General features: G+C 44.1%; 1 protein-coding gene across 8 annotated transcripts; it reads left to right on the top strand.

Annotated features, from left to right (window-relative positions):
- Window positions 1-4,933: 4,933 nt before the first annotated feature.
- On the top strand, window positions 4,934-76,108 carry ADCK1 (aarF domain containing kinase 1). Of its 8 annotated transcripts, none has more exons than XM_062494571.1 (12): window positions 4,952-5,077; window positions 9,411-9,494; window positions 10,722-10,735; window positions 14,630-14,675; window positions 31,043-31,246; window positions 52,953-53,111; window positions 56,792-56,950; window positions 60,065-60,181; window positions 69,582-69,731; window positions 69,962-70,159; window positions 73,758-73,951; window positions 75,374-76,108. In XM_062494571.1, exons 1-12 carry the CDS (start codon window positions 4,952-4,954, stop codon window positions 75,543-75,545), a joined length of 1,623 nt encoding a protein of 540 aa, XP_062350555.1. In that variant the 3' UTR covers window positions 75,546-76,108. The 8 variants fall into 8 exon arrangements, with proteins under 8 accessions (XP_062350561.1, XP_062350555.1, XP_062350554.1 ...); XM_062494570.1 differs by lacking the exons at window positions 10,722-10,735; window positions 14,630-14,675 and adding exons at window positions 32,915-32,920; window positions 45,604-45,682 and having other exon boundaries at window positions 31,043-31,252; window positions 52,951-53,111; XM_062494577.1 differs by lacking the exons at window positions 10,722-10,735; window positions 14,630-14,675 and having other exon boundaries at window positions 4,934-5,077.
- The last annotated feature ends 68,071 nt before the right edge of the window (window positions 76,109-144,179 follow it).

Consider the following 144,179-nt stretch of genomic DNA (forward strand, 5'->3'; position numbering starts at 1 on the left):
TTGAGATAAAGACAGGGAGAGATCACTCACTAATTACTGTCAGGGCAAAACATGGGTACTGGGGAAAATTAAATTACTTTTAATTTATTACCAATCAGATAGTGAGAAATAACCCCAAATTTTATAAAACGCCTTCTGCAACTCTCCCTTCTTCTTGGGCTCAACTTCACTTCCAATTTTCTCTATTTCCCCTCTACCAGAAGAGCAGGGTGACAGTGAATGGGGGTTGAAGCCAGTTCATCACATGTAAATGTATGCTGCTGCTCATTCTGTCACAGGAGTAGAACTCACACTCTTCCCCTGCTCTGTTGTGGGGTCCCTCCCCTGGAAAGTTTTCCACAAACTTCTCCAATGTGAGTCCTTCCATGACCTCCAGTTCCCAGTTCCAGTTCCTATTAACTTCTCCAGCATGGCCCCTCCCTCCACAGGGTCACAAGTCCTGCTGGCAAACCTACTTCAGTGTGGGCTCCACTTTTCATAGGTCCACAGGTCCTGCTTGGTCCTGCTCTAGGGGGTCACAGGTCACAGCCTCCTTTGGACATCTACTTGCTGCAGTGTGGGGTCTTCCACAGGCTGCAGGTGGACACCTGATACACCATGTCCCTCCATGGGCTGCAAGGGCACAGCTGCCTCATCATGATGTTCACCACAGGCTTCAGGGGAATCTCAGCTCTAGCACCTGGAGTTATGACCTTGAGTTTACCTCAGCTGGTTAGAGAATGGTGCTAATTACACCAAGGTTGTGGGATTGATCCCAGTGTGGGCCATTCACTGGAGAGTCAGACTTGATGTTCCTTCTGGGTGCCTTAGGATATTCTATCATCTGAAAATAGCCATCTCCTGCCTCTTCTTCTCCACTGACCTCTGTGCCTGCAAGAGCTGTTTCTCTCACACATTTCCTCTCCTCTCTCCTCTGACTGCAATTCTGCACAATAACATTTTTCTTCTTCTTAACTATGCTATTGCAGAGGTGCTACCACTGTCACTGACAGGCTCAGCCTTGGCCAGTGGCAGGTCTATCTTGGAGCCATCTCGTGTTGGCCTTGTCAGACATGGGGGACACTTCTGTCAGCTTTTCACAAAAGCCACCCTGTAGCCCCTCCCCAAACCTTGCCGCACAAATCCAGTACAGGTACCCATCAAATGCTCCCAATATTATGATGATCTTTTGGGAAAACATTTAACACACCATTGTCCCACAGCTAGGAAGAGGTAGCTAAATTACCTTTATAGCACTTTTCCACAGGGGTTTGGATGAAAAACCTACTCAGCCAGAGAGATGCCCAAGTGATCAGATCCAGCCAGCGTGGATTTTGGAGGGGCGGGCCTTGCCTGACCAACCTTAATTCCTTTCAGGACTAGGGGACCTGCTTGGTATATGAGGGGGAAGGCTGTGGATTTTGTCTCCTTGGACTAGTGAAGGCTCTGGAACACAAGTTCTATGAGGAGAGGCTGAGGAATCTGGGGTTGTTTAGTCTGGAGAAAAGGAGGCTCAAGGGAGACCTTATCACTCTCTACACCCACCTGAAAGGAGGTTGTAGCCAGGTGAGGGCAGGCACCTTCTCTCAGGCAACCAGCAATAATAGCACAAGAAGACACAAGCTGTGGAAGGGGAGGTTTAGGCTGGGCATTAGGAAGAATTTCTTCACGGAAAGGGTGATTAAACATTGGATTGGGCTGTCTGGGGAGGTGGTGGAGTCACTATCCCTAGAGGTGTTTACGAAAAGACTGTATGTGGCACTTGCCTTATTGACAAGGTAGTGTCAGGTCATAGATTAGACTCAATGATCTTAAAGGTATTTTCCAACCTAGTTGATTCTGTGAAATAGAACGTGAAATTTAATTTAAATGTAGCATTTTTTAAGAGCGCAGAAGATGGGTTTTTTGGGAGCACCGCTGACAAACTGGGATTGCGTTACCCTGCAGTCGCCGAACGGGAGGAGGCGGCAATCCTGCAATCCGGGGTGCGGACTGGGCCCTTCCCGGGAGCCGTCGAAGTGCAGCGCCGTCCCCTACGGTTCCCCCCTCTAGTGCCCCGTGGGCTCGCCCAAGGGCCGCCCCCTGCAGTCCCGCCGCCCCCCCACCCCTCCAAACGGCCGCACCCACAGACTACGTTTCCCGGCGTGCCGCGCGGGCCAGGGCCGTACCGTGTGCGAGGTGGAGGGGGGAGCGGCGTGGGGCGCGCGCGAGTTGAAGTGCCGGCGAGGCGGTCGGTAAGTGCCGCTCCGAGCGCCGGCGGAGCGCCCGGGCACTCGTGCTCTCACAGCCCCCGCGGCCGCCTCGGCCCGTGCTGGGGACACCGGGCCCCCCGGCGGTGAATGCCGCCCGCGGCTGCGGCCCCGGCGGCGGGGACCCGGTTATCGCAGGGCTCGGCGAGGCCGGGGCTGTTCGTGGAGGCGGGAGCGGCGCGGGGCGCGGACGCTGCTCCGGGAGACCCGGCCTGGCCTGAAGGAGAGCCAAGAGCCGGCGGCGCCGGCCCCTTGTGTCCTTCACGCGCTGATCTCGGGCAGGGGTTTTGAGCGGCCTTGGGCCCCCGCTGTCCTCGGGACCGTCAGCGGTCGCCGCCGCTCCCCAGGCCTGAACAGTGGCCTAGGGTCACCTTCGGGGCTCCCACAGGGAACCGGCCCCGTCCCGGCTGCCCCTGGTGGGAACAGGCGAAGCTTAGCTGTAACGCGAGGGACACTTAGGTGCGCCAAGTTGTGTGGGAGTCAAAGAACCACCTCACCTAGGTGAAAAAACAGCTGGAGGTGATCTATCAACTCATGGCTTAATAACGAGAGGCAGTGATATCCCAAGGCTTGTTTCACAGCTGACAAGGCCCTTAAGACATCCCTAAGGGTGTCGTAATGACTCATTTACATGGAAGAGGTTTATCTGTACCTTATGCAAAACTTTGAAATACAATTTACTTCAGAGAATTCTATTTCTGTACCTTATATTGGAGAGGTTTTAATTATTCCCTTTTTATTGCTGTAACATGTTGAGCATGAAAGCAGGAACCTTCTGAAGAATTCAGCTTTGCTTCATGTTTATTTGCTACCTGAAGTTCCCATTTTCTGTTCATGACGTACAGCTGGCGGGTATGGCAATAGATGTGATGTAACAAACTGCAGATTATAGCTTCAGGTAGGAATAAGATGCAAGAACAGATGGACCTGCATCCTGCTTTCAATAAAATGTTCTTTTAGTAATTGAGAAAGTGAAGAAAAAAATAATGAAAAATAGAGGCATGTTTTGTGTTAAGAAAATGTCACTGCACCTTTAACTTTTCAATAAACGAAGTTTTACAGAAATGTACAAGGAACACAAATGGTTTGATTAAAACACTTTGCAAAAAATTACTTTGGAAGGTGACAGAGGATACAAGAGATCTCTGTACAAAAACATTGGTCATGCTGAAAGAAACCCCAAAATTTCTAGAATTCCAGTGAGGCAGGGGAAGGAGGGTGACTTTTTTATTTGGGGAGTGTGTGTACATTTAGCTGCAGTTAAGAGCCCAGGTTTATTTTCTTTTGAGTTTGATCATAGATTGAAAGGAGTCCTGGTCAGCCAGGTACCCATTCTGACAGGAGAAAGCTTGGTTGCTGCAGGCAGCTCTGACAGGCACTGACGGAATACATCTCAGCTTTTCTGCCTCACAATTACCTAGGGTTTGTAAGGAAATAATAAAGTTTAGCTAAGGTTCATGTGCAAAGGTCTCTTGTGTTATATTAGCTTATTTTGCTGATTGTGTTCTTGTGAACTGTTTTTGAAAGACTTGACCTGTGCCACTGAATGTGTTTTTTGGTTACAAGGCTTCTGAGAGAAAAGGCACAAGCTAGGCTGACCCTGCTAAAGCTTCACAATGAGAAGTAGACAAGTTTCTCAGTCAGGCCTAGGAGTGGGAGGATTAGTGAGCTCTATCTTGATGGGGTAAAAGCCTGCACTGTGTCAAGGGTGGTCTTGAGAGCTTACAGAGAAGTGGCACCTTTTTTTTTTTTTTTTTTTTGTATCTGAGTCCTCTATGGTGACATAAAGAAATGGAAAATATATATATTGGCATGTAATGAGTTACGTGTTTATGCTATTTTATATACTGCAAACAATGAATGTAGCGATCCAAAGTGCTTAAAGTGTGGGAAATATGTTCATTCCCCACCCTTGCCTCACAGGAAAAAAGTGGTTGACAAGTGTCTCACCCCATGTGTGTATTGGGCTTGTGACAGAGCTGGGAAGAGTCTGTAGTTTCCTGCAGATGACTGTTCTGTCAGTACATTCCCTTGCCTGGTACTTGAATGGGTTGGTGATAATGAGAAAACCAATTTCACTTGGTCACTCTGACCAGGTACCCCATCCCCTGCATTGTCTCTGGTTGTCTGGCACTGACTGCTGGAGTGGCATACAAACTTCTGGGATGCATTGCCTATTCCTAGACCACTCATCATCAGTGTGGAACTTTTAGAACTAGCCTGGCAGAATTTCTAACAAGCTTTGGGTGTTCTTGATGTTGCAAGAACTCTTTTTAAACATGTTTTATAGACATTACTGTTGTCACCTGAAAATCTGCCTATACTGTGATATCTTAAAATATTTGTGTTGAAGAAGTTGATAGGATCAGAATTGACTTTTGGTGTTCTCATGCTTCTTTCTCTCTGCGCCTGTTGTGTCTTCCTTGATAAGCCTTTGGGATCCTGAAATAATGCTCTGTTGCACATACCCAAGGTCTAGCAGTGAGTTACTTCTGGATTTGTGGCCCGTAGTCACTGTTGAGTTAGGAATAGCAATAAGCAACACCCTCAGTTGCTGGGTGATTGCTTGAGCTCTTGGCTGGGGGCAGTGCTAGCAATTGTCATTAGGAAAGGAACAATTAAACCTTGGATTGTCACATCCTCTGGGGTTGTAGGCATCAGATCACTATGTCCTTATCAGATGTTACAGTTGCTGTTTTGTGTCTCAGCAGGGTTCATCAGTCATGGCACTAAGGGCCTTGAAATTTGCCTCATTGACAGCAGCTGCTTCTGGCATCTATCTGTATGGAAACAAGTTCCTGGATCCTAATGATTTTGGAGTTGTTCGTGTGGGCCGAGCCATTGCCACAGTAAGTTGTACCGTAGCAATATGCAGGAAGATTCCTAGATGGGTAAGGGAATTGAAGTTCGCAAGAACTTGGGATTTTCTGCATTCCCTGTCTGCATTTTCAGTTGGCAGCTGGCTTAGGAAATCAGAATGTCTGTGGGGAGCTCTACAAGTTCTTCATGCAGTGGGGAGAAAGGAGGTGAAAGCATGTAAAGAATACAGCTGTTTGCACATTTTGGAAAGAGAAAAATGGAGATACTGAGCTGCAGAGAGCTGTCTCTGCTTCCCTGATAGGGTGGGATCTTCAGAGCAAGGACTCACTTTGGGCCCACATTTTCACCAGCCACTCTTCAAGGTCAGTCTCCCAGGTGCGGTGTCCTGCTGCCTTTTAAGAGTGACTTAGTTCAAACCCTCTTCTCTGCATGTGCCATTTTTACATTTTGTTATAAGTGTCCTGGTTGTATTGATAAACTAGGGTAACCATTGCCGTATGATCCTTGGTATGAGATTTGGGGAGAGAAGGACTGGTGTTTTGAGGATCATTGTCAAAGCAAGAGTAACGTGAGGATGGGTGATTACATACATCTGAGATTGGAGTGGTTTCCAGATGTGTAAAATAAATGCTATATCTGCTTAGCATCACTGATATTTCTCAGAAAACTGGGAATGGAGACTGCTGCCTTCTCCTTGATGATGTTCATTGATGAATCCATGAGCAGCCAGGCACATGTAGGGCAGACTCTGGAGGGGGTATCAGTCTCCCTGTACCTCACTTGCATTATACATCTGTCACTTCAGGCCACAATCTCCATCATTTATAGACCCCCAGTGGTAAGCAGCTGTCTGTCTGCATTTTCTGTGACTTTTAAGCACTTTGTTAATGAGTTTTACAAGGAGTCAGCTCCTGAGGGCAGATGCAATAAGAAACAAGCTCTATGGGTTGGCTCAGGTGCCATGTGTGTGCAGCATTACACACTGTTGTGAAAAATGAATGTTTATTTTGAAGGGGTGAAGGCAGAAATGCAAATTGTAATTTTTCCTTCTTACTTAACAAATGCTAAGCTTCATGCTCTGTCCTTGACCATAAGGCAGTGATGCCTGGTAGCAGGGAGAAGCTCTTTCCCTTTTAAAGCAGAGGAAATTGAGGCAGGAGGAGGGAATGCAGCTTCTTGTTGCTGGAGGAGAATCTGTTATTCAGGGTGTTTGGGTTCTCCAGTGTGTCCTTGAGTTCTGCCTGTTTGACTAGTGTTTCTCAGTCTTTCTTAAGCCACTGTTTTTGTGGTAAACTACTGTTTAAGACAAAAATAAGTGAGAAGTCCCAGTGATGAGGCTGTGCAGTTGGTCCGTGTTTTTGACTGATGGTGAGAGATTACTTTCCTGAAGAATAGGAAGTAGGGGAATGGAAATATTCTTTGCTTTAGATGGTGGCAAATCACAGACATGCCTGACTTTCATGTTCTCTGCCTTCAGGGAGGTCACAAGTCACTGGCTGTAAAGCGCTTCACTGGTCCTGCTCTTAAATGCATTAGAGGGTTCTGCACCCATAGCTGCAAGCAGTGACCCCAAAACCAAGTTACCCGTGCTCAGTCTTCTGTAGGTGATGGCAGCATGTGTTTAAATCTGTGTGTATACTTTTAAAAAATAATGTTCTGTCTCTTTCTGAATTCTCCGTTTCCTCTGGTATGTATGACTGCATGTGTTTGAGTTGCTTCTGAGAGATTCTTTAGTCTTGCTGTACCAGTGACCTCTGCCTTCCCTGCTCATTCTTGGACAGTCGGAAGTCAGCTCTCATCTGAGCACAGGCAGCCTGATTTGCTGTCTCTCCTTAGCCATGGACCAGATGAAGCCAATAGAGTAGACATGTTTACTTCTAAGAAGCTCAGCTTTGGGATTATTCTTTTTGCAAATGAAGGATAAATCTCTGTAGCAAACGAGTGATTTTGGATATTGGTGACATCTACATGGACCTAAAGTATCTGTCCTTCAATCCAGCCCTGCCCTGGCTTTTTACCTGGATGCTTGATTCTGTCATTGAACCGTAGCCAGGCTAAGGCAGACTGTAATGAAGAGTCTGCAATTCATAAGAGCTAGTCAGTTCAGCAACAGCAGACACAAAACTTAGTTACAGTGGAGCAAACAAAACAAAAGAGTATCCTCGAGAAAAGAGCACATGAGGATCAAGGAACCTGATGCGCAACTATGAGACTCTGGACACGTTTCTTCTGAATTTCATTGGAGAGATTTGAGTCTAGTTGTATTTTAAGCATGTTGGTTCAGTAGTTCTTTGCAGACTCCATAAGAAACTTGGTGAAGCTCACTAGCAAAACATTTCTTTTTAAGCCTCTGTTTAGGGAACTGGCTCTTATATATGGGTAGACAGCTATTCAGGGGAACATTGTGCCATGACTTGATAAGATCTGAGAATAAATTTAGGAGCAGTGGAAGTTGAGAATTTATTGATACCAAGTGGGACATTTAACACTGGGAAGGATGCAAACTCAGTGAAAATAATCTGGCATTTGGAAAGGGAGGCATTGGTTGATTTTGTATATCTTTTTATAACTCCAGGCTTCAGTCTCACACTGTAACATGAATGACAGCACTAGTCTTGGATGAGAAGGAAGTCAGTGGTGTGGGCAGCATCACGCTGCAGAGCATTTCTGTATTCTGGTAAAATTAGAAACCTGGCAGAGCTGTTGTGCATTTGCCCTATCCTTTGAGAATATACCAGTTGTTTTGCTTATGTGGAAGGAACATTCTGTGCAGTAGCTAGACACTGGGAGGGATTTGGCAATGTCAGAGTTGCCTATCAGGATCATCATAATATTAATTTAGTGTTTAAGATTACAGTGTAATTAGCAAGCGCTTAATTAATTCCCTCTTCCTCTGTAATACAGGCCAATCTGTTAGCTGCTTCTTTTTGAGTTGGAGGTGATAATTACCCTTGTGGACCAGAGATAAAATAAGAAACAACTCAAGCCTTCATGCAAGACTGATTCGAACCTCCCTCCACTTCAAAGTTGTTCTTTGAGGTTGTGAAGATGCTTTGAAAAATTTTTCTTCTGAGTGGTCTCAGCACTGTGCAGCTCCTGAGTTCTCCAGGGGCAAGAGAGCCTGAAAAGCCAGGAAAAAAAAATTGCTGTGTTCAGTTTACAATTTAGAAAACTGGAAACATTGAGAAACCTAACCTCCACGAGGAGGGAGTGTCTGTTTGTTACCGATTCCCAGCTTGATCCACTCTTGGATGCATTTCTGACCTTTTTACTCTTTCTCTGTTGTCAGTTCTGCTGGCTTTGTCTCAAACCAGGTTTGCTTCCCTTGCCTCCCTGGCTTTCATGACACATTGACTGTACTTTGTGCCCTCCCTGGGTGTATTTATGGTGAAAGGTGGGGCTAGTATCCTGTGCCAGAATGGAAAGCTACCCCTTCAGTTGGAAGATCTGAGGAAAACTGACTTTCAGTGGGAGGTATGCAAATGGTTCTTCATGGCAAGGATCCTGAAGTTCAAATGGCACATTAGTGGGAAGGCTTCTCCAGGTGTATATTCCCTTCTCTCCCTCCAAACATGACCTGTATGTTTCTCTCACAAAATACTGATGTTCTGACTGTGGGAAGAGATGAGCTTTAGTGATAGGAATTATGAAATTTTTTTTCAGAAATCATAAAGGCACTTGATCTATTTTCAGAAATCATCTGTTAGGTCTGTTTTCAGAAATCATAAAGGCACTTGAGAATATAATTCCATTGTCTGTGAGAATGTCTAACAGGCTTGAGCTGGATCCCATATCCTGGTTTTATAATTGGGTATTCGACCCTTTGGTCCCATAGTCCTTTGTGCAGTTGAACATCCCCAAAAGTACTGCTGCTTGTGCTAGTCTGAATTTGTTTTTAGTCACTCTGTTTCCTACTGAGCCTCTACCCAGAGTAAGCTGGTTAGGGAGTTGGGAGCTGTGAAGTGTGGGATAACTGCTGGGGCACAAACAGAGTCTGAATGGCCTCTGTTACTAGCAGCAGACCTCATTGTGGAAGCCCCGGATGGATGACTGAAGATGTGAGTCTGCTGTGCAAGCTGCTGTACAGAGATTAGGAAAATGCTTTGAGCATCTCTAATAGAAGATAGTATAGGAGTGTTAAGTGTTGCTCACATATAGCTACATATCACTGAGGCCCCTGCATTTCTTTTTGTAAGTATTCATTAAAAATAAAAATATTTTAATTTATTAATGAGTCTGTTGCAGTAGGCTTCGCTGTGGAGCCTGAACTTTGAAGCCTAAGGTGCATGCATTCTCTTAACAGAAGTCTTTATTGTTTTGATAACTGCAGAGCTTGTTGAGCTTTTCTGGTTTCATTTGCAGACGGCAGTTATCTCCTATGACTACCTCACCTCTCTTCGGAGTGTCCCATATGGATCAGAGGAGTATGAATTCCTCAAATCACAGGTAGGTAACAGCACTAAACTGCATTCCTTGGAAACTGCAAGGCACAGGTGTGTTGCTGGCTTTCTACCAGATTGTTAACAGCAACATGAGATAACAGGCCCATACTAGATCAGCATCTTGCAGGACTTGCATTGCCCAATGAAGAAGGTCCTTTGTCAAGAGTAGCCATATGCATCCAGTGCTCACTTAACTCCAGTGGAAACTCAAGTCTTTGGTGTATGCATTTGGACTCTGCTGCCAGATCTCTGGTGCCCAGACTGGTTGTGTGATGGTCAGCTGCTGAGACTGGCCTGGCAGTGCTTTCTTATTCTGCATATTGTTTGGTAATTGCCGCAACATGAAGGCTGACTGATTTAAGTAAAAGGAGCATGTTGAAAACGAAATAATAGAGATGAATAAGACTTGCAGATCTCTGAGGAAATGAGAATTGTGCAAAGAAGTGTACATCTATCTCATTACAAAACATGCTGTTATGTTTTGATATCAGTAATTAACAATAATAGCAAAAGCATTTCTAGTGAGAAGGAAGACAAGCACCCCCACTGCTCCTGTCAAGTCTTGTGCTGCACCTTTCATTCTAGCCAATAGCCCTATAGTTCACTGAGCTGTGAATGACACCCGGTTTTATTGAATGCTTGTGATGTATGTTAGCCAGGGTTTCTCTGCTATTCCAGTTCAAGGCCTCTTTGGAGTGGGAAGTAGAGCTTGTGCCAAATTAGGCCAGTCTGCATAGTGTGTTTGAAGTAAGGTCTTTAGCCTCATTTTTCTTCTTGGTCTATATGGGATTTAGGCCACTGATGAAGTTGGTTATAACGCATGGAGTGGTGCTCTACAGGGATTCTCAGGCTGGAGAGACTATAAAGCTGGAAATAGCCTTCAGTAAGACAGAAATCCGTGACATTGGACTCCAGCACGCTTTAGTATTCCTTTGGCAGAAAACCCACATCATCAATATGGTCTTAGTGTATCTGGAATGGTTTGCAGAAAGGCTTCCTTGAGCTTGTTCTCATCCTCTGCTGTCTAAAGATGCTATATGTATGTACATGTTCTATGTTATATATGTTATATGTATTAGATGTTCTAATGTAGCTCCCCATCCCAAGTGAGTGGCACTGATGCCCTGGCATAAACTGGAGATAGGTGTGTTGGAGTCTGGAGCTTCACTGCCCATCTGCCCAGGTCTGTGCCCTGAACCTTTGAAACCTGGCTTCACGTAACTTACTTGAGCAACACCCAAGTTGGTGGAGTTATCAGTACTGTGGACAGCTTATCATTTGGCAGAATTTGCAGCAGCTGCTGCAAATTCCTCACCTTTTGCCATTAACCTCTGCTCTGCAGGTTTTGATGATTTGTCAATCCATGCCCCAAGCAGCCAGAAGGGGCCCTGTTTGCTAGCATTGCACAGAGCTGTGGCCTCCCTGCTTGGCAGCCAGGACTAGTAAGCCCCTGCATGCGGTAGAGCAAATGGCAAGCGCAGCATGCTAGCATGGCCAGCACTAGCCTTCAGGTGCATAAAGGGGCATGAGCTGGGAGATAGGAAGCTGGCAGAGGCATAGCATGAGTTGGTGAAACTCGCTGACCAGTGGAGGCTGGTCCTGCTGTTTACAGGTGTTATGGAGTGTCACCACTGAGCCTGGAAGGAGCAGCACTTGTGGGTTCTTCAGCCATGTATGTGCCTGTAGAACTTGTGCTAGTGAAGCATCGATTTGGCATGGGAGATGCTTTGGACCTGTGCAACTGCACACTGAACTGTTTATCTCAGTGCAGTTTTAAGTGGATGACAACCAAGTCTTTACCACCTTGCAGCTCTTTTAACCTCTGTGGCAGCTGATTTTGTTGGTCTTGTACTAGTTCAGAATGACTTGTAAGAAGTTACCCCATTGGAGTTGGTGGTTAAGATTAGTCACTGGGTAGGGCCAAGAGGATGTGAATGCCCCACCCAAATAAGTGTGTTTTAACAATACTTACCCAGATGTTGCTTCTACTAGCTTCTGTCCTGGATAGATCTCTAGTAATCTTAGCCCTTCATTGTACTCTCTTTGTTTCTGTCCTTCTAGTGAGGCCTACTTAGCCTGCTCTGCACATACTGAGAGTTTGTAATTTTCTTTTAAGCACGTGTATAAATTAGCTGCTGATTTCCAGATGCAGTTTTGGTGCTGTGCCTAGAAGAAACATCCTGCCTCAGAGTCTATCTGTATGTGTGTGTGAGAGTGTGAGATTTGGTGACCATGGGACTGTCAGAAGGTCTGTATCTGGCTTTTGTGCCTCTCACTCCAGTGTTGGGGTGCAGGTGCATATATACCTGTGACGTGCTTTCACTGGGAGAGAAAAAACACATTTTTCTGTGGATCTCCTCCTAGTACTCAGCATATTGGTGATGCTACTCCAGTGCAGATAATGCTTGTTCTCCATGGATTCCAAATGAGACATTAAACAGGTCTAAATTACCATGGCCTTGCCTGAGAGATGGAAAGGTTCAGTGGCAGCACCAGTCCCTGAGCTTACTGGGGCCAAACAAGGACATAGTCATTAGGAACAACTAAATGCAAAGCAGATTAAGAAGGAAATGGGTTCCCCAGGGACTTTTAGCCAGGTTCCTGCTTAGCTCCAAGGAATTATATTCCATTTGACTATATATTTCTGTCCGTTGTGGACCACTTTTGATGCTAATACTCTAAGCCCCTCAGTTCCCAGCACATTTTTATGGCCAGCAGATGGGGGAGTGTTTTACTGCTTTCCATAAGGTGGCAAGCAGTATATGGGAATTCACTGTGTGTCCTGAGGTTAGTTTGCCTCTCCCTGGATCTTCTGTCAAGTAAGAGATATGAGAACCCACTTGCCAGATGGCACACATCGCTGTCCCTCAGCAGCAGCAGTTTTTAATTCCTGCCCCTGCCTGAGGCAGAGATGAACCTGCTTATGTGCTTGGACCTTATGTCCATCCCAATGGTTGCTTCATTTCACAACCGATGGCTCAACCACGTTGGAAACTCAGTCTTTCTCTTAAGTTAAGGGTCCTTTCCTGGAGTGTGGGCCCTTTTCCTGCATATGATGGTACTGCTAGTGTACTGATGTCAAGGGCAGTGGTAGCCATGGTTGGCTCCAAGACATCGTATGTCTGTAGGTCTAGTGTCAGGAGCATTAGGGGACGTATGACCTTTCTTTGTTTCATGTCTGTTTCATTTAAAGATTTCTGACATCTCTGTACATGTAAGCTTGGGCATTTATTTTCATTTCTACTCCTGCTTGCACTGGACCAGAAGAAGAAGGAGGGCAGCCAGCTCGGTGCCATTTCCTTACCTATTGTTTTTTCAACAAAACATTTTATTCTGTAGAAGGCTACATTGTTCTGCCTCAATGATTGTTGGCCCTTCACAGTGTTTGTCTTCTCAGTACCAAGTCAGGCTACCATGTGACATTTCCTGTGGTGGTGTTCTCAGTGTAGCATCTGGATGTCTTAGCTGACACTTCTTCAGTGCTGGCATCAATTTCTGTTGATCCTGCTGTCAGTCAGGAGGTGTGTCACAACATGCAGTTTGTTTAAAGGCTGGTATCAATGGAATTCTGACTTGTCAGTGTAGTAAGGGGGTTGCAATGGGTCAGTTGTCTTGCAAATTTTGGCATAAGTGGCCACAGTTGAAAATCTTGAGCAGGACATCATTTTGTTGTTTTCCTCTGTAAGACAAAAGGTTACCGCTGTGAATTTTGTTTTTTTTTTTTTTTTTAATGAAGAGGAGACAGCAAGGAGAAAAAGGATCTGTAGTCAAGGTATCTCAGAAGACAGTGGAAATCCATTCTTGAATTAACTTCGTTGGCTACAAAATTGCTGTGTCAGGGACAAGCCATTTGGGGAGGTTAATTAAATGTCCTTCTTTTGAGAGCAGAATGAGGATGTTCTCCTCATTCAAACTTACCGTTATTGGGCTGTCAGTACCTGGGCAAATATTTGGAAAGTGTAACCTTGTGCCATCATTATACAAAATACGATTTCTTGCTCCTTGGAGGCTCTTCCTGGCTTTGCTGTGTTTACTTCTCACAGTGAAGTTGGTATTTTCAAAATGAGTTTTGTCTCACAGTGAGGTTGCACAGTTGAAGGATCTTGGAAAGAAGAAGAATGAACGTACATTGTGTGTGTGTTTTCAAAAATAATCTACAATTTCTGGGTAGTTCAGACTAATGAAACAGCCTGTGTCTTTGGACTTCCCTTGTGATTCACTAACACTATGTGCTTTAAATATTAACTGTTATCCTCAAAGAGTTTCTTCCTGATGGAAGTGGACTGCATCTGCAGAGAGAAGTTGTCAGGAACTGTCCATGGCATTCCTTCAAAAAGGCAACTGTGAATGGGGACTGTGGGTTGTTCACCACAGCCAGTGTGTGCCGTGGTGGATCTACTTGTGCTTCAGCCTCTGGTGAACTGAGGTGAGAAGCAAATGAACTTCCTTATGAGATACAAAATAGCCATTAGGTGGCAGTGACTTTCTGTCACCAAACTAAATGGGAACCAGTAGTAGAGCGGTGAAGGGCTTCCGAGCCCATCCACAGGCCCTGAGCTGGTCATGTTTGGTTGCCCTGTTATGTGCTCCCCAGGATATCTGTTCACCTAAAAGGCATGGTCAACACTAATGCAGTCTAAAAAAGCCAGTATCAGGGCCAGCTGGTCGCTTGATGTCTCCACATTTGAGCACTGCTGTCTAGCAAACTTCCTGCCAGCACATAAAGCATGAAAGCTTTACACTGAAAACATAACAAGCTGTAAAATAAATCTGGTAATTATAAGACACTTCCTTTTCCTCCTTGTGCTTTGAGTGGTGTCAGCTGAATGCTCTGGCCATAACATCTCTAAGTTTTAATTTTGTAGCATTAAAAAAGTCCATTTTTGTGGGATCTGTGTCTCTGAAACTAGATGTTCTTCAGTCATCTGCAGTGATTTATTTGGAGAAATGACCCATCTACTGTGACACTTTTGAAGGAGGAAGAAGGAGAGAAGTGAGGATAAGGAGGCAGGGCCTCATTTATTGCATTTTTTTTTTCCTGGCTGTACATGTGTGTCCCTGAAGTGGTTTGCTCCAGGAGCATAAGTGTGAATTGTCATGTATTCGGCTTGCCTGAGCCGTGTCTCAGCTTCCCAGCAGGAGTGACACAGTATGCCTGGGGAGCATTCAGTTGTCTCTCCTCCAGGTGGGGCTATCCCTTTTCATTTGAATCCCTGAGGACTTCATCACATTGCTTCCTTAGAGCTGCTGAAGAGGTATGTAGTAGGCATAGTAGTATCTGAAGAGCATCTCATCTGGTAGAGTGGGGAAACCATTAGGAAGGCCTGGGAGGATGCAGGCTGCAAGGAGCTTGCATCATAAGAAACATTATAAAAGGAAGACATTAGAAGTGGAGAAATAATCAGGTTTTATTTAGTGTTTGGACTATGCTTTGGGTCCAAGTGTGAAATGAACACTCTGCAGTGCAAAGTCAAGAGGTATGGCAAGAGATGGTTTCTTCTCTGAAGAGCTCATGATCATGGTTGATTTGCCTAGGTTTTCACCCTAGATCTGAGTGGTGCAAATGCACATGAACAGGGGATTTCTCAGATTATGAAGGTCTGTGTAAAGAGGGAAGGAGAAAAAAAGCAGAAATTGCTTAGGGTGCCACTGTAAGTGACTTAACACTGATCCCATTGACATTGGATCAGGCTCTGATAGGGATGTTTTCTTAATGAAGGGCTGTGTAGCCTCAAACTCCTGACCAGTTTATATGGTTCAGGGAACACAGAAGCAGAATATTCCGAGTTGGAAGGGACCCACAAGGGTAATTGAGTCCAACTTTTAAGGGAATGGTCCATATAGTTGTTGGAGGCCACGTGTAAAATCAGTAGAACTGACAGGTAGCTGGTTCTTAATCTGTTCTAAGAACAGGAAGATTGCTGGCTTGTGAGTAAAAGTAATCTTATCTGAGACTAGGAAAAATAGATGCCTTAAAGTTTCGTTTGTGGATAGAGACATATACTTGAAATGTCAAAGTGGACGTCTGAAGTGTTGTTCTGCTTGCCCTTTGAGTCCTTAGCAAGACCCATATTGTGGATTCTGTTCCCTTTTCTAAGGTTCTTGTAGTTATCTTGCAGTGAAATACTGTCTTGAAAGACTCCAAATTAGGAGTACAAATCATATGTAAAACCAGGGGTGAAGAGAATAGGTGGCATGCAGAGGATGTATCAGTTTTGTGTATCAGTCCAGGTTGGAATTTCAGAGCAGGACTAAATATTGTAGATTTGCACTGCTAAATCAGTGACCTTATCACATTGTCACCAAAGTGGATCTGATAAAAGAATGTGCTGGAGGGCCGCTCACATTTGCCTCACCTGTCTTCATTTAACCCCTTATGTCGGTGGTGAGGGAATTGCTGTGGTGGGTGGTGTCTTGCAAACACTCCTCTGGACTTATTTGTGCAATGTGGGAGGCATCTTACTGGGTTCCAGGCAAATTCTTTTAACGTATGTGGGTACTACGTTGTTTGCATACTTGAGTGAAAGGTGTCTCTGAAAGGAACTATTGTGTTCTTCCATCTGGTGTCCCAGGGCCAGGCAGGACTCTGTCAGACCTGAGGAAACTGTGTGGACTAGGAAGAAATGAAGCCATGTTTCTCTTGAACTAGAGTAGTTGATGATTTAGTTCTAGGAATAAACCAAAAAAGTATTGTTCAATGTGACGTTTTAAAGCTACCCATTGCTTTATTTACTAATGTTCAGGTGCCCTTCCTAGAAATGTGCATTTTTGTACATCTTGACAGGCTCATTTGTTTGCCTGTAGAGGTATGCCAGTTTGTTCAGGTGGGAGTCCTTACAGTAAAGTAGGCATTTTTTGAACAGAGTCAAAGGTTCAAAGATGGCTTTGGAAGAGTTAATCCAAGATGGTAATCACAATCACTGCTACACTTGTTAAGCCTAGGTTTGGTCCTGTAGAGCAGGCTTGGGGTGTCTTTATTTTTGTTGGGTTTCTTGTTTACTTGTATCTTTTTTGGCTTGGGCGTTCTGTCTCAGTGGCTGCAAGTTTTGCTGATGGTGCACCATTCAGAGCAGCTTGCTGCTCCTTCCTCTGCAGTAGCATCATTTTGGCAGGTCTGACACCAGTAACAACATGTTTTTGTCAATGTACTGAGCTAACGTGACATAGAAGAGGGCCACAACCAGCAGATAAAAAAGGGTCGTCTTTATAACGCCTCCACTCTGTTCTGAGCTCCACTTTAACAAATAATTTGCATGTAAGCTTGCACATATATGAACCTGCCCAGTATTTTATGAAATGCCTTCTGCCAAGCCTGAATCTATTTACTATGTTTCCAGTTTTGCTGAATTTAGAGGTAAATTCACTGAAAAGGTCACTAGCAGAATTGCTTTTCAAAAAACCCGTCTCTTAAAATGTCTTTACTGCCTGTGCAGTCTTTGTTTGTAAATGTACTCATTTTGAGTTGCCTGTGAACTCTGTAACTGTGTGGCCTGTTTGTTATTGTAGGGATTTTCTGAACACGGGTTGTTTTTCACAGAACTGCTGAAGGGCAGCAGGCTTTGTTTATCGTAGGACTGTTGTGTGAGGAGAAGTAGGGAAGATAAGCTTTTCTCCCTCGGGCCCTTTCCTTTGCATTCACAGTGAGGCAGCACATCTGGGCATTTCCAGGGCTCAGCAGGAGCTGTTTCATCTCTGCAATGCCCTGGTATCACCTGTTCTGTCTCTCTTCTTCCTCTCCAGGACAACATCGCTGCTTTTATTTCTTGCAGTAAGCTGTTTTTGCTGTGTCAGTCCGAATTGAGAGTTATTCTGTGCCATTATGGAGTATGGTGATCCTTGACTGGTGAATGTTAAATTTGGATGATGACTCCTGAGTGATGGGGATTGAGAAATAGCAAGACTGTTAGCTGGAGTTGCACTTTCTTCACTCTGACCTGGTACTACAGGACCAGGCTGTGTGCTTGAAGACAAGACGTGACTTCAATGTAATGCATGTGAGGGGCTCCCAAGAGCAATACCAGTTCCTGCTCCCCTGACTGGCAGGGTTGTATCATCTATAATATTCCTTGACTTCCACTCTTCCCAAAGTGGACTGGATCTGTACCAGAAGTGAGGGTAATGCTTGATTCTTTTAAACCTATGTTTTGATTTTAGGGTAGCAAGTGTTTGGTAATGTGGTTAAGTACTGAGTAAAATGCATGCATCTCTCCTGGGGTATCTCTATCTGAATGCATGCACACACACTGGCCCTAAGCAGCTGAGCTCTCTGTTCACTTCTACTGCCATCCTGTACCAGACTTGAATCAGCTTCCTGTCTGCTCCAGCTCTGCCCTTACCTCTGCCCACTGATGCCTCAGCCCTGGCTGCCACCTCCCTGGCCTCTGCCTTGATGGCAGATTTTACCCCACCTGGCCTTGCATTGCTTGGTAACTCATGTGGGAAAGACTTGCCACAATCCTAATTTGCTGAGAACTGAGACCCAGGTGCTGTGAGGATACACTGCTGAACCTAGGCAGGACAGCTCTCCAAGGCTGTGGCTTTGTACCCTTGTGTCAATGGCAGCCAGACCAACAGGTTTCCCCTTCCCAGTCCCTCTCTGGAATAGGATTCCCAGCTTTGGCTGGTCCTCAACTGAGAAGGTCCTCAACTTGGTCCTCATCTGAGAAGACGAGCTCCACAGTGTATGTGCCTTAATTTCATTCCTGTAAATCTCACTCCAGAGACAGTCAGATGTCATGTTCCACAATATGCTGAAATCCAACAAGCTCACTGCCTGAGGAACTCTTCCATTTACAAATAGCCTAGAAACTCACTATATTTACTATTAGTATAGATGGAGGGAAGCGACTAGTGTAGACGTGAATTTTGTTTGAAGGGTACTAAGTTTAACTGAAGTAACAATAAAGAGGTCAAACTCTGTCTTTTTGCATAATCTTAGAAACTGTGGGATGTATGTGTAGCTAATAAAGGAAAGTTCCTTTAAATAGTGTTCACTGCTTATAATTATTGGACATATGTGTAGTAAGTTAAAAAAGCTATGTATTGGTAAGACCATTTACCCACAGGACCCCCATCCTGGTGACAGATGCCCCTCCTTTCACCTGCATTGCTCAACAAATTTCTTCTCAAGAGGAAAAATTAATTCTCAGTAGCAACATGCCTACTAATTACCCACACTGTAATTCTGATGTGCAATGCTGTCACCCACCATCAGGTGGGAGTGGAAAAGGCGTTGCATTTTGTTGATGGTTGAACATTTGTTTTCCTCATCATTTTGACACCGGAAGTAATTGCCATTCCTGAAATATCCTCTTGCTACCATTACAAAGCAACAGTTAGGGACAAACTAATTATGAAGAATCTCGTTATGACAGATTATAATTGTCCAACAGAGGGGATTTTGTTTTTTTCTTTCAGGCAACTGAGTAGTAAAATTTAACAGCTCCCATATAACTACTAGAAACACATGCTCCTCTGTAAGCCAACAGATTTTTTTCTTGGAGATGGGAGAATTTGAAAAACTAGGACTAGAGTATAGAATGGGTTTCCAAGCTTGCTTTTATTGAGCTTTCAGTTTCCCAGCATTATGTGCCAAAATTACTAGGGTGGAGGCATTCCCATATGGAGGGGAGGTCTTCATGGTTTGTATTGGACCAACGTCTTCTATCTGGGTCATGGTTGAGCAGCATCATGAAGGCTTGAAGTGAAGAATTCTGGACTTGTGAATTTTATGGATTTTAGAACAAGACACTAAGTCATTATCTGGACTGCTTTATTGCCAGTAAGGGTTTTCTGTGTCAAGGAGGCCAAGTTAATGTGCTGGTTGAGTTCCAAGTGGCCAGTATGCTTGTGTCCCCCTGGAAGCTGCAGACTACCTGCTCCAAATTATTCTTATGGTATGCTCTCTGGGAAATGTGATGTGGCCCAAACATGTCTGCTTTCCTGTAGTAGAGGGGATTGAGGCACCTTGCCTCCTTGTGACTGATCCATTCTGTTAATGCTTAGAGGAGGACTTTGAAATACCTGTATTTCTCACTGCTGTGTTTAAATGCTCATGCAGTGTATGAATAGTTTGGACAGCAATCCATGTAGATTTGGTAACTGTGCTTTCAAAGAGGCAGTTAGGTATGTATCTCATGGCTGACTGGCTACTATGGAGTGCTAGTGAATCCCAGGTGCTGATGAGCAAACAATTAAGAGGGAGCCAATTATAGACTTCAAAATAGAAACCATGTAGGTTTGAAGAAGCTCCTGGAAGAGGTCTGTTCACGTTCTCAGCTTTGCCTTTGTATCTCCCTCAAGATGTCAGGCAACTACAGATCAAATGATCTCTGTAGCTGGGACTGAGTCCCCTCTTACCATCTTCAGCCAAGTGTTTGTCCCTGCAGCACTCTGTCCAGAAAAGGAGCAAATCTTCAGAGGTAGTCATTGCACAGTCCCCATTCATGCCATGAAAACAGGAAGCTCCGTTCTTTTCCAGAGACTGCATCGAGACAGTGTTTATGTAATTTTCTATCTTCTGCCAGCTGGCATCAACTCCCAGTTTCACTGTAACTTCATTCATCATGGGATCTCTGTGTGGAGTATGTAAATGCATTAATATTAAATATTTGAGGCTGGAAGTCATAGATAGTATTAGTTTTGGATTATTAGTGTGTGTTTTAATTTCTTTGCTTTATGTCCATTTTGTGTTGTGCAAATTCTTTAATGTCCGTTTTTTTTTTTTTGCCCTGCAGATGTTGTCTTTGGGAACATACACAGTGGTTCTACTTGGCCAGCAAGATCTGATACTTTGTCAGTGTTATTGTTCTGTCAGGTTTTGCACCAATATCTTTTGTCTTGAGTTTACTATGCCTTCTAGCCAAGGTTAGACATTGTCTATCTTTGACTAGTCTGTTGATGGAAAAATATTGAATATGTAGTTTTATATAAAGATGAGCTCAGTTTTATTCCCTTCACAATTTTGGTGAGTCACAGCCAAGTGCAGGGCAGGCATGTACCATATTGTTCATTGTGATACCAGCTGCAGTAAAGGCAATTGCCTCTGGTACTGCTGGAAGTAATTCCTTCTGCTTTTTGTGGGAGCAACAGTAACCTACTCTGCATAACATGGCCTCACCTGGGTTCTCCTTTTGTTCATCTTAGTTTGGTGCCATGTCAGATATTTGTGCTTTGCTTCATTAAATTGCTATCTCATGCTATTTTAAAATGGCACTCTCATAGTCAATATAGGTTCTCTCTTTTCCTTGTGTTCCTAGCAGCCATAAGGATTCAGTAGACCAAATGCTAATCAGTGGCACCCACATAAGCCAGTTTTATCCAAATTCTGCTTCCACTGATACCTGGAGAAACCTGTTGTTTTCAATGAGAAAGCACAGGAGCGGCTGCAAGAAAGGACTGGACTTTCTAATTGCAATTTAACAAATCTGTTGTGTATGAATCAGAATAGACACCAGCTCAGTCTCCCATACTGGTTGGTGACATTGATGGGATGCTAATAAACACTAGCTGCCTTTCTTGGTGTGGAGCTCTGTGGTGTCAACTAGATGAAAAAGCTGGAGTTATATATGTATTTTTTTTTTTCACTGAAGTCAGCAACTCTGATGGATACCCAGAAGGGAACAGACCTGCTGAGTAACAGAGGGACATTCCTTGTGGTTTTTAAATTTTTTTTAACATAGACACTTTTTTGAACGTAGAACCGCACTTTGCAATTGGTGATGACTTATTGGCACTGCAGCCACTTTCTCTGTTGGATGTGGTGCTATGACAGTCACTGCAGTTTTTTGGAATTGACAGTGTAATCCTATGGTTGTTATCTTTCCTGACTTCCTCGTCAATCCAATTTAATCACTTGTAGGTATTTCATGTGTTAGTGTCTCTTTCCTCTTCAGGCATCCTGTTCCTGTGGGAAGAGGTCTGTACTTTAAGGGTCAGAGCTTTTCAGATTAAAGAAGGGGGAGGAATCTGCCTCTGTCAGTTTGGTAAGGGGCTGTATTCTCTTTAGAGACGCTGCAATAAAAACCCCTATTTCTGGGGTCTGTCACCAAGGTGAATGCTGGTGTGTGTCTGCATGGCTGTAAGAGAGGGAGCTGGCATGCTCTGCTCCCCTGGCTGTTGGAGTGACCTGCCAGGAGAGAAGTTACATATGTACAAGGGGGAGAAGCTGCTGTTGCACGATTTAATTGCCTGATGTTGACTCAGATACGTCCTGACTGGAGGTCAGCTGTGACGTGCAGCTGGTAGGGTGGGATTTGACTGTTGGGAAGAGAAAAATGCCAGCCCAGATTCTTCAGCGCTGACAAAGTGGATGTGATGATTTCTCCCCTCCAGCTGCAGCAGCTGCCTCTGTGCTTCCTACTTTTCTGCACACCCACAGTAGGAGAGCAGACTGTGAAGCTACCCTGTCTGGATCCTCAGCTGAACTAGATGAGCTTTCTCAGTGGTGCTTGGGCCATCCATTCTTATAAAACTTACCTTCCAGTGTGCTTTTCAGTCTGTCTTCTGCATGTTGCGGCTTCCTGTGGAGTTCATGGCTTTTCCGGCTCTATTGTATTGCAGGATGGAGTGTGGAACTCAGGGAAGAGGCTGTGAATTCTCCATTCTTAGAGATCTGGGATTCTTCACTTAGCTTTGAAAGTGTAGCCAAATCTGTATGAGCTTCAGTGATAGCTAATTGCTACCACGGCCTTATTTACTCTCTTCCCTCCATCCTCCCCATGGTCCAAGACCAGCCCTCACTTCCCATGCTACTGCCTTTCCACAGTCTTCTTACATGGAATTAGCTGTCTGGGGAGTGTTCTCCCTTCAAGTAATTTTTATTGCACAACGTCATCTCTTTGCTGTTCTGTCAATAGCATGCAGTTTCTGCAGATTGTGTCAGCAGCTTCTGTTTAAGGAACACTTCTGAGTGTAATGTATCTTGGTTGATACTGTTGCTTACAGCAACTGAAAACAGGAAATGAAACAGGACTTCCTAGGACTGATAGGAAGGTGTGAGAGCCTCCCCCCCCAGCTAAACACAATGTTTAGTAAATAAGGTGATGTCTTTACAGTACTCAGCTTGCTTTCACTGGCATCCCACGTGGTTTGATCCAAGCTGAAGTGAATTAGTTTTGTTAGCCAGATTTTGAGAGGTGCTGTGTCAAAATTATCATTTCACCTGCCTCCGTGGAGCTGCAGGCTCTGTGATCAATGGATCAAGACATGTGCCTCATTTCATCGTGGCTTCTGTGAATGTCTCTGTGCCTTCTGCAGACATGCTGTTGAATTACTTTCTATCCTCCTTGGGTTCTCTGCAATGAAGCACAGGACAGATCTATTTGTATATCAGCTATCAGGCCAGCATGGCACTGAATGCACTTTTATGAACCTGCTGTCTTTGCAAGTACTGTATGTTTGTGTATACATGGTTCTGATCTTTCTGTCTTGGGCAGATTTGATCTTATCCTCGTGTGTAAGTAACCATTGACAATAATGTACATTCCCCACAAGAGAGCCTGTGTGAAGGGCCTCTTGAATAATCGCAGAGTAAAACAGCCTCAAGAGCAGAGCCTCGTTCACCGGAGGTAAAGTCTGTGGGTGTAGAGAACTCATCTTGACTTTCAGATTCCTGCTAGGCACAGAAGTTCTACAGCCCAGTTATTTTAGCATGTTATTTTCCCTTCGTCTCTGACCAGCCCTTCCCTGTGCTCCCTGTTTTCCTGACTCAGGAGACTTACATAGAACAGTGCATTGTATCACAGAAGTGTCTAGAGGGAAAACAGCTGCTCTCTTCTGATTTTTATCCTGAACTGCCCCACAGATAACTAATTGCAGCTCAGTTGCTTCTATTAGCTATTTACCTAAAATTGAGCTGGCTAATGAAAATGTTTCTAATTAATACGAGGCAGATTAAAACTCATTACAGCAAGGTCGTCAGTAATGAGAGATAATCAGAGCACAAATGACCGAGCTTGGAGTAAAATGAAGATGGAACACAAGCAGGTGATCAGTGCTGGTTGTGCCTGCACCAGGCAGCAAGGGCAGGGTTCAGCAAGGTGACTGCTGGTGCTTTGGCCTGCAGTTCAGAAACACTGCTTCCTACTCTCCAGAGCAGCTCAGGGAATGACTGACCAAAGACGTGGGCCTCAGCCTAGTGCAAAAATGTTTCCTGGACCAAGTGGAATCTCACACTAGTGGTTTGCTGCTCGGCCAGCCGTCAGTCACCTCTACGAACCAAACTGTGAATAGGGGTTTTAGCAGGAAGGTTTGGGAGTATGTGTGGCACGGGTGGGATGTCAGCACTTGGGTGCACTTGCATGTGGAAATTCAGAGTCCTGATGGCTCTCAGGGTGTGAGCTTGCATATCTGTTCAGTGTAAAATGTGTTGGCCTAGGTTTCAAAGAGTCTGTTATGATCTCCAGGGAAATTTTGCATGAATTATGAAATATATTTGCTTTAATTTTCAGCTATCTGTAGCACTGCTGATGCAAGGGCACATCACCAACACCAGATTTCAGCTGCCTGTAGGCCTACTGTCTGTATTCCATTAGTACCGAGTTTCCTGGCCATCCTGCTAGTTGTGTGACTCCTTGTTTCTGTGTTTATGAAACTGGGAAGCTAAGAAGTTCTGCTTTAGTCAGGGGGATCATCTCCATCCTTAATACTTTCCAAACTATAAAGCTCTCTTTCTTCCTTTCTGTCCCACTGGCAACCAACTGTTGTGCCAGAATTTCTGAAGGTTCTTGTTAAGTTATACATAACTCACACAAATATCAAATTATTAGGTAGTGAGGCACATTGCACCAGGACTTATTCCAGTTCAAAAGGTGTGGTCTATCCATCATTGGCAATATGATCAGTTAGTATTGGTATAAGGAAGCATTTGAATGGCAAATAGCTAGTGTGCCTAGGAATGAGCTTTTGTAAAAGGTAAGTAGGAAAGATAATACAAAAAGCAGGTAATAACAATTCCATTTAGAGTTGTGTGTCTTCCTGCAGCACCCTTGCTGCCAGTCAGTTTGATTACCAGGCTCCTAGCATCACTGAAGGCTGTAGTAGTTTATATTTACTGTATGCTTATTTAGATTAGTTGAGAGAGGAGATAACAGCCCCTTAGACAGAACTACACTGTCACTGAAGTGGGTTCTATGTTTTGTATTGCTGTTTTTAAAGCACCCAAGTACCCTATTCACATTACCAGTAGCTGTATCCTTCCTAAGCATCTTTACAGATCTTTTGGCATGGCCACTGATTCCAGTTTCTCATTGTGTTAAATTGAAGTTGGCATCTTTTCATTTTTCTCTGGTTTGTGCTTTTTGTCTTTGTGGTTATGTAAAGCTGTTTCTACAGTTTTACTAGTCCTGTGCATATGGCCCTGTCATTATCGGGGGTGGAAAAGGACTATGATCAGATTTGTTTCCTATGTTCTCTGACATGTCTTTTCTTCCTACCCAACTGTGTTTTTGGGGATACCCACCACAGAGGTGATGACATCCTCTTTTCCCTCTGTAGGGAGTCCAAACGACAGCCTGGCTCTTCCAGTCCAGTCTCCCACTGCAGGCGTTTCTGGAAGAGTGTTCTTGTCCAGGATGGCAGACAACATGTATGTTTGGGATGCTTCCACCCCCTGTGTGCCACAAGTTTCTTCCCAGCATCCCAAAGGCTTAACATGAAAGACTATAAGCAGCAGTTCTTTTGTTCTGTGGAAAGAAAGCAAGAGTTCATCACCAATGTCACAAGTCCTTCAAATGGCAGGTAATTTAGTGAATAAGTAAGACTCTTGGAAACAGGTTGACCTCAGCAGAAGATTTAACCAGCATTTGGGAGCTGGGTACACCAGATAGGTTCTCTAGAGGTTTTAATAATGCACCCTGTTTGCATTCTGTCATTGTGGCCAGACAGTAGGGTAATTTTTGTCTTGATGCTTTGAGCAATAGTGTTTAAATCCGTTTAGACATTTTATTACCTGTAATGTTCTTATGAGTCTGTAAAATGGAGAATAGCAATCCTTAGTTTTGTAAAGAGCTTTGTAAAAGCACTTTTAGAGATGAAAAGCTCCATATAAAATCAAGTATGGTTGTTTTATCATAAATATCTAAAACCTTTCTGAATTCCATTAAGCTCTTGGCTTTTTATCCTCTGACAGTGCATGCCACTGGTTAATTCTGTGTTCTGCAAAATGGGATGTAAAAAAAAAAAACAACCTTAAAATGGTTGTTGTTTTGTGGAATGCCCTATTATTTGTGGGTTTTTGATAGTTGGAAATAGGAATGGGAGCTTTTTTTTTTCATTATTGCATACATCTTTTTGCTCTTATGCACCAACTCTGTAATCTAGTCTCCTAACATTTCAAATCTCTTTTTTAATAGACTCTTCTATATGACATGGTCATATTTCCCTCTGTTCTTTTTTATTTATCTACCTCTTTTTTGTGATAGGATGTCTAGAATCCGGGGTGCGGTTGTGTATTCAATTTATACAACAGCGTTTTGATATTTTTAATATTTTCATATTTTTTATCACAGTCAAATAGTTGGTTTTTTTTTTTTTTAATTTATTTTCCTGACTCACTCTGTTCATTGAGCAGGCTGAGCCATCCCCAAGAATGTGATGCAAGTGTTGGATGGTTCCAGTTAACTGAGAGCCCAGCAGTGTGTGCGGGGAGGACAGACTGCGTCTCCCATTATGTGTAACCTTGCAGCCATCTATGCTGAGGGTGAGATCTCTTGTTGTATTGATTTTTCACCTGTCACTGGTAGGGACTTGGCAGGGCTTATTTTTCCACTGTAGTGAATAATAGCTCTTACATCTCATAGAATTTTTGTCGCTGCACTATTCTCTCCTTTGCCAGATCACTAGCAGGAAAATTAAACTTTGGTGTAAGAACGAGTATAATGGGACACTTTGCTGTTTGTTTTTGATAGTAATGAAGGTCAATTATTTTATAGCAGAGAGCTCCTTCTGCCTTCTGAGCACTTCCTGGACCTCTTCCCCTTTTCATCATGTTTCCAGTACTAGTTCATTCTCCCTGGAAGTAACAATGAATTGCAGGTCCTAAGATAGACAAGGCTTCTGCAGGATTGTCTGGTCTAAAAGTGCTCAGAGCAGGTTGAAATGAAACTCTGGTGAGAACAGCACTAAATGTTGCAGCCTTATCCTAATTGGAGTGTCTTCCATTGCTGCTGTCTGTAGTGCTGGGAGCTTTCTGAGCTGGGAATGGGATAAAATGAGCAAGTGATGTTTTTGTATCTCAATTAATTACTGAGTTTTCCTTTTCGTCTTTGTAAGGATATTTATTGAAAGCCATTTGAAAGTCCCAGTAAATACCTCTTTTTCTAATACCTCTTTTCTGTTAGCTATTGTATTAACAAGCTCACAGTATTTTGGTGGACTGGTGAAAAATGATTTTTTTTCCCCTCAAAATCCCTGTTGGCTTTTTATCAGTCATATCACATTTAGCTAGATGATTTTTAGTATTCTTGGTAATTATTGTCTCAACTAATTTAGTTGAAAAAGAATTAAAGCTTGCTGGAAAATAGTTTTCAAGATTAGTCTAGATTTTTCTTAAAAACTGGGCAACATTTATTCCCTTTCAGTCCTTTGCAAGTTAACAATTTTAATATGAGATTCCTTTTTATTATGGGTATTAGCATCTTGGGTACTTTTTGAATTAATCTCTAATTTTTATATGATTAAAGTTTTCCAGGTGTTTTCTGGTGACACCTTTCTTGAAATACTGTCTTGGAGAGTGTATCTCTATTGTAAGCAGTGATGGGCAGGCTGTTCTCTCTGCATTCCTAATCCTCACTTCACATTTTGCCAGCTAAGAGTATGCCCTGCAGAGCTGGGGTATCTTTTCTGAGGGATTCCGTATGAGAAGTTCCTTCCACCACTTTACCATCTTCAGTGGCCTTTCTGAGCACTTTTGCCACCAGGTCTGTCACTGATATCAAAAACTGCTGGTAAATTTTAGTCTAAGTATTTATTTTCTTCTAAATGAATTCCTTTATTTTTAAGACCAGATTAGCACCTGTCAGTTTATGACAGCTGAACATCTGATGCTCTGAAGAGCAGTTCTTTGCGGGTAATCTGTGTGAGTAAAGGCTACTTCAAAAGCAACCAAATTACTTGAGAAGCTAGGTCTGCTTGTACGTCAGGCATAAATTAAAAGATATCCCTTTGCAGCTCTGTTTGCTGAGCATGTGCTTCATCCCAGAGATGCCTTCTCTCCACACCTAAGAGTTGTTACTTTCATAGTTTTAATAATCAGTGTTAATCCCAGTTTTACCAGGGTTTAGGTAAAGCAGAGGAGTCTGATATCATGTGGGCCAATGTAGAATTTGTCCTGCTGAAATTTGGAGAAAGAATTTGAGACAGAAAGAGATGCCTCTGTGGAGTGAGTAAAGAGCTGTGTACACAGACAGCATTTGTGAACTGAAGGGCTTTCTGATGGAATTTTATTCTTGATATTCCTTGATACATGAAATGCATCCTTTCTTTGTAGTGTGCTCCTAGGGATGATGCATACCTATGTAAAACTAGGTGTTGTTTCCAGCTCTTTCCTCTGATAAAAACAGTCTTCAAAGTATTTCCTGGGCAACAAAGAGAATCTTGAAGAAAATTTCTGAGCCATTCAGGGATTTCTATTTACCTTGCATTTTCTTCAAGGTGGAACAGAAAAGTGGGCCACCACTACTGGACACTGTAGCAGGAATGTGACGCTCTTACTTTGTCTATTATTAGGGGAATGTAGTCTGTCAGAGAAACGAGTGCTGCATCTGGACTGTGACCTATCTTGGGGAGACCCAAGAAAATAATAGAGATCATTAGGAAAGTTTTCTGCTAAAAAAATTGATCTGGCTCATAAGAGTCCTTGGAAGCTGCATTCACAGTCCTGCTTCATGCTCACAGTACTTCTGCCTCTAGTGCAGACTGGAGTTTTGTAAGATGTAGGGATACGGATTTACTTTGAGACAAGTTGCTTGGTCATTTTGTCTCTCTAGAAGTGCAGGAGCTGGAATTCCCTGGTCCAGCTAGCCAGACAGGGCATCTATGTCTCAGGAGTTTAAGCCAAGCCAGTTTGAGAGCATTGTGGAGGATATGTTGCAGAGGGTTTTGTTCTGTTTTGTTCCTGGAGCCCTCTGTAAGAACCCTCTTTTCCAGGACTGCTGCATCCATGAGGCCAAACAGCTTGTGAACAGTGTGGATAAATCTGTGAAGGCAAAAATTTCCTCTCGCCTTGTGCTAGAGGATAGAGGGGCTATTGCCACCACCCAGTGGTAACCCAGATGTGAAGATACAACCTGTATGCCAGTGTGTCTACAACCAGTTGCATTTTTAGCTACATGAGTTTTCCAGCCTGTTTTTTCCATCTCCCTTGGGAATCCATGTGGTGTGAGTAATGCACTGGAGCCAGCACCTCTGCCCTGAGCTGGCTGCTTGGCCTGACACCCAGCATTGCACTACAGCCCCAGGTTGCTGCTGCTCTGCCTTGCTTATGTTGCAGCCTGGAGTCATTTGATGGGCTCCTGCTGTGTATGGAAGATCACAGGCCCCTGTGCTGGCCTGAGCTCAATGCTGGGAGCTCAGTGGGTTTCTTGGAACATATATCTAAAGAGCCTTGCACCTGTTTCCTGCCAGTGCCTTGGCTATGGCTCCCCAACACCTTGAGGTGTGTGGCTGGCCACCACTCTCCTTCACTGCTGGCAGGGATTTTCCTCCACAGCTGGAGGCAGTGGGTAGAGGGTGACTGTTGGAGCTGCAAAAAAGCTGTTTTGCTGTCATGGGCTGCACTCCTGGTGCTGTGACAAACAACCCAGCTGCACTGGCTCCCTCTCTCCCTTTATCTTTTATCCTGTTATTCCCACCCTAGTTTTCTTGCTCTCTCATCTTTTGTTATAGCTTCCTTTCCTTGTTCCCTTTTGGCCTGCTTTTGTCCTTGCTGCACATAGGGAAGGAGAGCAGGGAAAGAGCCAAAGCAGAGGCTTGATACAGCAGAAGCGTCAAAGCTGTTGTGTAAAATGCAGGAGAATGATGTGGGAGACCTGAGGCATACTCATGGGTGTTATTTGCAGCCTATATATATGTGAGTGTTTTTGAGCTGGCAGTATGCTGGGGGAAGCCCACTCATCCAGCATGAGTAACACTTACCCATATATGCCCACCTAGGAAAATGCATGTGTACATGCGTGTGAGCATGTGTGCATCAAACTGTCAAGTCTCACACTGAGGGCAAGACTTGCACATTTGGCTTTCTCCTCACACTCCCCTAAGCCTGTGTTTTATGCACTTGCAGCTCAGCACTCAGTCTGCCCCTGACACATTCCCAAATGCAAGACACAGCCTGTCCCTTGATATGACACAGCACTGCTTTGCTCAGAGAGCAGAGATAACTACTGAATGGTGTGGGTGTATGTGGTGTTCATGAATGTTTGCTGTATTGTTCCTTTTTGTCATGTACTTCAAGGCATTTGGTGGAGTCCATCACTACAGGATCTTGTGCAGATGAGGGCAGGATTTGACCTTCAGTGACTTCTGATGCAGAAGCCAGATGAATGAGGAGACTTCATGCAGATTGGTGTCAGGCATTAACAGGAGATGGGTGCACAGTTATTTTTTGTTATTGATCTGCTTAGGTTTTATTGATGTATCAGGATAAACTTACATGAAGCTCATTAAATATTATTCAATATAGCTGTGTCCTTGGCAGGAGGCTTTTCTAGTGACAGTAATAAAGTGAGTATAAATCATTGTCACTGAAGGATATGGTGGCTGGTGTATTCTTGAGGAGCAAAATGAGCCATTAAGACCTGAAATACAGACCAGGGAAGTAGTTGGCAATGGGCTTTTTAATTTGGTAGTTGCATTTTGGCCACTGTGAGCACAGTTGGTAAGCCTTCTAACACTTAGTTGCTCAAATGACTGTCATTGCAGGCTGTTGGCAATGTAAGCAGTTAGACCCAAGACCTGACTGGACTGGAGGGATGTAATTCCCCTTGTGCGTATCAAAGTGAGGTGAGAAAGATAAAGGACTGCCCCACATACTGCCCTCCTCACTGCCAATGAGAGATGTGTAATTTTGATTTTTAACAGACTCTTCTTCTGAGTTCCTGTAAGTTTCTGGGGTGGTATCTCTGGTTTTCTTCTCATTTTAATTCACATGCTAAGAATCTAACATAATGCTTGTGGTCATGATTTCTGTGTTTTGACAAGGAGTTTCCAAACTGTGCATCATAGTGCAGAATCACAGTGACAAACCAATACTGCCTAATGGCCAGACATTTTATTATGTGCAAGAATGGACGGAAAACTAATGTGCTGTTACTGATGGTTCCTATACAAACAAGTGTTGAAGCCCTTTATATTCTAGAGCATCTTGTCCTGGTCTGGGTCAGACTCTTTAAATCCAACCAGAGTCCTAATAATGAACTGACACATTAGATGATGATGTCCGGAATCAGGAAAGGAAATCCTTGGTCTGCTTAAATACTGGACAAAAAAGATACATATGTGGACATGTGCATGTAACAGACAGCAAATGGTTTGACTGATGTTCTGGTCTCTTCGCAGGTGCACCTGCGCTCTGCTGAGCGCCTCCGGGAGTTGTGCTGCTCTAACCGAGGCACCTTCATCAAGGTGGGACAGCACCTGGGAGCACTGGACTACCTCCTGCCTGAGGAGTACACCCGCACCCTCAAGGTGCTGCATAGCCAGGCCCCGCAGAGCACCAGGCAGGAGATTGAGCAAGTTATCCGTGAGGATCTTGGCAAAGAGGTAGGGGCAGCCATAGCCTGTGTTGGCTTCTCAGGCCTCAGCAAGCACTGCACAGCTAGAGGAAGGATAACAGCAGCTAGAGGAAGGGAAACTGCTGTTTCTCAGTTATAAGACATACCGAGGGAAGATACTCCTTCCTTGTCTGTGGGTGAAGGCCATGCGGGTTTTCTCTGTCCACCAATGGGCGTTATTGGCAGGCTTTGGTGAGGAGAAGATAACAGAGAAGTAAGGGTGTGGAAGGTGCCAGATGGAAGTGGCAGGACTCAGCAGAGCAGTGTACTCTATATGCCAAGATGAACAGGGTTGCTCGTGGTCAGGGTGGAGGGCTGTGGCACACTGAGGAGTGTGAGCTGGAAGTATTGATGTTCAGGACAGAGATATATTGGCAGAGTTCTGTGAGGGATGACTGCTTTCCCCTGGCTGCACTAGACCAATTCCAGCTAGCACTGACAGCCCTTTACTTTCTTGAGCCCCTAATTAACCCCCAAAGAAAATAATAGCATAAATCACTTTTGGTGCTGCAGTCAGGTAACGCAGTAGCTCAGGAGTCAGTGCCATCATTAACCCTCAGCAGCCCACAGCACTGAGATCAGTAGGTCATCAAGCAGGTGATTGTGTTCATTAGATATAGGGGATGTAACCACAGTAAATTACAAAGGGTATTCTGCTACTTTGCATCTTGCTCTTTACCAGAAGTCTTCTCACATTCTAGCCCAGGTTGAGAAGAAGCATTTCAAGGATCATAACTGACATGGTAAGGAGGGAGGCAGGAGGCAACAGTGTGCAAAGGTGATGTTATGGTAAGTGTGTGTGAGGGGAAGGAAGACAGAAGGTTGAAGAAGGGGAGCAGTGTGTACATCTGTTGTTTCTCACATATAGAGGTTTTTGGGGCTGTTTTGTTTATTCTGGCCTGTCTGACTGTGTGGTAAGGAGGTGTGGGGTAAACATGAGGTAAGTGAAGTATTTGCACCCAGAGGGCATATTATGGGCAGATTTGAATGGGGCAAGTCTGCCTATATGTAGTTTAAGGGTCTACATATTGTATAGCCAGGAATGACCATTAATACTTCCCTACAGTTTAATGGCAGGGTTAATGTCAGCCCCCAGTCTGCAACATGCTCCCTCTATTAGCATTCCATCCTTGTAGCATGGCTGGTACCAGCTGTGTTTCATAGCTCAGTGGATAGATGGAGCAGAGCAGACTGGCTGCTCCCTGCAGGCCTCTGCCTCCATGGGCTTCCATGTGGCAATCTCCCTTCCACAGAAGCTGTGGAAAGCCACCTCAAAGTTAACCCACATTAAATTACCACACTACCCACCTCTGGCACAGTTTGTGTGATGTCTCTTAAAGGCTGAAGTAGGTGCTTGGGGGTGGGACCTTTTCTCTCAAGTGTGTGTTCAGCTGCCACTGATAATCCCTGGTTTCTTTGTGCTTCTTGGGAGCTAGACGAATGCTCCGTGCCTCATTGATTCCCAGTGAAGCAGCTCGAACAGAGTCTCCACAGCAACCTTACCTCATAGCATTCACTTCCTTCACATGGGCAGTGCTGGGCAATATTTGATTTTAAAGTTACAGAGGGAGGGAGTATGAAGAAGGTGGGAATGGGAAGAAAGTGATGTAGAGGAAATGGCAACAAGACAACAATGATAAAAGAGATAAATGAAGAGAATAATGTATAAAAGTAAAGGACCTTGTAAAACTAGGCAGTATTAAAAGCTGATGTAAATGCCCGTATTAATAGTTACAAAGTACCAAATCAAGATACTTAAAACCAGAAAGGATTTGGAAACCTAATGCACCAAAGCTGTCAGTGCTGGAGTCTAGAGGGTTTAATATAGGGTTGCTTCAGGAACGAATTGAATTTCAGTGTAGCTAGATCCTCAGTGTATTTTGAATATGATATTCTTAGCTGAAATATAGGTGGCAGAGTGGCAAGGTGGAGTATCGGCACAGAAGAGTTCAGATTTTCCCTCCTGGGGCCAGCATCACACCTGGAAACTTGCAGATGAATTCAAATAGAAGAAAAAATGGCAACGAGGGAACCTGTTCAGGGTGCCTAGGCCTAGTCCTGCTGCTCTCAAATTCAGTGGTAAGACTTCCAGGTCTCTGGTCAGGCCCAAGAACAGGGCTCTTCAGATGAATCTTAAGTGTAGGCAAGAAGTAATTACATACAGCTTGGATCAGTGCAGAGCAAATGGGAGAAAGAGCAACTGGAAATACACAGAGATACGGGAGGAATGTGACAAGCTAACGAATAAGGCAAGAGCTTGCAAAAGGGCAGGAAGATCAAAAAGAGCCAATTTCGTGTACAAAAGCATTGTATTTTCAGTCACTTAGAAATAGTTTGCCTTCTGATGTGACCTGCTCCTGTGAATCTAATTACGGGCTTGGCTGTTTGACAAATGTCTTGTGGGAAAACTGGCTTAAATGGAGACCATGCCAATGGGACAGATGTTTGAGCAAAGACAGAGCACCTGTGAGGTGGATTTATGGTAGTTCAACATGACTCTGTTGTCCCCACACAAACTTACTTGATACCCTGCTGATGGGGGTCTCCCATTTTAGGCCAGCATCATGGCTGGGGACTGTGAGCTGCAGCATATAGCTCTGATGTAAAGGCAAATGGCATGCGTGCTGATTTGACACAGAAGGAGAAGCATCATATATGCTGAGTAGTGGATTGTCCTGTCCAACCTTATTTTTAGTCCAGGGCCAGTTTGTGTACCTCTCAGGGGTCATCGAGATAAAAATAATCAGTAGTGAGCCAAATGCTGGCTTTCTAATCTCAGCAGCAGTGGTTTGGATGAGTGATGATGGGAGGTGATTTTTCTCTTGAGAGTTATATGCAAGAGGTTGAGGTGGGTGGGGTGGGATTCTCAGGGTAACACAAGTAGTAGCAGTGGGAGAGGCTGCACAAAGAAGTCTTTGCTATATCTGCTGGAAACAATCATCAGTGAGATCACAGAGCAAGAATCTTTTGGGGAGACAGTGAAGATACTACAGGTTGGGCTTGTTCTGGGTGTATTCCGTGGAGCAGTTGGGAAATGCTGTGTTCATAAGAATGGGTGTTAAGATAGGAATGAAAGAGTCTCTCCTACCTCTGTTTTTATCTTCCTTGCATGAACAAGGTTCTGAAAGTGAAAGGGTGTCAAGCATGGAAAATGAAAGCAAGCTGAATATGTTCTTTCTCTGCAGAACTATTAATGACACAGGGAGAGACAGCTGGTTCAGCTAAGTTGCTCTAACTCAACAAAGTTGAAATGTGGATGCCACACATTTAGGGAAAGACTTAAAAGCACAGAATCTTTGTGTTTAGAATTCTAGTTCAGAAACTAGAAAAGGTGGGAAGAAACAAACACTGGGGTTAGGTAGGTTTATTGGAAAGGACTGTAATGTGGCTATGGGATACAAAGATACTGGGGAGTTGATGTCACTGTGTTCTGATTAATGGTGTTTCACAGCATCCCTTGTCATAGGATGGAGTGGTTGCAGAAGGACTTGTCAGCTTTTACAACCCCGGTCTTCCAAATATGTGCCTTTCTGTTGCCTGACTCCACTACTATCCAGTGCATTTCCAAATACTGGTCTCACTTCTCTGCTGCTGCACAGTGCTGTCACAGTTTTGATACTGTGGCATCTCCTTGCTTCACTGTGTGCTCTTCTCTGCACCAGCACACACTTTTACCTCTTTCTAGTCCCAAAAGACCTCCTCATATTGCACATATCCCAGTAGGCCATAGCCTAGCTCTACCCACTCAGCACCACTGTATTAATTCTCCTGTGTACAGCAGGATGTCACTTTTTACAGACTATTGCTCATCAGCTTCTAGCCCATCCTTACACATTGGCATTTTTTAATCAACTTAATTAACCTTTTCCCTGAGACTTCTTATTCTCCCTCTTGATATGTTTGTCCATACTCTACCCAGGCCTTAATTTATGTTGGAGGTAATTTTCCTTGGTGGAAGACGCTCCCTTCTTCCTCATCTGTCACTCTTCCCTTTCAGAAATATCCTGTTCCGGTTCCTTTCTGACAGGTTCCTTTTGGGCAGGTTCTCTAGTCATTGCTTCTGCCTCTGGTGTGAGGTTGTTTGGTTGGTGATTAGGGCAAGGATAAAGTTGGTACCCCCCAGGTGAGAGCAGTGTGGTCCCATGCAGGGTCTTTCCCATGTTGTTGGGGTGCTTGTGTAGTGTGGCTGCCCAGGTGCTCTGTGTCCAGGCTGTCATTGCTTGGGGGGTGATGGGCTGGTGTAAGGCATGTGACTAGCTGTGGGAGTGTCTGTCCTTGTCTTTTGACTTACCTTCACATCTAATAGTTGCAGAAACTATTGCAGAGGTTGAAATGGTTGAAGCTGAGCAGTCTCAGATGTTATCAAACGAGGGATCCCAAGAAATCCTGACTGCAGGTATCCATATCTGTATACAAACTTAGGCCATTGCTGGTGAGTTTGCTGTGCTCCAGGGAAGGCTGAGGCAAAACAGGCTACATAGGGAGAACACACCAGTGATTGAAAGTTCTGCTTACAATGCTTGCTTGCTTTGTTCAAGGATGGGAGAAGGGGCTGGGGAGTGCTCAGATGTCAAGGCTTCTCTGCTGAAGCCAAATCATATAAAGGGCTTAAACAGATGGAAAGATAAGTCATCTGGAAGGATGTCATTCTAGGCCTGCTTTGTGGAAATGCAGGTGATGTGAAGTAGTTTCTAATTGCTTGATTACCCAGCACCTCCAAGAGAAGGTCCGTTTCATCCACAGTTAATTGCAGCTTTTACAGGTTGTTCAAGCACTGTTTTGCCATTTGCAAGAAACCTCCTGCAGCCATACAGTAAAGGAGCTTGTTGACTGAGCAGGGCTGGATAATTCAGTGGTTTGACTGTGATTTATAAACAGAGCACATGTGATAGAGAAACCTCCTGTGCTGTGATTTGTGAAGGAGGATGCATTTCCACAATGATGTTAGGAGGATTCTGCCTTGGATTCCTGCTGTTGTACCTAGCATAGCCCAGTGCTGTGCAAGTAAGAAACAGAAACTCCTTGTCTGAGAACTCATTGTTCCTGCAGCAAAACCATGGCAAGGAAGAATATTACCCTTTGTCAAATGTAAGTAGTAGAGACTAGACACTATAGAATTGATGTCAAGTCTCTAAAGGGGAAAATAATGCCTGAAGATTTTTAGCTTTTCATGTATTTTTCATAGATTTGTAGCCCTGTAGATTGCTAATACTGTACTGCTAATAGCTCCTAGTACTTTTCCTACCCTTTTCCCCATAAGCTAACCTTCTAACACATTTCTGAAATACTCTTAGTCTTACTTAACAAGAGGACCACCAGCGAGGATGCTTTTGTTTTCCAACCAGAATTTTAAGAGACACAACAAGAAGTGGGATAGAGAAGTTCCTCTGTATCCAATGGGACAAATTCCAATTGGGCAGTACCCAGGGAAAAATTACCTAACCAACTGCTCTTCTAATTGGACAATATTTAATAGGTATGCTAATCAACTAACCTTATAAAAATTGTAGAATTACTGTATCATATGTGGGTTTTGCCATATTGTGTACCTGAAGGTTTTCAAGTAAAGGTTTGCTGTTATATTATCATTGTAACATTGTTTGGGAAGGTTTGTTCTATTTCCAGGTAACAGTTTAAATTGCTCCTTGTCTTGGCTTAGGAGTGATATTCTCCAGTTTAGTACTCCAGCTAAAACCAACTGGAGGCATAAAAGGCAAAGATCACAGCTTGAAGTAAGAACAATTTACCGGAAACAGCAATGAGATAACAAAACAAATAATAACAGCAACACTATTAATAACAAAAGGTATAAGACAAAGAAACTATTTATGTGAAAAGCCCCTAACAATAAACAATACCTGACTGTTCTGTCCACCACTTCAACTTGATTGGAAAGAACCCCTTCTTGGAAGAGAAAGAGAGTCCCTTTCTCCTGCCCATCTCAATGGCGTGAGGTGGTATCAAATAACTTTAGGGTCCTGGCCACAGCCCTCCTGACTACTGCAAAAAAATTAACTCTGTCCTGATTGGAACTAGGGCACTCCCAAAGTTCCCAAAGTGTTTTTTTGAGTTTGGTACATGAAATATTATTCATCTTTTGTCGAAATGTACCCATATACACCTGGGAGTAAGGTGACTGCTGTGATCTGCAGTGATTCTGCTTGGCCATTTGGCAGGGAGGGACAAAAATTGTTTGTCCATGTGTACCGCCATGGGAAAGACAGAGAATGAGACCAAAGCAAGCTGATAATCCCCAGTGCAAGAGACTTCCCTGTCCTCATACTGTTATGAGAGTATGAGAAATAGCAGGAATAGAAAAAAATGTTTACTCTTATTTCTGTATGAACTCTTGGTATAGTATGGCAGCCTTTGCTGTGCCAGTGGCAGGGAGAAGGAGGGACTTGATTCCCTATCTTCTGGAATTGTTGATGAGCATTTTAATTTTTGATGAGCATTTAAGCTCTGGTTAGACATATGCTTATTTCTGATTTGCAGAATGATTCAAGTAATGCTCAGCCCTGTGGGAGAGGAACTGGGCTGTTGGGTATTAACACTGCATATCCTACAGCATCCAAGTTATTCCCAAGGTAGTATGAACCACTTCTGTAAGTGGCTCCATACGGTGCTCTAGAGAAGATTCATTTGCTATGCTAGATCACAAGGTCTTCATGTCATAATGAAGGTTGCTGCAAGTTCTGTTATGGTTCCAGAAAGCCTTTTCCCAGGCAGGCAGTGTTATCTAACCCATCCAAGATGCCAGGACACATGCCTGCTTTAACCAGTGTTGTACAGTATTGTGGTTGAGTGCTCTGCCCAAAAGCACTGATGTATGGCACGGTGCACAATCCCTCTTGTGGTTGCTTGTGGACTGATGCAGAATGGCTTTGCTGAACACCCAGGTCTCCTGTAGCTTGTGAACCTGGTTCTGTCCTAAAACACCATCTCCAGCATTGCTGTGCCAGGGTGGTCTGTGAAGTCTATCACTGTGCATTACATCACTAACGGACTCAGGGCAATCAGATCTAGGTCAGCAAGAGCCTCTTTTGCCTGCTATGGGTATTGTCGGTCACTGGAAATCTCATCATTCTGCATTACCCTCCATTACCCACCAATGTGGAAGCTGAGCTGTCGTGGCCATTACTCTGGCATTGTGAGGGGCTGGAAAGTGGGACAGGAAGATACGACCCTTCTCCCACCACTCTTGAGTCTCGCAGTACACCCAGCAGGGCTTCCAAGCAGACTTCAATAAAAAACACGTTTTTATTAAAACTGTAATGACAAATAAAAAGCCTTCACATTTCTTTCAATAACTTGGGATATAAAAAAGAGATTTTTATCTATTATGAAAAGGATTTTGGCCATAAAAAGGTAATTTAAAGAGTCTGAGATGGATGGCGAATAGCATTAATGTCACCCAGAACAAATGGTCCTGCATTACTCAACTGAAAGGCAGAAGTGGCTGTCTGTGCTGGTCCCACTGCTGCTGCAGCCTCTGCTGTGCTTGCTCTGCCTTGTCTCTGGTAAGAGGCCCCAGTCACTGGCAGATCCCAGTGTGGCTGCTTCTACGCTGAGCTCTCGTGTGGCAGCAGCCGTCCAGAACTGCTGCTCTAAGGACAGATGGGAAAGCAGAGAACTTTATGTGGCTTATGTAGTGAACCTTGCTTTGTTTCTTATGTCCCTGCTCAGTCTGTATGCAAACTCCAGTGTTACTGACCCTTACTGTCATGTCAAGGACAGCCTGGTGTCCTTACTACCACATGAGCTTTCAGAGGATTTTCTCTCCATTCAGAGCCCTTGGGAGAGTTTGGCTGGGTCCTGCTCATGGCACCCTCTTCCTGGGTACTCTAGGCCCCATAGTCTAAGAGAGGGAAGGTTTTGAGTATAGATTAGAGGATAATCTCCTTCGACTTCCTTCAAATTAGTAAAATTTACAATATAGGAAGTTGGACAGTAGATTTCCTGAAGAATTGTTTGGAGGGCCTTCTGTAAGGGAGAGAAAAACTTCAGATCAGAAAGTGCAGTGGGGAATGACCTGGTAAGGAATAGTTCTGAAGTGGATGTTTAGTGACAATTTTGCCTTCAGTTTATGAATTCTTTAGATGCCTGGGGGTTGGTGTACAACATACCTGCATGGAATTTGTTGGCTCAGTGTCTGCGCATATGGTAGGCTGTGTTCAGTACAGTTTTCTCAGAGTTTTGATTACACCTGAAGTGTTGCTCTGAAGCAAATATATCTTGGCTGACAGTACACACAACAGCTGTGTCAGGCTGTATTCAGTGTCCACATCCTGCAGTGGCGGTAGAGGTGCTGCACAGCAATGCTCAAACCATTGACAGAAAACACTTCTCAGCATGTGGGTAACCCTTCCAATTCCAAACAATTACTGAAAATTGCAGTCTGTAACTGGGATTAGTAGTCCTTATTCTTGCATATGGAGACTTTCCTTTTTCAAATATTTATTTCTTTTGCTGAGCAATCTCCAGGCATTTCTGACACAGCAGGATCTGTGTAGGGGCAGAAACATTGAGCTGCTGTGTTGCAGGACTGACTGGCTTCTGTTTTAAAGCCTACTGCTGATACCCTCTGAAATATTCTTGATGCTCTGATCTTGACACAGGCTGGGTTTACTATGCCCGATTCTTCTCTGAGGGAATGAAGAATCCCGTCATCTGCCTGCCCACTGATCTTTTAATATCCTACTTTTTGCGGCCTAGTTATTATCTCCTAATTTATTTCAGAATTTTACATCTGCACAGTTACTTGGCTCTTGACCCATTAGAAACATGAAAACATGATGCAGTGAGTCACGCAACTTATGGCGATAGGTTATTTGTAGATGAAACAAATGACATAAGATGAAATAAGGAGTTACAGGGCCTGACCTTGACCTATCTTTATTTTTCTAACACATAGAATAGTCACATAGAATTTTTATGAATTTATAAGACGTATGGTGATCTAATAAGTTTTGTTTTATGGTACTTCTGTGATCTGTCTGACAGGCAGCTCTTGATTTTATGGAAGGGTGCTGAGCCATAAAAAACACTTCAACTCTGCTCGCAAGTTTTCTTCCCTGTGAAAAAACTGCTAGGAGCATTGGAAATTCTCCTTATGAGATGCCACACACTCAACATGCTTTTATGTTTTGAGGATTCAGGCAAAAATTAGGATCTAAGATGTCTCAATGTTCTTTATACCACTACTGAGAAAAGTGTGTTTGTTTCTTATAGGCAGACCAGCCTGAGGAAGTTTTCTCATGTTATGTTTGTGGACATTAGGCACATTTTGCACTTATTTTCTGTAAGCTTTGCAGTATTTCATTTTACAGGATGTGTAGTTCAGAGCCAAACCTCTGAAGCCGTCTGTGACAACTGAGTAATTAAACTCACATGACCTATTGCTTGTACCAGGAGAGCTCAGCTGAAGCAAACCTACACATTTCTCCCTTACAAAGCTCACATAACCACTGCATCTCAAACTGACAAGTTCTTGGAAAAGGCTTTTCAGCACCGATCCTTCCAAATTTCAAATTATTAGTAGAAAATTTACATTAGTTAGCTCATTTTGGATAATGAATGAAACTGAGGTGGTATCAGTTGTGCGTGGAGAACAAAGCCAATTTTCTCAAGCACCTTATTGCATGTTGCTGATTGGTGTTCAGGTCTATTAACTGCTATTCCCATTTATCAAGAAGGCTAGAAGGAGGCTAGAGCAATTAAAATTACCAGGGCTTGTTAAGAGGGGTTGTAGTAAAGAAGTCTCTCCATGTAACTTTGCAAACTGCTGATGCTTTGCCCTGGCTGCCAAGAAAACCTATAAGCCAATGCCTCCTCTCCCGGTCCATCTTTTGTCCTTTGGACCATAATCTAATCTCTCCCTCTTCTATTTTTTTTTCTGTTTTGTTTGAAAGAGGTGTGAGGCTGGTTCTTAATGGGATATCCTGGCCAAGGCCTTTGCCAGTCCCTTGCAGTCATTAAAACCAACTCGGGAATTATAGATTTGCTGCTCCAAGATGAACATTTGAGGCAGTGGGTGGTTCTCAGTGAGTGAGCAGGAAAGAATGGAAAGACATGGAGCAGACTGGTTCTGTGGGGCTTATCTCTCTAATGACTACCCAACCACAGCACACTGATTACAATGTGTTCGACTGAGTGTGTCCAGTGACTTAGTATCTTGTACCTGATGAGGGAGAAAGTGCAGCCTGATGACTCTGGCATACTCTCTCCTGGCTTTGCTCTCCACAGAACAGGTTTGAAGTGGATCTGAGTACTTGGCCCCTTTTTGGTGAGGTGAATCCTGGATTGTAATGAAGTGCATTTTTAGATGTTACAATAGATGGAATCCACCAAACTGTTTGTCTGCATCATGCCAGTTAGTATTTAGAGGCTTCCTGTCCTGCTCCTATTCTAGAGGCTGACTTTGATACTCCATTTTTGAGCTGCATCGGCCTAAGGGAAGGTAGAAAGGCAGTTGGATTCTGGCTTTAGAATAATGGGTTGCTAGATTGTTTGGAAAAGCATGTGAATTAATCAAAATTACTGCCCTAGCTTTGTTTCCATAGCCCACTTTTGTCCTGGTAACAACCTCTAGCAGTACACACTGTGGATGACAGAGGAGAACTTACATTCAAGCTGTTTCCTGCTGTACCCTGGACTGTCAGCCCTTCCCTTTGCAGTACTTGTCACCCTGCAGTGGCAGCAGCAATGCTAGGCCTGTAAGTGTACTTGATTTATGTTAACTGTTGAAACAATAATGTTTAATCTGTAAAGTGCTAATCTATTTTTTATGTTGATTATGAATAGGCCAGCTGTGCCTACTTTCCTATTCATAGAGTTTAGTGAACAAGCCCATTTCACAGGCTGGGTTTGGAGAGTAATTTACATGAGAGCAGACACTGCTTTAAGGAAAGTAAATCAGCTGGGTTACACCAGTGAAGCAGGGATTTGACAGCTCTGCACTAAGATCTGAGGGCAAGGAAAAAAAAACATGGGAGGAAGAGGAGAAAGACAGATAATAAATGAACTGTAAAAGGAGCTGACAGATCAGAGCAGACGTGAAAAGTAGGGAAAATATGGTCAGGAGCAGAAAGGGAAAGTTGATATTCAGATTGATAAGAAGGAAACAGGACAGGATGTGGCTGGTTTAACATAGGACTTTTTGAATCAGTGCAGAGAGCTCAGGGCTCTGTGGTTTGTATGATCGGTCATTAGGGATGACCTAATGCATGGTGCCAGTGACACTATTGGCAAAGTAAGTTGTGGATTTAATTTGTTGTGCAGTTGTCTCTCTTGAGGGACTTCTATTGGTCTCTATACATTTTTTCTGAGAGTTGGCTGCAAAGGATACAAACTCCAGGGCCCCATCCAGACCTCTTTGTTAGTTATTCTACCTCAGCTTCTGCTTAGTCTCTGGGCCTTGGTCTCTGTGGCGTGGACTGCTGAATAGCTGTGTCTTTCACACTGACTTATCTGCCATGTGTGCTGGTGTTTCAATGTTCCATCAAGGCACATGTAACACCAGTAACTGTCTTAGAAGCTTTATATATTTGGCAAAGCTTTACTACCTTTTAAGCATAATTCTTCTAAAGTAGTGACCTTATTATATCCCTTTCTTGGTACCACTTCAGTTCAGGCAGGGCTGCCCACATCTGCGAGACTGCATTTGCTTCCAGATCCACCTCAGCTCTCTACTCTACTTCACTGTTTGATTAATCTGGGGCAGTGTTGTGCTTCAGTAGAGCTTCAGGCCTGCTTGTATCTATGTAATTACAACCAAAGCCTGAGGAAAGGATATAACTGGGCAGAATCTGTCTGGGACTAGACTTTCCCCTCTGCATGTCATCATTGTACTGTGCCTCTGTCCACCCTGGTGACAAGCTGCTAGATTGTCCAGTGCTGCTTCTGTCATTCCTGCTCTTTGGCCCAGGTGATGAAGATCATCAGAGGGCTGGAACACCTCTCCTGTGAACACAAGATAAGAGAGTTGAGGTTGTTCAGCCTGGAGGAGGACTGGGGGAGACATCATAGCACCTTCCAGTACCTAAAGGGGACCTACGGGAGAGCTGGAGAGGGACTTTTAAAGAGTGTGGTAGTGATAGGAAAAGGGGAATGACTTCAAACTGAAAGATAGTAGGTTTAGGTTAGATATTGGGAAAATATTCTTTTCTGTGAAGGTAGTGAGGTACTGGAACAGACTGCCCAGAGAAATTGTGTCTGCCCCATTCCTAGAAGTGTTTAAAGGCAGGCTGGATGGGATATTGACCAACATGGTTTAGTGGAAGGTGTCCCTGCCCATGTCAGGGAGGTTGGAACTGGGTGATCTTTAAAGTCCCTTCCAGCACAAGCTGTTCTATGATACTATAGAACAAAATGTGGTACTGTCCTGCACACACACTGCAGGAACCCTCCACTCCTCCTGCACACACTGCCTCTGCACAAATACAAACAGTGTCCTGGTCCTGTTCTTCACTGGCCTTTCTGTGGATGGATTTTGCCTGCCATTCCCCATACAAGCTGTGTGCACAGATGCCCTGCTCCATGCTTCCTTTCTAACTCTGTGCTCAAGCCTTGGCACAGCTTCACTTCCTGGCCAAATCTTTGTACCTCACCTCTTCCAAACATCCCCTCCTCATACTCTATATAGTCACATAAGACTGCCCATACACATTCCCCCCAGCCCTCCTGCCTTGTCTTATACACTTCTTGGAGCCCCCAGGCTTTCAAAGCTGAATCAGAGGCATTTAAGATGAGGCACAGGTGATGTGTTCTCCTGAAGTACCCATATATCCTCAGGCTCTGGCAGCTGGTTATTTCTTGCAGGACTGCTGCTGTTGTGCAGGCTTACTGCTGACAGGGCCCTTGGGGCATCTCCGCAGTCCTTTCTGAGCCTCCCCCTGCCTGGCTGTGACTAACATGGAACTTGCTTTTTGTGGCTCCTTTCCTACACAGGTTTCAACCAGTGCATGGTGGGGATGTGTTTGTATCTGGAGTCAGAATGGTCTTGGAAGTTCATTTGCTTCTGAGTGTTTTCTTAAATCTAACCTTCTTGCTTATGTGCCATCTGGCCCCATCTCTGTGTCATTTTGAGTCAGGCTTTATTTTGGTACAGATAAGAAATTCTTTACACTGAGAACTACCCATCATGAGGAGGCAACAACTTCCCCAGGGATGTGGTAGAGACCTCTTCACTGGAGATTTTCAAGATGTTACCATCTCTTCTAGGCTTCCTTTCCATGAAATGTTAAACAAGGCCATCTTTTGAGGTCCCTTCCAACCACAGCTCTTCTATATTTTACAAATATTCTGTCTTTGCACCAGGCTGCTGTAGGGGTGATATGTCATTTGGGAATATGTCTTCAGGAATTCAGTCAAGGGGTTCTGTGTGCTGGGGACCTCCAAATACCTTACTACCTGTGTGGCTCAAGAGATATGGGAACTTTGAGGGGATGGGGGACAATTGGCTTGTTTTCACCAGTCATTTGTGAGCATTAGCACTTGCTGTCTAGTACTAGATTCAGACCTCGAAATGAGGTCAGTGTTGATGACAAGGTCAAGGCTGCAGGCATGCTTGATAGAAAGTTGGTGACATTCTCTGTTGTGATGAGAAAGGAGATAGAAAGGATGGTTTGATTGAGAAGATTAGGAACTGTGCTTTAGTTTTGTTGAATGTGAAGAGAGATACGACTGTCTGAAAGAAGATGACTGAGAAACAGGCTGAAATTGTAGTTTGGCTAGAAGCAGGCTGATGTAGAGTACAGAGCCAGAACTACAAGTCAGCAGAAAGGAAGTGGGAATTTTATGTGAGCTATTATCCAGATGCAGTGGTGGGGGTTGAGGTTGTGAGCAGAGCTTTCTGTAACATCTCCAGAAAGCTGGGAAAGGGATAAGCCAGCTGCTCAGATACACTAAGAGAGCCATTAAAAAGAGTAGAAGGCTGAGGAGACTGTTCCCTTTCTTAGGAGCTACTGGGATGTTCTTGCTGTGTTAGCACTTTCAGCTCTATTGCTTGGGAGCTGAAGAGCTGCAAAGAGCACAGAAAACCTTGAAGATCTTAATAGAACAGGGCTACTACTGCTCTACCTCAGCCATGGAATAAGAATCCCTTTGGGCAGATGGGATGCAGCAGAGTTGTCTTCTGCTCTGCTTTCACTGTGCACTGGTGTAACAAATGAGACCCTCCTTTGTTAGCAGGGGAGAGGAAAGAGAAAGAACACTTTTGATTAGAATACAAAAGGTGGATGGGAGTGGAGTTGTTGTGTGCTTTTGAAGGACTGTGATTCCAGTCTGTCTGAACAACTGACAAGTGTGGCTCCATCCTCGTAGACAGGAGAGATGCAGAGGAAGTAGTATTTTCCCCAAAAAGTCAGAGAAAAGAGTGGATTTAATGAGCATTGCTCAACTGAGAGAAAGAAAAAAGAGCAAATTAAATGGAGCATTTGTATGCACTAGGGAACAGCAGGGAAGCATCTGCCCTATAGCCTGCACTGTTGGAGTGAATAAGTAGCTCACAAGTCACTATTTTCTTTTTCATTATGATGGAATGGAAAGCAAACGGGATTATATATGTATATACGCATCTTGGCTTTATTTTGCATTGGTCTGTGCATTTTACATAGTTTATAAGATACTTACGTTGTGCAAAATAGAGTGCATAGTGACATTTTTTGCTGTGTACATAGAGAGACTGTAGTTTTACATCTTCCCTTTCCATACAAGCATAGTTGTTGGTGGACTCTTGCTTGACCATTAGGATAAGGAAGCACAGGTTGCTGTTGGAGGCCAGTCACAGACAGGCTGGGGTGTGGAAGTGGTTTAGGTTATCAGGAAGATGACTAGCTGCACAAGGTGTTATATTCTCAGATGGAAAGAAGTGGGATGCTGAACAGGTCACAGGTCATTGTGCTAATTAACTGCATCTGGAGACAGAAAATAAGCATTTTGTCAATGTCCACGTCAGTGTTAGAGGGACAATTAATCCCTTTGTTATCACTTGGGGATTCTGAGGAAATAGTTGATTCAGTCTTGCAAGGTTCTTCCATCTTCAGGGAAGTGAACTGTAGTTGCAGCTTGAAATTACAATGTAGCTTCCAACAGCAAAACTTTTCCCTTGGTAATGGACATTTTTGAGAAATATAATTTCTTGGAATGTAATTCCAAGAGATAACAGATGTAATGAGATAACAGATATGGGGGAAAGCTACCTATATGGAGTACTTTGACCAGGAATAATGTTCACACACATGTGGATGGATTAGAAATTTGTTTGGAGACATCCCAGTTTTGCTGTTCTCCTTTCTCTGGTTTCATCTCTATGCTTGTGCTGCCAAAGATGAGCTAGCCCTGCAGATGATGTTTGGACTCTGCTTTCTTACCATTTAGCTTGCTATCTGCCTTACATCAGAAGTCTATTGTGCAGTTTCCCTTCTTTCAAAGTGCTTTGTGAAACCAGCACCTGGACAAAGAGCAGCTGAACGAAACTAAACATGGAAGAGGCTGTGGTGAAATGCTATTGGAAAAGCTGTAGAACTCCCAACTGTTGAAAGCATCTCTGGATGCTGAGCTAATCTGTTCATCTTAGTATCCTGTGTCTCTGGAAGGTAGTAGGACATCTGGTAGCTTAACTGGTGCAAAACATTTATCTCCTTGTGCCAGTCTGGAGGATGTTTCTGAGCCAGTTATGTTCCAGTCTGACCATGACAATTCTTGCTTTTGTTAGGCTGAATGTTGTTTGTTTGTGGGAGCCATGGATAAGTGGCTCATCTTTTAGAGAGATGGGAGATGAGGACCTCTTCATACACAGGGTCTCAGGAGACATACATCTGCTCTGTCTCCTCATTGCTCTTAATGCCTGCTTTAGCTGTCACCACTGAGATCCAGGTTTCAATCTGAGATAAGTTGATAGTCTCAGATAGTTCTGCCTTGTCTTAAGGATTTGACTTACTCAGGAAAATAAATGAAGCTACCATGAGTGTGTCTGAGCACAGATTGTTATGCAGGAGTCATCAGGGATGGAATAAAAGGTGCTTTTCCTCAAGTTATAGCTCTGTAATTATCAAAGGTACTATCGCAAGTAAAGTAGACTGATACTATTCTGTACAGCTCAATGGATGGATGTGATGAATACAAGAGTGACTTCATGTCAGCTTTTCCACTGCTTGTCTAGCCAAAAGAGACTACAGAAAAAGGATCCTAGGTGAGCACAACAGGAAGTAGCCAGGATCCAAGGTATCAGACAATGAATGAGTGAGCAAACGTCGGTCTCAGGCTGAGGGGGATCAAGGACTCTTCCTTTAGCAGAGTTAATTTTCTGTAACACTAATGACTTTGTAACTGAGGAATGCTGTTGGTATTTCAGAGAAGATTCTGAAACACAGAGAAGATTCTCAGGGTTTTGGCAGTTAGTGGGCTGCAGAGGTCCAAAGTGTTATGAGGTAGAAATAACAGGAAAAAGTGAACTTCACACCCCACCTGAGTCACAGCGCCTTTTTTAGAAGAAATGCTGATGGTTGATGGAGAGCCCCGATTTTATGCAATTGTTGTGAAACGTTAACAGTGATTAACAAAGTTAGCGGTGATTGGCATGCCAGGAGCAAATGTGTACCATTGGCATGTGAAGTGACATGTTTGTGGCTGTGTGTAATGACTGTTGTTTGTGTATTATACAGATAGGTTTCTAAAAGCAAAGCTAAAAATTTGGTCCTTATAAATTAGACAAGGGCAGATTTCTAACTGTGTTGACAGCCCTAATTCTGCTTATTGAAGTGTGAGTGCTTTGACATGGTGTGGCCCAGTATCATATGGGATATCAGGGAGAAACAATGTTAGACCTCAGCTCTTCCAAATTCTAGGCAGGCACCTTATTGCATATCTCCCCCTGAACAGAACCACCTTACTTTTCTATCCTGTGCACTGAAAGATGCAGAGATTTTCTGTAATAAGCCATAGGAAATTGTTTCAGTGCACAAGAGCGCACACACACACACACACACACACACACACACACACCTTTACCTACATTCATTTGGATGCAGCATATGCCTCTCTGTATATGTGCATGTATGTGTAAATGTAATACGAACACCAGCGAATCCATTGAAAACAAAACCACTATTCTGTATACATCTACAATATTATTAAAAATACTGAATTAATAAATACATGTACTTTGCAGATGAATTTAGGAGCCATCAGTTAAGCTTGGCATTCATTAGGTGGGGAGAAGTCCAATCAGATTTCACTGACTCAACAAAGCCGCCTATAAATTGTGGGCTTTTTGTTCTGATGTTTGATGAATTATTCTTCATAATCCACTGTCTACTGTGATAAATCTAATCTTTCAGATTTTGCTGTTTTAATAATTCTCAGAGCAATACTGTGACATTTTGTTTTTGTAGTGGGGGATAGAAAGGCTAGGACAATGGAAAAAAACCCTCACTTGCTGTCTTAGAAGTACATTGCTCTACACCAAGGTAACATTTTTCTCACATCTAGAACTCTGGTCTTGCAGGCTTGCAGAGATCAGTGAGACCTTGGCAACATGAGCCATTATATGTATCTTATTGAAAAGATGACCAGCCTAGGACAAGGTTCACATTCCTTAAACCAGGAAGGGCATTCAGATTTCTGAGAGCAATAGCGTGCTAGTGTTGATAAAGTGAATTCCAAAAGTCCTGATGCCTTCTGTTGTTAGTGATCCTTCATCTCACTGCTCCCTAAATTTGTCTTGAACAAACTGCTGACACACGGCCAACCTTTGTCACAGTGGCAGAGCAGAGCCACCACATCTCATGTAGAACAATGTTACATAGTGTTGGGCTGGGAAAGGGTTCCATGACTTAGACTCCTGCTCCAGAGTACTGTGCTAGCATTTCTGGAGAGGGAAGAGAACATACCTCTCTGTGAAGTGGGCAAGTTGAAACCAGGCAGTAATACTCCATTGTTGGCTGCAGAACATGGATATAAAAAGGTTGAGATTAAGAGGTAATATATTTCAAAAGAAATTAGCTAGCAAGACATGCACATTTAACTTTTATGGTTTAGAGATTAAGATATCAGGCTGGAACTTGGGATATCTGGGTTAAATCCCAGCTCTGTCAAAGACTTCTCAGAACATGCTAGGCAGGTCATGTTAGGTAATACTTTCAGAAAGGACTCAGGATTTGGGAGATTAAATCCAATTGATTTCCAGTATCTTCCTAAGTGTTTAAGGACAGGATTCACAAAAAATAGTGAGGCATCCTGATGCCCAGCATTGTGGCATCAGGTGGTATGTGCTGCAGACCTTGGAAAGAGCAGCTGTGCTTTGGGAAAGCACTTAGTCATGTGAGGAAGCCTGTAGCTGACAGCTGGGAACTCCTGGAAAGCAGGAGTTTGTGCATGGCCTATGGTGGCTGTGCATCTCATACTATTGTGCCCCTCATACTAATGTGATCTCTAGGTGCAACCTCAGCAGGAATACGTACTAGTAAGTGTCTGAGTAAACAGATCCTGTTAAGAGCTTTTGTATCAGTTCTTGAGGGGTGAATACTAATGCCAACAATCATGCATATTTTGCATATTTAAAATTAAATGAGCTTCATTCTTTAGAATTAAATAGTCAGGGCTGTGTTTCCAGCAAGTGAAGTACAGTGCACAAGCACTGCAGAAGGAGCAAGGAGAACCACCGTGTGCAGGGACACTGCTCACCTGTACGGCTGTAAACCTGCAGCTGGCTGTCCTCTTCCTTTGAAAGAGCAGCCCTAAACTTCCTTTGAAACCTTTATTAAACCCCTTGGGAAACTATGCTCCATCTATGCTTTTTCATCTCCTGCCAGGATTACAGATGGTAACAGTGAGTTTGATGGGGCCATTTGAGACCACCTGTAGCCTGGAAAAAACTTGAGAGCTCCTTACGTCGGGTGGGCTCCGAGACTGTCCCAGACCTTTGCTTACTCATTATCCACCCTGGGAATGAGTTTTTGTTAAGAGTGCTTGTGAGCAGTAAGAGCCTGCAGCCTGTTCCAAGAACTCCCTGCTTGCATGAAAGGCATGCAGCCACCTTCCCTTGGGAAGACCCCACTCCCAGGCAGGCAGTGTGGGAACCAGGCTCACCTCTTCTCTGCTTCCATGTCATACTGCCTCTTGCTCACTTTTGCCTGTCTGGGACGCACAGCCTGCAGCAGAGGCATTAGATAATGAACGAGGGTCATTTGCTAAGTGGGGGGTCCTGGAGCTCAGCCATAATTGTGCTCTGCTTTATCTCAGCCTCACACCTGCTCATGTAATGACTCCGCTGTGATCTGCTCCCTCTCCCTGTGCATGCTCTGCTCTTCTCCTCCTGGGGTATCCATCAATTCTCTGGCCCTGGTGCAGTCCCTCGCCTTGCGGACCTTGTCTGCAGCCAGTGAACAAATTTGCCTTGGAATTGTGGGAGGGCCACTGGGCTGCCTCTACCATGCATGATTGCCAACCTGACTTCCATGTCCTAAGTAGCAAGTTTTTAAATTAAACTCCTCTATGCAAAATAACTCCTAGATGCAGCTTTCTTCAATTATGTTTCTTTAGAAAACTTAGTCACACGATAATGAGGGATATATTATTCCTGCCAGAGGGAACATGTGCAGCTTTTTCCCCCCACTGCGTGCCTTCAGTACTGGTGAAAATGGCTGGATTGACAGTAGGCAGTTAAGAGGTTTTGAAATCCAGAGCAGATGGAATTTTATCCAATTTATATATGATCTAACTATAAATGTACCTTACTGGATTCAAGCCAGTGAACTCCCAACTCTGTATTTTGACCTTTGGGTGATGTTATCTAGTCTTATGACACTTTGACTATTAACCACTTTGTAAAGGGTACATCCCTCTGATACAAGGATGTAGGGTAGTGAGAGAGTTGAATATCGAGTCCCAGTTCCACCTCATGTGGCAAGTTCTGTTTCCATTTTTTTCTTCCTTATGGGATCTTACAGCCCAGCAGGCTCTTGGCCATCTTAAATCTTTACCCTTAACAGATCCTGTCTTCAGGCAATACATAAACTTCACATAAAGGTAAAAGTCCCTGTGTCTTGAACACATTTTCTCTTGAGACACAAATGTCAATAGGTTTGAATTATGGACCTGCTGTAATTAAAAACCACATAACTAGTTGTTTTTAAATGCAGTTGTTTTACTTAATTGATTTTGCCGCCAGGACCAAAGAGAATTAATTAAATAAATAAAATGCACCTTCCTAGTGAATTACTGGAGGCAGCTGAGTCTGTGTTGGTATCTAATTACTGCAAATGCTCCAGTTTGTTGCTAGCAATAGTTTTCTGTGGAAGGGACTGGGAGAGAAGGGGTAGGGTGGTGTGGGAGGGGGGCTCATTTCTTGGCAGCTGCAGGAGGGAACAGGCTGCTCCTTGTAGTATTTTTCTTCCTTTTCAGCAAAAAGAGTATTCGTTTAAGGCTTTGCATGAGGACTTTGCTTAGAAGGTCTTTATTCATATTTAATTGCTAGGTTGCTGCAGCTCCCATCTTTAATTACCTTTTAAAAAGCAGGTTATAAAAATGCACTGACATTCTTTCTTTTTTGTTACTGCATAAATTACAGGCTTCTCAACTGCTCACTTGAAATCAGTTGAGCCTATGAGAAGGGTAGGACAGGTTCCCTTTGCTGACTTCTGGAAACCTCAGAGCTTACGTTCACCTTGCCCTACAGAGCAGGACAAAAATCCTCAACTAGCATTACTTGAACTATGTCTGAAGCCCCATATCTGTGTTGGCCCTTCCTGTGAGCTGACTGTGTGGTGGGGCCTGGCTCATTAGCTAGGCCAGAATTTCACTACCATGGTAGTAGTGTTTGCAGAGCCTGTGCTGCCTGGTGCTGCCAAAAGGGACTCTAGCAGTGTGCTGTGTTATGCAGGGCAGATGAGCCTTTGCCCTCTCCCATTGTCTCACCCATGTTTACCTTGGATTTTGTTTTCTGGAGCTGCTCCTGGTAAATTTATTTCATCTGCAACTCTCCTTGTAGTCTAGTCCTGAATTTCTCAGCCAGAGCCTCTAATAATTTTCTCTCTTGCTTGTCAAGTGCTTTGTTGTCCCTGATTGGTGCTTTTTCTGAGTCGAGAGCACTGGTTACTTTTACAGAAGGTGTGACAAAGTCTGTCACATTAAACATGTTTTCAGACCAAGTTGTCAAGGTCATAACAGCAATTTTTGTCCCCCTGCCCTGAATACAGCCCTTAACCACTGCTCCCAGTCATGTGCTGGCTTTCACCAAGTGAGCTAGCTGCTGCTTCTGTAATGCACAAGAATATACACTGTCAGGTTTCAGGGGTGATGGGGCTGGTGTTAAATATCTGCAAAAGAAATACATGCAAAGGAACAGCTGTTGGCATCTGCACTCAGGATGCTGACCATAATCACTCCAAATCATTTTCAGGACAGTGTGAAGAAGTCTCTCACATACTGCCTGGCCACTACAAGTCCAAGATGAAACGTGCTGCTGGGAACTCTGTCACAGGTTTCCATAAGCAGAGTATCTCCAGGGCACTTGTGGGTTTGGCAGGCTTTGCTCAGAAACCAAACAATGACAAGGCTAAGAGAGGGGACAGAAGAAGAATGAAAGGGCTGAGTCTTGCCGGCTTTGAGACATGAACTCTCTGGCCTATGGGCAGGGCTTTCCTGACAATAGCCTCTGTTATCCCAAGCTGATGCCTCTTTCTCTTCTCTCGCAGATAAAAGAGCTCTTTATGAGTTTTGAGGACACTCCCTTGGGAGCAGCATCGCTAGCCCAGGTACACAAAGCAGTGCTGCAGGATGGGAGAACGGTGGCAGTGAAAATCCAGCACCCCAAGGTCCAAGCTCAGAGCTCCAAGGATATTTTGCTTATGGAGGTAAAACTACCTGTTGACTTCAATTACAGAACAATTGCCATTGAAACGTATAGGGACCACATTCACCCATGGTATAAGCAGCTGTAGTAACACCAACCTGTGGCTTTGAAACCTCCACAGAGATCAATGCTGTCTTGCAGGATTAATACAGAAAAGGGGTGAGGACTGCAGTGCTGGTGATTGTGTGGACGGAGAGACTGAGCAACAGGGTAAGAGGGAAGGAGGGCAGAAGGAGAAGACAGGTAAAGATGAATGACATCATAGTAAGTCCATATAAGATTTAAGAAATAGTGAGTGAGTCCTGAAGTCTCTTTTAAGCCTGTGTGCCCATTAACTGTTCTCAGTTCTCTTGTAGTCAGGGCTATGTGGCCAAGGAAAGTCATTGTCCATGATTAGCATGTTTTTTTAAATTAAATTCTATTGTGGATTCAACAGTGGACAAGGTTGCTATGATTAAGTTTTGTTTCTTGATGAGCTCCTTAATGCTGAACTGATTCATGGTAGAAACAAAACCACTGAAATACACCAAGGGTTGCCTAACAGGGGCAAATACACAAGTGAGAGATTCAGCTAGGAAAAATGTTTCAATGCCTAGCTCCTGCTTCTCTCCTGAGTGGTGGGTACCACTCTTATTTCCCAGCTCAGTGCTGTAGCTTTTCCCAAACTTGTAAGTCTAGCCATGGAAAGGAGGAAATGGAGGAAAAACTACTGTACTGCATTGCAACAGACAAAGATGCCAGTGATAAGGTATAGGACATGAAATGGACACAGGGCTGAGGTAGAGGAGATAGGAAGGATTAGGTCTGTAGGTGGTAACACTAAACCTTTTTGCTCTCCTAATAAAGCATATGTATGTGTATATCTGTATCTATCTATCTATCTATCTATCTATTTGTCTGTATATACAGTAAGTGCACATTAATTGGCAGAGAGGGAGGTCCATGGTACTAAAGAGATAAAGCTTAAGCTGAGGAGTTCTCATGGGTGTTTGGAGGGTATTGTTGCTGCAGTAACACAGTTCTCCATCACAGAAGATCAGAAATCAAAGATTCTGCCAGCAGCCTCTCAGAGTACCATGTAACTAAAGCTTCTCTAGTCAGGTAAAATACCCTGCTTTGAGCAATCCTGGCTAGTCTGCATAGAAGCACAGCTGTTTCCAGCTGGGGCACATTAGTTTGCAGCTGGGTATTAATTTGAACTCATAGTGAAATAAATTTTTTGGTTCCAAAGAGATGTCCCAGTAAGATAGGATCTGTGTGTTTCAGTGCTGGTTTGAGAACACACAACTGTTTGAACTGGCTTTGGGTCCTTATGACAGACATTCTTCGCTCCCTCCCAAAACAATGGGGCGGACAAAGAGCAGTCAAGGATTAAGGATGAGGAGGTAATGAAAGAGTATGGGATCAGGACAATATGAGGATTCTGTGTGAATGACCCAAAACCTGTGTTTACCTTGGGACATTTGCCCTGCCAATAGTGGATATCACAGAAACATACCTCCTCACACCATGTTGCTGTGATTGCTGATTACACTGGTAAGAGGCATTTAAACAAATTATTTTAGAATGATTCCTGTATTTTCTGGCTTTAAACTATTCCTTCTGGGAAACTTGAAATTGAAGCAGAGTATTTTATTTTTGTACTTGGGTATTTTTAGTTTAGTACTGTCCCTCTTGTACAGACAGTCTAGTTTACCATCTGCATATTGTATATATATATATGTATATGTGCACAGGTATGGGAAAATGGTTCAGAACATGATACATGCAGTTTGTTTTTAAAAGGTCTCTCTTGTGGAGTCTTAGCTTGCATGCATCACTGTATCCTTGTATGGTACTGTTTTTGTGTAGACTGTATAGAAAGCCAGATCATATGCAGTAACGCTCTGGTCCTTTCAGAATCAGACAGACATTGCAGCTAGGTAAAGAGGTTAATTTAAATATTGATGGAGATGGTCTTATTTAGACTGATGAGAAAGAATCTGAACAAGAAAAGGTAGCTGTAGAATTCCTAAATTCACTTGACGTTTCATAGCGTCAGTGCTGACTCTTTAAAAATCAGTACAGCATCTGATAAACCCAGAGAGAGATACCTCACTTCTCTCTATATAATCAATAATTATTTCAAGACAATATATTAGACAGATGTCAGAAAAGGGGTAGGCAAAATACTTGTTAGGATGTTCCTGCTGATGGTCAAGTTGGCAAATTGATTGAAAAGAGCATTTGAAGAAAGTGAAAAAAATGCATGAATTTTCTCAAATCAGGTGCCAATGAAATAATCTTGGAGACTCTATGAAATGTATGTTCATGTTCATGAAGATCACTGGCTGCATTTCATTTGGTTGACATAAATTTGAAAGGATTTATGCCTCTAGATAAAACAGTAAAAAATACAATTCAATAGTGTCTGGAACCTGGTGATTACATTTTTAAAGGAACATTGAGTTTGCAACTGACATTCAGATAAGAAAAGTTGAGACAGGGTGGAGAACAAATGTTGTCACACAACTGAACAGGAGCAGCGATGGTCCATAAATTTATTTTTGTCATGCATTTCAATGATAGCAATTTCCTGTGTATACTTTAAATGTTCCTCCTGCAGTGCAAGAGTTCCTACCTCAGTGGTGGATGTCAAGAAAGGGAAACTGTGCAATAACACACACTTAAAAGCCTGCCAGATGAATGTGTGGAACAGGTGAAATAAAGACAGCAAAGTACATTCTATTTTTATGGGATTTTTTTACTTGTTTTATGACACAATCAGTTAAAAATAGCCAAATAAATTATATTCCTTAAGGTGAGGTCCAAATTGTCAGCTTGTGTAAATTTGTCGCCCTGGTGTAGAAACTGTCCCCTTATTTGAACAGAAAGCATTCTTGGCTGCTGTGCAGCTTTGATTATGCTATCCAATTGTGTAATGTTGATTCACTCACCCCTTAAATGTTGCTTCAATCAAGTGTTTCAAGAAACTTTTTGCCTGGGATTTTCAAGGTGCTGTGTTGCTGAATATCTAATCCCTTTAAGAAGAAGAGCATTCCATGTGGTGGATATATGATACTTGGGAAATACCTTCTCAGCCTTGTAAGGATGGTTTTGCCTTATGCTGAAGAGCAACTTGCCCTCTGACCCCCACCAGAAGTGTAGCCTACTAATTGTATCCAAACTCCACTGTCTTCTTCGAACTGCCCAGATGATTTTCTGTGCTCAGCACTGGAAGAAGTAACATAGAAGTGACAAATCTTGTTTTAGATCTTCCTCATCTACATTATCTGAGAGCTGTTCAAATGAAGCCAAAGAACGAGTTGTAGAATTATAGGACTCAGAAGATAATTGCTCCAGGGCAACACCGTTGGTGAGGTCTTGGTGGCCACCTAGTCTCTTCTCCAGAGCTTTGTTCTCTTACTTCTAGGCAGCAGCCAACTGGCCTCTCTTTGATGTGTGTGCTATCATTTAACTCCTAGATGTGCCTTTTTATGTGGAAGTGTAGGCCAGAATTTGTGTTATGTGACCAAGGCATGACACTGTGTTGTGTTGTGATGCTGCAAGAACCCTAAAATCACTTGTTTTTTTTTTTTTAATTTGTAAGTTATATGGAATGATCCTATTGAAACAGCACTGTGTGTAGCTGTGTGGCTTTGGAGCCAGGATGCAATTGCTTGTCTTTTTCCTTGTTCTCAGGTTCTCCTCTTGGTTGTGAAGCAGATTTTTCCAGATTTCGAGTTCATGTGGCTGGTGGAAGAAGCTAAGAAAAATCTGCCCTTGGAGCTGGATTTCCTCAATGAAGGCAGAAATGCTGAGAAGGTTGCTCATATGCTCAAAAACTTTGACTTCCTGAAGGTAAGGAAACACATATTTCTCTCTATATATGTGCATTAATAATCTCCCTTACTCTGTCTTATTCCCCTCATTCACCAAGTGGAGGAACCATAAGGAGGAAAAATGGAGTTCAGCCCCTCTGTGTTGTTCATCCTAGACTGCTCTGCTAATACAGACTAGAAAATGCTCTGAGATATGCCTTCTCCTTGTTTGTTTCTTACTGTATGCACTCTATTGGATCAGGAGTGGTGGCTTGGGACCAGCAGTCTGTGGAGCCTGCTACTCATTTTCCCAAGTTTTCTTTCTGAATTTTGTTTTCATTTTCTTTTTGAACTTCAGAGACTGTGAATTTGCCATTCTTTGCTGAGCTATCTGATGGTACCTTTCCTTGGGCTCTATCTCAACTGGGGGCAAGAAATAGACATAGAACAGAAAAGCTAGACTGATACTGATGATGTCAAGTAGTATTGAGGACACCTCGTATCTCAGGAAGAAGCATATTCACATAAGTCCTTCCTGCTGCAAAAAAGCACATTCTCACTCTAGAATTGGACATTTATCCTTCATACACATCTGTAGCTAATGCATTTATGTTGCTTTCACACAGAAACCAACTTGCACCCATGTTTGGTCTTCTGATACCTTTATCCCCCCCTCCCCGCCACACACTTAGGCCACTGATAAATGTCTCAAGTACAGTCAGACATGTACACATCTCATTCTTGCAAAGACATAAGGTCACATCTTCAAAGTCAAATGTTCAGAAATCTTTTGCTGACATACAAGAGACACAAACCTCCAGTGTGTGCTTTCTGGAAACACACATAGTGTCATGGTTGTAGACACTGATGTGACTGTGCCCATGGCACATACAAAAAGGCAGCGAAAAACACACCCTGCTGTGGACCTTCCTGTGTACACACTTCTAAATGAGCTTGTTGTTTATGCAGAAGTCCCAAGACAGAAGTGACAGAGGTCTGAAATAAGGTAGTTTTTGTTAGGCTTTACAGGCTAATATATCCAATTTTCCTTGCTCCTTCCACGTAAGGGCTGTAATTTGCCCCATGTTGCCTAATGCCAGCTTCGGAGCGTCTTTGGGAGCCCAGTGGCAGCAGTGCCCTTCCCATAGACACAGCTAGCTAAAAGCCACCACATGGAAGGCTGAGGCCAATGGTTTTGCTGAGTGGTTACTTATCACAAGTGATGCACCTTAGAGAGTGTGTTTGTTGCAGCTGTAAGTAGCATACTGTGAAGGAAATCCCCATGGAGACAGCCAGTCATCTCCTTGCTGAGGTAAGCAGCTATCATGATATCAATATGTGTAACAATAACAAATGGCTTGAGTTGGCTGAATAATGGATCCTCCCATCTGACCTGCCAATTCAGAGATGTGTTCATCGCCTAAAAGCAACAGAAGAATTGGGCTCCTGTATCATAAATTTTCTTAAACATGCTAGAAAGCTGAGAAGTAGATTTTGTGCTGTGAACCTGTTTGAGCTTTTAAAGCCAGAGATAAATTATTTCCACACACAAGCATTAGAGCCAAACATCTGTGAGTAATTAAAAAAAATCACTGAAGAATTTGGCTGTGATTGAGAGAGGCATCTCCGACAGCATGAATAGCGCTTTGCAAGCCCGCTGACTTGCCTGTGTAAATCCTGAGACAAGAATGAGTGTCATCAGAAGTGATCTAAGGGATCAGTGAGCTAGATGGGATGGGGAGCTGTTAGTTTCGGAGTTAGCAGGCTTTCTCACCAATCTAACTGCAACGAATGGGCATCCAGATAAGTTAGGAAGGCTGTGAGTGTCTGAATCCCCCTTGCTCATAGTGGATATATGGCATCAAAGTCTAAGCAAGGTTCACATGCAAAGTATACCAGGAATGAATGGTGGGACTGAGGGACATTGAAATTGCTCAATAAAGGTGCCTTTGATCTAAAGCGGTACACACATGATAAAGTAGAAGTGGTCTCTCTAGGACAGGAACAGGAGAGAAGCAGATAGTTTGTGAGGAACTGGGATATTGTCAGTAGTTAAAAGGAACAAATTCTGCTTGTTCAGGAGCTATGATGAGCTACAGTGGTCTAGCTGGTCATCCCCTGGTTTTGGTCAGTTGATGGACAACACCTCTTACTTCTTCCTGTCATGTCCCAAGGTGCTGGTCCTGAATCCATGGCTGAGTCAGGAGGGTGAGGAGAGGAGACTGCATAGCTGGCTTACTATTTGCATGATCCAAAACAGTAATGGGAGTGGGCAGAGGTCCCTTATGTCTTTGCTAAAATGGACATGTATGGCTTCACCCATGTGAAAAGCAGATTTGGGCAGATTGAGGGCTTAGTCAGCACAGTAATGTGAGGAGTTTCAAAACGGAATTCAGCAAAATGGCTCTTGACGATAGGGACTTCAGCGAGTGACACTTTTGTCACCACCTCCCTGGATGACACCAGACCTCTTCTCTGGTACCTCACTCAGCTTGATCTACCACAACTTGAATGAAAAGTGCTTTGACATTTTACGCTTATTACTGTTGTGTTGGCAATAAGATAGTTAAGGGTCTCCCAGGGTTTCTGTGACAAGTTCCTTATTTCTGACACTCGATTTTTCTCCCAGTTCAATTGCAGATGGCCTAAGTATGCAGGGTTTGTCAGCTCAAAGGTGTTCATATTCCAAGGGGCACTGCGGAGATACAGTTTATGACGATGGCTTATAATTTTTAAAGCTGCCTAAGTGTGCATAGCAAACAAGATGCAGTTCCTGTCTAAAGGAGCTGAGTAGATGATTCAGAAACTTGCGATAGGCACTAGTTAAACAGCCTGGCTAGAGGAGCTGTAGAGCAGGTAAGAAAGGTATCTCAGACCTCACCTGGAATGGGAGGTGGTGAGAATCCTGTAGAGCATGGTCAGAACTGTTGCATGAGATCAGATCCTGCTATAGTTCAATTGGTGTATTATCCTTGTACACATTACTGCTGTCCTGGGAAAGAGGCTGATAGATGGATTTACCTCCCTTGTGCTCATCAAAACGCCAAGTCCTTGCTTCTCTGCTTCTATTTTTACTCCTTTTCTGGGATTTGTGATATATTCTCTTTCCTTTCCAAAGCTGTTGCCACACCTAACCCATCTGTTTCTGTTTCAGGTTCCCAGGATCTACTGGGAGCTCTCAACAAGTCGCGTCCTTCTCATGGAGTTCATGGAAGGGGGACAAGTGAATGACAAGGCCTATATGGAGAGGAATGGCATCAACGTCAATGAGGTAGTTTCTCAGCCATCTTTGAATTGGGCATGCTGGGCAATGCAAAACTGATTTTGACCTTGATGTAAGATGGAGGCTTACAGGACAGGATGGGACGGGGCTGAAGAATAAGCACACACATATGTGAACAGAGCAATCAATCTGAGAGATCTCTGTTCTAATGTTTTTCAGAAAAGTACATAATCCCTTTTGAGGAACACTGTCCTATAGGCTGCAGAGCTAGGGAGATCTTCAAGGAGACATAGTGAAAGATGACCACGTTCTTACATTAAAGGCACCCATGGTATGTTCCAAGATAGAAGTTCCTGTTTCCCTAAAGGAACAGCTTCAGTTTCTGATTTTTTTTATCTCATGGACTTTGCTATTAAGAGGGATTTGAAAAGTTATGCCTGTAGCAAAACATGGGTCAGCCCCATTCATCTGGACAAGTCAACTGGTCCAAACTGAGAGTTGTTTCTTTATCCTATAATTCTGCTATAGGCAGAGGTGAAATCTAGCCCACACACTCATATAGAAGAGTGAATATTCCTCAAGTCTTGAGATAGTCAGAAGGGCTTGTTTCGATGCATCAATGGAAGGGCTCTTGAGCAATATGTATGTTTAGATTTTGAGGTGGGCTTCCTCACGCATCTCAGACAGCAGATCCATTTTGAGATTGAGATAGTTATCATAGTGTACTTCCCTGGGATTTTCTTTGAATTTTCTCAGACTGCTCGAGATAGCAAAGTTGTAGAGAAACAGCTAATTTCTAAGTTTTTCTAACTTACTGAGGCTTTTGCTTGTGATAGGAGCAATGTAGGGTGACATTTTCTGCTAATTCTTTTGTTTATCTGTGCCTTTGGGAAGGTTGTTTTGTGATGACTTGGCACAATATGTTCTATGCAGCATTGAAATCATGTACTTTCTGAGAATGAGCTGGTCTCTAAATAATAGCTAAGAAGTAATTTTTTAAAAGTTGTCAACAGACTTCTACTACTGCAAAGTATAAGCCTCAGAGAGTTCCAGCCATCTGTCAGGTAGAGGATGTTACTCAGTTCAGTGGTGGGACTGAATTTTCTTTCTTCCTTTTCTCTCCGCACCGCCTGAAACGAATGATTAATTTTTACTGATTGCCAACCAAGCAAGATAGAAAGGAGGGAATATTGAGCCTGTCAGAATCATGTGATGGGAAAAGAGGTCTGTTGTTATGGCTGCAGTAAGATGAGGTAGGGGCAGTGCACCTCAGGCTTCTCCTGCGGCAAGTTGCAGCAGGTGGGGACAAATATTGCCTAGGTTAATTATTGGCTGCTGCTGTTGTCCTGAGTAAAGGACTGCATGACATGGTGGGGAGATGAGCAAAAGGCAGCAGACACTGAAAGGAGCATGAGGAGGGGGTGGCAACCCAGGTTGCAAAACTGTGACCTGGCTTATAATATGGCAGAAATCTTGGCTTTCAAGAGATGCATTAGCTCCCCATAAATCACCAGAACATATTTATTTTATAAATCCCTCTACCATTTTCTCCATTTTGTTTTATGGTGTAGAGGAAGGGGAGTCTTCACTAAGCAGGATTTCTCTTTTGTGACAATGCAGCCTTGAAAAGCAAGCTGAGCCTCTCTCCTCTAAATGGAAAGGATCCCTGAGGTGAAAGCTCCCTTCAAACCAGGTTACTGACATTTACTTAATACCGTCTGTAGCAGGATTATCATTAAAGCTGCCCAAAAGCACATTAATCTCTCTGGATCCGTCCAAGTGCTGGATTGTAATGGCATTTAATCAGAGAAGGCTTTGATTTCTAAAGACAAGTGCAAACATTGAAATATCTGCCTGTGGAACAGTTACTTATTCATGTACAAGTGCACTTGTACACTGTAGTGTAGCTGAAGAAGAACTTGCAACTAGGCTATTGACAGTGAAAGGGAAATTTGGAGAGAGGAATTATCAAGAATGAGCTGGCAGGAATTTTAAGAGAAGGTTACAACATGGCAGGACTAAGTAGGGGGCATCTGGAAATTGTGCTCTCCCTATTTTAAAGCACAATAACATTTGCAGTCTTGGTTGGGAAGGTATATTTGGAAGAAGTAGATAGAGCAGGGAAGAGAGAAAAATTAGACTGAGGGGCTCTCAGGGGGTTTCCAGCATACTGTATACCAGAGGAAAGGAAGGGCAGAAAGGCTACTTAGAGCATGGATTTTAAAGAAGATTCCAAATGGCACAAATGTTCTTTTTGCATCCATTCTGATTATACCTGATTCATTGAGAGAAATCTTATTTGTATACAAATCTTAACATTATCTTTGGTCTACCACATGGGTTCTCTGTGTCCTTCTGTGTGAGTTCTCTGCCTGTCTCTGCAGAGGCTGCTGTATCAGCAGGCTCTAGGACCTGTGGAGCTTCCAGATGTGCTCATGGCATGTGCTGTATTGCCTCAAACTAACCAGCCAGCTCAGGTAGCCAAGTGAAGAGTCCCCATGATCAGCCTGATTTGGATTTGAGTCAAGGAAAGGAAACGATGCCATGTACTTCAGCTCACTAAGAGCCTGGTCATGAGCCGTGGTTGATTCAGAAGTCAGAAAAGTGTTTTGTCCTGCTGAGAATTGAAAGCAAACAGCTAAGGTACTTAAGATGAGCTACCGTGTGCAATTATTGCCATCTATTACTCCATCCTACTGTGGCTTTTTGCTTCTTTCTGTTACTAAGTGGGTTCTCCACTGAAATGGTATCTCTTAGCTCAATAAAGAGCCCAGTATCTTCCTGTAGCTGACAGCTTTGCAACTTGAAATATGCTTTCAGTGTGGGATTTACCCTTTTGCCAAGAGTCAGGAGCTATAGCTGTATAGCTGCTAAAATGTAAGTGGGATTTCCCAGGGTGGGATCCTTTTGTCAGCAGCGGAAACCTCTCATATCTCAAGTATTTGTGCTTATAACACTTGAGTGTTAGATGAAGCAGAGCATGAAGAATACTGTTTCTGGAGAAAATGGCTGTTCTTGCTCTTTGCACTTGCTGAGTTAGTCTGAAGAGAGGTTTCTTTGCAGATCCTCCTACATTTCATCTTGTCTGAAGCTTAGTGAAATTCACAAGGCAATGATAAGCAGGAATAGTGACCTCCGGTATTTTCAGCTTTGGAACTGTGCACAGACAGACACCAGGTAAAAGAGTTAAATTACACAAAGACCTGTTTCTTACAGAAAGTTGGTATTGAGCATCAATGTCAATCAGTTGCTTAAGTCTCAACAAGATGCTTTACATTAAATCTAAGGAAATACAGCTGCATTTAAAGCCAAGGGAAATGGTCCCCATGGTCACTTTGAGTCTGACAGATATGCAAGAAACAATAAAAAAAACAAGGACCAATCTTCTCTAGTTGTGTCATTTTGAGAATCTGTGCAAACTCGACGAGTTAGTCCCTCAGTTCCCTGGGTGGATGAGTCAGAGTATTTCTCCCCACTTACATGCCATGGAAGATGGAGCATTAAGCATGAAAATAATTTCCTGAGTCCCCAACAGAGAGTACAGGGCATGCTAGGACTGCACTCCAGGAGTCCTAAAAACTATTCCTGTATCTTAATGACATCAAGTGTGTTCACACATCATCTTGCTGTGATGCTAGATCACTGCATAGTAATAGTACTGCCTAAGAGAGCACTTTTGATCCTCAAAACTGGATCACAGAGGACAGAGTGTGAAATCAGATCTCTTGTGTGACCACCCTAATCTGCTGTGGATAAGAGCCATTTCAGAGCAGAGACAGAGAAGGCTTCAAATTGTGTCTATTCTCCCTCCACACCCTTTGCTAATTTGACACCAGTTTAATTGGGTAGAATTGCCCTAGCAGGATTAAGCAAAACCTTAGACAATGGCTGTAATAACAACAATGAAAGCAAAGCAAAAACCCAATACAGTGCTCAATCCAATTAACCTTCGATTAAGGTTCCAAAATCAATGTTATTATTTGGCCGGAGGAGGTAATATTGAGCCCTGAGAAATGAGCTGCACAACGACCTTTACTTTTAATGAGATCAATGAAAGTTAGTGTCGCCATCTCTTAAAATAATTGGCAAATATTACAGCCAAATTAAGGCCAGATACTAGTATCTGCTCCTGATCTAAAGAGACAGTCACAGATGGAGGTGGGATGGGAAGGGATGATGGTCTATCAGGCAATTTCATCTAAGACCTATCAGGGACAGGCAGTGAAGATCATCTCTACAGGACCATGATGCAGTATTTTTCTCTTTGCTTTTCTTCTTCACGACAGTTAGAGGCATGGAGCCAGAACCACTCCAGATTGCTTACAAGTCCAGGAAAGTATCAGCTACTTTCCCCAGACAACCCAGGCTGCTCTGTTACATTGCATTATATCATGCTACACATGAGGATGATATATGTGCTTTTTACAGTAGGAATACTCATAAAGTCAAATTTGCATGCATTCTTTCTTTTCTGAGAGGTTTCTTGCTAACTCTTGTGTATTGGTGTTTTTAAAGATACTCACTTGTGATGAACTTTCTAGAGTTTTGTTACTGTCATGTTGCTCTGTCAGTGGGTGTGCTGATTTGTTCAGGGGAGAGTTGCATACAGGGGCAAGGGTGACAGGTTGTCTAGGCTTTCAAAACTGATGGCAGCAACATATTGTGGCTGTGTACATATACAAGGAGGAATATATTGCTGCTGATACCTGCACTGCAGCTTGGGATCCTCTGAGTTAGGTGATGGGAATGCAGTAGATGAACTTGCTAAAATATTTGGATATGACTCAGTTAACTAGAAAAAGTGGGGATTAGTAGGGAAATTGCAAAGTAGGTAAGAAACTCATAGAGGGCGATGGTGGAGAGAAGTTACTGTAGTGGAGTTTTGTGAGATGTGCTCTTCAAACAGATGTCATTTAACAGATTGGTGATGACCTCAGCACAAACAGAACTGTATCAAGGAGATTGTTGATGACACCAAGCTGGAAGGTCTGACATTGTAGAAGAGGACCAGAGTAGCAATAACATTTGTTGGCTTTGAGGACTGAAGTGGTAGAAAGGGATAAAAAGGAGCAATGTCAAGTGAAAAGTCATCTGCTTTAAAACTGATGAGAAGAGTTTCTTAAATACACTGGGAGTTTGTCAGAGGGAAGTGCCATATTAGAGTTAACTTTAGTATATTAGTTGCAAGATGTGTGTCTTTCCTGTGCAGTGCAACTGCAAAAGGCAGGTGGACTCCTAGGACACACCAGGTAAAGGAGCATCCTGTAGAAAATGGGACATATTTCTGCTGTTTTTAATGCTGATTCGTATCTGACTGGTGGACACATTGGGGTAATAAATACTGGGAAGGAACAGAACTAGTTAAACTCTAGGATTATGCTAGCTAAGGAAATGATTTAAACTGAACATCATTAAAGGTAGGCTGGTATTTAGGGGAAATGTTCTGACCCTCTAAAGGGTAAACTTTTGGAACAGCTGCCAAAGTCATATACTTTCTGTCTTACATATTTCCCGTGAACTTGAGCAGCACTATGTGATGCTGTACAATAACAGCCCTCAATGTCTGCACAACATTCTTATTTTCTTCTGTATTTGTTTGTAACTCACATAGGATAGTTTGTGACATGTAACAGCCTTGCTAGGTTGTGTAAGTAAAAAGCACTATATGTGCTTAGTGAAGAGCTATTCCCAAGTCCGGCGGTTATGCATGCATCTGTCACTCCATTGTTTGATTGTTGTCAGCAATCTGTTTGTTCCTCAGGTCTGGTTTTTTTTTTTTGTTTTTTTTTTTTCAAAATTAAAACATTGGGCTGAAAATGTGTGGTTTGCCTGACACAGTCATGTCACTTAATTTGGTGATGGCAGGTTGGTGTTTGCATTGACTGGTAAGGCCATAGGCTCACTTGGTGGCTGTAGTCATCATGTTCTTATGCAGCATAGACAGGCAAATTTACCTTCTTTTAGGCAATAACACACCTTCTGACAATAGGCAGGGACATGCCAGACCCAGAGCCTGATGTTGTCCTGATATATCAAGCTAAGCTCTGCTTGCTGATCAGCATAATTTTTGTTCTTATGTGTTGTGCCTAAATTATGCCATTCATGATTACATTTGGTTTTGCCTGCTTGTATTTCTTGTAGCACATACAGAACTACAGGTGCTTCTGCTTCCTTGCTATTCAAACCTCCTAACTGGTAGACTGTTCCTCCTCTGCCATTCCTTAGCCAACTTTGGAATCTTCAGCTCTTTTAATCTTTTTCCCAAGTAAATGCCTCTTGCATTCTGCTCATTTATTTGCTGTCTCTGAACTCCCTTTATGTAGTCTGCATCTCTTGAGTTAATGAGGTGTCTGGAAGTGAATGCAGAATTCCAAGACTGATTATTATTTTTTTACAGTGTGCAGCAGAACAATGCTGAGGGACACTGGTAATGATAAAGACCTTGTTTTGTTGGATGATAAACAGGGAAAGGACTCATGACCTCTCTGTGTCACAACAAAAAGCCTGTGTGTTAACTGTGGTCTTTGCTTCTGTAAATCATTGCAACCTTTTTTCTAATTTGTGATGCACCTTCACCCTGAGGTCTTACATAGCCTAAATGCAAGCTGAATTCCTCCCTTTTCCTGAGCAGAGGTTTTCATAAGTCTGTTTTCTTATTTCACCTAGCTGTGTTCTTCCAAAGTGAATTCTGTAGATATTATTTATCCAGTGGCCTTCTCAGTAAGAGTGGAATAAGGGCCCGAAGTGACAAGGCACAATACTGAAGAATTAATGTATATCAAAGTTTCATGCTTTTTTCCTAAACTTTTTCTCAAGAAACGTGAGCTCCCTTTGTCTGAATTATAATGACAGGTAGAGATTCACATACTATACTTTAAGACCTAGAGTGTAAAGCTTCCTATTTTGTTTTGTTGCTTTCTTTTGTATTGTTGCTTTCTATTGTAATTTATTTTGTATCCTATTTTAGAGGTATGACAACAGACAAAATTATGTGAAACTACTTTAGTGTGCAGCACAGCTCCTTGTTAATTTTTTTCCAAAAGTGAAGAATATTTATATGCTTGCATCATAAATCCCTGTAACATATCTTCTGTATGCTAATGAAATAGTACAGAATGCATTCATGTGTCTTAAAGACGTCATCAAGTTTAGTTGAAGATACTGGAGGAGATGGTTGCATGTTGGGGAATAGGTAAATGTAAGTACAGCAGGGAAGAGAGAGAGAGGATGGGGATCATGCATTAAACATTGTCTTTTACCCATGACACAGCCTGTGAGTCTGAGCAGGGCTATGACCCCTCTGTTTTCATGGGAGGATGGGAAGATGGATCTTAAGCTGCTTTTGTGTTCCATTATGGGCTGCAAGAGGCTGTGACCATAGATTTATTTAGTCACCTTTCTGCTGCTGGTGACTCAGGAGGGAGGACATTCTCTGCATCTGGAGCTTGCAGACATCATAAGATGCTGTTAATGGGGGTGGCATGGATAACCTGATGAGAGGCGTTTTTGTGGGATATTTGGGTTTGGAAGGGAACCTCAGGAAGGCTTCTATCAAATCTCCTTCTAAGGCAGGGTCAGTTATGAGGTCAGAGCAGCTTACTCAGGGTGTTAGCCAGTTCAGTCTGCAAAACCTCTTAAGGATGGAGGTTGCACAGCCACTTCAGCCATGACCAATCAATAGGTTTGCAGAACTGCCAGCCTTTGTCTGGACTTGTGTTCAATGAGTATGAGGCATCGTGTTGGGCCCCAGAATCTCCCCAGGTCCTTATTTTCAGTAATTCTGTGCTTCTCCATGTCCTTGGAGCACAAGCAGCAGAGACAGCGAGGGCTGAGTGTAGTTAGCCTGGTGTGTGCACCAGGATCAGGGTTGGTGCTGTGATCAGTCATAATGTCTAAATCCATTCCTTCTGGTGTATGGGTCCCTGGGAGGCTTTGTGAATGAGTGATGTGATGGGCTTAAAACAGACTATTTGGTGTGTTCTTGGAGTGTCAGCAAGGGCTACTCAGTTCTTATATGAGATCACAGCACCTGGTACTTTGGTCCCATCTAATTTTAGAGCTTGCTGATCAAGGAGACTTGTAAGGGTCACTTCATGGCTCTGGTGATCTCTGCTGGTGATTCAGAAGGGAAACATCACTCCTCTCAGTCAGTATTTAAAATAACACCTGCATGGCATTAGGGAAGCTGCACTACAGGAGATCACAGGGCTGTACTGTTCCGTCTGTGTGGGTGACTCATCATGGGGCAGGCCAGCATTCACATGATTCAGCAGTGGTTCCAGGTCCCACTTGAGGGACAGAGGATTGTTTCACCTGATCCTACCACTGTCCCTGATGGTATGTTGCAGGAACGGTTCTTGTTCTTTCTCTTCATTTGTAGCTACTTGGCCACTATTCATAGTGAATGCACTTCTCAGAGGTGGCCACATTTCAGAGGTGGGTAAAGCAAGCCCTTTCTCGTCTGTCTGGTTTTCTGCAGGATGAGCTGTCATTACTATCCCTGTTATTTTTTCTACCACCTCTGCTTATGGGGACAGGTGCCAGTTTGCTGCTTGCAGTGTGTGTCTGGAGATATGCTTGGAATAATTTATAACGACTGTCCTTTAATTGCTTGTTCAGCACTCTGCTGAACTGTGGAGCACTGTGCCTCTCTGGGATGGCAGGGAGGGCTGATGGTGTGATGACAGGGCAAGACTGTTATGTTAGTGCATGGTAAGGGACTGATCCCATGCCCTGGGGATGTTTGCTTTCTCCTAGGAGGTTTTTGACTTTAATAACATCTCTTTGTGATAAGGAGCAGTAGTATGGAGGGACACAGCAGTGACAGGATATTTTTAACAGCTTTTCTGTGCTTCTTCACCTTCACAGACATTGCAAATCAGCATGGGTCTGAGGAAGGGAAGAGGGAAAGTGGGAGACAGTGTGATGGAAGGAGGGGAGAGTGAACTCATGTTCATTCTGGTGGGCAGACTGACCGACTGAGTCTCTCCCCACCCCTTCTCCACTGTGTCCTGTTGCCATCCATGGATGGAAACACCTGAGTCTTCCTCCAAGCAGTCTCACCCACCCCAGCAGCAATTTCCATGCTTTCCCTGTGAATGCATGTCTGCCACTACCTGCTGTCCCACTTTCCTCCTCATTACCAGAAACCCCATTCCTACCTACAGGTACTATCTCCTTTTTATGCTAGACAAGCATCTTAAAATAAGCCATGATCCCACAAACACCTTCATGGTGCTCCCTGAATGCCCTGGACCACCCTGCTACCTGTAGGTGTCAGCAGCCACCCTGTGCCTCCATCACTGTGAGGAGCTGCAGGAGTTCTGCATGGGGATATCAGTATGTACAGACCCTTGCTTCCCGGGTTGTCACACAGAGGCTGCCTCCCCTCCCCAGCGGGCACCCTACTGTGGGTGGCAGTATGTGACCATCTCTTGTCTCCTCACAGATCTCTCGCAACTTGGGGAAGCTCTACAGTGAAATGATCTTTGTGAATGGCTTTGTGCACTGTGACCCACACCCAGGCAATGTGCTAGTGAAGAAGTGCCCAGCCTCTGGCAAGGCTCACATTATCCTCCTGGATCATGGGCTCTACCAGGTATGTAGGTATGAGGGGTTTCCAGGGCCTTGTGAGGCTGCCTTTGGGCATCAGGCTGCAGCCTTGTCCCTCTAAGTACATATGAATACATTTTTCCTATTGCTTCCATAACCCTCCAATCATATTTTTTGACTCTGAAATGGAGGATAGGGCACAGGTAAGGGATCCAAGACTTTTCCCCCTGTTTCCTGTCCTCTGTGGGCTTCTGGGGACCATGTCTCCCTTCCCAGGTGCTGAGCGAGTCATTCCGCATGGACTACTGCCACCTTTGGCAGGCCCTCATCAAGGCTGATATGAAGAGGGTGCAGAAGTACAGCCGGCGGCTTGGGGCAGGGGATTTGTATCCTCTCTTTGCCTGCATGCTGACTGCCAGATCTTGGGAATCTGTCAACAGGGGCATTGACCAGTCACCAGTCTCTGCCAGTGAGGTAGGTCTTGTGTGTCCTTCCCTAATATGTGCCCTTGCTTCTCCTCAGTACTTTGTTGAAATCACTTGCACCGCTGATAGTACAGCAGTGCTGGGCAGCCCCTGGCAGCTCTGTAGAATTTCTGCACTGATAGCTGTGCTAGAAAAAGACAGGACTCCTTCTGCAATGTGTTTTATAGTGGCTGAATTTAATTTCCCCAGATTCACTTGTCATGGGCTGCATAAATTTTGTATAATATTTTAATACATAAGTGTTCACTGTTTCTGGCTGGGGCAACGTTTGTAGATTGTTCTTTTGTTAAAAAATGTTGAATGCAGCTGTGCAAGAAACCATCGAGAAGGCTAGGATAAGGTACAGGAGACATAAAGGTTTAGTGGGAAGACATGAGAAGGATAATGCATTATCACTATTCATGTAAATGACTATCAGCACTGATATAAACTCCTAAAAACCTCTGGAAATTACCTCCCAATCAAAAACCCTATTAACTTGGAGTCAAGGTTGCTTAACTGCAGATCCTGTCAACTCAGTCATGACAAATCTGGGAAATTGTCACTTACATTCTCCACTCTTTTATATCCACACATGCTGGGATCCTTCTCATGCCCTCTTTGCACACCTGATACAGACAATACCCCACCTTAAGAATAGTAACACCCCTGCCAGCTGTGCTGTTTCTAGAGAAGAACATAGTGTTGTGATTCAGCCAATGGACAAATGTCTGTAAGTAGAATTGTGTTGTATCCTATGGTTTGCTTTTATCTGCAGTAGCGAGGATGAAATTCATTTAAGTAGCATTATAATATTGCCCTATGAAGTTCTCTTCTAAAAGTTTTTTTCATTTTGATGGATGTGGCAGAATTTGCTGTACTGGCTTGTCAGTATCCACAGAAATGAGTAGGTCAGATAACTTGAGTAATGGACCCCCTCCCGATTATGTGAGTTAATTTCCTGCACATCATAAATAATATAATGACTAACTAACAGATCTGTGCTTGATCTGGTGAGTTCTGGAGCTGGTAGCTCCAGAAAAAAATTCATAGGCGCCAAAGCAAATTGGCACAGCGCTGACTCCAGTACTACAAGGCCAGTGTTGAATCTGAGTTAGTGAGCAGTGTTTATTCCCAACTTGCTTGTAAAGGTTATGCCAGAGGTGTAGCTGCAGCTACGTGGTACCCTGTGTGTGCTAATGAACTTTGTCATTGAGTTGAATTGCGTGTATGGAACCAGCTCTGTTGTCTTTGCCTACATGACACAATTAATGCTGAAACTAGATAATCCTGCAGCAGATAATGGGGAGCTGAGCAGATTTGCTATGGCATTAGGAAATGAGCTGCTGCTTGCCCTTACTTTAGAGGTGAATTTGAAAGATTTTATCAGCAGCAAAAGCTGAGCACTCTGTAGGCAGGTACCATCAGTGCAGAGCTCCAGAGAGTGTGTCTGAGGTTGTATCAACATGACAGTAGCCTGTGAGACAAGGAAGCAACCTTCCTGAAACAAAATCTTATCTGTAGTGCTGTACTCAGTCTGGGACACTGCCTCTTGAGAAAGGTTTGATGGAATTGCGGCAAGTCCAGTAGGAATCTACAAGGACTTGTGGCCAAGCAGATGCAACCCATGAGATAAGTCTGAGCAAGTTAGGTCAGAAAAAAAAAATCTAGAAAAGGCAGGTCAGGAAAGAGTTGCAGAAGTGATTTTTGATTTTTTTTTAAAGACTGCTGCAAGCAGGACAGGCAGTCATGGGTTTAAATTCAACTAAACATGAGAAAAGTCAGATCGAGTGGCAAAGCAGTGCAGATGGTCTGGGGAGTTTTTGATTTGTGTTACTGAAGAGTTTTAGGTGCAGGCTGGGCAAATGTAAGAGGATTGCCATAGGTATAGTTGTTCCTGCCTTAAGCCAGAGCCAGGCAGCTGATCTCTCAGGGTGGCTGCTAGCCTCATCTCATCTGATTTTATGATGTCTTTTGCTGCATCCTGCAGCAGCCTCAGCAGCTTCAGCCAAGGGGCTTTTCTCAGGTCTTGTGGCATAGCTTATTTCTTCCTCTGGACGCAGGCTTTGCCCTTGACAGAAAATGACAGTTCTGATGACAGATCATGTGGTTGTTTTGTGATGTGGACAGCAACTGGAGCTAAAAATAAAAAGAAAAGAAATAGAAAAGAAAACCTATGTCTGGAAAATAATGTAGGCTTCTGCAATGATGCTGGTTGGGAAAAGGGATAAGAGATAATCAGGGAGGAATTTTCTGCCAACAAATAATGGAACAAAACAACATTTAGGACAGCTAAGCATCTTCTTTCTGAAGCCTTGTGTATCTGGTCAGTGATGGAGGCAGGAGGACACAAAGATTTGTTTGTCAGCAGCAAAGCAACCATGGTATGTGTGAGCTGTGTACATCTCTGACCATCATGACCTGTACACTCAGTTCGCGCAGGTCTGTTCCTTCATAATAACTTTGAAGTTCACAAAGACTGAGTGTGAGATCCCACACCATGAAATATAGGCTATCCCTAATTCCAGAGGAGAGAAGGCTTTAAGAACTGTCATTTCCCTCAAAGGAGCCTCTTTCCTGTAATAAGTTATTTACTGCCCCCCTGCATGTGTCCTCCTAGATTTCAGATGTTCATGATTTCTTTGGATTTCATGTCATGATTCATGTCACAGCCTCTGTAGGAAGAGATAGAGACATGGTATGCATATAGGATCAGCTCCCAGCTACACTTTCTGGGATGGCGAGGGAACTCTCAGATCTAAAAATGGGAAGAAGAGGCAGGGCTGACTGTCTTGCATGCTCTGATGGCTTGTATTTGGAGAGGAACTCATCTTAAGTGGCTCGGGCTGTAGCCCCTAAGTTATCACTGGGTTCTTAGAGTAGGCAGTATGTTTGTTGAAATATGGAGAACCAGAGAAAATGAAGAATTGCCTTGGACTTACATTCTTTCCATAATTATCTGCTACTGGCTGCTGTCATACAGGATATAGATCTAGATCAAACAGATGAAAATTTGACAATTTTTGATCTTCTGGGTTAACATGATGCTTAACTGCATAATTCTTTCTCACCTCTGCTGACTTGTGTTGAGAACAGAGGACTAAACTAGGCTTTGGAAATTGCTTCATCAGTATAGCATAGAGCCATCTGTTGCACGGGGCAGCAAAGAGCAAGCAGCCTGGTTGTCTTTGCAGCATGCCTCCACCTTCCTGAGCAATTTTGTTTCCTGCAACTCTGCCAGTTTTGGGACTGGTGAGAAGTCTCCAAGGGCAGTATTGAGATCTGGTTAATGCAGGCTGCCTAGGACCAAAACCAAGATAGCGGTGAGTGCTTGTTCTCCTGAGAGGCTATTAATCCTGCCAGTGAGAGGATAGGTCATTATCTCACCAAGGGGCAGATGGGGTATGGCAAGAGTGATCTGTGCTGTGAATGCTGTGCCCAGTGTCTGCGGGAAAAGCAGGACAGAGCTCTGTGGCTTCTGGCCTAGTGTCATGGTCTGTTAAAACACTGTCTCTTCCTGGCAAATCTCAATTGCATCTGAACCTGGATTTCCCATGTACTCTCACCTTCTCTCTTCTTTCTCCCTGACATGACCTGGCTGGCCACAGGATATGGAGATCCGGTCCAACGCTGCTGCTTACTTGCCTCAGATCACCCAGCTCCTCAACAATGTCCCCCGCCAGATGCTGCTTCTACTGAAGACCAATGACTTGTTAAGGGGAATTGAGTCAGCCCTGCACACACGGGCCAGTGCCAGCTCCTTCCTCAACATGTCTCGCTGCTGCATCAGAGCTGTTTCTACGTGAGTCTCTTATCCAGGCATCAGAGGCCAGACAGGAAGCATCAGGAGCTAATTGTTCCTGTGGTCTGGGAGGTGAGGGAAATCCCAGGTACAGCAGGCCTGTCAGGGTCCAGTCCCACTGCAGCTGAGCAAGGCAAGCAAGACAGACCCTGAGATGGTGGTCAGACCCAATCAAAAGTCCACATGATAAGGCAGCATCCTGGTGATGGGGCAGGTCTCAGAACAAGCCAGAAAGCCAATCTGTAGATTATGTGGTGGTTGTCAAGCAGGTCCATGGTGACAAGACAGGGCTGAGGTCAAGCAAGGGAGGTCAGTGTGTGAGTTAAGGTCCAGCCCATGGGGCTTCACAGCAGGGCATGGGCTGGGGACCATTACTCTTCTAGTGTAGCTTAGGCAGGAACTGAAGGTACAGATCCGAGATTAAATGGGGTACCTGGGCCTATGAGCAGAGGGTTGGGAGTGGTTCCAAGCTAGTCAGGGCCATTGAGGCTTATTAGGGCCCCACTCAGGGGGCCTGACAAGGCTCTGACTTAACCTCTTGACCTATTACTATTAGCTGTGGATCTCTTCCCCTCATTTTGGTCTTACCCCTACTCAGTTACATGTCTCAGCCTCTGCCTGTGCTGTTTTTAAATCCATCAGCCTCTCCAGAGGACAAACCTGTCACCTTGGGGCTGGGGACAGGGATGGAGTTGGAGGCCTTAGGTTAAAGGTTTAGAATTTGTCCCCCCAGAGGAGGGGAGGGGGCTTCTTGCCCATTTCAGACATTGCCACTGGGCAGTATTGGTGAGTAGCATAGATGTGAAAGTTCCCTGCAGCCTGATTGAGGGAATTAGGCCGACTAAAAATCAGGCTGATGTTTAAAAGCCAGGAATGGGAGTTGTGCAAGTGACTTCCTTCCATGAGTCTTACAAATCAATGCACTTCTGCCTCAGATTCCTCATCCTTGTAGATGAAATAACAGTTATTTCTTGGGCTGATGAGGGACCTATGAATCCCAATTAGCCCCTGCTAAAGAAAGGTGGAGATACACTTTTCCTGGAATCTGTGTGTCAGGATTGCTGGCCTCTTACAAGTGTGCTACCAGGAAAAGCAATAGGAGTGTGCACCTGTCCCTGTGAGCTGAGGTGAAGCTGGGCATAGAAGCAGAGGAATGCCATAACCCAGGATCACTACACACAGTGGGAAAAGAGCCGAGTTCTCAAGGGAGCAGGCTGTCTCTTTTGCCAGATTCATTCTGAGAAAGGCACTCTCCAGCTCCTCAGAAGCACTGCCTAGAGAAAATCCTTGCTTCCTGGGGATTCTCCAGATGGGGGATATTGCCCACTCCTGGGGAGGGTCTGTTGTGCAGATACAGGACAAGCCTCCTTCCTCTTAGGCTGTTTCCTGCTGGATCTAATGCAGCTGTTTCTCTCCTTCTAGGTACCAGAGGAGCAAGAGTCACTCACTTTACAGGAGGGCCCAGATCTCACTCACAGAAGCCCTAAGCCTGTGGCAGATCAACTTACATGAATTCTTTCTGTGGCTGAAGGGGTCCCAGCTGGGGAACTGGGTCATTGCCCTCCTGAGACGGATGCACCATTTCACGTACTGACATGAACTAGTGGGAGAGGCCTGGGTGCTCCCTTCCCTCCCTTCTGCTCTCCATAGCATATTTATCTTTCTGACTATTTCTGTCTATTTTTGGGTCTTACTTCATATTACATACTGCACTGTCTTTTTATTTTACAGCATTAGCTTCCTCTGTGGCACAGAGAAGTTTGAGTTGGTACCAGAGTCCTACTGTTTTGTGGTTTAGGAAAAGTGGGTGCATGATACCTTGAGCCACGAAAGGGGAAAGGATACCTTCCTTTCCTTGTTTGTGCAGGTTAAGTTCCACTCAGATTCTAGTGGGATTGTGCTGGAAGCAAATGTCTCTTTGACTCTTTCTTAAACAATCTTAAAGAATTTAAGAGAATCCTAGCCCTACCTAGAAAGACTCAAAACATTCACAGACCTTCAGAGAGAGGTGGTAAGTCCCATGAAAATGCAATAGGGTTTATATTAGTTTATGCAATCTCCTTAGTCTGATTTCTGCTTAGGTGTGCAAAAGGTTTCTCAGAGGAGTGAGACTTTGTGGAAAGGTGTCACTAGGGTTTACTCTTCCAGCACCAGGGAACGAGGACTCAAATGGTGAGAGTGGTGGACTGGGAGTAAGGTTCATCTCCAGTCCTGTCAGCAAGTGCCTCTGTTTTTGGACTTCTCTGGGCCTGTTTCAGGTGAAATGGGGGAAGGGGACAGTGATCTTGCCTCTATTCTGAAATTCAGGAAAGGCAGTAGGAATGACAGCTCAGGGCTCTGAAACTGCTTGTAATGTATGTGTACTGTACAATACTTCCACACAACAAAATAAATGTGTTATATTGAAGACCTTTGGGGGAGGGATGCTTGGCTGTACACTAGAGTTATGTTTGAGCCTCTAACCTATGTCCTGTTTCCATTTCTCCACAAGGGAATGATGCCGGACAGTGCCGGCAATTCCTTGTAAGCAAAATATCCACTTGGTCTTTTCTCTATCCAAGAGGTTTGTACGACATCTGAGTCCTCTGGTACTGCATCAGATAGATGTGTGTTGGGATGGGATGGGATGGGATGGGATGGAAGAGCAGGCATCTTTCTGCTGGGGGGACACCTCACACCTTTCTGCCCAGCTCCATGCTGAGCCTGCCTCCTCCCTGCCTGTGGGAGTGCTCTGCAGCACATTTGTGAGATGTCATCACTCCCATGCCACAGTGAACATTTCACCTCATCACTGACTGTCACATTTTACTGCTCTGGCCTCAGACAAAAACCTGGCATTTGCTCAGTCGTGCAAGTGACAGGTCTGATGGCTTTGACTCTGCAGTTGTGGGACAGCTACCAGAAAGCCTTACCTAGAGGCCTGCTTTATGTGAGACATATTTGAGATACTGGGAGACATCTCTGCTGCTTGTAAGAACTCCTTTAGCCAGGAAGGGTGGATAGAGGTGACTGCTCACATCATCTCAGCTTTTCTCATAAACTATCTTGGTGTAAGGGAACATGAAGGATAGGATGGAAATGTCTGTCTACTGTCAGAAAGCTTGCTAAGCTGAGGATTATTCAGGCACCAAACTGTGCCTGAGAGCAAGCCACAAGAAGGCCATTCACTCTCCCAGTTTCCATACAATTTCCCAACTTGCACAGGTGTGAGACTCCACCTTGAAGTGAGTTCATTTGCTTGGGAAGGGAAGCAGGGGACAGAGTGTGGGTAAGTATGTGTGTGAGTCCCTGGCAAATCAATTAATGCTGCCTGTGTGGGAAAGGGAAGGAGTGTAATCCAGAAAAAATATCTGGCTTGGGAGAGCTTGGGCATGCTGAGTTGGGGACTGCAGGTGTGCAGACAGTGGCTGTGTATATGCACAAGCATGTAGACAGAACTGAATGGCTGTGGACTGCCAAGAAGTGGTGTGTGATTGGCAGAGTTCTTGACCGGGTATTACTGAATGTGGGTTTTAGGTCTCTTCATGTAGTCAGTTACCTGATCTTGGCATTAGCTCTCTGAGCCCTTCCTACTTTGAGGGCAGCAGCAGGAGTGATGTGCTCTCTGATCTTTGCTAAGAGCAAAAAAGAAACCCTGCTAAGACTGAACGTCCTTGCAAATCTAGTCCCCAGTCCATGTAATGGCAGGTCAGAGATTCCCTTGACTTCTAGGTTGTATGATGGCACCAGGGAATGGAGTGGTGGTAATTGCAGGATGAGACTCCTGAGTCGACAGAGAGTCACTGGAGCCTTGGAATATTGGTGCTGTGGCCTGTACATGACTAATCTTTGCTCATGTGAGTAGTCTGGCTGAATCACTGCCTTGCTCAGGCACTCATAGCTGGTAGGCCGGCCAGCATAGGTGGGCATGACTTGTTCTCATCACAATTAGAGCTCCTCTCAGAAAGCTGGCCAGGTGTGACTTGTTTAATTCTGGAGACCATCTAGTAATGGTCACCAGTGGCACATCCTCCCCTTTGTAGCTACCTCTGAAAATGCCTTTGCCTGTTCATGGCTGGATATACTGACCAGAGCACTGTTTGGATTTCTCATCTGTGAGTGAAAGCTTATCCCATGTTTAGGCCCTTATTAATAGGGAATCCCATGTGGAGAGGCTCCCTGTAGCTGTCATTTGGATTGGCTGTAAAGCTCACAGTGTGTTCTTAGCCATGCATGTTCTTTCACTCCTTCAAAATCCCACCACATGACTGCTAGTTCTGTTACCTGAGGAAGGTCCTGACTCTAAAAGTGGTAGGGAACCAGCAGCCCCTCAGACTGGTTTCTGGCAGTGTGCAGCAGGCAGAGAACAGGGAATATTTGGCAGAGCTTTGTCTATTGTCATTAGTCTCTGCTGGGAGGCTGTGTGTTGTAGTGTTAGCGGAGGGACTCCTTCATCAGATGTGCTCAGCTCTCACCCTTCCCAAAGTCAATCAATGAAGGTTTGTCTTAAGAAAGAGCAAGCAAACACATGGAGTTTGACCCTGTAACATTCCTGCCTTCTTGCTGAAAGCTCTCAAAGGTGAACGTGTTAACAGGATTTTGAAAAGACACTTTCTCATCCCAATTTCTAGTTATCAAACATGGGTAACCTGGATCAGGTTGGTGCATTTTGCCTCTCCTTCCAACCTGCATTTAATGGTGTTTTCACCACCAGCAAACAGCTTCTGCCGCTTTGCTTGCAGGCAGCATGTGGGCTGCTGACTGCCCAGCTTCAGTGATGAACAAACTGAAGTTTGGTGCAGACACTAAATGTTGGCCTTGCAGCCCACCAACTGTTTCTCAGGACTAATGTGGGAGTTAGAGCTGTGGCCAGAGGTGCAAAACTGATGGGCGCCTTTCAGCTTCTGTAATATGAAGTACTTTGTTGTAGCCATATGGCATCACCAATCCTAATGCTCTCAGTGCTCTCAGACATGTTGGGAAACCAGTGAACATTTAATCTAGCATTTATATGTACCATCATTACATCTGCTGGAGTTGCAAAATGGGGCAGTCAGGGAAAATGGAGTTGCTGTGCAAAACTTCAGGAATCTTGGGTATGAAGTACACATGCTTTTGCATGTCCAGCTGAAGAAAAGCCAGAGGGAGCACTAGTCCAGACTGAACAGTATAACCTCTGCCTAGACCATCTAGGGAACGCTAATGATGACAAGTGGGTGGCATTTAGATTTGCATATCAAGGCTGCATGGTGCTGTCTGCCATCTTACAGGGGCATACAAACCTCATGCAGTTGCAGTGTAGAAGCTTTGGAATGAATCACATGTTGCTTCCCACAGCATATGTCTTCTGAACTGTGACTTGTGCACAGCTTGGCCAGTGTCAAAGTCATTCCCCTCACAATGACCCCCCTTTCCAGTGTGTCACTAGGCAGGGCTCTTCCCCCTGTGCATCCCTGCGTCCCCCTGTACTATTCCCTCCACCCCCATACCCTGTGTGCGAAGGGTTATGGGCAGTTTGCTGGGTCCTGGAGCATGAAAGAAGCTGTCACGCACAACAGGCTATGCCAAGATGCCCAGCATTCAGATGGGAGCAGAGAGAGGGATGCCTGGAGTGATGCAGCCCTCAGGGCAGTCAACGCCTTATTCCTTTCATCCGCTGACAACTGAATGGCTAGAAAGAGGGGATGGATGTTTCTTTCTTGGCTCCTCTCTACAAGTGAGAAGCTGGGGCTAACTTTTGCCCCTGCAGCCTGAGCTCTGTCCATGTCCATCTCCCCCAGGGTTTTGCTTGTCTGGGTGATGGCAAGAAGTCTCTACTGGCAGCTTTCAAATGGCCCAGAGCAAATGGCACTGAGATAAGAGGGGTGTGGGCTGGGGCCATGCACTGTACTGGGAGGGGGAATTTGCTTGTGCTGCTGAGCTGAAAGATGGGAGGAATGCTTCAAGGCTCCCAGTCCTCAGGATAAATCCAGGTCTAGTTGGGGCTGCTGATTCTCAAGTGACTTGGATAGATGTGCCCTAAGGTGAAGCAGGGTGTGTAGAGAAGTAGTTGTGAGTCTTTGGATTTGTTCATGACTTCCTTCTTGGTGTCCTCCAAGAAGCAGCAGAAGGGCTGCTCTCTGCACCAAAGAGCGATCTCCTCCCTGCAGGCTGAGATGAAGGTCTTGTTTGCTGTAGGAATGCAGTAGCTCCCAAGGAATCTTGCTTTCTCCTGCTGCCCCTGCTTTGTGCTCCTAAGCCACATAACTGCAGCTTTGCACTTTGGGCAAGGCTGCAAGCAGTGCTGGGGGCCAGGACCTCCAAAGTTTCCTAGGGGCCACCCTGGGCAGCAAGGTTCCAGCAGCTGACATCTCTGGGGGCAAGCTGCTGCCCCCACTCCATGTTCACTGCCTCCTGCCATGTTGTGCCTGCAAGACCCAAAGGCTTTTTGCTTCTTCCCCTTGGCAGTCCTCAGTTTTGCCACTGGGGGCTGGTTGCTGTTCTGCCCCTGTTGATGTGAGAGGACTTGGCATCAGCTGCTTTGCCACAGTGTGGCAGTGGCCAGTGGCTTGCATAGTGTTGGTGCTACAACCAGGCAGCAAACTGCCCTTCACCAAGCAGTGAGGATGCACATGATTCTGAGTGTTTACAGCAGTTCATTTTGCTAGAGAGTCCTGGGAGTTTGGAGATGGGAGGGGAGGAGAGGTGGGGAAGGAGAAGGGAAAGGGGAGGAAAGGAATGGAAAAAGGAAAGGACTGGCCCTCTCTCAGCCCCACTGATGTGCCTGTAGGATGTGGGTCATTCTCCTTCCTTCAGCATCTGCTCAGATGCTGGCCAGGACTGTAAAAGAGCTGGACAGTGAGAGACTGACATTTAAGTAATTAATTATCTGCCTCAGAAAAAATACCCTTTCCAAGAATCATACAGATGATGGTGACATCACCTTATACCTTACTCTCTGAGGTATCACTAGGTCTGGGAAAACCTACTAGTGGACTAGCAGCCCTGCAGGAAAGGGTTACGGGGGACCCAGGTAAACACGAACTTATTGTGGAAATCAAGTCCAGGGCTACTTGTTCTCCTCCTCTGCTTGGTGCTACTGAGTTCACGCCTGAAACTGTGTTGTCTTTCAGTTCTCTTGTTTGAAGATGGGTGTTGGAAAACTGTATTGGGTTTGGTGGAAGGCACATGGCATGGTCAGGACCTATTCCTATAGCCTGTAAAGGAAATGGACTTGTTTAGTCCTGGAAGGAAGAAATGAAGTGATGAGTTGATAATGGCTGGAGGCTCTGAAAGGGGATTAGAACCAATCTCCATCTGGCAGTACCAGAGGAGTAAAAAATGGCTGATAGCTACAAGTCAGAATTTGCTAAGTTAGGAATGAACTTCACCAGGAGGGTGGTGCAAAGCTGGGACCTGTCACCCAGAACAGGTTTCCATCTTGGCTGGCCAGTAGAGTGGCTTAGCTGGTCTCCTGGCAGGAATCTCCCTCAAAGCAGGAGAGCAGTCAGATGTCCAGTGGCCCCTACCAGCCAGCCTGCTGGGGAAGCCATACAGCCATGGCATGGAGCAGGCAGGGAGCTGGCTCACATTGCCATTGAGTCAGTGCTGTAGGATGAGGGTAGGTCTTGGTTTCAGGTTTCCCAACTCTCCTTCTGTATCACTGCCTGTGCTCAGACATGAGATAACATCCCTGACTAGGTCTTGTCTTTGCTTTGAAGTCCAGGCTGGAGCTTAACAACAACTGTTTTTGTTTGGTTCAGTTGTGGAGCTGGGTGTGAGCTGCATGTGCTGGCAAATGCCAGCCTGGGTAGCTTGCCTTGCAGTTTTTATCAGCCAGCTATCTCTAGTGTTCCTCTTTCTTGGAACAAAACCTGCATGTCACAGTGCCTTCTGGAGAAGAGGCAGGTTGTGCCTTCCCAGGGCCCTGTTGTGGCTAACATGCTTTAAATAGGTCTTAAACTGGGAGTACATTGTATGCACATGCAGCTGAAGGCTTCCTGGAAGAATGCTCAGTGAGCTCTGTGTGACGGTCCCATCGAGACAGTTTGAAGTTTCCCTGACAGGGCATTTGGAGCTACACCTGTCTGGGGTAGTGATCAGTGCCTCTGTCCCCTGAAGGGAACCTGGCTGTGTGTCCATCCACAGCAGTGCCTGAGGGAGCCCTGGGCAGGATGTTCACCATACTTTTACCCACACACCTTCTGACCCCGTGCAGCTCATGGTGACCTTGTCAAATGCTAACAACCTTTTTGGGTTGACTTGTGTGACCCAGAGAACATAATTCTGTGCCATCCTCCGTGTCACTCCAGATCAGCCACCATGTCAGAACTCAGGATGCTCTGTGCACAGCTTCCCCCTTGAGCTGCTTGCTGTAACCAGGCACTTGTGATTTCTGGTGGTCTGGTAAAGACTGTTCACCTAGACTTCATGAACAGTGGAATAGGGAGAAGCCTTGGCATTTTACTATTATTTTATTTTGTTTTACTTCATTTTTATTTCTATTTGATTCAGGGTCTTTTTTGCTGAGGCTACTTTTCTATACTGTGATACACATGAGCATAAAAACACTCATAACGTCTTTTTCCTGTAATTGAAGTTCTGCTAAGGTTACAGGACCTAGGTCTGACTTAGCAGGACAAGTCTGCATATAAAATGCATTAGCTGCTGGTGGTTTGCAGGCTTGCAGCTTCAGGCTCAGCATTGATGTAGACAAGCAAGCATGTCCCCATGGTGGCTGCCCCATGAGCCTTTGCTCTCCTCTCAACCCTCAGCCTAACAGTACATCTAGCTTTAATAAAGCAAAGATGGAAGAGGTTGGTAAATGATAGCTAATAAACAATGTGACATGCATGGAGCCTGGTAATACCATATTGCTCTTAAAGAAAATGTGGAAAAAAAATTCATGGGCATTGTTATTGCTGTCTTGTACTTCACTAAGGCTAAACTATCCATCATGCCGATAAGGCTGAAAGGCAAACTTGGCAATATAAGATGCATACATCACAGGACAGTGAGTCCCATGGCAGCCTGCACTGCACCCAGTCTGCACTGGGACTGCAGTAGCTTCTCTGCATCAACAGATAAACTGAAGCAGGGTGAGCTGGTACCATAGTCTCTGTCAGCAAAAGGTCAGTAGGTAAATAGCTGTTTTGGAACAGCTGGTTTGGAGACCTAAGCAGTGAGATGATGCAGACTGAGGATTTACTTTGGGGTATCAGTGGGCCTAAAATTCATTGCTATGAATTGGAGAGAGCACCAGAGGAAGACAAAGGGAAGAAAGCAGACTGATGTGGTGTGGGGGTCAGCTGAGTGTGGTACCACTGGTAACTTTGCACAACAGGCTGAACAATCAATTTTATGGAAAGGTCTTACCCTGGAGAAACCATATTTGACTGTTCAATTGTGTTTCCAGGGAATGAGAGTTCCTGAAGCCAGTAAATGTGATGGAGAGCTGTGCAGGCTGTGTAAAGTTGCCCTTGCAGGCCTTGCTGGCTGAAGGCTGTTCTCTGCAGTTGGCTCTTCAGTCTTCATCCTGCCCAGGTTATGTGGTTGATGGAACTCCTTCATTTTTGAGACTGCTCCGTGGTCTTACTCAAGGGAGTTGTGTCCAAGGTCTTCTTCCCATGTTTTCCTTTGTTTGCTGCATTTGCTGTCTCTGCCAAGCAGTGGCTGCATAAGAAACAGACCCTGTAGGGGTCTCCATGGGAGGATGTGGGGTTGCAAAGCTTCTTGGGTGCTCCTGTGCCATATGCACTGTCCTAGGCAGTACCCAAATTTTGCTGTGGAAGCAGGTGCTCCTATGGCTGCTACCCTGGAGCCTTCTGCAAATTCTGGTCTGGGGAGTACTACCCTGATGACATGGATGGCTCTGGTGCACTGCATAAACTCTCTCCACAGCCTGTTTTCTGCTCGGAGTGGGGAAGGATTATTTACTATACTGTCCTATGGGGGAAAAAAATCACAACTACATGTGTAGCGGGCAGGTGGCAAAGCACAGAACTGGCTGTTATCATTGGCACTTACCTTCTTCACTTGCTCAGGGGCATGCAGATGTTGGAGCATGGCTGCTGAAATGAAATGCTCTTAAACCTGGGACATAAATAATGGGCAGAACACAGTGCTGCATGAAGGCTGCGCCTGGCATTTAGCTTGGCCTTGTCACATCAGCACCATTGCAGTGATGGTCTTCTGCACAGAGATCCTGATGTGCTGGGTCATGATCTGTGTCCATGCAAATGCATCCTGTGGCAGTGGCAGCTCAGCAGAGCCAGACACGGCTTTCTGCCTCTTTCCCTTCCTTGTTGCTTTCCCTCTGGGCTGGGCTCCCATGCTGCCTTGCCTTAGCTGCAGCCAGCCCCATCTGGCCATTGGGGAAGGTTTCAAGAGAAGATGGAGCACCCCCTGGGAGAGAGGTGCTTTGTACTGCAGTACACAGGAAGATGTAGAGCACAGGAAAGATGTAAAGAAAAGCCTTGGGAGCAGCCCAAAGAAAACTGCTCTCAGACAGTGGCACAGTGGTTACACCAGGATGATTACCAGGCCCTTCCAGGACATTGCCAGTGCATACCTGTTGTCAGGAGCACAATACTACTAAGTTGCCTTCTGAGGAAGCATGGGGCTGGGGTGGCAGAGGTAGGGGAATAGGGAGAGAGGCTGGCCAAACTGCCCAGCTCTGCAAATCAGCAACACTTGTCTCAGGGCTGCTGGTCATGAAAACTAATGATGTAACAAATGCCAAGGGTTGGGGCTACCCCTGAACAGCTCAGGCCATGCTGTTTACTCACACTCCTCATCACTCGCACATCTCTATATCCTCCTTTTTGTCTTGCTCCAGTTCTTACAAACTCCATCAGGCAAGTGAGCCACAGCTGCAGCAGACATAGGGACCCCACTGCCATCCACACAGCCTTGGGCCCCCTCACAAATACCTGCCAGGATGGGACACACTGTGACGTGCTGGAGCCTGCCTCATGGAGGTAGATCCCCACCAGCTGCCATCAGCCAGTCCAGGACATGCCCCTCTTCCCCATACAGCAGGGTTTTGGCACTGGCTGTGACTGGGGACACCCGGCTGCTCCCTCTCTGGTAGTGACAAAGGCAATTACCTCACTGCTGAGCTCCCTGGCTGGCTGCTAAGACTCTTACCTGAAATTAGCTGTGGCCAGTGTGTCGCAGAGGTGAATGCGGTTGTGATTATGAATGCATTTCTTGTTTGTCTTTTCAGTGCCGAAATCCTGTCAGTGAGGAGAAGCGATAATAACATGCTATTAAGTTCTTTCTGGATAATGTAATTCAGGAGTCAGGAGGCAGTTTGGTCATTTATGCCTTTGAAAAGCTCAGAATAATTTTCGGTGTCATTATCTTCCATTTTAAAGAGACCGTTTCAAACATCAATACCAAGAGCTCCTCTCCTTACCACCTCCCCCTTGCTTATGTGGTTTTCTTCCACTTTTTATTCCTGTTTTCTCTGAGTTTTCAGGGATCTGGGGTTTGTTTCCAGTCATTCATTCCCCCTGAAACAGACCACACCCAACCCTCTCTTTCGCTCTTTTTCTTTTTATAGAGGGTTTTGTATCTCACTGGTATTTTATTTATTAGCATTTTTAAGTTGTGGTTGGTGAAACATCCCTTTGTGAGGCAGGGGAGCCCTGCTCGGGCCTCGGCAGCACTGAGAGGAGGGTGGATGTGGTGTGGATTCAGATCTGCAGGACTGCAGGGGTTTGAAGCAGTGTGTGTCCCCCCAGGGCCAGTGAGCAGGTGGGCAGAACTGCTGTGAGAGTCTGCCCTTGGGAACGGTGGCTGTCTGGGGGCACTGCACACGCTGGAGGTTTTGGTTGCATTGGGATGCCCACGAGCAAGTCCTGCTGCCAAGGCCATGGCACAGGCATGGTGCTTGGGAGCCCATGCATCCTTGCCACCCTGCTCCTGACCAACCCTCACCATCTCTCCAGGCACGGCTGTAGCCAATAACTTATATGCAGAGTTTGAGCCTTATGTTTTTTGCTCATGCTTTTGTTTAATGTGTGCTTCAGAGTAAATAGTTAATGGATACTTTTGCCCTGAAATAGCCCCCAGGATAGGAAGCTGAGAGACTTCTTAGCAGATGCAACTTCAACACCAGCTTACACTGCAGGCATGAAAACAGACAGATGTCTCTGAGTGAATGCAGCAAAAATTATTATCCAGAACTGGGGCAGGAAAACAATCTAGCTCCTCTCCAGCATGTGCAGAGCTGAAGAGGATTTTATTCATTAAGTTAACTGGCAATGATCCCTGAAATGTCAGCCTTGGCCTTAAGTTTGTCTCTAGGCTTGGAAAGCATCCTAGCCCTTCTGTTTTTTAAAGAGGAAGGTATATGGCTTCTTCCATTTTTTATATGCTGGCTCTGCCAAAGTTTCAGTGCAAATAGGAGAGATAATGCCCTTTCATTTGCCACCTACTTCCTTCAGAGGGGAAATGGGATCTCCCAAGCAGAGTACAGAAAATCTGCAGGGAGCATGCAAGAGCCACATCCATCATTAAGCCTGGTTCGTATTGTTCAGCAACTTCTGAAAGAACTGTCAGGCACTCATGTGCCAGGAAAGTCAGCAGTGGAGTCAGGCTGTGACCTGGCATGAGCTTATTTCTGGAGAGTGTGTGGGAAGATTTGCACAGAGAGCAGGCTCATTGGCCTCTGCCTAGAGGATGCAGGAGCATTAGCGGCACAGTGTGGCTTCATTACAAATCTGGCCCAGCATTGTTAGCATAGAGGATGCAGTCTCCTTGGGACAGATGTAAAGAGGGATGAGAATGCTCTTTCCTTTGTGAGAGAGGGAGAGGCCTTTTAAACACTTTTGGCAGTCCCACACATGAATGCACAGTTCAGGGCTGGCCAATGGTACCAGGAAGGGAACCCACATGATAGACTGGGTGCAGTGGTTGCATCTGCTCCCAGATGCTGTGTCTATTGTCTGGAGAGAGGCCACAGAAACAGAAATCTGCTGCTGATCCAACCATTATGGGCTGTGCCTTCCTCCATTGCCTGCTGACTCCCTGCTCCAGCTACAAGTGCCCTTCTGAGTACAGAGGCAAATTAAATGTTTCCCATGGCCTGCAGTGGGATTTCTCCCATGAAGGTTTCCTGGTACTTGGTATTTCAGCTTGCACTGCAGTCTCTCACAGTGGGGGTACTCAGAGAGTCCCCTCTCCACCTACCTATTTTCCTTATATCTAAAAGACTTTATCTCTAGGATCTATATGTCTCTCTTGGTTGAAACTGGAGAAGGATTTGAATAGATGCTTGTCGGTAGAAAAGTGGTAGAGGTTCAGGCAGCCCAGTCCCTCCTCTCAGTGCAGCTTGATGGGATAAGCTGTCTGCCCTTAAAAATGACTAATAAGGGAAACACAAAGGAAAAAAGAGAAATAAAATATGGTAAAAAGTAGAGGAAAATGGATTTCTTAAATGGCTTGTTATATCACCCAGATGCCCATTCACTCTGCCAGCAGCCTGGCCAGCTTAGCCCCACTACCATCAAGAAGCTTGTATCTTGCACTTTGCCTCTCTTCTTGCATTTGTTCCACTTGCAACTGGTTTTCTTGATTTCTCCCCAGTTTCTGCTACACTGAAAGCCTTTGTCTCATCATTTCATGGCAGTGCTAGCTTGTGCTATGTGTACAGTAAACGAGGCACACGGAGGGACTGACAGCACGGGCACAGCTTCCCTTCAGTCCCTGCTTTAGCCATAAGGCAGGTGTTGCCCCATCTTGGCTGCATGAAGCTGGTAGGACTGTACCCACTTGCCCAAAGCAGTCTGCATGGTAGACTCATGTGCCAAGTCATTTCCCTGTTAATTTTCTTGCTGGGCTCTTCCTTCTTAGCCCACTCTGCAGTGATGTTTCTCTCATGCTTGGTTTGCTTCTCTAGGCTGAAGGAGACCTGGCTGTGGTTTCAACTATATTGCAAAGATGCAGATGTTGCTTATCAATTGTCCTTGTTGTGGAGGGATGTTGGGTGTGATTTAGATCACTTCAAAGACCAATAGTTTAGTCTTTAATAGTGGTGTTACTCAGATCTGTGCTCAGCCTGGGCAGCTGGGACAGGCACAGAAGTCAGGAGGCATTTTGGGAAGGCTGTGAGGAAAGCCAGGTCTGCAATGGCACCACCAGGCCAGGAGTTCGTCAACTGTCCTGTAGAAGCACCAGCTCTGGCAGGGAAGTCTTAGAGTATTGCAAGAACAGGGCTCGGGGAACCGTGTTTGCTCACCAGGATGTGAGCTCAGCATGGGCATGATGTTCAGCTCCACCTCACTTCCATATTTGCTTTAGATAATAACACTATTCAGATTCCATAAGTCAGCTGAAAATTCTACCTGGCTCTTAGCAAGGAGAGTTTCCCCTCCTGATGTAATGAAGGTCACTGCAGTGTGAGAGCAGTCATCTGACAGCTAATTCATTCCTGTGTTCCTCTTCCAGTCATCTTCTGGGGTTTGAGGCTGTGGAGCTGCTAGTATGAGCGTATATATGTGTGCTGATTTTTCTCTGTGTACATGCTGGCTGGAACACTGAACTCCAGCCTCTGCTGGTCTTGCTCCCAGTGTCTGCCTTCTCCACACTCTGCTGGTTGTGTAGTCAGAGACCTTCTAGTGCTAGTGCCAAAGGACTGTGACAGGCCCCTGGGTGGCAGCAGGCCATTTGGTTGATGGATTATCCACTCCAAGCATGAGACAGTAATCTTCAGAGGAACAGGCCCAGAGAAAGGGGCAGAGTTAATCACTTAGAGCATGGACAGTGGTTGGAGAAGGAGGGGGTGCACAGTTCTAAGAGAAAACTGTGGTTTGGAGGGGAAGAGGAAGCAAAAGGGAAATTAAAAGCATACAGAAAAAAGTCAAGGGTTCTTGCTTGGTCAGGAGAGACAGAAGATGACTGGGTTTATTAGAGTAGGATGGGACTCAGCCTCCACCAGCATATTCATTTTATCACTGATTTCTTACACGTTCAGTGGGAAATAGCTGCCCACTGATCTCTTCACGGTGGGACATGGCAGCCTCTGCCCATAAATACACACATGCTGCACAGTTACAAATGGGAGAGGCTGGGGAGCAGAGTGCTGTTTAATCTCTGATCTCATTGCCTGTATTGGGATGTCAATAAGAAGTGCTTAGGCAGATATATTATGCCATATGGATTCAAACAACAGATTCTGCTCGAGACTATATTAAGAAATGGGGAATTTAGATTACAAAGGCAACTCCAGATTACTACAACATTCACATAAAGTTGTTTTTCAACCCCATACTACATTACTCCAGGGAAGCCATTCTGGGCTTCACACCAAACCAGCTGTATGTTGGGCAGAGTTTTGTTTCACTTTTCTGATCTGCAGCTGGGTCAGAAGTATATTTGCCATTATTTCCAAATCTTAATGGGTTATCTCTAGGCTTCTAGCAGCCCACACAGCATCTCTCATTTCACAGAAGGGCTTTGCTATATAGGGCTTGAAAGCATTAATGCCCGAGTTAAAAATTGAATAACCAGTGTCAAGAGACAGAATAAGTTTATATTGTCATGGCATGTGCCAGTGGATGATCCCACTACACACAGTCTTTCAATTTATTTTTCTTTTTTTTGGCCATGGAAGGATGTGATATGGCACAGAGATTTTGCAAGGTTTGGGACAGAGTCAAGAGGCCTAAAGTGAGAGCCTTGTAAGCACCACTGTTCTGTTGTGGGTTTTTATCTGTCAGTTCAAAGAGAAATCCACGCCAGTTCTGGACTGAGAGCACTTGCAGCCTCTTCATCATCTTTGCTCCAGGGCTGCATGTATAAAGCAAATGTGTACGCTATTCCCAGGCACAAATCTTCTAGTTCTCTTTTGCTGGAAGGACAAATCGCATGCTCTTAAACATCTGTTATGACACAGACTAAAGGACAATGGCTAAGAAAAAGTAATGAAAAATATTAGCACTAGTTACAATTGAAAAACACACTTTGTAACTAAGACTGGAATCCTAGTGGCCAGATTAGACCAATGCTCCATCTAGTCCATCCTGCAGCCTCTAAAAGTAGTTCTTTCTGGCTGGTGCAGAGGGTGCTGGAAATACCACATAAATTGGCAACACTTAAAACTTGCCAAATGGAGCAGTTTTTTCTTCCTTTATACTTCTGTTTATAACAGGTCTATATTTTTAACAGGAAAGTTTGTATCTCTTAACATTTATGAGTATATATGTATATATTTGCATATATTGCAGCTGTACCTGAGTGCCTTGAAGCTGTTATAACCAATGCAGGGCACAGTGACAAACCGACTGTGTCTTTCTGGGCCCAGCCATTCCTTGTGATACAGCAGTGACAAAGACTGAGTCACAGTGGTCACCAAGGTATCCTGTCCAAGCCTTCCTAGTCATATGAATCACTTGGCTCCATCACATCACCAGATCATCTTAGGCACTTAAGTTGTGTGGGCTGGAGTTGAATCACCAAGACCATATGAAGCATGTCAGTTCCCAAGATCCGTTCAGTTGCTTCAGTCAACTGCATGTAAATTCCAGAGTGTCTTCAAAAATACAGTAAAGGTATTGTAGAAGCCCAGAAGAGAAGGGGCTAATATGCATGTCTCAAACATCAATAGCCAGATAATCATGGAGCCAACCAGGGACTGCTGGTAAGAACATGCTGTGCAAATGAACAAGAAAGAACACTGTGTGGCTGGAGAAAAGGGCCATATGGAGGTAGGGCAGTACTTTTCTGGGACAAATATCCTTGTTCTGTCGCTTTGAGATAAGCACAACACAGTACAATGAAAGTGCAGGTATGAGGTCAAGAAGTGGTCATGGACTGTTGAGCCAAGGTCAGCCCTGTAGGGGAAGATCAAGACACTAAAGACCCCCAAAACTTCTGACCTATTTCCAGAAAGAAACAAACCTGTGTGTTATAACTAATTTGCATAGAAAGAGAAACTTACTCCAGGGTGGAGAAAACTTATCTATACAGAGGTACCCCCACAAAGCCCAGGTGTGTGTCTCCAGGACCCTGAACACTCTATCAGCCGGATCAATGCTAAAGCCTTCCTCTCTCATCCTCTTTTTCAAAATCTACCTCTGTGTGTTTAATAAGGGAGTAACTTAAATCAACTTCCATGCCAAGTGCATCAGTTCTCTTATAAAGTAATTTGGGCTTGGAGAACCTCTCCTGTCCCCTCCCACTCATTGGCCTGGTGTTTGAGATGTTGGGGGGCCAGAGAAAAGATGCTGCTGTTCCCTGTGGAAGAATGAATCACTTGATGAGAAAAACTGCTGTCTGTCATGGCTTTGGGAGAGAAAGTCAAGAGCACAGGCTTCAAGGGTTTTGTCTGAAGAATTTGAAGGAGAAGGAGGGCCTTGAATTGGAGACAAAGGACAGGAGACGAAGGTGAAGGACTCTTAATATATAAGTCCTAGACTTTATATATGAGGTGGAGAGGGACTGGGCTCTATTGGTCACCACAGCCTGGTGGGCCTGCAGTGCTGGGGAAATGTGGAAGCTGTGGAGGGACAGGGTCTTGGGAGGTGTACTGGTTTGAAAGACAGGTGTTTGCTAAGGAAAGCAGAAGCTTCCCTTTGGACTGAAAAATGTGATCCTTCCTTCCTTCTGATTATTATGATTTTGAAATTAAGGGAGCTTTCGGGCAAAGATATGGGGGTAGGAATAATAGTTCTTTACTAGTATATCTAACACGACAAACAAGAACAACAAGAGCTATGAAATTACCCACAAACAGAACAGTAACTCAGTCCCAGTGTTTTTTGGCTGCAGGCACCTTTTCCCTGAGCTGCAGTTCCCGGTGCTGGGGGCGGGCGGGTCCCGCAGAGCTGCAGGAGGGCTGGGGGTGATGGCAGCGCTGTCCCAGGGGGAGAGAGAGATGGAGAGAGCCCTCCGCTCACGGTGTCGGTCCCGGTGATCAGCAGAGTGCTGGATGGTGGCAGGTTACAGCGAGAAGGCAGCAGGGCAGGATCCAACAGCAGTGAGGATGACTCCTGGCGCTGGGATGGCAGGGATGGATCAGAGGGGGCGATCGTCCTTCTTGTCCGAACTCTGCGGGGGAAATGGGTCGAGCCAGAGCCTTCTGCTTCCTCTTCTGGATGTTTGAATGTCGAGGGGTTTCCCTCTTCTCTTTCCTTCCCCTTGTCACCAGGGCCCAGTTAACAGGTATCTTAGCATGACAATGGGAAAAATTCCACGGAGGGAAAAGGGAAAGAACCAACCCCCAACAGGGGGACATCTGTAGTTCCAAGCTGAAAGAAGACAAGAAAACTCTTGATGTGATTCAGAGAACAGTCTTGCAGATGCACCACAGCCCACCTTGCAGGAATCCCCCTTGAGATGATGGAGCATCTGCTGTCATGACCTCTCTAGCTCCTCCTGAAGCTGCCAGCAAGGAGGATATCAGGGGAAAGTGTGGTAGCTCCTGAGCTACATTTCAGCTTTGGGAGTCCCCAGCCCTGTGATTACCATGCAGTATTGTTTGCATATTTTTTGGGAAATACCTATTTTGCAGTTTTCCTCTGCAAGTGGGATTACTCAACAGTACTCATTGCTTCAGCTGAACTTTTAAAATATTTTTAATAGGTACAATACAAGGGAAAAAAGAACATCTTGGTTCCAAGTATTTTTTAAAGGGTCTTAATACCCCCAACCACAGCACTTTCTCTGTTGCAACATGACTCAGTGTCTTTGGCTGACGTCTGTGGTGACTTTGCTCATGACTGAAGTTTTTTCCCAAGCAGTAGAAAGTTTAACCCTGATTTACATCAAGGACTGATATATTAATACCAGCAGTGTTTTTCTTTTGCTCTTGTCAGGGTGTGGCACAGAAGGGGAAGAGTGAGTATACCTCTTCCTGATGGGCTGAGGGTAAGAGATGCATTCAGTATACTGGAAGCTGTCCTGCAGTTATGGCTGGGACAAAAGAGGAGGCCAGCCATATTCCACTCAAAATAATTAGGAGGTTGCTAACGATTCTAGTAAGGCAGAAATATTTTCCCATCAGCTCATTACAAATTATACAGAGGTTGCAGCTCTGGATTCTGGTTGCTCTTTCTCTTGCTGAAATTAATGAATGCATCTACTGAAGACTTTGGTAGCTCATTTGGTGTGACATATGGGCAATGTGAAGAAGGAAGGGAAGAAGGGGCAGGGGGAAGAGCCCAGAGCAGGAAGGGTGTCCCAAGGAGCAGGGTTATTTTGTATGGTGACCTGGATAATTTGCCTGCTTCTTTGTCTGGGAAAAAATCAAGGCAAGGCTGGCTAGTGTAAGTGCTACTCCTAGAGATGGTGGTGACTTTTGAATACAATATTGTATCTCTTCTAGAACTTTGTGAGCCTGACAGTGAGTGCATGAGGGGACCTTTATCCTGTCCTGTATGTTGGTTGTGGGCGTGGGATGGTGTGTGATGGCAGCTGAGGACAAATGTGAGAAAGTGTGAGAAAAACAAAGCAGTGCAGAGACTTTTGGAGGGAGCTGCCTTTCATGGAGGTCTCTGCCAGCCTGTGTTCCTCCTCACCCCATGTCACAACGGGAGGATTTTGATTGAGTGTATCAATGCATTGCATTACACAGACAAAAAACATTCCTGCCTGTTGGCTCAACAGCACCTCTGTTTTCCTCCCTGGACTTCTAAAGAATTTGGCCATGTGAGGAGAAGCTTGAAGTAGAAATGTCTCTGGGAGACTCAAATCATAAACCATGTTTTTTATTAAGCAGTATCTGACACTTTTGCTGAGGCTAGTACTAGGTCTTATTGACTGACCAAAGCTACCAAGCCCACTGACCCTGAGAGGCTGCTCTTAAATATGGAGGTCTGTGGCAGGTTGTATTTATTATGAAGATAACCCATATTCTTATTAATTCCCCTTGTGTCAGCTACTCAATAACCTACCTCACACATGCCTCTGTATCTATGAATCTGCTGAGACAAACGTCCTCCTCTCCTACCATCAGTGACAAAGGTCATCAAGGTGGAAGCAGAGAGCTTCTGTGAAGTGATAGGAATCTGTGGCAAAATAGGTTTTGGATATATAGTTCTGTAAATTCACCACCTACTTTGATGTCAAGATGCTAAATAACAACTTTTAGGTTTGTGGATCCTACAAAACAATCTTGACTTTTAAATCTTTTTATCTTAGCTACAAGGACTCTCTGGAAACTTGAGGAATGAACAATGTCAGAGAAGCAATATCCAAGATGGAAGGAATATAAGCAAAGCTTTGAGGCTGCTATTGAAGAAGAGTTTGCAAATAGATAGGAATTTATGAGGGTAAGCTGGAAATGCATCCTTGAGCTCTATGGCTGGCTCTCCCTTCTTGCAGAGTCAGAAATGAACCTGAGAAGCATCTATTGGATACTGTTTATATGATGTGGTGCATCTCTTTGGGCTCTGTTACCCTCCCAGTAGTTTTTGTTGAAGGGTGGATAGCTATATCTAATTGTCAGACATGACTGAAGGCCCGTTCTTTACCTGTTACACAATTTAATGTCTTCACAACATGAAAACAAAAGCCAGATAGGAGTTAAAATTATACTATTCCTCCTATGGTATCTAGATGCTGGTTAGCAGCAAAAGCTCTCAAGGAAAAAAAAATGCTTGGAATCTGTGGGGGGAGTTAAATTAGATTAATTTGGAGAGAATAATGTTAAGTACAAAAACTAAAACACACAAATAATTAGCATTTGAGATTGCAGGAAGCAATTAATTTAGTAATTCCACCATGAGCTTGCTGGGCTTAAGGTTCTGGGGTGCGTTCTTAGTTTTTTGCTTCTGGCACCCTTTCAGCTTCTATCTCTGTGCTACATTGCTTCACACCTGGACTCACCTGCCTTTATAATGCATCCTTGACATCCAGTCAAGGTGGTTTTGAAGCAGAAACAGTCCTATTAAAATGCTGGTGAGAAATCTGCGGCTCTTTTTCTAGTGCTATTAATAATGTGGCTGTGCTTTCACTCTCCCATCTGAGCCCCTCCAAGGATTCCTGGATGTGTCTGCCAGAGATCCTTGTTCATAGTACTGGGTGTATGTGTTGGAGTGAATGCAGGGAAGGGCCACTAGCAGGGCTGCTGTCCAGTCTGAATGTATTGAAGTACCTGAAGACTAAGGACCAAACCAGGCTTTGTGGTAGTGGTCCTGCTGCTTGCCCTCTTTCTCTGGCTAGAGATCCCTGTGAATGGTGCCATATCTCCATGAGAGTACAAGGAAGCAGCAAGCTTGGTGTGGTGACTATGTAGGCCTCATGCACATGATGGGATTTAGTCAGGAAACTTTTAGGTACTTGTGTCAATTCCTCTCTGCCTGATCCGGATGGTATCCAAGGAGTGTTGTGACCAAGCTGTGCTGAAGTGGCTACAGAGTACAGCAGTTGACGAGTGGTGTCTCTTGGGAGTCTGTACTGGGACCAGTGTTATTTAACATCTTCATTAATTACATAGATGAAGGAATCAAGCGCACCCTCAGCAAATTTGCAGGTGACAGCAAGTTGAGTGTTGTGGTTGGCACATCTGAAGGATGGGATGTCTTCCAGAAGGATCTGGACAAGCTCGAGAAGTGGGGACATGGGAACCTCATGAGGTTTAATGGGGTCAAGTACAAGGTGCTGTACCCAGGCTGGGGCAACCTCTGCTATCAGCAAATATTGGAGATGAACAGAATGGGTGCAGCCCTGCTGGGATGGACTTGGGGGTGCTGGTGGATGACAGGCTGGACTTGACCCAGGTCTTGGAAGCTAGAGAGTCAGTTTGTATCCTGGGCTGCATCCAAAGCGGCACTGGCAGCAGGGTGAGGAAGGGGATTCTGCCCTTCTGCTCTGGTGAGACCCCACCAGCAATGCTGTGTACAGCTCTGGGGTCCCCAACACAGAAGAACATAGACCTGTTGGAGTGCATCCAGTGAAGGGCCAAGTTCTTTATAGGGGTGGAGCACCTTCCCTATGAGGAAAGGCTGAGAGAACTGAATTTTTTCAGCCTGGACAAGAAAAAGCATCAGGGTGACCTAACTGCAGCCTTCCAGTACCTAAAGGGTACCTACAAGACAGATGAAGAGAGACTTTTAACAAGATCCTGTAGTGACAGGACAAGGGTGAATGGCTTCAAACTGAAAGAGAGTATGTTTAGATATTAGGAAAAAATGTATTACTGTCAGGGTGGTGATCCATTGGAATAAGTTGCCCAGAGAAGTAGTAGATGCCCTATCCCTGGAAGTATTCAAAGCCAGGTTGGGTGAGGCTTTGAGTGACCTGGTCCAGTGGAAGGTGTCCCTGTCCATGGCATGAGAGTTGAAACTAGGTGATCTTTAGGGTCCTTCCCAGCCCAAACCATTCTGTGATTCTATGAATTCCTGCAGGCAGCCTGTGCAGGCTGTGGAAAGGAGCATGATGAGTAATTATGCACTGTGTTGCAACACAGCTACACAGGAGGTTTAAATGCCTCTTTACAGCTATTGCCTAATTTCTGCTGTGTTAAAAGGAGCAAGGATCCTCTCTCTTTTGGCATTCAAACCTTGTGCATACAGTACATTTGTAGCATGGACTTCAGCTTTCAGCTAATTTTGCTGCTACTTTTGCGATCTTCTACCTTCACTGTCATCTCTATCCTTCTTTTCTAAAACTCTGTCAAGCCTGCTATCCATCCATCACAGCCCCTTGCCACCTGCTTCAAGATTTTAATATGCATTGGGGTGTTAAAAAGCAAACACATTGCTTGGCATGTACAGTTTTTGTAGTAATGGATACAAGTGAAAGCCTTAGAAAAGGCATACTGGCTAAGTTTTGTTAGTGCACTTGGCTTTAGGAAAGACAGGACCTACCTTGAAGCAAAGGGCCTTGTTCAAATGCTTTAAATACATAAAGATCTTCAGACTCAGAACTTTGGAACAGCTACTACTGCAGATTTTAAAATTTTGTTTTTAATTTATTTTATTTTGTTATTGTTTTGAGTTTTGGGGTTTTTTTCCTCTATGCTTTCAGATGCTTACCAAAAGCTAACCTTTTTTTTTGAAGAAAAAAGTAAGGCTTCACTTTGGACTATAACCTTCTCCCACCAGTATACCTTAGTGTTTCCTTTTACTTCTGTATCAGCTAGGAAAAGTGGAGGGGAAATGGAGCAAGTTGGTAAGATGGCCTGGCTCAGTTTCTCCATCAAGATCTTCTATTTCCTGATGTATTACAGTCACCTCTTCCAGCATAAGTCAGTGACTGAAGGTAATGCATGTCCACCAAATAACCTGTGAATGGCTGCCCATCTCAGTGTCCTTGCCCATCAGATGAGCCACCTGTCCAGCCTTTGCTTCAGATGTAGATTCTGTGGAAGGGACTACTAACCTAGGATTGACCTGCTTACTGAGTTCTAGGGCCCAGATCTGGAAAGAAAGACCAGACTGATATTACAAAAAGTGAAAGAGCAGCCACTGAAAAGTTAGCATAGAGCCTGGAGTTCAGCACTGGGCTGGGATGATGGAGGCAGGGAAGAATTGTTGCAGTTTTGAACGTGGTCAATCCATCTTAAGTCTATGAAAGTGAAGTTGGGTTGGGATTTTTTTTCCTGTGAACTAATGGAGAATGCTAAGCCTTAGAGAGGGCCGAGATCATATGGTGCAGAAGTAAACACCTATTTTTGTTGCAAAAAGTTTGAACCGTTCATCCTAGCCTTCTAGTCTCCTGGCAACAGTGAAGAACAGACCATGCTGGGACCACTATTTTAATCAACCTAATTGTAGGTCCTCTCTCTCCTCCCCCAGCAATCATCCTCCTGGGAGATAGAAAACCCTTTTGAGCACATCACCTAAAGGACTTGGAGATCCTTTAGTTTGCCATGCTGCAGTTACAGGTTTTGCAGTGCAGTATTCATTTCATATTTCTTGCCTGGAAACAAGGCATTGCTTTGGGGGGTTTGCATTTTCCCATCCGTTACATTAACATGAATTTGTTGCTTTCACTTCACCAAAAATATTCCAGTTGGTTATTAACTGCAAATAGAAGTACTTCACAGTTCCAGCATGTTTCCCTGACTACCTTCTCTCATGCCCATGATGTTCAGAAGGCCTTTTAACTTCCTGCTTCTGTCCAGAGAAGTGCTCTCTTGCCTATGCAGATATACAAAACAATAAATATTTTGTGTACAAAGCATACAATGATAAGAGACATTTACTCTGGTAATGAGAAAGATCAGCTATTTTCAGTCTTCTTAAATACTTCTAGTACTTTATCAGGGAATTGGTTTATTCTAACCTTCTCAGCCTCCTCGACTTCTGCAGCCCCTGGGCTGCATTTCCAGCATGGTCAATGAAAGAAGCCCTGGTACTGAAGTGTCATCACACCCTGGGAAATTCTGGCATCTGGGATGATACTGTGAACAAGTTCAGAAGTGTGTGGCTACACAGAACAACTGGGGTAATGGCTGGTGAGAAAATGCTTCAGTGCAGTATAATTAAATTGCTGCACTTAGTGTAAAGAAACCAGGCTGTCCCTTTACCTCTCACTCTCTTTCACTGTATCTACTGGCATTAAAAGGCAAAAATAACAGTTTTGTATTTTTCTCCTCAAAACTGTCTACATAGTACTGGGTTACAAAACCCATCTGCTCTCCTTTGCTGCCTGGCAGCAGTATAACACTGGTCCCAATGTCAGCAGGAAGAGCACATCACAGCTTCCTCTTCTTGCTTTCTCTTCTTCTTCAGAGCACCTGCAAACAATTAGGAAGCCATTTCTGCCCATTTTTTTTCTGGTTACACTCTTTCCCCTCTGTGTTCAAAGGACTGACCTCAAATCTATCCTTATCAGATAGGTGACCTGAAGTGCATGCATCTAGCCATGGCTCTTCCAGGGTCACTGCTGGAAAGCCTCCCAGGCATGAAAAGAGATTTCTGTTTCCACAGCTGATCCTGCAGCACCCCTTGTATACATAAAGCCTGCCCAAAAAATGGGCAGGCGAAGAAGAGTGAGTGCTGGGGATTCATGGTGCCTGTGTCCATGTGAACATCCTGCTGTGCTGGGAACACTGGATGCTCAGAAAGCTCTCCTGCCTTTTTGCAAGTGAGTTCTCAAGAACTATACAGTATCTTGAGGCAATTTTTTGCAGGCACTGGGGTAGGCTGATGCAATTGTTTCTTTATTCCCCACTCTGTTCTAGTGCTGTAACCCAGCAAAGGCCTATCTATCAGAACTGGGAGCAGCATGCAGCCCTCACAGGGTCACTAAATAAAATCCCATGTGCTGCTCAATGGTGCTCAATTTCTGTTGTATTGTTGTTGCAGGAATCATGCTCTCTTTTTTCATTTGTATCCTTGCTCTCCTTACCCCTTTTTCTTTTGAAAAAGCCCACAGCGTGATTAGATTTGCAAATGAATGGGCAGGGAAGTGACAAGAGAAGTGAGCTGGAGCTGAGGAGCACAGGTATAATTACTGTAATTAACTCAAGCAGCAGGGGCACAGCCAGTGTTGGGAGCATCGCTGGGAGTTGCCGTGGGCGAGAGATGGGAGAGGAAGACTGGCCAGCTGCAGAGAGAGTATGCCCCAGGGGCCCCCGTTCCCCCCTTGAGTGCATTGATAAGAAAAGCATAGCACATCCACTTAGGCTGCAGGGACCCACATCTCCCCAGAGGTGCAGAGGAGCTCATTCTGTTTTGTACCACAATTACTTAGTGTCCTCCTGCTTGGACAACTTAAGGAGATGCCCTGGTTTCCTGTAAGCCCCCAGGAGGTGGGGACACCCAGTGTGCAACAGCAGTAGCCCCCCTGCCAGACAGACAGAGCAGCAGGGAAGCAAAACCCCTCAGCTGCAGCTGAGCCCTTGCAGGAGGAGCTGGGACAACTGGGGTTTGAAGCTCTTCAGCATCAAAATATGTTACTCACTGACTTTGGTAGGTGCTGGTCTGTGACTTTATGGTTGATCTAAGAAATGGCCTTACTGATCTTCATTGCTCACTGAATGAATAGGAAGCATGACCTTCTGAGTTTGGAGAGAATCACCATGGGACCATATGGAGTCACATGTACGGCATGAGAGACGGTATTTCATGCACTCCTGATCATAACACCAGAAAAGTCTTTTGATCACTAAAGAAGGAAGCAGTATGTCTTTCTCTGCCATAATTCCACTAGTTACAGTCCTGTGGTCACTTTTCTCCTCTTGGTAGTAAACACTTCCATAATGCGAGTCATGTTCCTCTGGGAGCAGTGCAGGCCATGATGCTCACAGCACATGCTCCCTGCCCATTTCCATGAGCACACTCTGCCCTCCAGCAGAACACTGTCTGCCTGCATGACAGGTTCCGCAGCAGCTCTAGCTCTTGGCAGAAAGACTTCTCTTTTTGTAAAGAGGTGGGGGGCTGACTTCAAATAGAGATGTTAAAAACATTAGTTGCCATTGGTCCTATTCTTGGAGTCTGAGACTGATACTGGTTTTGGGGTTTTATAATATTTCTAGATGTGACCATAATTTGTTGTGTGGGTGCATTAGATTTAGGGTGTGAGAAGTTCACACAGGAAAACATAAACAAAGCAACCCCCAAAAGCCTTTATTTTTGGAATATACACAGATCAGCAAGCCTGGGATGTAAACAGTTTTTCTAGCTGGGGCTATGGAATGAGGGAGGTGTGCGCAGGAAACCGCGGAGGTCTGAGGCTCTGTAGTCACCCCTAGGAACAATTTTACAGGGTTGTTGGAAGAGGACTGTGGTTCCGTTGCTGAAAGATTAATGTTCCAGGCTCTGCTCCACATAGTGTTGACAGCACATAAATATATGTCTGGCATATTTAGAAAAGAGATTTGCTGAAGCTGGGTAGGGAGTGGTGTGTGTGTGTTTTGCTGTACTGTAAAAACTTCAAAACTCTCCCTTTTCATTGTGGGAAATATCTATGTGAGGAAATGCAGAGTTCTGTGAACAGGTTCAGTTTAAACTTGCTACTACTGATCAAAAAAGCTAGAGGAAATAGGATTGGAAGGGGCTTTGAGAGATCATCTAGTCTTTCTCCTTGCCCACGGCATATCCAGCTGCACCTCCTTTGCCTTTGTCAATATTTTGACTGAGCTCTGAGCAATTTATTCCAGTGCTTCCCTATTCTTAACAGATTAGCCCAAATCTTCCATGCTGAAGTTGAATTTATTGCTTCTTATTCACCATGGGCATGGAAAACTGATTACCTTTTTTTCCTTGTAGCAGCTGTTCAGATATTTAAAAACTGTTACAGTGTGCTTCCCCAGTCATCATTTCTTTATCTGGACATCATCTGTCTGTTCTGTCTACTCTTGTTGACCATGGATCCTAAACATTTGACCATTCCCTTTCTCTCCTGGACTCTCTCCAGTTGGCCTCTCTTTCAGAGTAGGACACCAGCACTGGGCACAATCCTTCAGGGAAAAATCTACATCACAGGTCTGTAAGACTGATATTAGAGTCCCAATATGATACTTGTTTGTCCTGTGGTGGTGAGGGATGTTTTTTACAGCTTTCCAGATTGTGGTGTGCTGTAACTTCCAGACTGCTTTTTGTGGAATTTCCACCTAGACAGCTGTTCCCTTTTCTGGATTAATGAAGTTGATTATTCCTGCTTAAGTCTAATTACATTAATATGTCATGGCTGAATTTTATCTTGTGATTGTCATGTATTCTATTTCTGTCCACTAGTGTGTTCAGTCCCACTCAGCTTGATGTCGTCTGCACATTTAATAAGTATACTATTTTTTCTATTTCCCAAGTTCATTAATGGAAACACTGACTGGTGCTGGACCTGTAGGATCCACTCAATACACCTTTCATTTGGCAATGTAATAATGACAACTATTTTAAATAAGTGTTTTTTTAACCACATGTTGTTATCCCACAGTATGTTCACCTTTACAATCTTCTCTTGGATAGCTTGAGTCACATGTCAAAATGCTGAGACATTGCGCTTGCTGCCTCCCAAGCCCTGTTACTCTGTTGGAATGGGAGACTGGATCACTGTGACTAGAGATGCTATTGTAAATCCTTGTTGCTTGTTATGCTGCTTCTTTAGGAATAATTTCTACTTTAAGTTCAAGGCACTCCTGTTTTAAGGATACCAATCAGCACTTTAAACCAATGGCTCTCAGCAGCTACATGTGTACACATAAAATCCACTTCACACTTGGAGGTAGTTACTGCTAGTGGTATTTATACTGAAGGGAAGGCTGAGTCCCAGGAAACTGATGACTGGTCACATAAAGAAGGTTGAAACTAAGAACCGACCCAAGGAAACTTGCCCCTAGATCCTGGCCCCAAAACATAACTCAAGTAAGCCAGGTTACAATGGGCAGGAGCATCAGTAGCTTTCCTCAGAGATGCAGGCACCAAACAGGGCTGGCTATGACAACCAAGTGCCCTCAGGCTGCAGATGCTCCCAGCTTGGGTCTTCAGCTGTGCTGAGCACTGGGCTGCCTAACAGGCACCATGCTGGGGCAGAGCTTAAAAGAAACAGAGTAAGCATAGTCCCACCATCCAAAAGAAATAACTTGCATCCTAATCCAGGAATGAGGATAGATTGTCCTGGGATGAAAGTTTGGGCAGGCACCTTGTTCCAGGCATGTCCCCTCTCCTTGTGCACATCCTGTTGCTGTCTTTGGTTTCTTGTGGTCCGATTCACTGTGCCTTGCCCAAGGGGAATGAGGGCAGTATCTCCCAGCCTCAGGTGAGGAGTGGCACTGATATCCTGCCTGTTGGCTCTCTGGTCTGAGCCTTGAAACAGCTGGGTGTGCTGCCAAGCACCTCAGCCACGCACTAACTGGACTCTGTTCCTCGACATGTTCTGCAAACGGGCATTTAAATGCTCTATGTTCAGCAGGCTACTGTTAGGGAATACCAAATTGCAATTGTCTGCCTCTCTTGTTGCTTGGATAATTGGATGGTAAAAAGCAGAATACCGTTTCCCCCACCACACCAATAGGTAATACCTTTTAGGTATTTTTAGCAAGCAAATGTGACAAAATTTAGAAGCTACTAAATATAGAAAGTCTCTGTGATTTTTTTTTTGTCTTTTCTTGAAATTTTATTGACAAGAAATCTCTCTTATGTACTTTAGAAAGAAATGAAGTAATCAACAGCAATATATATTTTTTTTCCAGAATGGGGGAAATATTTTGTCCTGACCCATTAATTCCCAGCTGTATTCCAACATCACACTGAATGGTATTAGCATGACTGAAGGGATTTCTAAAGTTCTAAAATTAAAGTTTGTAGTTTCTCATCTCTGCCAAGGAAAGACTTACCTGCCACTGCACTGTACTGTGAATGGGTGAGAACTGGATAAAAAACTTGGGAGAAAGGGAAGAAAAACAGTAAAATCACAGTGACCAACATGTTGAATGCTCTCTTAGTCATTCTGGGGTTTGCCCCCTTTTTACCTGTTCCTTGTCGATATTCATGTCTAAAGCCTTGATGCTGAAGTCAAGTCTATGTGTTTATGTGTAGGGTCAAGGAACACAGATTGGAGCCTTTCAGGGCATTAACCCCTAATTAATGGGTTTTCTGCTTGAAAAACTCATGCTACACTTTTAGAAATAATTTTAAAAATAAGGGCTGATCCAAATTTGTAATAAAATGGTGTGGCTCATCAAAATGTCATCAAATTACATTAAAATTCTTCTTAAAGTGACTTCAAGCCCAGTAAATATACTGTAAGTTGTAGATGCTACTGGAGCATGTAAGAGTGTCAGAAGAATTGGGAATGGGTGCATGTTTGCTGTTACAGTAGATCAGGTGACCAGAGTGGATCTAGTTTTCTTGTGGCTTCTACTATTAGAAATTGAGACTACATGTGAAGTAGGAAACAGGTGTTCTGCTGTAAAAAGGAGAGCATCTGGCCCTCTATACCAAAGATCTGCTTCTACATGAGTTACACTTTTTTTCTCAGATGTTTCTGATGTCGGCATGTTGCTTACTTTACCTAGAGCCCTTAAGGCAAGGCTGGGGAATGGTATTTGAAAAGCATAAAGGTTGCTCTTTTTGGAGCTACCTGCTTGTAGAAAAGGGATGTCTAGAGGTCCTTAAATGGAACATGCTTTCCCAGCTTGCTAGAGAAGTGGGAGGTGCATCAAGCCTTGTTTCCCTTTTATCCTGAAAACTTCTTCCCATATGGGCATAGGCCTAGCAGCAGAAATCATGTGATGACACTGGGTAAAGTGGAAAGCAGTGGAGCCTTCTCTTCCCTTTCTGGTGTGCAGCACCCTGACCACACACAACCTCTTGGGTCATACTTCTGCCACAGTTTCTTGGTGCAGTCCAAGTCAGTGCAGTGAAGGTCTGCTGCCTGGGAAGATCTGCACACCTCTCTGTAGAGATCCTCTGTAGGATGTAGCCATCCTCTGTCAGTGTGTTGGGGGGACTCAGACTTGCAGGGCAGGGAGAATTTATTTAAATATGATCGCTGAGCACTTGGGTTTACACTTGTTCCTAGCAGGTTCAGCTCACTACCATCTCTCTGATGTCCACTTCAGAGAAGGGGACGTGTCTAGGGCATGGGCTCAAACAAAATTAGAAGGTGAGCAGGTATCAGCATAGAGAAGAGCATGGGGATCCAGTTTACTCAAATTATTGTGTTTTTGACAAATTCCTGGCTGAAAAGATATTTTTCAGGGGGTTAGAGTTTGAACTTTGTGACACATTAATTGAAGCACTCTATGGCTTCTCTGCTGGTGTTGAATTCACATTTCACATCTCTCAATAAAAATTTGGTTTCTCTTCTGTTGTTGGTTTGCCTGTTTCCATGAATCTTCTCAGATAGAGATGTACCTGTATTACAGATTTAGCTGAAATTTGTCCACAAATTAAAAGCTCTGGGGAGGTGGGGAAAGCAGGAAGAATGGCATGCTGTTGCAGGTGCACACAGTATATATGTGTGAGCCAGCCTCCCTACAAACAGACTGGTGCATTTAGCAGCAAGTCCCAAGCAGGCTCTTCCTCGCTCTTGCTGTTAGTATTCAGAGGGTTCTTACAGCTTGCCTGCTTGGAAGGCCTTGGGGATGGAATCTTCTTCCTTTCATGCAACTCTTGCAGTAACTCCTGTCTTGATGTAGTTCCATGACCTTCACATACCCTTTCCCTAGCCAGAGTCCCCTGCCCTTCCCTGCATTGCTTTCATCTCTCTTTTGAAAAACTCCTTGTTCTTCTTTCCTTCTCTGCCCTCTCTTAACACTCTTCAACCCCTCTTACAAAATGCTGCCTTGGGGAGCAGCAGAGAGGGTTAAACCTGCAAGGTCTCATGGCTGGAGAAGCATTGGTGGCCTCATGCATGGTAAAGTGCCTTTTTTTGGCATGCAGAGCTGTGACCAACCACCCTCTCCCTATTCCCATCCTCAGGCTCTGTGCCAGCGGGCAAGCATTTGCAAAGCAAAATTACAGAGCTCTCTGGGTAATGATCTGCCCATTCGTTCTGTACAGCAGGTGGCTGGAGGCTGAATCCATGCCACTCCCTCTCAGCTCCATTCCCATGCACATTGGGAAGAGATGGCTTTTCGTCCCTTACAGCTGCTTCCAGGGAAGAGAGGCCAGAGGAGTCACCCTCCCAGCAGAACGATGCCATGGGGATGAATCTCTTTCTGCAAGGAGCCACAGTGGGCTCTGACAAGAAAGGCCAAATTCAAATGCCACACATGTGCACAGGCAGAGAGATGGCATCTTCACTCAAATCATACAATGTGGCTGTGCAAGAGAGCACCACCATTTCCCAACCTGCAAATTCTTCTAGGGGCATCAGGGTCAGAGAGTTGGGATGCATCAGGCATGTCCCTACTAAAACCTCTGTTCCTCTGTCTAAATCCTCTGATCCTGTGAGTCGTAGACTGGCTGCAGGGATCCACCAAACTGCTATCATTACTGGGGAGGAGTTGGGAGGCTGTTTTAACTTTCCTGCAAAGCTTCAGGGTAGCCCACAGTGCTCACTTCTGATCCCAACTGCTTACCCTCTTGCATTAAGCCAGGTCTAGTGGGAGGGGTCCCTGACCATGGCAGGAGGGTGTTGGGACTAGATGATCTTGAAGGTCCATTTCATCCCCTTAACATTATATGGTTTATCTGTATTTCTCCTCTGTCATTTGCTTACTCAAAGAAAGGCTAGGCAGGTGTGTACAGAGTCCACCAGTGGACCACCGGTGAACAGGCTAATCCTAGCTGTGATACATCCATGTGATTTTCCCCTCTTCCCTTCCCTTCATACTGCTGCTGAAGGCTTCCTATACCAGTGCTATCTTGCTTTCTCCTCCTGCCCTGCAAAATCCTTCTTGGAGCAATCAGCCTGTAGGATTCCCTTTCACTGTGTTGGGAAGCACAGTCTTTTTACATCAAAAGGAGGGAAGGAGTGTCAGGCCGCAGACAAAAATGAGCGAAGGACCCCTACGTATGTCATATCCACTTTCTTTTGGTTGCTGGGGAATAAACTCTGAGAATTAGGAAGTTGATACTTTTTATCTTTTACACTTTTAAAAAGGATGGGTGATGTATCATTTTCTGGATAAGAACTCAACCTGTATCTCTGTATCCATTTTATCCTCTGTGATTTTTAGCGCTCTCTCCTTCCAGAAGGAATCCTGTTAGGAGTCTCTTATCCACATTTATCTTGCAAAATAAATATTTAGTAAACAAAGACAAATACTGTTAAAGGGCATTCTGAGACATTAACTTATTCCCCTAAGCAATAGAACAAACAAAGCAACTTCATTAGCAATGATATAGCATAATGCCTGAGTGTCTCGCTTTGGGTGGAAGAGCTGGGCTTGCTCAGGTAAACCAGAATCTCTGCAGACTAGGATGGACCAGATTACATGCACAAGGATAGAGGTCTTCCATGACACAAAAGTGAAGCTCTCCTTCTTGGGGAGTTCAGCTTGGTCTGGCAGTAAAGCCTGTGTGGTCACAGAAGTGACATACAAAGCTGTGAGAGCCACAGATTCCTATTCCTGTTGCAACTCCCGAAGGCAGTCAGAGCATCCAGAGGAAAAGATGTAAATGCTGCCATCCCGGTGTCGTTGCCTCTGGGGCCCCATGTTATTTCTTATGCTTTTTGGCTTCTATGTGAAAACAAAACCCAGTGAGCAATAACTTCACAACAGCAGACAGAGGAAGACGCGCTGAAATGGGGGATAACAGAAATGTGGATTGTAGTGAAGGAGGAAGTGAGGGGAAAAAAAAGACCATATGGAGAGGTGAGTCCAGGGGACAGAAATCTGAATTATGATCTCTTCCCAGCCCTCCAGAACTTTAGTTCTTTTCAATGCAGTGTGAGTCCTGTAAGAAATGATTTATGATAGAGCACATCCTATATATAAAGATTGTTACATGAAGTACTTAAAAATTTGTTATAATCTGATAAAATGTTACCTGTATTGCAATATTTTCCCTGTCTCTTGTATCTTCTCCCCTGTGAACTTAAAACACACTGCAAGGTTTGCATTCATTAAGTTTCCCAGCATCTTTGTAGGCAGGCTTATCTCTGAACTACAGGTAGCAAAATTTGAACTAAAAGTTCAAAATGCTAAACTGAGAAAATGACCCAATCCCAGCAATGGGTCATTCCGGGCCCCAGCAATGCTGGTTAATTTGAAGCCTGTACACCAACACAGTCACCCATAGGGCTGAACAGGAGGGGCAGTCACTTGTGCAGGGCCACTACACCATGGAAGAGTTGAAGAAGAGGAGGTTCTGCTACCTTGTATTTTTGCTGGTACTTTATGGGGAAGCTCCATGCACTGGCATGGGGCTGACTACAGCACAGATGCAGCCATGTGAGCAGTCCCCAGAGGGGATTGTTAAGTGCTTAGGACACAGCCACTTTGGGCTTTGAAGTCTGTGGCTGTGCTCAGGGCAGGTCCCTCATCACCAGGGCTGCCCAAACTAGCTCTGGCTCCTCCAGCCCTTCTCCAGTCCATTTCTTCCTGTCATCTCTGCATCACTCAGCCCAAAAATAAATGCTGCTGCCAGGGTTTGGGTGCCTACATGTGCTGCCTTGTTGGTGGCAGCCTTGGCCAGTGCTCATTTTGCTCTTAGCACTATCACCCTGTGGAGAAAATATCGCAGCACTGGTGTAGAGAGGTCTGTCTCCCTCGACACGTGGTGTACCTCCAGCAGATGAAAATTCGGTATTTTCAACACAAAAAAAAGGAAAGCTGGGGATGGGCACTTCAGTCTCTTTAGACCTCTCCCCTATCTGTATTTCTTTTCCAAGACTGGTGGTTTCTCTGCCTCTCTTTGCTGCTGGACAGCCCTGTCACAGCCTGTTAAGTCAGCAGCATCTCTCAGCACTACCCTGTGCTCCCTCCTGCCAACAGCCTGTGTGCATGTATGCTGGAAAAGGGCTGAGGGTACTCCTTCCTGTCCTGGGCATGAGTACCCTCCTGACTAGCTGGGCCAGGTTGGGCCAGCAGTGGTGGTTTGGTGGTGGCCCCTGTGGGTATTGAGTGGGTTGTTTGCAGTCCTGCTCCTGGGACACTTCGTCTCAGAGATTGCCACCTACAGGAATGTGCCCTCTTGCCTGAACTATTCCTTTCATTGCTAAGCTATTAGGAGAGAGCAACAAAGTGGGGCTTGCTGCAGTGTTGCTCCAAGACACAAGAGCTTCCTCCTCCCAGGTCCTAATGCTGACTCTGGGCTTGGATAATTTCTGTGCCCAAAGAGAGAAGGCAGGATTTGATTTAGATCTTGGATGCAGCTGCACTAAGCCAGAAACACTGATCTGGTAAACCAGAGCTGGCACAGGCTCTTAGGCCTATTAAAGCGATGCAATTTTACCAGTATCAAATACTCCTGAAAACTAAACATGTTCCCACCCCCTGGGAGGATCCACTGTGGAGCCAAGTAAGTCTGGCTCAGAGATGTGTTTGGATCTCAGTTCTCTCCTCTGACTGCTCTGCAGTGCACACTCCTGAAAGTGATTCTTCTCAATCCCTTGCACTTGTGCCACTGAATAAGGAAGAGGAGATGCTGCCAGAGTTCACACTGAGTGCCACAGGGATCTAAAATAAATACTGCCATGTAATAGATTTTTATCCACTGCCTTGCTGTAATCCCCATCTGAATCCCTTCCAAATTGCAGTCAGGCAGCTGTTTGTACAAGTCAAACATTGATTCAGCTGCTCTCAAAAGGGATTCAGGAGGTAGAGGCTGGAAGGAGTGCTAGCCAGGGTGCTGGAACAATGGGATTTATTTGTCATGAGCTGAAGGGTTAAACTCTTCCCACAGCACCCAGCACCAGAGTATCTCCCCTTTACATACTCAGGGAGAAGGTACCCACACGAGGAGGAGGTACCCACAGAAAGGTTAATTGATGTAGCAGTGAGCCTGGCATTTTGAGCAGCTCTCCTGCCCTGCTTGGCAGGGCTTCAGAGGGCAGGACCACAGTTGCCCATGGCTTGCTTGTAAGGCCTACAGGCTGGGAGACTTCCTTGCAGTGCTAGGTAATCATCTGCTCCTCTAAGGTGAGAGCAAACCACAGTTTCCTCAGTGTCCCAGATAGTGTGTGTGTAAGGCTGTATCTGAAATTTCAAAAAGTCCCTGTTGAAATCCTTGGGAAATACTGCTTGTCTTCCTAGGAGTGTTTGGCATCAAGGGCATGGCCTGGTGTCCAGCACATGGAGTGCCTCCCAGGTTTCTTTAGCCCATATCAGCACCTGTGTGAAGGGAAGGACTCCAGAAGAAGTCCTAGTATCCTGGGCAGCAGCTACCAGCACTACGCTGCTCACGCTTTCTGGCTTTCCTAATGTTTACAATGTTTTTTTAGGGACAGATCTTTCAAGTCCTCACTGTTCTATTTCTACTTAATTTCATGCCCCCTCAATGGGCTTCAGCACTGTGCTTTTGTCCTTGCTTATCACTTCCTTGGCATCAGTGGGGTTAAAGCACGGGGCTGTCACAGACATGGAAAACCTTGGTCCTTGGTATCCTGAAAGTTTCAGGTTCATACAGCGGAACTTGTGCTCTGGTTCAGGCCAGCTCCTCACACCAGCCTTCCAGCTTCCAGCTTCCAGCACATGACATTAATGCCTACCAGTCATGATCAGGACTGTTTTGCTCTATCAATGATGACTTCTGCAGCGCTCAGCCTCTTGCAGACTTCTATCCCTATGGCACACTAGAGAGCACGGGAGAAAATCCAGCAGAGCCAGTTGCAGATTGAGTAAGTATAACTCACTTCCAGAGATGGGGAGAGGCTGGAAAGGAGTGTTGTGGTGATTGCAGGTCATTGAAGGTCATTGCAGTACAGACCAGTTATTTGCCTGTGTTCTGTATAGCACTGAGCCCAGAACTGAGTCTTCAGTGAGTACTTTTACAAATCCTCTGTCCTTTCTGCTTGATCTTACAAGGATTCTGCTGGTGCTGGATTAGCTATGCAGCCTCTCTAGCATGTTAAGAGCCTGCTGGAGGTGTTCTCCATAGTTCTCATGGTTCATGCATGATTTGTGACCACAAAGATCTTGGGAACCATGCTGTGTTAGGCACTAGTTCTAGGTACTTCAGTCTCTGCTCAGCCATTATTGCTGCCTGCAGCAGGGCAAAATGAACAAGAGGAAGCAGGAGGAAAGGATGCAAAGTCCATGAGTGACTGCTGAGTGTTGTTTTAGAGATGGGGCTAGGTAACTGGCAAAGATGGTCTGTTGGAGCAGGGAAAAAAATATTCCCCTGGCAATTGATCACCAACACATGAATCAGAGTTCGGTCTAGCCAAAACAGATCTGAGCAAAATCCAAAGTTTAGCCTAGGAGGAATGTTAAACTATCAGAGAAATGGCTAAAGAGTTTCTGTGTGGGGTATTTAGGCTCATTTTCACAACTGCAGCAAACAAACAGGATTATGATGCGAGCCAGAGTGGCTGCAGCTTAGGGGCTGGGGCAACTGTGTGTAAGGGAACAAGGAGATTGCTTGGCAGCATTTGTCTCCTACTTGACTTGGAACTTTGCAGATCAAGTCAAAATTCACTGAGGAGAGGAAACAATTTAATCACCTGATTCCCAGAGAATCCTACTGCAACCACACTGGCCACAGACTCAGGTCATCTCAGGTTGGGGAGGGAGAAGAATGGAGCTGCCCACTCTCCGGGAGAGTGAGAGCTAGAGGCTTAAGGCTCCTCAGTGCTAGAGAAAATAACGGAGTGCCCTGCAGCTCACAGCCCTGCTTGAAAATGATGGAGGCTGACAGATCTGGGATTAATCTAAAGGTTTCAGCTCTCTGAGCACTGAGTGGAAATTCGCCTGGAAACCACAGCACAGGAGCTCAACATGATGAAAGCACTAACTGGAAGGGGGGAGGCAGAGGCAAGTGTGGGTCAGATAGCTTGCCCCACCTGATTATGCACAAAGGCTAAAGCCTCATCTCTTGCTCTCTCTTCCATGTGTCTGGGTAGAGAAGGAAGGTATTTAGTGCTAATAAGAGCATTAAGAAATAGGCCACTTTTATTTTGTACGTTAGGCAGGCTCTACTGTGGGTGCAACTTTGCATTGCTAATTAGATTCAAAGGCAAAGCTATACTCTCAGTGCTCAGCACTCCTAATTGTACCTGCTCATGCTCTCAGAGGAGCCAGGTCAGGTAGCCTGCACAAATACTGCAAGCTGTGGTTTTCCCTATGCAGGTATTTGTAGGTGCTACACAGCTTGTGTGGGATGGAAAGGCAGAGTGGGAGGATGACTAAGAGCTGAAGCCAAGGTGTGCTCTGCTGATGGACTTCTCTTGCTCATCATGTCTAGCAGCATATGGGAAAGGCTACATCCTGCTCTGTCTATAGCTTTCCTGTGAGACTAGGATACTGACCTAGTCCTGAATTTGGAAGGCCAGGATTTATCTGATTCAGCATCCACTAAAACTGCTACTTTAGCCCATACAATTATGGGGACATACCAACTTTTTTCCTACTTCACCCAGGTGCAGTTTGCAAAGAAGGATGCATACTTTGCCCTCAAAGACCAATAACCTTTAGCTGAGACTGATGAAAGTCTTTTCTCAGTGCAAGAAAATCACAAATTCTGTACATTCTGTACTACATGAGTCTCCAAGTATTAGCACAACTGTCATACTTAGCCATGTCTGCACGTTCATGCCTTCATATCCAATTCCAATACAACACTGCCATCACCCCTGTTGCTCACATCAAAGGACTGAATGCATCACAGTGCACAGTTTTAAATCCTTTCAGTTTAGCTTGTTCTATAAATACATAACCCATAGTGAGTGGGCAAGTGTAATATATCCCTGTGTATGGTTCTGTTTAGTGCTGTGGATGAGGCTGCTGATCTAATTATTTTAAAGTCACTGGCTACATCTGCTGTAGGTATAAATTGGTACAGCACGGTGGTGTTGCCAGTTTATACTAAGTGAAAGTCCAGCCTATAGAATGAATCTATAATAGAAACTTGTGTTCCTGAAAAGAGGAGATATTTTGAGTGTATAACCAAATTGGCATTCTTATCCAGGCTTCTACATGGTATAATTTTAATTCCAAAATTATAAGTGTTATTAAATTATTAAATAATGTAGCAGAGAAAGGTTAGTTTAAGGTTGGGCATTTTATCTATTTGAAGTGGTATTGTTGAACTGAAATCAGTGTGGTGATATGTCCTAGCACACAAACTGGATATGTACCAGAGATGAATGAACACAGGCATAGTTTCAGACTAACCAGCCAAATCTGAACACATATCCTCTTCTAAGAAAGAAGTTTAGGAGAAATAATTTTCATTTCCATGATCCACACACCCAGTCATTATCACAGACATTATGATGGTCTCTCCCTGCTTATATTTTAGAAGTGTTTAAAGCCTGAATTGCAATACAGTCATTGCTAATTCAGAGTAAGTGGGTTGCTCTGCAGCTGGTATCTGTTTGTCCATCTGATGTATGAATAGCAATCAATTTGGATTTTTTCTCTAAATGTGGTGTGATAGTGAGTGTGAGATCATTGCCAAATCTCCATGAGGTATTATGCTTGGTTTGGCTAGAAGACTGATGCAGATTGGCCACCCTATTAATGGGTGAAGCACACAGTCCTCTCCAGCCTGGGGAGTTCTTTTTCTGTGGGCTTCTTCCTCTGTATTTAGTGTCAGAAAGTATAACAACTTATAGCAAATAGAAGAAATAAGTGCTCCAGTTCTGAGTCCTGTACTAGATGAATTTCCAATAAATGTATGCTAATATTCATGCTGGGTTTCCTTTATTACCTTCTTTTTGTTCTTTTCTATTAGATTTACTCTCCTGTAATGTGTTACCTCTTCTTCAGAGAGACTGCCAATATTTAGAGATGATTGCCTTTTTATTCTGCTATTATATAATTATTATGTATAATAATAGAATCATAGAATATCCTGAGTTAGAAGAAACCCATAGGGACCATCAAAGTCCAGCTCCTGGCCCTGTACAGGACAGCCCCAAGAATAATACATGTACTGAAATTGTTGTCCAAATGCTCCCTGCACTCTGGTAGCCTTGGTGCCATCACCACTTCCTTGGAGATCCTGTTCCAGTGCTCAGCCACCCTCTGGGTGAAGAACTTCTCCTAATATCCAACCTGAACCTTCCCTGGCACAACTTCATGTTGGTCCCTTGGGTTCTGTCATTTGTGACCAGAGAGAAGAGATCAGTGGCTGTATCTCTGCTTTCCCTCACCAGGAAGCTGTAACTGCAGTGACGTCTCCCCTCAGTCTTCTCTTCTCCAGGTTGAACAGACCAAGTGACCTCAGTCACTCCTCAGAAGGCTTCCCCTCAAGGTACTTCACCATCTTCTTAGCCCTCCTTTAGATACTCTGTAATAGCTTTATGTCCTTCTTATGTTTGGTGCCCAAAACTGTGCACAGCACTTGAGGTGAGGCCCACGCTAGTGCAGAGTAGAGCAGTTACTTAATGGTAATATGGTTAGCTGCTATCATAAACACAGATACACCCAACACAGCTTCACAGCTATTTCAAGCTCTTTAACTTTTCTGAAATCTGTTCTAGAATCTCATTCTAGGACTGAGGAGTGGAGAAAAGCCCTTTTCCTAAGCAAGTTGACAGTGAGTCTGCTGCTTTGAGATCTTAGGAGAAAAAGCACCAGGTAAGCTCTACAGACTGTTGGGAACATCAGAGAAGTAACTCTGTAAAACAGAACTGTGGTTTGTATTTATTCTCTCCGGGTGATATCTGCATTAAGGCGTTTCGTTTACAAGTGATGACAAAGTTGTTCTCTGCTCCAAGCTGAATCTGAAGGCAGGAGGCCAGTGTGTGATGGAAAAGATGGAATTTCTCAGAATGATACATTGCCTTTGCTTTCTCACAGCACAGTTTTGAGGAGGAAATTCTTTGGCTTGGTGCATAAGTACCAGAGACAGAATCAGTGATGCTGGGAAGAATTCAGGGGTGGGAGGGAAGTCAATGGGCTTGGATGAATCAATAACAAACTTGAATCTTTGATCAAAACAGGAAGTGACATGCTTGCCTCCTTCCACTCCCTGATGCTGTCTGTTCTGGACTTGGATAAAGCTCAGGGAAGTTGGGGAGTTAACAAATCTTTTTTAGAAAGTGACTTTGCATCTCTCCACATATGGGGATATATTGTGCAAGTCCCTAGGATGATGTAACATGACAAGTGAAGAGACAAAAGATATATGAAACTCATGCAAAAGACCATGTGCAATTTCTGTCTTTGTGGAGAGAACTGTACTGTAGACAGGCTCTCAAGCAGGGGAATGTTAGAACTCATATTTGTCTGGGTTCTGTTTTCTTCTGTGCTTGTTGAACATTAGGTTGGAAAAAAGTTGAGCTGCTGAGACTTGAGTTTTGGTGCTTTCCCTTACCCCACTGTTGCTGTTTCAATACTGGCCTTCCTTGCTTAGATTCTTCTGTGTGTCTCACCATGGGTGGCTGGAGCACATTGCTGCTTCCCTGCCCTCTGCCAAGCCTGATGCTCCATGGCACAGTTTCTGGTGCTGCCACTTCCAGGTGGATATGGAGATAACCAGCAATGAGTTGGCTCTTTCCCAGCCAGTCCCTGCCAGGGAGACTTAGCAGCACTTAGGACAAACATTATCTTTTGCAGTACATGAAGCTGTGATAAATTGGGATGGTACTTGTGAGAAAAAAAGCAATGTGTGTTGAAAGCAAAAAAGGATTGTCACCTCAGACCATGGCCAGCTGAGTGTCTGCTTGCTGGCATGAGATCACTGCTGAATTTTGAAGACATGTTTTTCCACACAGATTTGAGATCTGCTAATGCCATGACTTTGCATTATCAATGTGGCAGAAATTAATCTGTGACATTGCAATGGAATTCAAACAGAGAAGAAAATGGTGGAATTTAGCCCAGTATCCCCAGCTTTTGAAAGCAGGCTTCAGTTCCTGCAAGGACCCGCTTCCAGGGGAAATTCCCCTAAGCTTATGCCTTTCTCTGAGGCAAAATTTAGAAAATATTCCACTGAGGCACTTTAATACAGAGGCGCTGCTTACGAAGTGGATTGCTCCAACACATAATATGTTGGCATGATTTTGGTCACTCTGTATGCTATAGTCTCTGCACGGCACAGAAGCTTATGGTCTTGTGTTAAAGGTGACAGTTCTGGTTTATGGTCCATTTTATACCACTGTGCTGCCCCGAGCCAGGGTTGCAGTCTTGCAATGGTGTAAGTATAGTTGGTCATGCCTTGGGGCAGGGGGATAGATTATATAACTCTGGAAGTCTCCCTTCCAGACCTATTTTCTGTGATTGCAATGTACGTGAACCTTGGAGGAAAAAGTAACTTGCATTGCCATGGCTCTTTTCCCACCATTTGATGGCTCCTTTCTAGATAAAGATTCTCACCCTTTCTTTTCCCTTGTCTTCAGCTCTCTAATTCTCCATAAGTGACTCCGTAATTGCGAAATCACTTCCATGGGAACAACTGATGCCTTTCCCCCTAACATCAGTTTAGTTGTGTCCCCTGACCCATGGTGGGGCACCCTGCAGCCAGAAGAAGATGCTCCAGAAGAAGTGTCAGCTCTTTTCTGCCACTGAGTTGTTTGTTCCTGACCCTCTTTCCCAGCTGCTGCCAACAAGGTAGCAATTATGCTCCCATCGATCCCTCTTCTTCAGGAATCACCCTGTGCACATTGGCACACTGTCACAATCAATAGCCCAGCCCTTGTGCAGAGACAGCAAGGGGGCCAAAGAGGCAATTTGCTCACTGGACAGGTTATGATGAAATAATATTGTGTCAGGAGGTGAAGTGGCAGAGTGGCTGGCACTAAATATTTCTCTCTGTATTGCCACAGGGAAAGCTAGGGCTTGACGAGATTTAAAGTCAGGCTCAATACCTGCTGCTTAGATCCTGTTGAAGATAAAGTGTAACTGAAAGAATGTGGGGAAACGATTGTTTAGGAGACAAAATTGATGTGAGCCCTTAAACCTATCACTTCAATATCATTCTTACTAGGACTGAGAGGAAGAGATTAAATACCTTTCATTTTTGACCTCTAGCTGATAGGTATTAAACACATACGGGATTCATTGTGGATAAAACTCATGGCTTCCAACAGCCAACCTCAAACAATTAGCTTATTGGTAAAAGACAAATATTGCAGGCAAAAAAAGGTATTTCATGTCGTGATGGTCATTGCTGTCATCCCATCTTAGAGGCATATTACAAATTAGGCAATTAAATGTACCAACTTTCAGCCAGTTTTTAATAAATTGCAAAGTAGGGGGAATTTCAAGACTTCTCAGAAATATTTCTACTTTGTTTTCAGTAGCCCCTTGATGTCATATCTCAAATGAAATGAGTAAAGAGCTTTATGCCTGTTACTCCCTGGTTCAAAGCTCATGCCTGATACGTGCTAGTCATCTCTCCTGAGTGAAGTATATTACAATCTTCAGCTTTGCCAGGCATAAGCAGAGGACACTGTGGGTGCTGCTTAGCTCAAGAGCCTTGGTGACCATACTACCCATTTGCACCCACTGATCTCCTCGCAACATAGATCAAATACTTAGAAATATGTACAATTACTTAGAAACACAATACTGATTTCTGTCATGGAATCCGTGTTAATTTGCACAGGAAAACTGTGCAGCACTATTAATCCAGAAGTTGCAGAGCCAGCACAAGTCATCCAGGAGCCCTGTGAGCAGCCTGCATTTAGGCTGGCCACAGACTGCTTTTCAACACACAGGGACCTTATCAGTGGCAGCACTGTGTGGTGCTGTGCCTGAGAGCTTTGCCCCAAGGAAACCATGGGATGGCTGGAAGTTGCAAGAAACCCCAAGGGCTTAAAACTCTTAAAACAGAGGTGTGTACACATGGGAGCCAGTGATAACAAGGCATTCAGTCAAATGTGGGTTAATAGGAAAAGAAGGCTTAGTCTTTAGACCTGGGAAACTGCCTGAAGATTGCTGCTGCTCCCAGCTACGCCTCACACACACTTTGCCACCCCAGATGCATCATTTAGGCCAGATTTTTCAGAAGTGCCCAGTTATTTGGAGTGCTTCATTAATGGTAAGGCAAGTGTGGAGCACCTGCAGATGCCCATCCACCAGCAGGACCTAGCATGCCTCTGTACATCTGTTCATCAAGTCAGCCAGCATTTAGGCATCTTGCAGTAATAACAGAGGCTTTCTGCTTTTAGCATCTTTCAGTTTGCACCTCTGTGAAATGGAGGCAGTGCTGCAGAAGATAAAAAGCTCAGTAGGAAGCCCACCAGTCAAAACAGCCTTTACACACTACGTGGCAGCAGGTAAACTTTGGGTAACTTGGCAGTCCTAAGAAAACCTGGGCCTTAAGTGCCGTTTCAGGCTGCTCACTCCAGCTAAGCCCTTGGAGTTTCCTGCAGCCTCCGGCCATCCCATGGTTTAGCTGGGGCAGTGCTCTGAGGCACAGCACACTACAGAGAAGGACCCCAGTGCTGCCACTGATAAGGTCCCTGTGTGTTGAAAAGCAGTCTGTGGCCAACCTAAATGCAGGCTGCTCACAGGGCCCCTGGATGACTCGTGCTTACTCTGCAGCTTGCAGATTAATAGTGCTGCACAGTTATCCTGTGCAAATGCAATACAGGCCCCTTTGTGAATAAACGGGGGCAGCAATGTTTGAGCCAGGCCTGGCAAGGTAAGGAGCAATTCCCTGGCAAGCAGAGAGCATCTGGCTTCCCCCAGCCCTGCAGAGGCAAAGGGCAAGGCATGACCCATCCTGTCTGTGCTGTACAGCTCCCATCTCTGCCAGATGAATGGTGCTTATTTGTCACCACAGAAAGGAAAACCCAGCCATGTGCAAGCACAACATCTGCTCGGTGGGGCTGCCGCTGCTTGGCACTTGCCAGCATGAGGTTCAGCACTGTTCACTGGACCCCACACCACACTCCCTGGGGACTTTACAACAGCTCTGGCTGCTGTGCAAGAAGGGTCAGGGGTGAATGTGCCTCCCACCAGCAGGCTCACAAATGCTGCATCAGAGCCTAAAGTGAAGATTTCGTAGTTGCATAGGGATGTGAGCAGGGACTGGCAAGCTGAGGCCAGGGGGCTCTGCCAGGGCACATCACCTCCATGTCCCTAGGGGTTAGGAGGAGCTGGGCAGAGTGGGCTGGCAGCTGATAGGTGTTTGGCTGCATTTCCAAGGGTTTGCCATGAGAATTTGGATGATGCCTTTCTCTTTCTGTGGGGTTTCTTACCTGGAAATGCATTTAGCATCACATTTGAAGATTTCTTTATTTTTGTCCTTTGCAGTGCAAATGGATCTGATTCAAATCCTTAAATGCCACCACTTCTTTGGTACTGATTTATCTCTGGGTACAGCACTAATATCTCCCCCTCTCTAAGATACTGTGGTTCAGTCAAGCCATGGCACAGCCCTGCCTGAGGCCAAAAGGAATGGGTTCCTGTGCAAGGCAGGAAAGCTCTGCCCCAACGATGGGGCAGCATAAGCTCCCAAGATGCAGGGGTGCTGTAGGGCACAGGTCTCCCCTTATTGAATTCACAAGTCCATGCCTCTTATCTGTATTTGTGTAGTGATGAGGGCTTTCCACTAGAGAGAGACATGAGTACACACAGAAAACCTGTTTGCTATTGTATCACACAGTTCACCTGGCCAACATGGTGCAAAAGGGAATGGCTGTAGCTGATCATGAAATGAGCTTTTTTTGCCCTGATGAAATTTTTACAGATTTTTTTTCTGACTGACACTTGTCTTCATGACAGAGTTTGTCAAAGAAAATACCTTTTTTTCTGTTCCTTCTTGCTTTAAAATAACCCATTTTTATCTTTTGTAGTTCTTACAGAAGAGGCCAGAATGTATTGAAATAGTGGACATAAATAAAAAACATAAAGGAACTTGCCAAAAATACTTTTATTAGAAGTAAATTTTTTTGAGAAAATGTTCAGCTGGTTGCTGTCTATCTGGCAAGAAACTGGATATTACTCAGGCAAAATTTGGTAACACTCATGTACCTTTTTTTTCTCTATAGCCAAACAGCCAATTCAGTGACCTCTAAAATAGGCACTTCTTGTGGATGGACCATGATGACATTGAACAAAATACATCCAAGAGCAGAAGTAACACATAACTTTCTCAGCTGAAAATCCTAGGGAAATAGAAACATGACCCAGGACAGTGGTGGTAATAATTCTTTATTTATGTGTCATGCTGTAATCCTTGTAGGCAGCCAGGCCTGTGCTTTGCACACCAGGAGAAGCTGATCCTCTCAGCTGTTTCTCACCAAAGAGCCACACAGCCAGCAGAACCAAACCCTCCGACTGTGGTTTTAGAATAGTGCCCATGTGAAGGGAAGACCACTGTTGAGTGAGATGCATACGGTGTCAGTTTTCCTTTGGGAGCATCTGCAGCTCTGAGTGCAGAGGATGTGTAGCACCTAAAGCTGCTTTGCCTGAGATTTGTGCTGAGCATACAACTCAGGGTGGCAGAGCTGTGAGTCACACAATTTTTTCTATTTTTGGAGCTTGTTTTTGAATGCTTTCCCCTCTGGTATATGGGTGGTTGGAAAAAACACACACATTCAGGCTTCACATACTGCAAATAGAAAATATGCATTTAAAGGCCTCCTATTGCTTACTTGCAGATCCTGCCAAACTTCAACCTGCTAGTCTTGATAAACACACTCTCCTGGGGTGTTGCTCACTGGGAACAGATGGTCCCATGGGAAACAGATGGCCTCAGAGCTGGGAACTTCCAGGAGCTTTTGTGGGAGATGGGATCCCATCCTTTACCTCAAAGGCCCATCCTAAAGGAACAGTGAGAGCATTCTCCTCCTGCATGTTTCTCATCTCATGAGATATCTCCTTCCATTGCCATCAGGTGTGAGTGGGTACTTGAAGCAGGGGGTTCCAATGCACAGGCAGCATCCACCTTTCTGAAGGACACAGACAAAATCTGAGGAGCGAAGAGGGAAATAGGTAAAACATATAGACTTAAAGACTATGAAGTAATGGCCTTCAAGGAGCCTCCCAAATGGCTCCTTTCCTGCAGATAAGGTGTCTTGCACTACCTAGGGTAAGATCATCAGATACCTCCATCATGACTGGAGACTGGGGTATAAATCCATTGCTTTAGGTCTCTTGTGAGTTAACATGGACCTGAACAAGTCACTTTTCAATTTTCACTCTTGAATTACAGTGCCTTCTTTGCTCTGTCTTGTAATCTTGGGAAGCAGAAGTACTGGATTTAACTGAACCCTTCACCATCAACAGCCATTCCTGGAAATGAATCACTGCCTCTCAGATTGTTTCCCCGATGTTTTTGAAGGAAAATTTGATATTTTTTTCTTTTGTGTTTATCTAACCTGGAGCTATTAAGACTGTACTAGCTGCTGGATTCATAACGTCAGGGGGAGAAAGCCTCTCTGCATCCTGCCCAAGGTACCCCTCCCCTAGTTTTCTGTAGCATTTCTTTAGGGATATGGCCTAGACCCAAGAAAATTGTTAAGCTCCCAGTTCATATTTGTTCTTAATTTTCACTTTGAAAACTGGCCCTCAGCTAGTACAGTTTTCTCAAATCCTGCAACCCTTTGTTATACCAAGTTTTTGTTTACTCCAGTTTGAAGCCCAGTCTTTCTGTGGGAGACAATCCCACACATAGAAGAATAACCGTAAAGAGATACTATAGATGGGAAATTCTACCTCAGGATCATGTTTTGTTGTATATCACTTCCTCCCCCTGTAACACTGCTCTGGGCCTCCTAACAAACACCTCTCTCTGCTTGGTTATGGACTTTGATTCTACTTCAGAAACTTGGTAAATGCAGAAGCCTTTAGACAGAAAATGTTGACTAAAAGCTGTTCTAACCCAATGTTTCTTGCCTCTTCTTTGAAAGCCCAGTGCACATTAAATGAAACTTATATGCTTCTTGAAGCTGCCTGTATTATTATTGGAACTGATGCACATTCACTCCAACCAATCTATTTTTGTTTGAACCACTTACTCTGTATGAAACCAAGCATAATAACTACAGTCAATACAGATATATTTGTTTTTATTTGAACTCCTAAGTGTGCTAAAAGCAAAAAATGCTTTTCTCCCTGAAAACCAATATATATGTATAATAGGCATAAAATGTATGTATCAGTCAAAGCAGGAGTTGCAGGCAGTGCAGAAGCCGCTCCTGACATCACTGGGCTGGGCACCACCTGCAGCCACAGGAGGCAAAGGCACTGACCCCATTCTCTTGCACTGTTCTTCTGTAGTAACTATGTCAAGAGAGACTGGACTAGCATCATCACCAAGCCTTGATTAAAAACTTTACATGCCTTCTTTCTTTCAAACAACTCTGACTCCTTTCCTCCTAGGCAGCTTCACACAACTCTTTCCTCATTAGCTGCTTCAAACAGTACTGGCTCCTTTTCTTACAGGCAGCTCCACACAGCACTGACTCATTCTCTCTGAAAGTTTTCTTCTTCCCTTCTACATGACTGGCTAAACCCAAGCCTATCCCTCACCCAGCTACCCAGCCCTGTCTGTCCCTCACACAGCATCTTCTTACTTTATCTGTCCCTTGCACTACCACACAATCTTTACCTCCTGACAGCACAACCTCCATCACAACCTGCAACAGACTCCCAACTTCTAACTTAATCTCAACTAGCTAGCCCACTCTTTTATAACTCCCATCCTCATTGAGCAGGCAAGGCTGTCTCCACTTCTCAGTAATCAGTACAGCTGTAATTCATTGGGAAAGACTGCCTTCTGCACTATTCCTACAAACCTATCTTCCCACATTCTGGCACTCAGGGGCAGTCAGAGGGGCGGTGTATAATGTGTGGGGAGGGGATTGGGGAGAAGAAAGTAAAGAAGAGCATTGAGAGTCTTGGCAGAGCAGACCTCCATGTTTTATAGCTCTTCCTACAGCTCACAGACCATCACCTGTGTTTTCCAGTGCTTACACCTGTCTTTTCTGTTAGAGGGGTCACCTCTTTTTGTGACAACTTTAAGATAACTCTTCCACAAAGATTCAAAATTTTCACTTTAGTTATTCCGTTTCCATGCTTCTAGGCAGTCAGTGCTCATTACCAGAACCTCATTAAATACACTGAATTGTGAATGGCTTGTTTCCAATCACATGGAGTTATATCCAGCCTGCCACTGGACCTGTTCTGAACTCCACAAATGAAAGATCTTAAACCATTAGGGGAATGTAGACCATTAGTTGGTATGCAGAGCTGATTGATCCAGGAGCATCTATTTGGGCAAAACCCCAGTACCTCCCAGTTAATCCATTTAGCACTGTGTTTGCATGTTTGCTGAGGCATTCAGAGGGGCTTTATGGAAAGAAGGATTTTTCTATAATGAATGGAAACAAACAAGATCAAAAGACAGAGATAAGCAAACAGACAGGATTTCAAACCTAACCTGTGTTTAAACTGAGTGGCTGTCAATATTAATAACATAAAAGCAGCAGTCAAGTGTGGCTGACACGCCAGGTAAAGAATGCTTAGAGACATCTGAAAATCCTATCAGAAATCAGAAAGGCAAATGCAATTAGCATGTCTGGAATTGTCTTAATTCATTGGGTTCATATTGTCTTAGAAGGGGGCAAGGATCATCTGCACATAGCTTGTGCAGGTGCAACTTTGTCCTTTTCCAGTCCTTTTACCCTCCAGTCTATAAATGGATGCTAACACAGGATGTTCCTGCCTGTGGCATAAGGCACTTTCTCAGTCTGTTCAGGATTCAAGACTTGTTGAAACTGCAGACCCTACTTGTCAGTTCTGCATGCTGGAAGAATTCAATTTTGCTCTGACTAAAGATGCAGGTCAGAGGACAGAGGCATTATCCAAATGGTGTGGAGGCCTCTGGCTGGGCTTGCTGATGCTGATGTAGGCTGGGAGAGCTAAGTTGTGTGGGGGAAAGAGCAGAGAGGCTAGTGTGAGATACTGAAATGGGTAATGGCATAAACATTTTTAAAATCACTGAGGATCTTTGCCCATTGTACCAAACTGTGCAAAGAAACAACTGCTGATCTATGACCACTGAAGCCCACCCCCCCAAATATGCCTCCTGATGGGAATTTGGACTATGAGTTAAGCCACCTGATGGGACAAATAAACAAGGCTGGGGGATGAGAATAAATATATCCACAAGGAAAGCCAAACTCAGCAGCTGTGTTGAAAATCAGCTCTGGCTAGGTTTGGCAGGGGAGGCCATAGCCCACCAATGTATTTACTGAGGCTGGATTTGCATACTCTTCTTCCCTCAGCTGAGGGAGGAGAGTTTCTGGGTGTGTGATGGTGTAACCTCTGGTCAGGATAAGACAGAGGGGCTGATCACATGCTACCAGAGGCTACAAGCCAGGTAAGAAAGAGACCCTGTGGAGAATCCTCCCTTGCGCAAATGGGCTCAGTTTTAAAACTCACTGTCCTGCCCCTGGAAAGGTCACATTCACATGGGACATTCATGTGAGAGATGGCTGTCATGCTTTAAAAGGTGTCATGAACCATCAAAGACCCCCCAGAGTGCCCCCAGACTAATTTCGGAGGCATTCCACCTGAGGACTGCACATGATCTAAAGTGTTGCAACAATTCCAGAGTTGGTTGCAAAAGACAACGCAAAACTCCTGCCTGCAGGGTAAGTGCTGGAGTGTTTCCACATATATCTGAACTACAATAATCCATAGAACTCTGTGTTTTGTGGGACACCCACCACTGAGAAGACTGGACAAGAGGACCAATGGGATGCCATTGGGCCCACAGAGTTGTGGTATCTTTTTATTTGATCTGTCTCTCTCTCATTCTCTTTCTCCCCTTCCCCCTTTTCTATCTCTTTCTGTCTTTCTACTCCACACTTACTGTTAAATAAAATCCTTACTATTGACTTCAGCATGTGGTCTTGTTTGCTCTTTACTTTGGGCAGAGGCATCTCTGTCATAATTTCAAAAATTGGATCTTAACAGCAAGTGATGCCTTTAGTCAAAACCAAGGGGTGGTTGAATTGACTGTGGATATGCACTGTCTTTGTAGGACCAGACCCAAATGCAGATACAGTACAATGAGGAGTACAAAACCAACAGGTAGAGGGACAGATTGGAGAAATCAGGTATGAAGGAAATGTAGGAGCTGAAACTGCAGTTTAATGTATCTACAAGTGCACATTTAGCAGGCAGTGGCTGATGACAATATAGGGATTTGGGGTTCCACAGTAAATTTCCAAAGCCATTTGCTCAGCAGATTAGTGTGTAACCCAGGAAATCAATAGCCAAAATGTGGTGTTCATGTTGAAGTTGGCAAACAGGTACAGAATCACAGTAAATAAATGCAGAATGATTACACTCTCATGTCTGAATAAACACATCTGGTGGGATTGTGGAAGGGCTACAGTGCACTCAGCTACATTTTTTTGATGGGACTTCGGCACTGGAAAGAGAGCCTCTGCTGGAATATTTGTCAGGATTTGAAGCAGTGGTGGTGGGAGTACCTTGTGAGCTCAGGGTGCAGAGCAGGCTGCTTTTAGTGTCAATCAGGGCACTGGCCCTATAGAAGTTGGGTCAGCACCACAAGTGTCAGCTGTAAAGAGACATGATTTGATTTAATGAACTCATCCAGGCAACGAAAGGGCTAATATGATTCCTAAAATACAAACACTACAGGGAAATCTATTAACTGTGACTAAAATAAAAGCCTAGCTGGAAGTGAATCACAGACCCAGCTGTCACAGAGCAGTAGTTCCTAGCTGCTAAGTCATCAGCACAGTGCACAGAACACAAGTGAATGGGCATCGCTAACCCCAAGACTCCTGACTAGCTCTTAAGAATATCTGCTATTTCTAGTCAGGTTTATGTGTCAGTGCTGGCACTCCTGACACCATTTCTTTCCAGAGCTGGTGAAGAAAATATGTGACAGCACTGCAACACCAAGCCAGGTGGAGAAGCAAGGTGAGTGAATAGCACAGTTTGGAGGAGAAGGGAGAAGACAGCTGTGACAATAGCTGAAGTAGATTAAGGGGGCTGAGCAGGTCATACAAACAGATATAGAGCATTGCTTGATTTTTAAATGAATCCCAGCTGTAGAAATGCTATTCTTGAGCCAACAGGTTGCTGCTCTAGTCTCAATCCACAGTCAAGGAGGGGTTGTGAGAGCAGTGGGCAAAACCAGATTTTCCGTGAAATACCTGTCTGGAGATCAAGACAAGCTCTGGGTGAGTAAGGCTGGACAGAATGAGGCTGGAATCAAAAAAAGAAAATGGGATGATACCAAGAGACTACAGACCATCTTTCCAGGTGATGTTTTTGCTTGACTTGTCTATGGCCACACTGGCATTGAAATATCAAGTGAACTGCTCCTCTTGCTTTCCTGGGGGAATGGTCAGAGCTGAAATAACTCAGCAGCCCTGGGCTGGTGGATTTGTTTTTATTTCAAAACATAAAGATATTATTTCTCTCCTCCTACTGCCCTTTTTTTCCCAAGTGTTTAGAATTGGTATTTGTGCTATAACTAGGTCAGGGAACCTAAGTAGGTCAGGGTGACTCTCTGAATGTAGCAGATCTAGAAGTAAAGTTGGAGAGAGAAGACCTGACTGCGTGTATAAACAAAAGGTGGCAAACTGGGCCTAGTGAGAGGGATGATCCCTCAGGAAAGTGGTGAGACCTGAGAAAGGAAAGTGAGGTGTGGGGCAGAGAACAGGGTCTGAGAGAGCAAGAATGTTTGGGCATGGAGGACAAGCTGATGGAAGAGTAGGGAAGAGAATAGGATTACAGCTGTAGATGTAAAGAGAGCAGAGAAAGGGTGAAAGGGTTAGAGCAGGTCTAAGGCTGAGGAGGGAAAGAGCAAGGGATGTGTAGGTGGGAGCAGCTTAGAAGGACTGGGAATGGGGTTGCATGGAGGATAGATAGAAGGTCGCAAAACAGGGAAAAGGTTTACATAGTGAAGTGTATCTGAGAGGGAAAGAGTGTGAAGGACCAGGGAAAACACCAGGGGTGATGTTTTTAACTAGAGAGTGGAAAATGAGAGACTGGGAAGAGAAGAATTGTGGTATTCACATAGTGTGAAGCTGCCAATCTCAGCAAAAGTGTGGTGAAGCTGACATTGTGTCCTTTCCCTCCTCTCAGGGAAGGGTGAGCATGCTGAAGGCAAAATTACAGAGGAGAAGGGGCTGGTGACTGTGCTTGTGCTTCACAGTTGCACCTCATTTTGCAGGGGCATTGCTGACTTTGATGTCAAAGCTCTGACTCCCATCCAAGGTTTGGTGTTCTTCCGCTGGAGTCATCAAAACTTGCTTCCCTCAAAAGCAAAGATGATGAAACTGCAGCAAAGGGAACAGTTATTTACATCAAAGGGAGAAACCCCCAGAGTTTGAAAATTAATAATTTTTATATGTCTAATTGTGTCGTAGTCTCAAACCCAATGCCTTGTATGTTTGGGGTTGCCAGGTTGAAAATTATGCATGTGACCTTGTGGGACCCCTCAAATTATTGTTCCATGAAAATGTGGAGACTTCATTTCCCCATTTGCAGCATCTCTCTCCTTGTATTACATTATCATTATCAAATTTGTGCCTCCATGCAGGCTGTGTCTACTGTGAGAGGACATTCTGGGTCTGCTTCACACACTTGGGAATACTTCTTTCTGCACTGAGTAGGTCACTGCATTGCACAGTACCTTGTGGTCTCTTGGGCAGCTTATGTCTGCATTCAGCCCAGCTCCCACAGCTTCCTCTCTTGAAAATGGTCATGTTGCCCCATTATGGTGTTTGTAGTGTTGCTCAAAGGACAGAGTGGCAGCCTGCAGGGGGAATTGTCCTGTTTTATTCTTATTGTCAGCCCTGGCTGCAAGCTCCACTGGGGTAGTATTTGGCAGTGGGGCAACCAGAGCTGTCATCTGAGACTTGTGTACAGAGACCTGCTGTACCTGAGCCCATGTCAATGGTCCTTACTCCCATAGTTGCCCTATTAATATTGAAAGTTACTTTAGTTTTCTTCTTCCATAGAAGTTATTAGTCCTGACCTAGCTACTGCTGCTCAAGTTTTATGGGGTTTAGCTTTTTCTATTTGTTTTGGATAGCTATTACATGGCACCCTACTGAAATTTGCCTCTTAGGGCTAAGACCAGTGGATTTGGAAGTGAAAGAAGGACAGAAAAAGAAATATTTGTCAAGGAGGGGGTAGGTCTCCTAGTGATACCAACCTGGTGAACCTTCCCTTTTTCATTAGCAGAGATGTTGGCTGTGAAGGGGATGTGCAGCTTTGGTTCTTACAGCCAAATCCACAGATCAGCTTTGGTCCATTGGCAGTTCTGGGACTATTAGATCTGTAAAGTTATCTCTGCAAAGGAACTGCAAACAGATGTAATCAGTTGGAATCAGTGGGCAGTGGTTAGATAGACCTGATGGGGATACATTGTTCTATTGCTGAGGTAGTAATAAATGTTCAAGATTATTCTTATCTACCAGCATATGCATCCACTAAGAACAGGGCAAGAAAGGCTTTAGGATATTGACTTTAAGTTTTTTTTCTTGATTGTTTGGATTTTTTTAAAACCAAAATCGCTATATGAATGCAAGAGCTGACATGGCAGCAGCATTTACTCTTCACCAGCAGTACAGCAGATTTGTCTATGAGCACTCTGCAATGTTCCCATAGGAGTAGAGGGTAAATTTGGGTTCTTACACAGAATGTATAATGGATGTCTCATCTGGGGATGCTCTTTAGGGTGAATGAAGCCTTTGGATAGTCCTAATTTGTAATTTGATGACACTCTGTAGTGACCATCTTAAGAGTATTAAGTGTAAACTTAAAAAAAGTTGAGAAACATAAAAACATGTTTGGTTGTTTTTTTCCCCCCATTAATTCAGAGTTCTTCTTCACAGTGAATTTTTTTCTCAGTACTTTACTTTAATTTACTAGAAAAAATGGAGTACAGTTATTAACTCCCTTTGGGCTAAAATTTAGAGCCATTTGATCTTTTTCTTCACTACAAGTACTACTTCTAACCATGAATACTTACACTACTTTTAAAAAATGCAAAACAAATATGAGCTTATTTTGATGGTGAAATCTGCCTTGAAAGAAAATATTATAGTTAGATTATTTCCAAATATTGTATTTGATGAAAAACCATGGAATTACATGGAAACTGGACTGCAACATGAAAAGGTGAGATGTCCAAGTGAAGCAGGGAATTAATGTCATAACTTTGTAATTGAGTTTTTTGAATACAAAAACAAATTTTTCGGAATAACTAGCAACTTTTCAGAGCTGTGGTGACAGCATCTGATTTGTTATTATTACCCTTATTATTATTATTATTATTGTCACAGTTAAGCTTTACCCATGTTCTTTCTTTTGTGTGCACATTAAAAACAAAGGCCACTCTGGGACTTCATGGAGTTCAGACAGCACCAAAGCAGTGTAGCAGCATGCATTAGACATGAGGAGGAATCACCACAGAGATAAGGCAAACACTTAGTGATGAGCAGAGTCACTAGTATCCATTGTGGTACTGATACCTCTTGAAAAGGAGCAGCAAGAGTTGAAGAATTACGGAATACTGTTTTGCCTGGCCTGGTTGTTATGAAATCAAAGATGGGGTAGGTATCCAGCTAGTTCAGGTCTCCACTTGAATGAGTTTCTTCCTCTCTCACATCTCCAACATTTTTTAATGTGCTCCTCTCTCAGTACCTTCAAAAGTGCCTCCCTGCCCTGTCACTCACTGTCACTTCCATAACAGCTCAGCTCTGTGCTGCTTCCCAGACATCTTCCTCATATGTTGCTGGTTTCTTAAGGAGGCTTTATGGTTTACAGGACCCCTACATTTACCCTGTAGAGACAATGTTGTGTCACTCCTAGCTTCAAAATGCAGCAAATGGAGGACCCACATACTAGTTAAGATCATAAAATGGTTTGGATCAGAAGAGACCTCAAAGATCATCTCATTCCAGCCCCCTTCCATGGGTAGAGGTGCCTTCCAATAAATCAGGTTTCTCAAAGTCCTGTCCTACCTGGCCTTGAACACTTCCAGTCATGGGGCATCCACAACTTCTCTGGGCAACACGTTCCAGTGCTTCATTTCCTTTTGAAAGCCTGAGAGTTAAAAGCTTTCTAGAGAGAGATATGAAGGAAACCTGTTACACATATGGGGAGAAATCTGATCGCATCTGCTGGAAGCATCTGCAAATTAAAGAAGAGAAGGAAGGTTAAAAGAGTGTGTTTAGCAGAAGTTTTCATAGCAAGTAAGATGTGAAGGTGTAGATAAAGTTATTAAACTCTGTGCTACCTCTAGCACTACCAAAATCTTTAATCTGTTAACAAGTCTTATGCTAAAGTACAAAGATAACTCTGTGGTTGCATTTTATGATTTCTAGACATTAAATATGGTATTGATGTCAGCTTTTGCCCTGGACTAGTAGTATGCCCAAGAGAAGGCTATAGAGGTGTATTTGCCTTATATAAGGTGTTGAAAAGGCCTTTAATAACTTTTCTGCACAGGTGGATTCTGTGTGGCCTTCCTCTTTACTTAATCTTTGATACCGGATTCTTTGAAATGTATCTAATTCTTCCTATAGATAAACTACATGCAAGATGTGTCAGTAGCACTGACACACACATTGCTACAGAGGGTCTTAAAGTATGCTGGGAACCTGATCTTCACTGTGCCACTAGGGCAGAAAGATTTTGTGTTCTGGGCCTTGACCTGCAGCTCTGGAGATCTGCATTTAATTTTCAGTTCTGCCACATACTTCCCAAGTGACCTTGTGCGAGTCATTTATTCTCTCAGCATTTAATTATCACCCTTTTGCAGATGAGAAGTTGACACTTCTCTGCCTTCCAGAGAGTAATGTGAGGATAAATTCATCAACCTTCATGTTCTGCTGTGAACAATGGGAGTTCACTGAGGCAAAGACAAGTCCAATGAGGAGATGAGGCAGCATAGGGAAGCAAAGCAAGGATGAAGTCCATTTTAACTAGCTGGAGAGCTGTCCTGTGTGAAGAGTGTATGATGTCTTGCAGGGATTTACATCAATCCTCTGAGTGTGCAGTGCTATGACCTCAGTATCCTAGCTTTCATTATAATGACAAACTGGAGGGTGGGGGAACACGAGGTTCCTAGGTCTCTTTTAGTAAGTAGTCATCAGATGGCTCATTCACTTATGTCATTTTTTTGTGATGTTCCTGCCTTTTCATTTCTGTAGCTAGTCTGAGTCAAGCATGGAAGATGGTCATTTACTGAGATAACAGAATGTGGGTTGTATCGCAAATAGGAGGAAAAGGTGCAAAGCATAAAAATGTTCCCTTGGAGAGAAAATGTTCCATGCCAGTCTGTGTTGTCATTGTGATTTATTGTTCTAGAACAGTTGAACATTTCTGTTCTCACTGCCTAAGGACTTCAACTGTATGGGACATTTCCAGTGCTCCCTAAGGAGATGGCTTTCATTTTTATAGGTAACCGCTGTGGGTCTGGATCATATGAACATATATCTTGACTTTTGAGTGAAGTTATTAAAAAAGTAGGCACAATTCAGAGGAGCAGAATTGCTTCTGAGGTGTTGGAGTCAGCTGCCTACGTATCTCTTTACTGTGGTTAGTCACTAAGAGCATACTATAGACACTTGAGAGTTCAGACAGTGCCTCCTTGTCTGGTTTCAGTTGGAAACTTCCAAGACTTCCAAGCAGAGGACTAGCTGCCCCTTTCTTTGTCGCTGTTCCTGCAAGTAATTCAAACTTGTCGGCTGGTATTTTACAGCTGTTGTTCATTACTGATGTTCAGAAGAGTGGATTTCAAGTGCCTTTCTCATCTTGTTCCTTCAAGAGCAGGTGAGCATTGAGCATCCTTCTGTGTAGCCACAGCATGAACTCAACCTAGAAGTCACTTGGGATGTCAAGTTACATATAGCAGTTGGCCTTTTTTCAGGTATGTGTGAAGGAAATTGCTTGCCCCCAGTACAGCAAAATACTATTGGACAGCTCTGGTCTAATTTTGGGTTTATTCTCCACAGCTTTTCTTAAAGCTAATTGGAGCTTCATGTTTTAGCACTTTGAATGTCATGTTACAAGACAGACCTCTGTTAATGGTGGTTACTGACTGTGTAGATGGAAAACATTTATAAGAACTAGATTTCATTATTTTTATTTTTTTTTCAGGTACTGTAAATCTACCTTTCCCACTCTTTGCTTAATATTAGATTAAAAAAAAAAAAAAAACAAAAACCAAAAACAAATAAACAAAAATGGTGAATGATTTATCTTCAGAATGAAGTTCTCTTGTTTTGGCGCTTCCAGGAAATACAGATAGTCTGTGCATTTTGGGATCTCTTGGAAGTCTTTTGCCTGTCAATCTCTCGATTTTATAAGATGATATTGTATCTTGGCTAGCAGGGTCCAAGATGCCAAATAAAAAGGAGAATAGAGACTTGGAGGACCAGATTTTTGAATATTCAAATGGTGAATGGTAATCTCTTTCAGTTTGAATAAGGTTCTTGTATATCTGTAGGATGTAAGACCTAGCCAGGGAGGCAAGTTCATGAGGGTGGGGTTTGTTTGATTTTTTGTTTATTTGTTTTTTTGTTTGGCTTTTGCTTGGTTTGTTTGTTTGGTTGTTCGGGGGTTTTTTTGGTGGTGGTGGGGGGAGGGGTTGCTTTCCTTTCTGTCCCAATGGCATTTTAAAAACCTCTTTCCCAGCATTTCTAACGTTAGGAAGAATTCTAACAAAATCAAGCAGCCTGTGAGAAGTAGATGCTGCCTTTGCTGCATCTTCATCCTGGCTTCTCTGGAGTAATGTTGTAAGGGTATAAAACACGTCCCTGGTTAGGAAAAAATGTGTTGTAAAGAAGGAAGTCTAAGTAAATATACAATAAAGAGATGTATAAAAGTGTCTTCAAGAGACAATTCATGGCTCTGTTAGTACCACAAGGAGATTTTTGTGGGGGTTTTTAAAGGCCCTTGCTGTAGTACAGGGAATGACTCTAACGCCAAACTTTAAATCCCATGCTGAAAACAAACAGCCGGCATGTTCTCAGCCTTTTCAGCATCTGTTAAGTAAGGCAGTATAAAGAGCTGTGCTGTGGATATTAGAGGCTTGGCACACTCCTAGTATAGCTGTCACTGGGAAAAGGTATTTCTAAAATGGGCTATGGAGCAAATATGGTATTGCTGCTAATAGTGAAGCAGCCCCTACAAAATGCCTTTGGAACTCACATGAGGTATGATAATACAACAAGACCTTTCATCAAAAAATTGCAGGGTGGAGAATGAATAAAACCTTCCTCTTCTGCAGTGTGTCAAGTCATATGGGTGGGTACAGCTGATATTTAGGCACACGTAACAAAACTTGGCAACAGGAAGTGCAGGGAAGTCACATGCTTAGCAGAAACTTCAAGGACACACTCAGGAGACGGAATGTAATTACTCAGTTTGGATTTTAGCCATGACAGTGAGTTAACCCTCAGAGCAAGTATGGTTTTATTTATCTCTCTTCCCCATCCTGAAAGTTCCAAAGATTAGAGGGAGGTACTTAGGACCTTTCATTTAATTCTTTTGATAAGGTTTTCCTATTACTTGCATTCTTATAATATCTGAGCCTTAAAAACATGAATTAATTTAGTCTAATATGTATCTGTGACTCTGAGAAATATTTTCCCAGCTGTCTTTGCACACCTAGAAATGGTCCCTGAGTGAAGTAAAGATTGGGGCAGTTTGGTTTGTTCCTTGCATTGGGGTTTACAGTTTTTGTTGCTGTCCTTTTTCACAAGGGAAGGACATAAATATCCAGGTTAGAAAACAAAGGGGAATTTAATGAGCACTAAAAGACCTAGTGGAAAACAGGGCACTTCCCCTCACTGCTGTCCTTACTCTTGATGAGTGCAGAACGAGGGGCCAATCACTGTATATTTAATGAACAAAATATCAAGTTTGTTCCTGTATAGTGTATTGTATGTTAGGCAGCTGGTCTGCCCCCTCTTCCTTCTGTCTGACAGTAGGATTCTCTGATCAGGTAAGGTTTCCTGTTATGTGAGCCCTACCAGTGGAGTGCACATGCAAAGTGTTTGCTTCCTTTCATTAAAGTGTTGCTTTTGATGAAAGAGTTGAGATGTTGTGCTGTTTTGGGCTGGAGTAAATTTTCTTCACAGTGGCTGGAGCTGTGTTTTGCATTTGTGCTGAACACAGGGTTGATAATAGATGGATATTTTTAATAATAGAGAGATGTTTTTTTTTTGCTGAGCAGAGCTTACACAGAGCCAAGGCCTTTTCTACTTTCTGTACTGCTAAGCTGGTGAGGAAGTTGGGGTGCAGGGGATATTAGGAGGAGACACAGCCAGGACAGGTGACCCCAAGTGTCCAAAGGGATATTCCAGACCATGTGATATCATGCACAGTATAGAAAGTGACGAGAAGCAGGAGGAGGAGAGGGATGTTTGGAGTGATGATGTTTATCTTCCCAAGTCACCATTATGTGTGATGTGGCCCTGCTCTCCTGGAGATGGCTGAACACCTGCCTGCCATGGGAAGCAGAGAATTAATTCCTTGTTTTGCTTTGCTTACATGTGTGGCTTTTGTTTTACCTATTTAAACTGTCCTTATCTCAACACATGAGTTTTCCAGCTTTTACCATTCCAATTCTCTGCCCAGTCTTGCTGGTGGGGGAGTGAGTAAGTGACTGTGTGGTGCCTGGTTGCTGTTTGGGGTTAAATCCCCAGTTTTTTTAGATTATTTCCTGCAGAACAGCTGCACAGTGCTCTGATGCTTGCTGCTGGCCAAGGCCCCTGTCAGCATAGAAATAACTAGATAGGTGGTGACCCAAAATAAAAAGGCAAAGGCAGGTAATCTGCAGACAGATTACCCTCCAAGTAACATTTTATTTATTTATTTTGTAATCCATAGTCTGTAGCTATCCCTCTTACCTTTCTGCGTCATAGGAATAGATGAGCGACAGACTGCTTTATGTCAAGGTGCTCGTGCTTCAGGGTGCAGAAATCTGAGTTCAGAATGCTCCAGAGAAGACTCCTGTACACAGAAAGTTTAGACCCATTGCACATACAGATCTCTCCGTGACTTAAGCAAAAAGGAAAGACGTTCATAATGTGAAGTCTGGTGAGATCGCAGATCAGTTGTGACTTGAGCCATCTCTCATCCAGAAGCCATCAGCTCAGTAAGCAAGGGCAACTAGACTAGACGTTCAGGTTTGTGTGTTGAGATATCCCAAGAACACGCTGCAATGCTTGGCAGTGCAGCACAGACCGCCTCTCACGTCGAGAGAGTGCCATTCGCCGGCTGGGCGCAGGTGAGAGCCCGCCCGGGCAGGTGCGGCCAAGGGGAGGGCGCAGGTGAGAGCCCGCCCGGGCAGGTGCGGCCAAGGGGAGGGCGCAGGTGAGAGCCCGCCCGGGCAGGTGCGGCCAAGGGGAGGGCGCAGGTGAGAGCCCGCCCGGGCAGGTGCGGCCAAGGGGAGGGCGCAGGTGAGAGCCCGCCCGGGCAGGTGCGGCCGCGGAGGGGCTGCGGCGGGAGCGGCACCCGCGGGTTTCAGCACCCTGGAGAGAGGCACCGGCCGCGGGCATCGCGGCGCGATCGCCCTGACACCGCCGCGGGATAACGAGAGGGTGATTTCAAGCCACTTGCTGCTTTTATAGTCTTTGTATGCCAAGCACTTCCCAAACACTCACTGGTCTGAAGAGAAGTGTTAAAAAAAAAATCGAAGTTTTTCACAGGAGGACTCAGAAAAATGGAAGGTTTAACTGTCAGTAGTTGGGCAGCACTTTTCATGCAAGGGTTTCCACGCACTTTGTGAATATTAATGAACTCAGCTGCTAAATCAATCATCCCTTTATTACGTACGTAGGCTTCATTATCCTTGTCTAGTTGGGGAAACTGAGGCAGGCAAGGATAATGTGGATTGTCTCAGCCAATACTGAACCCGAGAAAGAATTATCACCTTTATGCTCCTACTAGCACAAAACCATACAGCTTCTATAGCTCTTCCTGTTTTGGTTATAAGATATGTATTTCCTTCTTCAAACTACAATACTTCAAACTACAATTCTTCACTTAACTGATCTAGATTACCAAGCTCATGTCAGATGGTTTTCTAGCTAGCCTAATTACAACAATTCTCACCTACTGACCTTCTGTTTCTTAAGGATTGCTGCTGTTTCCAAAACGAAAGAGAGTCACTGTCCTGATTTCAAATGCACACTGGTACATGTGTGGTGCCGAGATGGTAATTCCTGAAAAATGTTATTTTGAAGCAAAAAGTTGCCCATTTGATGCTAAGAAATAGATAAATATGTGTGCTATTTTGCACTCAATTGTCAGGCATGTACCATGGTGTTTTGTTGTTTCCCTGGACAGGTGGAGACAGAGCAGTTAGGCACTGACGGCTTCTGTCTGGTAAGCTGGCTCTTGATTGACTGATTAGCTTCTTTGTATGGCAGGCACTTCTCTCAGCTCTGTCATTAAAGATGCATCATAACCCCTCGCAAGAGCCTTCTTGGTTTTTTTTTGTTTTTTTTTGTTTTTTCCATTTCCTGACACAGAGAGAGAAGGAAAGAGCAATTCTGAATGTTTTATGGTACAGAAACTTCTGTTAATATGGAAGGCCTTTAAAGATGAGATTTAGCCAGATTTCTGTCTTTAGAAATTTCAATAAATCCTCCAAACCTAAAAGAAAATGCTGTCAGTGCAGTACCTCCTCTCTCTCCTCTAGATTTTTCATGTACAGCCTTCCATTATTTTTGTTTATAGTAGGTATCTTTAAAGAGTTTACCTTTGTGCAAGATATGGAAGGTGGTTGGAGAGGGGCTTTTAATTTTTAAATTGGATAAGATGAAGTGTGGAGACGTATACTGGCTTATAGACATGGCTGGAGGTGTCTGGACTGTCAACTTCCATCTCTCATTTCAGCTTGACATCAAACTATGGTTTCTTCCAGAGGTAGGAGACAAGACCTGTAAGATGACCCCAATTCTCTGTCAGTGCTGGTATCTGATGTAGCTTCTTTCCTTTTTGCTGTTGATAATACTATCATAATAATTCTTGATAATGAAAGTCCCTTATCTAATATGTTTTCTGCCTCGAGAAGTGATACTGCTATATGTAAGTGTGAACTTAAATTGATATGCTGGTATAAATTCATTGTTTCTTTATAAGATAACTTTTCACAAGTCAGCTTGCATCACTTTGAAGGGGCCTTAAACCAAGGAGAACAAGAAAAGGCACCTCCTATTCTGCAGCAAGCATTTACACGGGGGATTGTAACACTTCCTTTTTTAACATGATTTCTGAAGTTACACTTATACGCCCAGTAAAACTCTATCTTGCACAAAACATAGAATTAATTTATTTCTGATGCAGGAGCACTTTTTGCGTGATTCTTGCAGATATTGTGATGAACTCAGAGATGACCCTTTCTGCAGTGATGATCAGTAATACCATAAGCAGGTTGAGCTATAGTTCTCAGATTGTGCCTGGCAAAAAGGCACAAGATAATCAATGTCTTCTGTCTGCAGGCCAGTATCTCAACAGTCAGCTGTGGTTTGTAGCTGGATGCGGTAAGATGGAGTCATCTGTTATGAATTTGCCTGTGCATGGGGTGATCATGAGCATGCTGCATGTGATCACCATGACTCCTTGCATCTAGTGGAGCACAGTATTCTCCAGACACTGCAGTTCATCTTTGACTGACACTTGCTGGTGTTTGGGTTATGACAGTTCCATTGACTTAATCCCTGGAGCCTCTTGCTGAGAAAGCATTGGGAAAAGCAAATTTTTGTTAAGTAGAGCCTTTTGGAAACCTTCTTGTTTGTTACAGTGGTAATAAGAAATGTAGCAACTGCAGACCTGGTGGGTCATCTATTTCTTCCTTCAACTGAAGGATTAGTTCATATACTGTCTTCTGTGTACTCAAGGCCAATGCTGAGATGCACTGCCTCATCATTTAACCAGGTACGCCAATTATTTTATTGCAATTCAAATCCTGATCCTAGATCCGATGGGTAGAAAGCTTCAGTGCCTCTAGCTCTGAGTATAGGTATCCAAATAACGTTTTGCCTAGCAGGAATCTGCTTGTTAGAGAACTGTAATGGTCATCTCATAAGAAGTTTGCATAAAGATTCATGTATCTTTCTGTGTGAATCAGGTCAATGAAGACATTGACACATCAATTCTTGTTGGCTTCTAAATGGTCTAAATCTAGGAGATTTGTAGGTGATTGAAGTTATGTTTTAAGATCATAGAAGAAGTCCTGCCCCTTTAGAGGTCTACAGGGTTCTTCATTGAGAGCTAGACATAGCATAGGTCCATCCTGGGATGTAGTGTTACGTCTGGTTTAGTAGGAATGTGGAGAAATGTGAATAAAACAATAATTCTCTGGAGCTTAGTAATGATTCCCTTTTAATTGTAAGTCTTGTTGACTGGCTTCTAAGAATGTTTTATTAAGTCATCTTCAGTCAGGAGAATATTGATGACAATGGACTGTTATAGAGCTGTATTTGTGGTGGCGTGAGAGGTACACTGTGGGAGGGCTGTGAAGGCCACTCTATTTTTGGGATATAAAATTGCAGTGCAAGGAGGAATGGATGGCACCTTGCTGTGAAATAATATAATTCAAACCTGTTACTGCCCTTTGAATGGGCAGTGACATGGCAGCCTTGTCTAAAGGCAGCTGCCCAGCCTTTCCTGGTCCATGTTCAATGCAGAGTTTTAGCTCTGTTAGGAATTGTTTGCATGCAGCAGATCTCATTCTCTCTCAGTTGCATTGGTGCAGTGCCTGTCAACCTGGGGAGGAAAGACAAACCTGTTAACAGGAGCTTTTGCTTGTTTACTGTGTGTTTACATATCCCCTTCAGTCTTTTTTTTCCCTTAAAATTTAAATATTTGATGTCAGTTCATTTATTTTTATGATGAGGTTTGTTTTTGCACTCACTTCCCACCCATGTACAGAGCATGCCTGAGTAATTTTTTTTTTTCCCCCAGCTACTGGTGTCATCCATTACAATGTGCCTATCTGAGTGTTATGCCAAAGAGAGATCATCTGTGAGGTCTTAAATGCTGCTAAATGATAAATAAAGGCCTTTGCATCTTTGCATGCAGTTGATTTCCAAGGGTCAAAGCCTCTGTCCTGTGAGGTGTGTCCTCTGAGAAGATTCTTGCTTTTTCCTTAACGTGCAAAATACCATCATGCAGATTAATCACGAATCTGTTACTTTGGAGTTGTGATATAGTAACCAATGCTTTGTTTTCTCTTGTGAAATGCCATCTGCCCTCCCCATAAAAACCCACGTGGGTTTTTTCCCTTGTATTAAGAAGACAATCTTCTGCTGCCTTTCAATGCCTTCATATCGAATCATATCTCGGAGACTTCAAAAGGATCTTAGAGTTCTCACTTCCAGAACTGACTAAATAATTTCTTCTGGGTGTCATGGATTGTGCCTGTTCTAGATCCCTTTATACTTACCACTACAAGTTCAGGTCTAATCTGGTTGTTAGAATGAAGGAATGAATCCACTGAGACCTGTAGTCAGTAGTCACAGCTAGTTTTGCTAGGAGCCTTACAATGATTTCAAGGAAAGGAGGAGGAAAAACCTGCATCAGGAAAAGGAAACAAAAGTTGGGCCATAAAACCATAATAGACTATCCTGAGCAGGAAATATATATCTAATGGCCCTCTGTTTATGTCAGTGGTGGAATTTATGAGGCTTTCAAAGGGCATCAGAAATGGGAGGTAGTGAATGTTGTATGGCATAGGAGAGTTTAAGTGAGGTCACAATGGAATCACCAAATAGATCATGGGGAATAATCTTGTTCTGATTGTGAGTGGAATGGAAGAACTGTCACCTTAGCTGATTTTCTCACCTCTAAGTCTCATGTGGGTACAACACTTTGAAGTGCTGAGAACATCCACCAATATCCATCGAAGTCTGTGATAACTAAAGGCACAGCTCGTTCTGCAGTGAATGATATTTCTTCTCTAGGTTTGAAGCATCCTTCTCTCTTTTCTGCTTGAAACACTGCTCACTTTTCTGCATGTTTCAGCACTCTACATATTTCGCTTTCCTCACTCTCTGCTTCACAGCTGCTGTATTAAATCCATCCGTGGACACTTAAAAGATGCTATGGAAATGTATTGCTTGCCTTCAGCAATAGCAGTGGTTGGCCAGCACATTGCTCCCCTAGTCCATCAGCCCCAGCACTGTGGTGCTCGTGTTTGCTGGACTGTTCCTTCTGAGTGTATGGAGGTGAACACATGTTCAGTATTAATCTTCATTTCAATGAAGTTGTTTTAGTTCATGCTTTATTGCAGCGCTTTGTAATAATGCATCTGTAATGGCAGCCCTTGGGGCAGCAGTCGCATGTGGCAGGCTGAGTGCCTGAACTGCTCCTGAGAATGACTCCAATCATACAGAATGAGGCACTCCCTGGTGCACCATCTGAATTTATAATACCAATTTATATAGTGCCCTAAAGCAAGGTTTGTATTTGCTCTGGGACATAGAGACCAGGCTATAGAAGGGGAACTGCTCTCCATCTTTTTTTGCTGTCCCTTTTTTTGAATATATGCATTTGTCTAGCTTTTCAACTTGCCTGTCTTAAAGCCTAGACTGAGCCCAGAAAATGCAAGAATATGCCTTAATACAGAGTGATGGGTACAGAACCTGTAACTGGGCAACAGAGGCCTGCTGCCAGCCTCACAGCATTGGTTAAACCTTTCACCAGGTGTGGAGGTGAGACATGCAGGAGGGCACAGTCCTGTAAGAAGTGTAGGGCAGAGTCGTGGCTGCTAGCTCATTATGGACCTCCTTGTGTGCCTGGGAGTCAGTGTTCGTTTAACCTCCTTTGAGAAAAGGCGTGATGAGACCCAAGGTGGTGAGGGTTGGATTTTCCTAGATAGGTACTCAGTAGGATTATCAGAAAGTACTTAAGTAGCATGGATACCTAATGCTTATTAATTTTGAAAAAGAGGCGCATAGTGTTTTAAAAGTCAAAAGTAATGCTTTAGGCTTGCCCTGGAGATATGCCATGCATGTCACCAAACAGAAGCTAAAAGGCTTTTGTCAAAAATAGTGTTTGCTAAGTGAGAAGAAGGTATGCTTTGCTCTTTTTGGCTCCTAAAAGGATTTTGTTGAAGCTACAAAATTCCCAATCCCCACTGTTTTATAGCAGCAGGAAGAGAATTTCCCCCCCTTGCCCTGTTTAATTGGAATCCTATGCAAGGTGTCTCACCTCACCTTAGATCTTCACATTATAGATTCATGCCAAAAAAAAAAAAAGACATTTATTGGCATCTGATTGTGAATGATAAGTACTTCCTCCTATGGATAGAATGATGTTTGAAGGCATTGTGTTGTCTGGCATGTGAGCAGAGAAAATAAAAGGGGTTCCATTTTTATCATGTTTATCCAAAATAATGCATAAGATTTTAAAATGAGATAACTGAACCATTAGAAAGGCACTGGTTGGAGCAGTTGTTCTTTATCCTGAGAGCTTCCCAACTGATCCGTTACTTATGATGCTTGCAAACACCTTTCAGGAGCTCACGGGATAAAAGAAATTCTGCAGGGGAATCTACACTTAACTCAGACACGTGATGGGTACTGCAGTCAGTCTGAGGGGTCTGCTTTTTGGGAAGAAAAGAGGGCAGTCTGTCTTGTTGTGCCTCAATGCTGTTATTCTGCACTGATGTCTTTATTCTACCTGCTCCTGTTGGCCAGGAAGGGTTTTTGTCTTGTGTGGATAAATGTTTCACGTGAGACTGCTAGGGGTTAATTCTAAAGACTGAATGCAATTCAGATACAAATGCCCAAACTGTCTGTGTTTGGAGTGTTAACCAGTGGATTTCCTGTTAACAGCAGGAAATGTCCCTATCTAGTACCCATTATCTTGAGCAATCAAGGTGTATGTATTTCAGGGTCACTGAGGGGGTCAAAGGCAAAAGGGAAATAATATTTAATTTTCCTTGAGGAGCTGCTGAAGTTCTTCAAGGAATAGTTCCTGTGGATGCATTAGATTAGCATTTTATTAAAGAGAGATTTATCTTTCACTCTTATTAAATCCAGCTTTTCTGATTGCATGTCTCTCTAGCTCTTCTTCTTTTAGTACTCATCAATTCCTATTCTTTCCCAACCCTGCTGATGGACAAGCAGGTATGACATGATATTTGTTGCCAGGGAAGCACGCTGTTATGTCATTGGTTAATTTTCATGGCTGCTTCTGAGGATTCAGAAACAAGGAGAGGAGGCAGAATCCAAGTGAAAGAGATAGTAAGCAATAAAGATCTACTGAGTCTTACTGCAGGTGAGGGGCTGGATGACATAATGGAAATTGGAGTGATCCCATGGAGTTATAAGATACAAGAAGCAAGAAAGGATGGAGTTCAAAACTGGTGGAAATACTTGTTGGAAGGCTGTGCTTTAACTCTGAACTGTGGCTTTGGTTTTGGCCATTTCACTGGATGCTACATGCTGCCCATAGGAAGTGGTTCTCTTCCTTTTGGCCTGCACTGAGTCAGGGTCGCAGTGGCCTTGTTGACAATGGGAGATGGCAATGGATGTTGTTTTAGAATGAGATGTAGATGTATGTCTAATATCTGGTAATGGAGGTCACAAAGCCAGTGTGACAATTATTAAATTTTGTATTGCTGGCTTAAAGAATATACAGCTTTTATTTTATTCTCCCTTGCAGAACTGAGTGTGCACCCACATCTGTCTCATCTGTTGTTGTTAATGTTTATGTATAAATACACACATACAGTGCATCCTCTTACAGTGATGCTCTTAAAGATGGTGGAAAACAGTGTATGGAACTTGAAGAAGGACTTGCATAATTTCTTTCCTCAAATCAGTTGATGCAATGAACTATACTTTTTTCCCCCTACGTGATTTGCCTTCAATTTGCTCTTGCAACGTTTGCACACACACCACTTATTTAATCTCTCTCAAGCATTCTTCCCACAAGGAATCCTTTCACCTGAATGGGTTCACCCTTACATTCTTGGCTGCACACATCAAGGTATTTTTGTTCATTCATAAAATTCCATACATTCAAAATTGTGTCCGTATAGTGTCTGTCCCCTGTACACTCACTTAAACAAAACCGTGCTCAGAACATTACTTCCTATATAGAGTGTGTACAGTTTCTAGTAAATAAATGCATCAGAACATGCTTGGAGGAGGAAAAAGCCTTTGAATCAAGAATAAATGGTGATGTCCTGCAAGTGGTCAGAATAACTTTGGAGGTTGAACCTCCACCTGGAGTTAAAAACGGTGTTTGCAGGAGAACTTAGAACTAATCCTCTGAAATGATGGTAAAGGGAGTTCTGACCAAGCACTGTTGTGATCACTTTCTCCCATCTCTGTTATTTCTTATTATTGTAATGAGTTTTGCTCTCTCAAGTAGAATAAGGTCACCAGTGAGATAAGATCAGCTTCGTTTGGCACAACCAAGAAGATCTGATCACAATTTGGACTGCAGCTTGTAAATTCACCTTGGGTATTAACTTCTGGGCAAAAAGACACTGAAAATGCTAACATGGCCAAAAGGAAGGAGGAAAAATCCCAAAAAAACAGAGAGATAATTACATAATTGTGTTCTTGCCATGTTGCACAGGTTTTTCTGCCACTGTTTGAATACCAAATTCCCCTTGAGACTCATTTCCATTAAACTGTACCATACAAATGCTTAATTTAAAGGATTTGGTGAATGCCATTTAGAGAATCTAAGGAGGAATACCAAGAGACTATCGTCTATGGGTCCATAATGCAGTGCATCCCCTTTTCCTATCCCCTGCTGTCATAATCAGGGCATTAGCTTAGAATGAATCTTGTAGATAGTGTGGCATCGTGGCATGATGGACGATGCCTTTAACTTCTGTCTTCAGAGTCTTTTCTAGGCTCTGATCCCTCTCTCTCACCATCTCTGCATAACAGGAAAAGGGAGAACCAGGAACTGGTGGTAAGAGCATGTGTGTTTTCTATTGCATCAGGGAGATGGGGTAATTCCTGTGAGCCAGCTTGCTCCTCTAGCAAGACCTAAGCAAAAGCTGTGTGTGGTGTCTACTACAGCTGCTGCCCTGAATTAGCAAGCCCAGATCTCAGAGCACAATAAGTACCTTGAAGATGAGCAGTCCCACGTAGCAATTTATTGAAATTGCACTGACTGAATTGCCCCAGTTTATGACAGCATTTTGTCTTTTAGTTATAAAAAGCCCATTGTCTTGGTAAAAAGTTTTGGAAATTTATTCTAAAGGGAACAAGCAAAAGCAGATGAATGGCATTTCTATGAACGTATATTCTTACTTTTGCCTCTTCTCTCTGGTGGTGTTGGGAGGAAATTGTCAGGTGCCTAGGTCTATAAATCTATGCCATTGCTAATTTTTAAGGCTCTTTGGAAAGGAAATTGGTTATTTTCTTAATGAAGACACTGAAAAAGTCTGATGTAGCTAATTATCTTCTAGATGGGAACAAAACACTTTATCTAGAGAATGTCATACATTCTAAAAAGTCTCACCACAATACCAGTGACATATACTGGGAAGACAAGTAGTACTAGAGGGTTCTAGTACAAACCTCACCATACAAATCATGTTTTTGTTTTTTTTTCCATCTGTATACAACTTATTTGCAAACTACAGGGCTAGAGTGAGACATGAGAAAGAAAGAATTAGAGGAATTAATCAGGAAAATCTACTCTCCTGTTGAGCAATTAGAGCACTACTTGCTGGACAAAGAACTTCTTGTATTGCATTGCTTTCCTCTTGTCTGTTTTGCTCCACACTGCAGCAAAGATGTGCCTTGCAACCTTATGAAACCTCCCTGCTCTTCTAATACTTTCTCACTATTCTGTGCCTATTTATAAAATGATGTCTGCTATTTTGGTGCCTAACTGTAACAATCTTTCAGAAGTAGAGGTCCATGCGTCCAA

This window comes from Cinclus cinclus, chromosome 6 (assembly GCF_963662255.1).
Source record: "Cinclus cinclus chromosome 6, bCinCin1.1, whole genome shotgun sequence".
Classification (NCBI taxonomy): Eukaryota; Metazoa; Chordata; class Aves; order Passeriformes; family Cinclidae; genus Cinclus; species Cinclus cinclus.

Coding starts and splice junctions, on each gene's coding strand:
- ADCK1 (XM_062494570.1), top strand. CDS start 4,952: ATGGCACTAAGGGCCTTGAAATTTGCCTCATTGACAGCAGCTGCTTCT. Junction 45,683..52,950: donor AAAGAAAAAAGAGCAAATTA/AATGGAGCATTT, acceptor CTCTTCTCTCGC/AGATAAAAGAGCTCTTTATG. Junction 73,952..75,373: donor TGCATCAGAGCTGTTTCTAC/GTGAGTCTCTTA, acceptor CTCTCCTTCTAG/GTACCAGAGGAGCAAGAGTC.